This window comes from Castor canadensis, chromosome 17 (genome assembly GCF_047511655.1).
Source record: "Castor canadensis chromosome 17, mCasCan1.hap1v2, whole genome shotgun sequence".
Classification (NCBI taxonomy): domain Eukaryota; kingdom Metazoa; phylum Chordata; class Mammalia; order Rodentia; family Castoridae; genus Castor; species Castor canadensis.
Genome location: NC_133402.1, coordinates 68,461,062 through 68,592,603, shown reverse-complemented (window position 1 = coordinate 68,592,603; position 131,542 = coordinate 68,461,062). Strand labels below are relative to the sequence as shown.

The 131,542-nt window shown below is 51.0% G+C and overlaps 2 protein-coding genes and 1 long non-coding RNA gene across 4 annotated transcripts in view; 2 read left to right on the top strand and 1 right to left on the bottom strand.

The window, feature by feature from the left end:
- LOC141418467 (uncharacterized) overlaps nucleotides 1-6,947 on the top strand; it is an 18,529-nt gene extending 11,582 nt beyond the window's left edge. The window contains exon 3 of the long non-coding RNA XR_012443101.1: nucleotides 5,701-6,947. This is a non-coding gene — a long non-coding RNA (uncharacterized lncRNA). The remainder of the gene's footprint in view (nucleotides 1-5,700) is intronic.
- Nucleotides 6,948-10,438: 3,491 nt separating this feature from the next.
- Nucleotides 10,439-113,896, top strand: Wwtr1 (WW domain containing transcription regulator 1). 2 transcript variants are annotated; one of them, XM_020156329.2, is made up of 7 exons: nucleotides 10,439-10,712; nucleotides 10,904-11,378; nucleotides 75,694-75,833; nucleotides 94,711-94,913; nucleotides 106,200-106,330; nucleotides 108,953-109,065; nucleotides 110,615-113,896. In XM_020156329.2, the coding sequence occupies exons 1-7, from the start codon at nucleotides 10,454-10,456 to the stop codon at nucleotides 110,797-110,799; spliced, it is 1,506 nt and encodes a 501-aa protein (XP_020011918.2). In that variant the 5' UTR covers nucleotides 10,439-10,453; the 3' UTR covers nucleotides 110,800-113,896. The 2 variants fall into 2 exon arrangements, with proteins under 2 accessions (XP_020011918.2, XP_073915700.1); XM_074059599.1 differs by having other exon boundaries at nucleotides 108,953-109,080.
- Nucleotides 113,897-123,088: 9,192 nt separating this feature from the next.
- Nucleotides 123,089-131,542, bottom strand: part of Tm4sf4 (transmembrane 4 L six family member 4) — a 15,443-nt gene continuing 6,989 nt past the window's right edge. The window contains exons 4-5 of the mRNA XM_020152180.2: nucleotides 125,201-125,390; nucleotides 123,089-123,683 (exon numbers count right to left, since the gene is read on the bottom strand). Coding sequence (XP_020007769.1) covers nucleotides 123,666-123,683; nucleotides 125,201-125,390 — 208 coding nt within the window. The 3' untranslated portion in view covers nucleotides 123,089-123,665. The remainder of the gene's footprint in view (nucleotides 123,684-125,200; nucleotides 125,391-131,542) is intronic.

Below are 131,542 nucleotides of genomic sequence, written 5' to 3'. Positions count from 1 at the left end.
TTTCTGTTTTCTTCCCTTCCCCTCTCGTCGGAGGCTAGTAACGGGGAGTTGTTTCTCAATTTTAAAACAACAGAACTGGAAGTTTGAAAATGACATTTTCAGAAGAATGGTATTTCTGATTCGAGTGGGGCCCTGGAGTTCAGACGAGTCTATGGTCACAGAAAGACAGAGCGCTCTTGTTCCCGGCCTGGCGGCGGGTGAGGGGCTGAGCAGGGATTTTCTTGGTGGGATCTTGGGGAGGCCCCTTGCGGGAACACACTGCTTCCTGGGGTGCTTATTTCCTCTCCACGAGGCGGACACGAGAGCTTGGGCTCTGCTCATAGGCCTTGGCGATTTTGGGTAAGAAGGCCAGGTCTCTTGTGAGGTGACAGCTTGCTCTGGAGACTGTGCAGTGACTCGTTGGGGAGGATTCAGTGTGAGGGTGACAGCCACCGCACGGCAAAACGAACTGAGGCTTCTCGGTGGTCTCTCTGTGGGGCGTTCAAACACTAACAAAAAAGTTTTGAAACCCAGGGGACGGTTTTTGGTGAGTGTCAGAGCGAGATTTTGGGGAGGAACCGAGGTAGCTATTTTCCTAGGGACCTCAGAGAGTTGGTGACTACTTATTTTGTCTAAGAATGTGATCTGTCACTTCTAATTTAAGACCTTGGGTTGTGATGTTGAGCAGTGAGATGTCAGCTCTTGGCACTTCAGTGACCCAGGCGAGGGGTGATGGAAGAGAACAGCTCTCATCTGACGATGTATTTATTTTTTGAGGTGCTGGGCTGGCTTTGAACCACGATCCTCCTGATCTCTTCCTCCTGAGTAGCTAGGATTACAATCAGTGTATCACTCTGACGATGTATTTAAAACACCAGACAGTGAAATTTGTCCTTCCTTGTTGAAAGGTACAAATCATCATATTTAATTGGAAAAAAGGAAATCTGTGCGCTAGCAAGAGGAGTGGGTCATTAAAAATCTAGAGGCCTTGCCAGGTGTGGGAATCAAACCTATAATCCCAGCCACTCTGGAGGTGGAGATCAGAAATCTGGAGAATCACATTTCAAGGCCAGCCTGGGCAAAAAGTTCATGAGACCGCATCTCAACCAATAAAGCTGAGCTCAGTGGTGCTCACCGTCATCCTGGCTATGCCAGAAGCATAACTGGGAGGACTGCAATCCAGGACAGCCTGGGCTAAACATGAGGTTCTATTTCCAAAATTCCTAAAGCAAAAAGGGCTGAGGGCATGGCTCAAATGGTCGGCCACCTGCCTATGGCCTGAGGACTTAAGTTCAAACCCCTGTACCATCAAATAAATGAATACATTTTAAAAAGTCTTGCGAGCCATTAACCAGCCCTGTTTTTCAATGCCAAGTAGCCAGACTGAATCGTCAACATCTATAACATGAGCTCCTCCCTGTGCAGTCCGTACCAGGGAACCAGGGAAGGGTCTTTTTTTTGCAGTGTATTTGAACTCAGGGCCTCGTGTTTGCGAGGCGGGTGCTCTACCACTTGAGCCACTCCACCAGCCCTTTTTGTATTGGGTTTTTCAAGATAGGGTGTCGTGAACTTTTTGCCCTGGGCTGGCTTCAAACCATGATCTTCTGATCTTTGCCTCCTGAGTAGCTGGGATTACAGGTGTGAGCCACCGGTGCTCGGTCAGGGAAGATTCTTAATGGACATTTTTTTAGACAGTAGTTACAGAACTTTTTTAGCTGGCCATGGTGGCACATGCCTCCGGCTACTGAGGAGGCCGAGGCAGGAGGATTGCTGGACCCAGGAGGTGGAGGAAAGCCTAAGCAATAAAACAAGACTTCATCTCAAAAACAAAGCAGCAAAAACCCGCTGAAAGGTAAAACGAAAATACGACTTTTCAAGTAAGGCGATACTCCAGGATCTTCTCATTCGGTTTTTCTTTGCCATTTTATCAGGATGTCGTAATTCCGTTTTCAAGTCTCTTCAGAATCTGCTCCTTCCTGCAAAGCAGGAAGTGGCACAGGCACGAGGAGACACACAGAGTGACCTGTGAATTTCCTTGGCCTGGAGCCTTTTCAAAAAGCTGGGCGATGATGACTGGGTAGATCAAGTGCAATGTGGTCTTGTCATGCAGCCCCTCAGCCCTCTGGCTGTCGAGAGAATTCTGCACCACTTCCAAGTCTACCAGGACGGTGCAGAGAATTCTGCACCACTTCCAAGTCTACCAAGGACAGGCTGAAATTTAGGGGTTCTGAGGGATTTGGAGCTGGGTACCTCGTCATCACTGGAAATACATATTTTTTCTATAGCAAAACACACTCTGAGTTCCAAATGATCAACTCACCAAAGCCCTCAGGATCCAATGCTGAAACAACAGGGCCCTTCCACACTTGGTGATGACGAGAGTCACAGGGACCCTTCAGTCCACACAAGTTGCATTTCAAGTGAGAGGGAGGAGCTGTGTGTGGTCCGAGGAGGGAGCAGTGAAGGCCTGGTTCAGTTCAGAAGTTTTAGAGAAACAGATTTGAAAGTCTGAGAGGTGATGAGGGTTCGAGTCCCAGCTCTCATTACAAGTTGACGGCCTCTGGCAAAACACATAGTTTTCTTTCTTTCTCGGCACTGGGGTTTGAACTCGGGGCCTCACGAGCTAAGCAGGTGCTCTTTCCTCTTGAGGCGCTCCTTTAGCCCTAAGATACAAAGTTTTCTGGAGCTTGGTGTTCTCATCTGTGAAACAGCTGCGGGTAGTGGGCCGCCCTGCCCATTCCCACGGGCTCACTGTGGGATGCGCGAGTGACTCGGAAAAATCCAATATTCACAGTCACGACTGCTGGGAGAGCTGAGCCGCTAACAACTCGTGAGCACCGTGACTGGTAGGGACGCCGTCAGCCACAGCGTCAAATCAGGATTCTTTATGGGCTGACGTGGTGTGGGAACGAATCTACTTCTCATCTAAGATTACCGGGAAATACATATTTTTAAAGGAAAATGCCATTTTTAAGCATGTGTGACAGGTTGTGTCAGCTCTCTAGTGGAGATAAATGGAAGTCCTTCACCCTCCACCCCATTGGGCTTTGTAGGTCTTTTCATTGGCTTCAAACCACAAATTTATCTTCCCCCCACCTTGTTCTGCAGTGCTGAGGATCGAACTCAGGGCCTCATACTTGCTAGGCAGGTGCTGTTCCACTGAGCCATAACCCCAGTCCATTTCACTCCAGTTGTTTTGATTGAGGTCTGATGAACTGTTTGCCCAGGCTGGCCTTGAACCGTGATCCTCCTGATCCCAGCCTCCCAAGAAGCCAGGATTACAGGCGTGAGCTTCCAGCACCTGGCTCCCCAGTCACTCCACAGAGTGACCTTTCTTGACCAGGCCTGAGAAGAAGTCTAAATAGAGTTTGGACAATGCCGAGCAGAGAGGTAATAGTAGGCCTGGCTCTTGTCGACAGGAAAAATAAGACCAGGGAAGAGAGGTGGCCTGAATAGCTGGTGTAACCAGACCTGGGCTTGCTTGGGAGGAACCGAGTGGCATCATCAAACCATGAATGTCCTATTGGTTGGCAGACTCTTCTGGGCTCAGCGTGAAATGTGACATCTGGCCTTGCACACGGTTCACACCAAAAATATGGTATTTCCCAGCTACTCAGGAGGCTGAGGCAACCCGGTCAACACAGCAAGCCCAGTCTTCTAAAAACAATTGTTGAATGGCTGATAATATTGGGTACCTTTGATATTCTCCCAAATACTGCTAAGTAATTCTCTAATCACACTGAGAACGTCACTAATAGCGAGGTTGGAGGTTTTGAGAGTGATAATTCTGTTTATTATCAGACATATTTAGGCAGATCCAAGGATATAGACAGAAACATTTATGCTCTGTTCTTACAAAGATAGCTGATTTTGGTATTATTTTAGCATCTTACTTTTCACTCGTTTTCCAACATTTTTGGGCAAAATTCCAACTAGGGTGTTTACAGATGTTTGGTTCTTTTTTTTTTTTTTTTTTTGCAGTATGGGGTTTGAACTCAGGGCCTACACCTTGAGCCACTCCAACAGCCCTTTTTTGTGATGGGATTTTTTTCGAGCTAGGATCTCACAAACTATTTCCCTGGGCTGACCTTGAACGTTGATCCTCTTGATCTCTGCCTCCTGAGTAGCTAGGGTTACAGGTGTGAGCTGCCAGCAACCTGCAGTTCTGCTTTTTTTTTTTCATAAAATTATCTTTTTCACACTGGATGAGGAGGCATATGCCTGTAATCCCAGCACTCAAGAGGCTGAGATTGGAGGATTGCCAGTTCAAGGCCAACCTGGGCTACACAGGGAGACCCTGACTCAAAAAACAAAAATCTTTTTCAAGTTGTTATATTACCTTCATAAGCAGTTTCAAATAAAAATCTCATGGGATCTATTAGTTTGTTAGATACCCTTGGCCTTCTTTCTCCTGTCCTCTGCTCCCCCGAGAGGAAGAATAACGGAAGTAGCAAAGGGCAGAGAATTCGGTACCAAAGTCAGGCAGAGGAACAGCAGCCAGTCCTCTTCCTCTGGCCCCAGTACCTGCTGAAGCAGCATGGCACGAAGCCGAGGCACTCCTCAAATCTTCAACAGAGGCAAAATCACCTCCCTCATCGTCACACCCCTGAGGTGCTTATCACGATCCCCACCATGAGCCGATGGGGGTGCTCTCCTGTAATCCCAGCACTCAGGAGGCAGATCTTGTGGTCGAGGCCAGTCTGGACCACATAGCCAGTTTCAGGACAGCTAAAGGTACATAGTGAGACCCTGCCTTACAAAAAAGCAAAAACAAAATAGGGGGTTGGAGGCATGGCTCAAATGGCAGAGTGCCTGCCTAGCAAGTGTGAAGCCCTGAGTGCAGACCCCAGTACCACAAGAAACAAGAAGGAACACCAGTGGCTCACACCTGTAATCCTAGCTACTCAAGAGGCAGAGATCAGGAGGATCAAAGTTCGAAGCCGGAATGGGCAAACAGTTTGAAAGACCCTATCTTGAAAAAATCCATCACAAAAAAGGGTTGGAGTGGCTCAAGGTGAAAGTCCTGAGTTCAAACTCCAGTTCAGAAAAAAAAGAAAGAAAAAAACTAGATTCTCACATTTTAGCCTGGGGCTGGTCTTGAATCTCAATCCTCCTACCTACAGCCTCCCAGGTAGCAGAGACCACCGACATGCACCACCATGCTCAACTTTTATTTATTTATTTATTTTGCGGTACTGGGATTTGAACCCAGGGCCTACATCTTGAGCCACTCCACCAGACCATTTCTGTGGTGGGTTTTTTTTGAGATGGGGGGGTCTCATGAACTATTTGCCTGGGCTTGTTTCAAACCTCGATCCTCCTGATCTCTGCCTCCTGAGTAGCTGGGATTACAGGTATGAGACACTGGTGCCCAGACACACCATGCTCAACTTATTATGGGTGTCTTTCTAGCTTTTTATTCATGACTTTCCCGATCTCCACCTCCAGAGTAGCTGGGATTACAGGAGTAAACCAGTATGCCTGGGCAATCACTTTGTTTTGGTTAAAGTATTTGTGTACTTGTGACATACTGGACACTGTGCCAGATCGGTGCTGGGGATATGACAAACTACAGGCACACAAGTGCCATGTTTGATATTTCAAGAGTGGTCAACTCTTACTTGATGTCGAACTAAAAGTCCATCTTATTTGACTGTCTTCTTGACTGTTTATTATTCAAACCCTTATCTACTCAAAGTCCTTGTCTGTTTTGCTCTTTAGTTGTTAGGATGATGCAGCCCTGGCTTTAGGAATTCTCTCCATACTGGTTCAACAAGTCCAGGCAGGTTCTGTTGCAAAGGCTTCTGGGCCATCATCCTCCAACCACTTAGCCACCTCTTCATCAAGCTTCTAACCATTCACCGTGGCCGGAATCAGTCACTCAGATGAAGTCAGCAAAGCCAGGACTGAGGAAAGCAGCAGGAGGCCCTCCTGAGGTAAAAATGGCAGAGGATAGCCATTGGGCAAAGTGACCACAGACTCTGAACACTCCTGCCCGGGGAGCACCTGGGTAGGCATGAGAAAACAGAGGACAGTGAAGTCCTCTTGGACTTGTTCTTCAAGCCACTGCCATCCGGTACAGAGCTGAGTCGACGTGCAGTGACATCACTGGAGTGAACGAAGGGAGACGCAGGAGCAATCCATAAAGAAATGTAGGGTGCTTGTAGCTCTCTGTAGCACCTTACGTCCAGCTGGGGAGGTGACAGATGCTAAGGTTAACATTAAACACAATATAAAGCAGCGTGGCGTTTGATTCTATGTCAGGCAATGAAATAGACTGGAAAATCGCGTAGAGAGAAGGGCGAGTGACAAAGGCTTGGGGATGGAGCTTGGAAGGCAATTTTGAGGGTTCAAAGACAGGCGCAGTGATGCAGTAGTTCAAACACACTCGGGGCTGCGCAGGATGAAGGACACTTTGCTGGGGGGCCATGTAAGGAGAAGGTCAATTGGTCACGAAGGTGGTAATTTGTTGGAAGACCTGGAGCTGGGCCGATAGCTTTGACCTTTATTCCTTCCTTCAGGCAGTTGTCGTAAATCTTCTGAGCCAGAGCGTGACATCATGAAGACAGGAGAGCAGAGAGCAGGGACTGGAGGCAGAGAAACCAGTTAGGAGGCTCCAGGGAACATTCTGAGATAAGGGCCAGGTGTGGGAGAGAGGAAGGATGGATTTGGGAGAAACCAGAAGAGTCACAGCCTTCTCCAACCTGTGGTGTGGACAGACCAGGAGGGAGTGAGGGAGAAACAGCTTGCACAGGAAGTGTGGGTTTGCTGATAGACTTGGTGGAGAGCGCAATGATTTGCATATCGTGGGGAGTGGACTCTCGATGATGCTCTTACACAAACTGGAGTTCCTCCAGGAGATAGGCAGTCCATTTAAACACAGGAGGGCAGAAAAATTCCCAATTTTTTCCCCCATGTCTCCCTTGTATGCACTCCAACAAAATACTTTTACAATTCATCAAGCCAGTTTTCTTAGCTGTAAAATGAGATTATATATGATCTATTTTTGGGGACTCCATGAGACTTAAATAATATCCAATATTCAAGCTTTGTGTTAGAGGTCTAGCACCACTGAGTATGTACCGGGCCTGTGTTCAAGTCCCCAGCACCAAAACTAAATAAGTAAATAAACTTTACATTTTCTTATTTAATCCTTAGAAAGCATATTCTGTACAAAAATTCCTAAACCTTTGGGTGTAGAGCAATACCTGTTTCATCCACTCATGATCCTCCACTCCACCCTGGCTCACTGCGTCCCGCTGGGTTTCCTGACCAGGGACGGTCCCAGGTGTGGTTGCCGAGGGTTAGGGGCCTGGCTGGGGGCTGGGCTCAGTGAGGATGTGGTGGCTGGACCTCCCCTCCCTCTAATTAACCCAGGGCCTATTTCTCCACCTGGTTTCTTCCCTCCAGGCCCATGTCTTCCCAAAGGGCAAAAGTGGATGCCCTTGCTCAGGTGGGTGGATGGAGGGTGGGGGTGGGCTGGCCGTCAGGCCCCAGCACAGGCTCTCCTGGTGGAGTTAAGTCACCGGCCCAGTCCAGATCCAGTGGAAGGGTGTGGATAAAAGGAACCTTGTCACAACTGACATTATCTCTAATTTGTAAATGATAAGCAGCGACTTAAGGAGGCTAAGTTACCTGCCCGACGCAGAAGGTGCAGCCAGACTGTTCAAAGCTTGTGTTTGAAGTGCTGGGTCACCAGATAAAATTCGTAAAGTGCTTCAGTTTAGAATCTTGTGTTGGGCAGAATAAAGGAGAAGGATGGAGGGGGCGAATTCAACTCTGATATATTGTAAGGACTTTTGTAAATGTCACAATGTAGCGGTATAATAATAATAAAAAAACAATCTTGTGAGGTGAGTACGGCCATTGTCCCTAACTCACCATGGAGGCGTAGAGAGCTTTTGCTCCAGAAACGACACGTTTGTCCCCTGCTCCTTGCTGCTCCTGTGTGTTAACACCAGGAACTGTTACTGAACTGGAACCGGCTATCGTTGGAAGGGCTGGAGTGGCAGCACATCGTACACAATCATTCACTATCACTTTTTTGTTTGTTTGTTTTGTTGTAAAGATAGGCTCTCACTGTGTTGCACAGGCTGGCCTCAAACTGCTGGGCTCAAGCAATCCTCCTGCCTCAGCTTCCCCAGCAGCTGGGACTGCAGGGGTGAGACACTGTGCCTGGCTGACTATCACAGCTTGTCGGCTGTTTGGGAACTGAGAGGTTTTTGGGTTATCATGTATTCAGTGCCATTTCCATTTCTGACATCCACTCCTCCTCCCACCACTGACTTTTTCTTTTCTTTTCTTGTCTTTCTTTCTTTTTTAAAATTATTATTGGGTTGGAGTGCCTTCAGTGGTAATGCACCTGCCTGGGAAGCAGCAGGCCCTGAGTTCAACTCCAGTGCCACTCCCCCCAATTATTATATTATTATTATATGAGACAGGGTCTCCCTAGGTAGGCCAGGCTGGACTTGAACTCAGGATCCATTTGCTTTGACTTCCTGCCACACCTGGCTTCCACCACTACCACCGGCTTCCAAAATCTGTTTCTTGCAGCTGGGCAAGGGATGAAGACAAGGTCTTCCCTGATTTTCACCTCCCTTCTGAGGCTGAGGCAGCACACACCTGCAGCAGTCTACCCTTTTTTAATCATCAGATCAGCCCTGCGGCTTCCACAATCTGTGGCCATTTGGCCCAGGCACTTCCTCTAGCTGCACAGCCAGTTCCCCAGTGCTGGGCCTGTGGGGGCTTCCAGGACCATGACCTGCAGCTGCTTCCCGCCTTCTGCCAGGGCTATGGGTGGAGAAGTTGGGGAAGTAAAGCCCGGGTGCAGAGGTCTCCACGTGCGGGCCTTGCTGGGCAGCCGCGATCTCCCCTGGTCCTCAAGGAGCCTGGCTCAGAGGGAGACCAGGGAGCCATTCTGTGACCTCAAAACTCTCCTGCCTTTTCTAGGGCAAAATGATGGACTGGCCTCTTTTTTTCTTTAATGCAGCATTTTAATTTGACTTGATTCTTCGTTCATAAACCGCGGAGGCTCGAGGCCTGGACTCGGTGCAGCAATGTTTTAGTCAACGACAGTTCGAGGCCGGTGCGGAGCGGAGCGCTTTCCTAACAAGGGTGGCCGGGTTCGGTGATTTAGTGGACTTCTGTCGGAATCAGTGGGCAGGGCCCGGCCTCCCCGGGACGTGTCACCCTTCCCGGAGGGAGGCCGAGGGGAACAAGGACAGAGGCGGGGGCGGCTGCGGGGCAGGGCCGCCTCCCCCTCCGCTCGGGGTCTCGCCTCGGGCCCCGGCGCACCGTCCACCCCCGGCCACCTGCTCGGCTCCGTCCCGGAGCGCGGCGGGGACATTCCGGTCCTCCCACTCCCCTCGCGGTGTCCGGGCTCGCAGCGCCCGGCTCTGACCCGGTCTCTTCTCAAGCCCTTGGCGGCCCGGGCTCCCGCCGAGCGGGTTGATGACTGACTCGAGGGTTGTTTACTAAGAGCCCATCATGGCTGGCGAGGCCGCAGTCCCGGCCGCAGAGCCACTTTCCGGGCCCGGCTGCAGACGAGCGGCTCCCGGCAGCGATCGCCTCCTCGCCAGACCAAATATGGTCACAAGCGCGCCGGCCCCGCGTGGAAAGGCCGGGCCGTGGGTGCCTCCCGGGCCGGGCCGCCATCCGGGGAACGGCCCCCAGGGGACCCCGGGACCCGCCGCCGCGCCCCGGCCGCCCTCGGGCTTGGTTTCGGTCCACAAGCCCTGGAGGAAACAGCTCGGGCACTTTCCCTTTGATCCCGCCCCAAGTCCCTGGTCAACTCAAAGGAATGCGATCCGGGGCCCGCGGGAGCCCGAGGACGGGGGCGGGGGCCGGCCGCGCTCACCCCCAGAGCAGCCTGGGTCCCCGGGGTCGCCCGGAGCGAAGGGGGGGCACGGAGGGCAGGAGGAGGGAGAGGAGGGCGAAGATGAGGGGGAAGGAAAGGCGAGGTGGGGGGAGGGGGAAAAAAGGGAGGGGGAAAATGAAGGAGGAGGGGGGAGAGAGGGGAGGGGAGGAGGACGATGAAGATGGGGGAGGGGGAGGAGGAGGATGAAGAAGAGGGGAAGGGGAGAGGGAAGGAAAGGGGGGGAAGGGGTAAGAAGAGGAGGGGGAAGATGAAGATGGGGAGGGGGAAGAGAGGAAGGGGGAGGAGGATGAAGAACAGGGGAAGGGGAGGGGAGAAGGAAGGAGGAGGAGGATGAAGAGGGGAAGGGGAGAGGGAAGGAAAGGGGGGAAGGGGTAAGAAGAGGAGGGGGAAGATGAAGATGGGGAGGGGGAAAAGAGGGAGGGGGGAGGAGGAGGAGGATGAAGAATAGGGGGAGGGGAGGGAGGAGGGGCAGGGGCAGGGGCAAGAAGGGGAGAGGGAAGATGAAGATGGGCAGGGGAGGGAGGGGGAGGATGAAGACGGGGGAGGGGAGGAGGAAGGGGAGGGGCGCGTGGGCGGGGCCGCCCGGAGGCGCAGCTCATGCATAATTCATCGGCTCCACTTTCGGGCCCGCCCCTTTCCCGGGGCTGGGAGTTTGTTCCCAACTTTGTTTATGGGACAGTCCGGGAGCCGCGCCGTCTGCCTGTCGCGCGCTCCTCCCCGCGCAGCGCGAGCTCCCGAGGCCGCTCGGGGGATGTGAGCGCCGAGGCCCCTGCGCTGCGGGACACCGAGTCGGCGCGGGCTCCGCGCGCCCGGGACGCACCGGGATCCCGAGGCCCGACGGCGGCCGCGCGCCCAGGTACCCCGCGCCGCCCTCCCCGCGCCGCCGAGTCGGGGTCCCCAGGGCCCCGAGCGGCCTCGGCCTCGCGGCCCGCTCCGGGCGGCTCTTTCTTCGGGCAAGAAAGTTGCCCAACTCTGCAGGCCGCCAGGCCCGCTGCCCCGCCGGTGTCCCTGCCGACTCTCATTTTCTCTGTCCTCCCCCCTCTCCAGCCCCCGATTTGGAAGAAGCGGCCGACCCCATCGCCTGGCAGAAGATGAACCCGTCCTCCGCGCCCCCGCCGCTCCCGCCGCCCGGGCAGCAAGTGATCCACGTCACGCAGGACCTGGACACGGACCTCGAGGCCCTCTTCAACTCGGTCATGAACCCCAAGCCCAGCTCGTGGCGGAAGAAGATCCTGCCCGAGTCCTTCTTCAAGGAGCCGGACTCGGGCTCGCACTCGCGCCAGTCCAGCACCGACTCGTCGGGCGGCCACCCCGGGCCGCGGCTGCCCAGCGGTGCCCAGCACGTCCGCTCGCACTCGTCGCCCGCGTCCCTGCAGCTGGGCGCCGGCGCGGGCGCAGCGGGGAGCCCCGCGCAGCAGCACGCGCACCTCCGCCAGCAGTCCTACGACGTGACCGACGAGCTGCCGCTGCCCCCCGGCTGGGAGATGACCTTCACGGCCACCGGGCAGAGGTACTTCCTCAAGTAAGTCCGCGCTGAGCCCGGCCCGGGGGGACACAGGCGCGACGCCCGGGGCGCGCGCGTGAGTGTGCGTGAGAGAGAGGTGGTGCCTGACCCACCTAACGTGCTTCGTCCCCAAAGGTCTGAGAAGTGGACGGTGTGGAGTGAGGCTCTGGGAGTTGAACTTGAAAAGGATCAGGACCCCTCCCCCCTCCCCCCCCCCCCCCCCCGCCGCAAAAAAAAAAAAGTTCTTCCATGATTCTGGATGTTCCAAGAGCTTCCGGACATGGGTACGCCTACACTTAGGGGAGAAAAAAGGTTTTGTGAGATTCCCATAAAACACATGGGTGACTTTGCCCAGAACCTGGACCTTCCTAGATACCAGACTCCCTTACTGATCACTGAAAGGCAGCCAGCTGAGAGTCGGGTTCATTGGGAGGTGACCCCAAGATAAAAGACGGGGACATGGGGCAGAAGAGGGGCTCTTGGTGGAGTAGGTGGTCTGTGCTCTTTAGCGTCTTGGGAAAAGCGAGCTGGAAGAGTGGACAGTGCCCTGTCGGCCTTACGGCTCCCAGCTGGGTGACGTAATGACCACACAGCGGTGATGTAATTAACCACTACCCAGGCAAGGAGTTGTGGGCTGGACCTACCAACTGTGTGGAAATTGGGTCAGGAGTTTTGTTGTGTTGTTCGTGGTAACCTACAGAAGCATCAGATCAGGTGTCTGCTCTGTCACCTTCTCTCCTGCAGGTCATTCCAGCTTTTTGATGTAGTGAATTTTACATTAGATTTGAGTTTTCAGTTTAGAGCATACAGGACAATTCTCAACTATTAGAAAAGATTGTTTTAATCGTGGCACTCTAAGATCATTGCATTCCTCTAGAGAAGCCAGGCTGGAACTTGAAATGTAGCCACTGAGGTCACAGGGTTCAAGCTTTCAGAGGCTCAGCTGGAAGCCCCGGCCCCTGGACCACCTGGTTCAGGACCTGGGCTGGGCAGCACTACCTACCACTCAGGTGGGCCCGTAGAAACTTGCCTCGGAGCTCATTTTAAAGCCTGATTCCTTTGGCAGAGTAGACTTAGTTGGAAAGTTATGCTCAGAAAGTTCGGAACGGTAAGACAGAATGTGCTACTTTCCAAGTTGAGTGAAGCACTTCTGCTGCTCAGGTCTAACGCTTCATCACTAGGAGAGGATCCAAGGATTGAACTCACAGTGATGGATGAGGTTTACTGGAGCCAAACCTTTGACTCACGTTGGTGATGAGTTCTTACTCCTTCCCCATCTCCAAGCTGTTGACATCTTGCGTAAGGAGTTTTGTTTTGTTTTTTTTTTGCTTCTGGGGTGGGTGTAATACTGAAATCCTGCAACAGGCTGGACAGTCCTTTCTTCCACCGCTGGTGTTTGCTGCATGGTTGAGTAACACTGTGGGCACTTCCTTACAGCTTAGATTTCTAAATGGCAGCTGGAAGTCAGGCACATGAGTCAAGGTCATATAGTATGACCTTTTTCTAAAGGTGATGGCGTTAGGTGACATTAGTCCAAACTAGTCAGTATTGTGTGTTAAGTTCACTTATTTAGGTAAGTGCAGTTTTGCATAGACCATGGCTTTTGTGAAAATGGACTTAACAATAAGTATAAATAGAGACTGTCTAATTTTCAAAAAATTGAGATTCCTTTTTAGTCTCAGATGACTTTAAACTGTTTGTGAACACACATATGTACGGTATATGACCAAATATATGTAATTATTAAAATATGAGGCAGGAGCTGAGCTTGCCTAATATCTGTGGAAAACTAGACAAACAAGACCTCAAACAAAAACATACTCCCTTTATGCATGTGTTTCAAATGACTAGAGTGGCTCAGAACTGTTTGTGATTAGGGGAAAATGGCAGCCAGCCGTGGGTTTAGAGAAAGTCTCTGTGGTCCATCTCCGTCTGTCCCTTCCAGCCACAACCACACCCCAACCCAGAACAAGGCATGTTCATGTCACTTTGCAGACCCCATGGGGGCTGGCCCCCTGTGAGGTGATCTCTGGACATTTTTGGCCAAGGACTAAGAATTAAAGAAGTGAAGTCACTGTGACTTTTGTCTTTTAGAGTAAGCAGTCTACCAAGAGTTTGCCGAGTTTCTTTCAGAGCTTAAAGTTCAGTTAAGGTAATTGTTACACAGCTCCCAAATGCGGGTGCTTTGTGGTGGAAGGAGAAGCTTCCACCACAAATGGCGGCCCTTGGCCCTGACTTAATTTTCTTGTAGCCTCTGCAGTCATTGGGTCTGTCATCTGTGAGCTGGGGCTCAGAGAAGAACCCCATTCTTGACAATGTTGGGAGCTGAGAGTATAGAATTCAGAAGTCAAATGATTTTAGAATTGACAAGGATCAATTTTTTTTTTTTTTAAATTTTTTTCACCAGGAAAGAAAGAGGCCAGGGGAGGGTGAAGACTTGACCTTGGGAAGGAAAGCCATGTGGTTATTGAGCAGTGGACCCTGAACTGGACCTCTGTATTTTTCCAGAGTAGGTCCCCTCTCCCACTTCGCCTGTGTCACTTCCCACCTGAGCAGTGACCTTTAGGGGAAGTGGGCCTGGGCAGCTGAGAAGCTTTAAACAATCTTCTATGATTTCCCAGGTGGGCGGTTCCTGTATAGATGATGTCATCACTTCCTGGTGCCCCCTCACTGTGACCTTTCCTGCTCCTTCTCACCTTTTCTGTGGTGTTCATGCATTCAAACCCATCTCAGAAAGCCGGCATTATTCCTCTTGCCCCCAAAAGCTCCCGAGCCAGGTGGGGCTGAGTCCCTGGGCCTTGACTTGAATTTTTTAGTAAATAATTTTGGGGTTCTGCGTTTGGTGAAATTTGTGGGAAGAAATTCGTTTTTGGCAGGGCGATCTGCGCAGCACAGATAGACTTGTGAGGATCTGGGGAAGGACTTCCTTCCCCAGGGCTCACAGGGATCTTAACTGTTTCTGCATTTAATTCTCTCTCTCGTTACCTTCTTAACCCCCTCTTTAAGATTTACCACCTTAAAACTTCGGGTATGAAAGGGAGGTTGTCTTTCCTTAAGCTGGCTTTCTATTTCCTTTCCCAAGTTTGTTGTTGAAATTATTTTCAGTTGGTCTGTTAGGCTACCTTTGTGGCTTTTTTTTCTTGGTGGCACTGGGATGCGAAGTAGGATCTCAGCACTTGCTAGACAGGCACTCTGCTACTTGATCCTCTCCGCCAGCCCACAGTGTCTCTGTCTTAATTAGCGGACGTTCACTGTGGAAGTGGTCACCCTGTGGTGTCTCACACGTGCATAAATTCATTGATCAGATTAACCCTCTTCCCCCTCCATTTTTCAGCAGCTTTCAGTGGGTTGCCTTGTGCCACCTTCATTCATGGACACAGTGTCTTTTGCTATTATTTATTCTTTCCTTCGTCCCCACAGGCAGTCACTGGATCACAGTCACGCTTTTGTATGTGTGGATGCATGTATGTGTGTGTGTGTGTGTGTGCGCATGTACCTACACGTATGTATTTTTTAGGTCTAGAGTCTGCATATGAGAGAGACCTGTGACCTTTGTCCTTCTGAAACTGGCTTACTTCTTAACATGATGACCTCTAGCTCCAGTTCCTGATGGTGTTTCTTGACTGCCCGTTTGGTAGTGAGTTGACGTTTGATTGCTTCTACAGTTCAGTGTTGACGTTGACCTTGACATTGCCAAAACCCTGTGCTTTGTCCAAAGCTGACCTTCGTGTTCGTAAATGGCTCTCAGAGTTGAGAGTCCACAGCCAGCACTCGTGTGGTTACGACTCAGGGGATGATGGGTCCTCAGGACGGATGGTTCGTTTCTGTGTGGGTTAGTTAGGATTGGACTCGGAGGTTTGTACTTTGAGTCTGGTTTAGGACTCCTGGGCCAATCCAAAGAGGATGTTCGCCATGGGTTCTCCCTGCTCTTCATCAGTTGTTTAAATTTGTATCACCTTTCAGTTTCTTCATATTTAAAAAAATTTTTTCTTTGTATTTGGGCCATAATTTTCTTAAGTTATTATCATTCTTATTATTTGGTGGTTCTGGGGTTTGAACTCAGGGCCTCACACTTGCTAGGTAGATGTTGTACCACTTGAGCCACTCACCAGCCGGTTTCGTGTTCAGTCTCGTGAACTATCTGCCCAGGCTGGCTTCAGGCCTCGATCCTCCTGGTCTCCACCTCCTGAGTTGCCAGGATTACAGGCGTGAGCCATGGCGCCCAGCTGAATAATTTTTGCAGTATTCCCCGTTGCCTTTTAATGTATTTGTGTATCATTTGCCTTCTTCTAGAAGTGCTTTTTCATTTCCTTCTTTTTTTGGGTTTTGTCCTCATTTTGCTGTGGCGCCTGCTTGAGTAACTCCTTAAGAAATGGTTTGTGGGGATAAAATTTTAAACCCTTTTCTATCTCAATATGTTTAAAGTTGTTCTAAATTTGTTTTTTTAAAATTTGTTTTATTTTATTTTTGAGACAGGCTCTCACTATGTAGCCCAGGCTGACCTGGAACTTGTTATGTAGCCCAGGCTGGGATTACAGATGTGAGCTAGCCTGCCCAGCTTATGTGTTTTTGCTTTTTGTTTTTTTTTTTTTTTAATGAGGGACTGGGGTTTGAACTCAGGGCCTTCACCTTGAGCCACTCTGCCAGCCCTTTTTTCGTGATGAGTTTTTTCAAGACAGGGTCTTGTGAACCATTTGCCTGGGCTGGTCTTGACCCTTGATCCTCCTCCTGCCTCTTGAAAGCAGGAGCCACCAGTGCCCAGTGCATTTATTTTCTCCATTCTGTTTTTGGCAGTACTGGGGTTGAACTCACGCTTTCTGCTTGCCAAGCAGGCACTCCACCACTCGAGCCACTCCAGCAGTTCATATTTATTTTCTTTAAAAGAAGTTTCTAATTCTTTTTCTGTGCATTTTTGAATGGCAATATTAAGTACGTCTTTTTTTCTCGAAGGCCTCGTGAGTAGACTAAGGACAGTGGTTCCTGTCTGCTGGCGGTGTGGAGGGTTAGGTAACACATTTAGAGCAGCGGTACAAAGCAAACCTTCAACAAGTTCCTTCTTGCCTCCCCTTTCCTCTCTCCCAGCTCACACACTCCTCCCAGCCAGTCAGACACAGAGACCTTGGCAGTGGGAGAGGTGGTTTGTCTCCTGGCTCTGGCTCAGGAGACCCTGATCTGGGATTGAAAGTCGGTTTTGAAGTTAAACTTAGGACTCAGAGTCAGTCTCCTTGTTTAAGAAACCTAAGTGGGACTTAAGTTCACTGCAGCACCGTGGGCAGAACATCCCAAGCCCATGGGAGGCCTGCCTTTGCGGTGCGGTGATCCGGCTTGTAGCTGCCAGTCAGGCCATTTTTGTGTGAGGGCGAAGGAGAGGGAGGAGGTGGAGAAGGGGAGGTGGTGGACATTGGTTGGTGGCCTGCTCTGTGCCACAGCGTCAGTGCCGCTGAGAGACAGCACAGAGACACTCTTTCCACTTATTTCTTGGAACCTCACAGCGGCCCTGTGAGCGGCCACATACGATTATCTGGTTTTATTGTTGAGGAAACTGAGGCTCAAGCGGTCCAGGAAGTGTCTTGGGGGTCACATAACAGGTGAGCGGCAGAGATGGGGTTAGAGTTGCGTGGTCCGAGACCTGTGGACCCGCCCTTTGTTACACTACCCATAATTAGGCGTTGGAATGAGGTCTCCCTGGTGGCCAGACGACCAGGAGGTAGATGTTCCACTGACTTTGCTTCTGACCTGGATCTGGGTGATCCTGACTGAACTCTGATGGCTGCTGTGCTTGAGATGAGGAGAACAACTGCACACACCACGGACGGGTAGCATGGCGATGGTGCTTATTTGTATTTTGTATTTTTTTTCAGTACTGAGGTTTGAACTCAGGGCCTACACCTTGAGCCACTCCACCAGCCCTTTTCTGTGATTTTTTTTTTTTCGAGATAGGGTCTCTTGAACTATTTGCCTGGGGCTGTCTTCCAACCGTGATCCTCCTGATCTCTGCTTCCTGAGTAGTTAGGCTTACAGGCGTGAGCACCGCATCCGGCTATTTTATTCTCGTCAGCATTCCTACCACAGCCAGGTGCAGGGGTGACCCCTATAATCCCAGCGTTCAGGAGGGAAAGTAAGGCAGGAAGAGCACAAGTGCAAAACCAGTCTGGGAAAGTTATGAAGACCCTGTTTCAAAAGAAAAAAGAAAAAAAATTTAAAAGGGCTGGAACGCTGGTCAGTGGTAGAGCACTCGCCTAGCATGTGCAAGTCCTGGGTTCAATCCCGACCTCACACGCACACGAGTTCCACCATCAACCAGTGCACACCACATGGCAGCGAACTCAGATGTGACAGGAGTGTGCCCCGTCCAAGTCAGGGTTGGGCACTTTACCGAGAGCTGTTGCCAAGGTTAGCTCGGTCATTGCTAGCAAGGCAGTTTCAGGAAGAGGAAGAGCCTCTGCCCCCACCGTCTTCGTGATCGTGGAGATTAATGGAAAATAAATTGTGCCTGAGGTTTGAGGCAGCATCGAGTCTCAGTTTGTTGACAAATCAAGACAGATGGAAACCGCAGCCTCAGACCTCATCCTTCTCTTCCTCTTCCTTCCTCAATTAAATACCTGATTGTGGGGACCATTTTTCCTGAAGAGGGTGATTGGGAAGACTGGTGACCGAGATGAATTCTGAGGGGCTGGTCCTTCTGCTGGGCCTGGGGAACCGAACCCTAGTCCTTTCAGGATCTTTGTGAATGAAGTTCTGGATCCACAGATTGGGATAGGTTGCGTGCCTTATCCAGGTCTTAGAGCTCGACAGTCCACATTACAGATGACAGGGTCCCCCATTAGAAACACTTATTTTTGCTTGCGCCAGTATTTCACAAACTTATTTGGGCTTTGAAGATTTTTATTCTAATTATCATATCATATTAGCAGCCCCTTGGGGAAGCTCTGTGGGCCGCACTTTGGCGACATTACGTAGCCTTCACTACTGCCTTTTTTTGTTTCCACTTCTGTTTTTATTTATTTTTTAATGTCTTTTATTCATATGTGCATACAATGTTTGCGTCATTTCTCCCTCCCCGCCCCCCACCCCGTCTACTTGTTTTTAAAGTTGAGAATTTTGCCGGGCACCAATGGCTCCCACCTGTAATCCCAGTTACTCAGGAGGCAGAGGTTGGGAGGACTGAGGCTCAAAGCCAGCCCTGGCCAAATAGTCTTTGAGATCCTATCCTGAAAAAAACCCATCACAAAAAAAGGACTAGCAGAGTGGCTTAAGTGGTAGAACGTCTCTGCCTAGCAAGTGTGAGGCCCTGAGTTCAAACCCCTAGTGCTGCCAAAAAAACCAAAAATTTAAAAATAAGTAAAGTCAAATTTCATGTTAGAAGTATGTTAGTTTTTACTTTTAGAGTGCTTTGTGAACATGTTGTATTTTCATCTCTACCTATCTGTATCTGGCTATATTTCTGTATTTCCGTATGTATTACCATCCATCTATCTGTCTATCCATCTACCTCCCCATTCATCTATCCATCCATCCATCCACCCATTTGCAGTGCCAGGGATTGAACCCGGGGACCTTCACATGGCACCACTTGAGCCATTCCCCAGCCATTGGTGCTTTGTGACTGAACACTCAGTCCCAGTGCTGACTGTATTGCCACATACCAGGACTGCAGACATAAGAGTTGTTAGAGCTCGGTGTCATTCTCCTGAGTGTGTTTTAAAAACTGAGCGTGCGTGCATGTATGAGAGAGAAGATGACAGACCACATGTTTACAGCCGCCATTTTGGAGTTATGGGTGATTTTTATTATAGTTCCTGAATTTGTCATTAAGTTATACAACAAACACATATTTCTGATTAGATAGAGATGGGTTTATAAAAAAATGCAGGTGAGTCAGGCGCTGGTGGCTCACGCCTGTAATTCTAGTACCCAGGAGGCAGAGATTAGGAGGATTGTGGTTGGAGACCAGCCCAGGCAAAAAGCAAGATCCTATCTTGCAAAATAAGCGCATCACAAGAACGGGCTGGTGGAGTGGTTCACGTGGTAGCACACCTGCCTAGCAAGCGTGAGGCCCTGAGTTCAAAGCCCAGTGCCGTCAAGAAAAGAAAATCTTAAGCAAGAGTCTCCGGACACTAAGCAGGTGTCGTAGGTTGTAGGGATTTCCTTCAGCTGTCCTTCCTGGACTCACTCACAGAGCAGTAGGACAGGAAGCGAGGTGGAGGAATAGGTGCAAAGTCAAGCTCACCCCGTGTCACTCTCTGTTCAGATGGGGCTGCCGCCCCCCGCAGCCTTTGCTCCGCGCCATCTGAATGCCGGCTTACAGGGAAGCATCAGCGCCCCTCTGCGTGCTTGCTCCTGAGAGAGCGAGTGGCTGGCTTTCCAGCCTTAAGCTGCCGCAGGTCTCTGGGGACACAAGGGGACCAGTCCCAGCCTGGCTCGCTGCCGGCCGCTGCCACGAATACGGTGCTGGGCACTGTGGCGTGTGTCCGTGACCGTGACCGTGGTGTCTGGGTTACAGGTGTGGATCCGGCGGCTGAGCTCAGTGTCTGTTGGTTTCTTCCACTGGCTTCAGGAGTTTGGCACAGGCCTGGAACCTATTGCCCTCTTTGCTTGGCTGACTCCTGTGCTCCCTGTAGGAATCCGCTTTGATTCCCTCCTGCGGGGTTCCCCTGACTGTGACCCCCAGTCTAGATCAGATGCTCCCGTGGCCCGAGTCTCCTCAGCCACTCCCACTGTTGGCTGGTCTCTCCTTGTCACTGCGTTGTGCCTCACTGTGTGGCGTTGTGTGACCCGAGCACAGTGTCTGGACATGGGGGTGCTGGCTGAGGAAGCGATCCTGCAGTGTTTTCCTTCAGCCGTTCACACTGCAGGTCCTCACTGGAGGCTGCCTTGCTCGGGTCGGAATTCCGCGTGTCTGCACCTGGGGCCGAGGGCGTAGAAGCCCAGCTTCAGACTCAGAAGGCAGACAGGGAAAGATGCACAGAGGATGGGTTTCCAGAGAACTCTGTGCCACCCCGCATCAAGAGAGCCTTGAGACATGGAAAGGATGGGGGGGCAGACACGCCTTCCGGAAAGGGGACAGGAGGGAGGCCTGGAGGCAGAGATGCTGAGGGTGTGTTTGAGGCCAAGAAGAGCCCGTCGACTTGGTGAACCGTAAGTGTGGCTGGTAGATGACTGTGCAAAGTACACCAGTCTTGGCTTCATCTGACCGTTGCCCCCTAGGTTGAGCTCTTCCTTGTTGCTCAGAGCTTGAAAGGGTTTGGAAATGATAGAAACTTCTGTAGCAGCTCATCTGTCTGTCTGTCCATCTATAGACCTATCCACCAGTGTGTTCAACCTAGCAACTGTAGTTCCAAGATGGTGGCCCGTCACCACAGATGCTGCCACTTCTGCTTTAAATGAGTAGCTTTGGGGTCCGATTGTTCCCAGTGCCCTGTCATGCTTTGGAGTACTTTCTCAGCTCCCTTGAGGCTGACAAACGGGGCACAGACAGAGCTGTGATTTGGAATCATTGTCACTCACCAAGGCCTCCTAGGTAGGCTGGGTCTCCTGGGGACACCCAGCCCAGGCATCCAGGTCCTCTCTCCCCGGATGTGCTTCCTCAGCTCACGAGTCAGTGTCTCCAGATGACTTCCTTAAGTGAAAAAAAAAAAACCAAACAAACCAAAAAAAAGGTTTTGAATAGGTAAATACATATAATAGTACAAAGTTGTGCACCGTAAAAACGCTTAACCCTCCTCCTGTCTCAACCAGGTGAGTCCCAGCATCCGTGTGTATCTAATTACTATTAGCAGGAGCGGGGTTTGAACTCAGGGCCTCACGCTTGCTAGGCAGGCACGCTGCCACTTGAGCCACTCTGCCAGCCACATCTGTGGCTAATGAAATCCATATTCAGCTATGGCCAACTCATTTTCAGTCAGCACAAACCTGTCCTGTTCTCCCTTTTGACTCAGTGTAGCTCACACAATTTATTCCTCCTCTTTATGTAAAGAAGTTTCTTTGTTTCTTTAAGACCTTTGCTTGGACATATTGTAACTTTTCTGCTGATCCCCTATTGATGTTTAAGTTGTCCCCCGCTTATTAGTGAATTAAAATCCCAGGTGTTAAACACTACTAGGAGGAAAATGGGAATCAGTTCTTCTGATCTTATCTGGATTTCGTATTTAGAGAGTCACAGTGAGTACCTTATCCAGAAATCTCTGCCGCCCCTGGTCTCCTCTCTGGTTTATTACTTAACTAGCTTGCCTGTTATCTCATTTATCGATCATCTCTGTTGGTGCTGTCAGTCAGTCTACCTGTCCTTCGCGAGTGTGTTCCACAGTCTGGCAAGTGCCCCGGACAGCTAGAACGGCCCCAGCCAAATGCAGTGGAGGGCATCCCGGTGTGCGGTGACCAGTCCTACGGTGGGGGGCATCGGTGATGCCGGTGTGCAGATTCGTGTGACCCGCAAGGAGCTGCGATCAGAAACCCAGAGTGTTCACAGACCTTTAGTTTTGGAGAAGGGGGAAAATGAAGAAAACAGAAATCTCAGTCAGGCGTGGACGACAGGTCCCTTGCAATCCTGGTGTCACTCTGAGGAGCAGCCCGCGCCCCTGCTTTCTAGGTGCAGCGTTGTGGGGAAGGACCCCACCTCGCTGTGTGAACAATCTAGGAACGGGGTCTGAGGTCAGTGATGGATAACTGACCTGGATGAGCTGTAGGATTGGGTACACACATTACCCTAATTGCTGCCACAGTCAGGACTGGGAGGAAGAGGACAGTGTCCACCCGCTGTGGTGCCCGGGACTTCTGCTGGTGGGGTGCTTCACAGTAAATCACGGCCGTGAAAATCACAGACTGGGCTCCTTCCGAATGTCGTCACTAGATTCAGGCGCACGTTTGCCTAACCTGTCTTTGTTGTTTGGTTTGCTAGAACCGACTGGCACTTGGCAAAAAGACACCTTCAGATTCCGTTGGGTAAACTCTCCTGGCCGTATTGGGTCTGATGAACCTGCTTGAGGTTGGACCCAGTTCAGCTAAGGCTCGTGTTGGTGTTGAAGGGCCATCTTGTTTGTTGCATTTCGCTCAGTTAGGAGCACCTGGTGGCCTTGCTGCAGGTTGGGATTTGTAGAGACATGTGAGTTTAATAGACGAGATTAAGAATCATAAAAGAAGCCATAAACTTCAGAGCCGTTCCTAACCTCAGTGCTGCTTTCTTAAGACGTTCTGCAGTGCCGCCGTCCTGCTCCAGCGGGTCCTTGTTTCATGAATCAGCCTGTGTAAGGACCTTGAACACACACAGGTTCTGTAATTGCATCACCAATACAGAGTTAGCCACTTGTGCTGTTTAACATAAAATCCAACCATCAAGTAACAGTGCAGAAAAACCCGCAGGCAAGAAACTGAGAAAAGAGGCCAGGCGCTGGTGGCTCATGCCTATAATCCCAGCTACTCAGGAGGCAGCGGTCAGGAGGGTAGTGGTTCGAAGTCAGCCCTGGGCAGGTAGTTTGTGAGACCCTACCTGGAAAAAACCCTAAACAAAACAGGGCTGGTGGAGTGGGTCAAATGGTAGAGGGCCTCCCTAGCAAGTTGAGATCCTGCCAAGTTCAAAACCCAGTACTGCCAAAAAAAGAAACCACTGAGAAAAGACGAGCTCCTTAAAGGTTGAACTGTGAGCTTTTAAGTTGAATCTCATTTTTCTAGAAGCTTAGGCTCTTACATAGGGTTTTGTCATCCTACCTGTAGTCTAAGGGAAGCTCAGCTCCTAGTCTTCCATTTCTGCTCTGAGTACGAGATCTCGAGGGCCAGGCTTGGGCTCTGGACCTCCAGTTCTCACGGGAGGTTGGAGGGCCGAGAGCCACGTGGTGCACAGGTGAGCCATCGATCGTCCTTTCTGTCTGTCTGCCGCCTTAGTTTCGGTGACTGGCAGGGAGCCCGTGATTCTCGGCAGTATTTAACAGCAGGAGCAGGGCGGCGTGCAGGCGTCGAGGCAGTGACTTGAAAGCCTGGGTCGGAACCCTTGAGCTTTTGCTGAAACCTGGCAGGTGAGTCGGGCAGCACAGCCAGCAGCCTGCTTTGGCCGTTAGCCTCGGCGAGGTGGGTCCGGTTTTGCCACCATGCTGTTCACTGGCCGGGCCTCGTTAATTGGTTGAAAGCATTAAAGGTGCACCTGCACCACCGTGTCCTGGCCCCTCGCCTAGTGCTGGCCAGGTAGAGCCGTGTCCGTGAGTCGTCAAGCGAGGTGTTGGTAGCGGGTTAGGTTCTGAGAGCTTCTGGAAGGCCCTTTAGTGGCCTGGTGACTGACACTTGTCCTGTGGAGCCGTGTTGGAGAACTGCAAAAAGAGAGTTCCAAGTGAGCAGGGAGGTGGTAACCGGTGTCAAGGGACCCAGGTGAAGTGAGGGGTCCTTTACTGACACTTAGCACACGTGAGTTTTTAAAACAATGTCTGTTCTACGCAGAGAGAGGAACTTCTGCCAGGCATAATAATAATAATAAAAAGGCATTTTGTGGAACAACATGAGCGCACGCTGCATCGTAAATAATATCTCAGGCCATGGAAATAGGAGGTTTCATTCCCATACTGCAGTACGAGCTTTAACATGAATGATTTAAAAACCTGAGTTTTCTTTGGTTTGCCAGTGACTTGTTAGATGAAATGAACCTGGCTCTGACTATGTCCAGACTTAGCTGGGTGTGGTTGTTCACCCCTGTAGTCCCGGCATTTGGGAGGCTGGGGCAGCAGTATGTGAGTTCCAGGACAGCCCGGGCTACGTAGCGAGACCCTGCGTTTGTCTTGAGACAAGCGATAAGACACAGACGACGTTGGGTTTTACCGATGGCTTTTTATTGCAATAAACCCAAAGTGCTTCATCGGCTGTAAGTTTTCTGGCTGTCATTTTCTAAGACTGGAGTGACATGTCTGACCCAGTCTGTGCTGCTTCTGACATTTACCCATAGGCGGGAGCGTTTTGGTTTACACAGCTGCAGGAGCGACCACTGAGTCCTCTGAGACGTGGCCGTGCAGAGCTGGTGAGCAGGCCAGGTGCTTTGCTCTTTGTCGCAGTGGTCACGGAGACCACAGGCTGTGAGACCACTGTGACCCCAGCGACCACAGTTGCTCCCCGGGGCTGCTTGCAGGAGCCACTTTACCTGCAGAGCTGTTGTAAGGAGCGGGTGCAGCGCTGTGAGAAGCGGGCTTTGCGTGTGAGCCAGGGCCAGGCAGCCGTGGCAGTGCCCGTGAGTCGCCCGTCTTCCAAGGTGAACTTTTGGGATGTGGGAGGAGCGGGCAGGTCGAGGAGGCGTCCGTTAGAGTACCTGGGATAGTTGTAGGTGTCCTGGGCCGTGGAACTGAGTCAGGAGTGTCGCGGGGAGACAGAAGAGGGAAGTTCGGGGTAACCAGGAGAGGGTTTGTTCATTTAAAGAGCTGCCTGACTCGGAGCGAATGGAGCCGGGTGTCCGCGCAGTGCCACACTGTGTGCTGCTTCTCCACAGACCGTGCCTGCCTGCAGGCTTGCTGGGCCGGTGGCAGCGCCAAGATGGCTTCCTTCACCCACAGTAGTGGCCCAGAGCCTGATGACAGAGTGGCCGCTTTTGATTTGCTTCCTGCTTGTTTCCCCGTCAGCCAGCCGGGCCCCAGCCGCAGTTCCTGAGTCTCCGTTGCGGGGTCATTGCAGGACGAGCGCGTCCTTGTGAAGATGCTTCGTGCTCTGGGGTCTAGCGTGACTGGCCGGTATCAATTGTACGGGAACAATTAAATAAGAAGGAAATGTCGTGTGGGCCGAGCTTAAACGTACAGACTGGTGGCAGTGATGGAGAGAGAAAAATGAAAGCGAGAGGAGAGAGAGACCGAGCACGCAGGGATGAGACCCGGGGTCGTTCTCAGCGATTGCTTAAGCATCCAAGGTCAAGAGCTGGTACGAGGTGACTGCCCCTGCCCTTCTCCTGAACCCTTTGCAAATCCAGTGGCAGGGACTTGAGGCTGCGTGGGGCTTGGGGCTCTCCCACCTCAAGGCGTGTTGCACAAAATAGTGCTTTTTTTTTTTTTGGTGGGACTGGGGTTTGAACTCGAGGCTTCCCACTTGCAAAGCAGGCACTCTGCCGCTTGAGCCATGCCTCCAGTCCGTTTTGCTCTGGTTGGTTTGAAGAGGGGGTCTTGAGAACTTTTTGCTCAGGCTGGCCTCCAACTGAGATCCTCCTGATCTCAGCCTCCCAAGTAGCTAGAATTACAGGTGTGAGCCACCGGCACCCGGCTTAACAGTGGACTAGTTTTTCAATACATTCCTAGGCAGATCTGAAGGAGGCTCCATGAATGATTCCAGGGCTTCCTTCTCTGGTTCCCTCCATTTTCTGCACAAATGTCACTGCTTACTCCATATTGGGTTTCTGATTAAGAGGAACGAGTGTTTTTCTCTCACTTGCCTGGCCAGCCCTCCACCTCTGTGCTTGGTGTGGATTTTAGCCAACTCAGTCTCCTCTTCAACACTTTATTGGACTAACCAAGTAGGGGGGACCTCCTCCCACTCTAAGTCCTCACAGTAATTTAATCTGTAGGGATAATTTGGCATTTAGTGTGTTCTTTTGTCCCCTAAGTTGTTGTGTAAGGCTTCTTGTGAAAAGAATGGGTGTGTTTCACTTCCCAGGCTTGTTGGCTCTGAGAACAAGGTGGCATTGGACCTTCCTTCATGCTTGGCACACGCTGACACTCGGCAGTAGCTGTTGAGGTCAGACCTGAAATTGAACTGCCCTGAAATTGTCAAAATGCCACTGGGTGGTCAGAGGCAGCAATGGATACTTGTAATCATAAAGGTTTTGTGTGTGTGTGTGGGACTGGAGTTTGAACTTGCAAAGGAGGCGTGGAATGGATGCTTCTTCAACAGATGTGATAACACGAGTGTGATTTGAAACCGAGACCAGTAGTAAAAACCGCCCTCACTCGCTCTGAGAGTTACCGGTGCCTCGTTTGCATCCTTCCTACTGCAAACTCCCGTGGACTCGAACCAAATTTGATCTGCCTGCGCCTCTCTAGCACCTGGTGTCTGCAGGGGGGTTCGGTTCGGTCCTGAGAGAAATGTCCCCGGAGTTTAGACTATCTCTGGTGACCCTCTGCCGGGAGGTAGCCCTGCAGCTCTCACCGCCTGGTGCCAAGCCCCGTGGGAACACGTTCAGTGCATTCCACGCGGCAGCACAGCCTGCTCTTTGTGTGAAAGTCTTCCTCCAACTCTGAATTCTAAGAAGCCACTTCCGCCAGCAGAGCAAGGAGGATCGAGGGAGGGCAGCGCCTTATGTTCATCTGTTCTCGGATTATTCCACAGTCCACTGGTTGGAAATTTGCCTCCTCCACTCCCCTTTCCCTCCCGGGCCTTGCCAGGGGTCTCAAGACTGTCACACCCCAAGGACCGGGGAGGCAGAGCAGGCGGTTTAGTGTCAGAGGACTTCCCAGGATGGCCAAGTCAGTGGGGGATTTGAGACCACCACACCCTGTAGCAGAGCAGATTAGCTGTGACAGGAGTGTGGGAGGAGGTGGCTGAGGAACCGTGAGTCCCAAGTTCACAGTGGTCCTACCACCACCCAAAAACAAGCCTGAAAGGAAATTGAGCCAGATAAACCCAGGAGCCACAGCCACCACTTTCCTGAGCATCCTATATAAATCTTATATGCATTACTTTAAAATCTTGCTTTAAAATCTGGCTTGAGCTGGTATATTCCTTTTATGTCCTTGAAGGTCACACAGACCCAAGATTTAGTAAGATTTTTTTCCTTTTCAGATCCCAGAAGAGTGGGAAAATGAGCTCTATTCTGACTAGAATAAAGGGAAGAACATTTTAGAATTAAAGATAGTTTGGTTTTTTTGGGGGGTGGGGTTGGAGTTACTGGGGTTTGAACTCAGAGCCTCTCACTTGCTGGGTGGGTGCTCTACCATTTGAGCCACACTCCATACCTAAGATTTTAAAATTATGAAACAGGCGTACTTTACTCATAGCTGGTCACATATTTAGTAAAGCTTTTTGCTTTTTTTTTTTTTTTTTCCTAATTGTTTTTGCAAAGCTGCCACCGAGTTACATCCCTGGCCAGAGTGGACTGGGCATGTCCTTAAAAGAAGCATTATCTTTTGCTTATTAAAAAAATTGCCCAAGTCACACATGAGTCCATACTTGTTTTAAGAAATCCAGCCAAAGTGACAGCTCTTGACTCAGTCCCTCGTCCTGCTCGCTTCCCCGGAGGTGACCCTCTGCTCGCCATTATTTTAATAATCTGACTTAATAGAAATTGAATTTTCGCTTTCTGTGAGCTTTCGTCCTTTCTGAGGGAGATTGCTAGTAATTATCCAAGGGCAGGAGGTGGAACAAGTGCAGTTGCTAAAAATACGTTGTGTTTGTGCAACAGCTTAAATTTCTTTTACATATGGGTTCCTGGAGCACCATATCTTATTCCTGGCAGTCTTGTGAGCTAGGAGGACAGGTGGGGCTGGGGGGATTCATTGTCACAACCCAGGGAAGATGAGGTCATCCAGGGCCCTGTCCTGCAGATTCCTGACCACGAGGGGCTCTGTGGTCAAGACCACAGAGTCCTTCTTCCCACGCAGGAAAGCCAAGGGTTCTCCTTCCTCTCTGTCTTTGAGCCGTTTCTGAGGCTTCTGACCAGCACTGTCCACTCAAGAGTCTGTGACATCCATTGTGAGGGACAGGCTTGGTAAGCAGAGGCTGTGACCATGCCTGGAGGGCCGGTGAAGGAGACAAGGCAGGAATGAGGCTCTGTGGTTCTGGGGTGTCAGCTAATGCCTGGAGAAGGCAGCCATGGTGAAAGGGTGAACACCCCGGGCTGGCCGGGGACACTGCCACCTTCCAAACAGGACTTGGGCAGCCCATGTGCAGAACACCCGTCTGTCACGTCTGGGGTTTTTCCCTTGTTCTTGATCTCACTGCTGTGTCGCTCTAGCCTTTTATTGTGGGTTCCGGTCTGTTCCTCTCAGAAGGACACCCTCTGGGGCAGCAAGTATGCCCTGTCCTTCCCAGGACCTAGCGGGAGGTTGTCACAGAGCTCCTGCCACGCTGTCACACCCGTTTGCCTGAGCAAATGGGTACCTCGTGCCTCCTCTGTCTGTGCTGTGTCCAGCACTGGCCACATTTTGTTATCCCAATGACTGTGACACCTTTTTTTTTTTTTAAATCCCCACTTTATTCAGGAAACTGAGGCACAGAGTGTTTAGGAGATTTGGCAAAGGTACATGCTAGTCAAATGCCAGCAGCCTGGGTCTAGAGTCAGTGTCCTGGCTCTGCTTTCCTCTCCCCTGGCCTCCACGTGTTGGTTTTGTTTTTCCCACAGGGGCTCCACATCTCTTCCTTCCCTTCCGTTCCTGTCGCTTCCTCTCCTGTGTGTGTCTTGTTTGTTCCTTTGCAGACCACGGCACCCTGGCTCAGCCATTGGTCCCTTGCACCCGGAACCCAAGCTGGCATCCTCCCCTACTACATACAGAGTTCCTTTGGCGCCTGGTCCTGTCACGGCTGCTTTCCTGCCGGCTCTGGCCCCCACCCGTCCTGGCCTGGTCCCCTTCATCCAGTGCCCTAACCTCTTGTCCGCCCTCTGTCCTGCCTTCTAGGTCCATCTAGGTAGGCCTTACCTCCTGGCCAACTCCCTGGTTCTCAGGTCTTCCCTTCCCCTGATAGCAGCAGTGCAGGTTGTCAGATGTAACTGCACTGCCTCAGTCTGGGAAAGCCTGAGGTTCAGGTCCCTTGGAGAGTCTGCTGTTGTGGCTGGCCTGGCACTGACCTGGGTTCCCAGAGCCTTAAGTGGCCATGGGCTCAGCAGGCAACACAGTCGGACGCTGATCTAGACTGAGTATTAGGCTGGCTGCCTGCTTTCATTACCCTTAAGTGAGGAGATGGGAGGAGGTGACAGCCAAGTGTCCTTCATCTGTTTTATTTCATTATGTAGCCAGGCTGGCCTGGAACTCATGAACCTCCTGACTCTGCTGCTGCCTCCTGAGAGCTAGTTGGGATTACAGGCAGATGCCACCAGGCCTGACCTCAAGGTTCTTTTTTTTGTTTTGACTGCACTGGGGTTTGAGCTCAGGGTCTCAGGCTTGCTAGGCAGGCACTCAAGTTCCTTTTAACCTAACTGATGACACTTATTATTTTTTTTAAAAGAAAGCTTTATTGAGATATAATTTGTATGCCATGCAATCCAGCTCTTTAAAGTGTGTAGTTCAGGTATTTTTTTTTAGCATATTTACACATATGAGCAGCACCAATTTTGGAACATTTTCAACCACAAAGAAGCCCATGTGAGCTGGGTGGCTGTTAGCCACCACCTGCCCACACAGGTGTCCACCCCGTCTTAAGAGGCGCGAATGCACTGTGGTCTGTGCAGACACATGGAGGGAGGTTTGCTCTTTGGGACGTGTTGTACAAGTGCGATCACGTGGTGGGTGGCCCTTGGTGACTCTCCATGTGACATTAGTGCCAGCACATCGTCATATGGCCAAATATGTAGGGACACACCACATGTGTTTGTCCATTCTTCTACCTGTGGGCGCCTTTTTTGAGGGAGAATGGTCCTTCCCTTCAGTTTCGGCAACCAGTTTCCCTCCACTGCTTCAAAAGGAGGAAACTGGCCTAGTGGCTGTGTGTGTGCAGTGCAGATGGACGGGTCGGACACTTGCTCGTCGGTGGCAGGGAGCAGTCGTGGAGAAGAAGTTCTTGTCTGAAGTTCTGGTTTGCCTTACACAACTTCAGCAGGCTCTGGTTTCCGTGTTTGTAAGATGTTAACGACCAGGCTTGTTTCCTTAGAGTCAGGATCAAGCTAGACAGGGTGTGTGGCCAGGGACAACTCAACCAGAGCAGAGTGACTGTCCTGTGGCCATCAAAACTAGTATGAGTCTGGCTCCAGTGACTCACGCCTGTAATCCCAGCATCTCAGGAGGCAGAGACCAGGAGGATCACGGTTCAAAGCCAGCCTGGGCAAATAGTTCAAAAAACCCATCATGAAAAAAGAAGAAAGGGCCGGTGGAGTGGCTCAAGTGGTAGAGCGCCTGACTAGCCACCGTGAAGCCGTAAGTGCAAACCCCACTGCTGCCAAAAAGCAAAACAAGAAGAAAACTAAGTATGTGGGTAAATAAATAAAAGGTGTTTTTAAAAAGTCAGTGCTTAAAGTGGTCAGTTTTAGTGAAGTGTGTTCTCATCTCCCCCTCCACCCCCAGGCCTGTTGTGACCGCTATGGGGCAGGGGACTAGGTCCACTCGGTCTCGTGAGGACACTCGTGTGTCCTTTGCCTGTGTTAGTGGTCCTTCTTGATCTCCAGTCAAGATTCGTGCTGGTCACTACTTCACTTGAGAAGAATGACTCTAGGGATGAGGTACTTTTCCTTCCATGTCAAGGATCAGAGGCGACAGTCACGGCAGGCGGTTTGCTTCCTCCGTCGGCTTTGCTTGAAGGTTGTCGTCTCAGGGTGCAGGAATCACCCAGAGCTTGCTATGGTGATTTTTTTCTGGGCAGCGGCTCGACTACTTGAGCCAGTCTGCCAGCCCACTTGTGGCTTTCAACACCTGTTTGTTCTTCTATTGGAGTTTGTATGTGAAGGCTGAAATACCTGTCCCCTTTGACGACTGGGCAGTGAGAGATGAAAGTTAATTTGATCCCAACTTTGCTCGGAGGCTGGTGTTCACAACAGTGTCACTGATTTGGCTAAGATTTTTAAGAATCAAGGACTTCATAAGGAATCCTTGACCAGGTGACCAGGGGCCGGTGGCTCCACCTGTAATCCCAGCTACTCAGGAGGCAGCGATCAGGAGGATTGCGGTCTGAAGCCAGCCTGGACAAATAGTTCTCAAGACCCTATCTCAAAAAAAAAAAAAAAAAAAATTCATCACAAAAATAGCCAGTGGTGGAGTGGCTCAAGGTGTAGGCCCTGAGTTCAAATCCTAGTGCCACCAAAAAAATAAAAAAATAATCCTTACCATTATAATTTCAGATTTTAAGCAAGGCCAGCCTGCATACCCAGAATAGCAAAAAATATTTTTTGTTGTTTTGAAGTAGGGAGGTTTTAGAAGCACACAATGGCAGGTCTCCCGAGAGAATGCAAAGCAAGTCGGTTTTTCTCATCCCGACTTTGCCTCTGCTTCCGTGAACTTGGTGGGAGGTAGAGGAAATCAACGAGGGGGGGGTTGTGAACCTTTAGTCCACTTCTCTCCTGGCCCCAGGTGAGTGGGGACACAGGTCTTCCCGCCACTTGACCTGTGCCTAGTAGCAGCGAAAAGACTGACCCTCCCAGGTTGGTGTTATGACACATTTTGAGTGCGCGATGTCCACTGAGATCGTGGAGGGGGACTGATGGCGCCTTTGCCCATCGAGTCTGTCCTTCCCACCACTGGACTGTGACCTTCAGGAAGTAAGCAGAATTTAGGAACAAGGACAGACAGAAGTTCATCTCTACAGGCAACCTGCATAAACAAGTGGAGAATGGTCTTCCTTCCCCTGGCTTCAGGGCTCCACGGTCCCAGCCATGACCCTGGAAAAGGAAGCTTAGCTACCAGAGCTGTTAGAGCTCTGTCACCCGAGCCATCGTGACTCAGCTTCCTGGAGCTCTTGGGCCCAGGCTCCCTGGTTTCCGTGCAGACTCCTGTTTGCCAGCGCGACAGGGCAGGTGACTGGGGAATCACGTGCAGTTGGGCAGGGCTGGGTTTCTGGGAATCACAGTGAGCACAACAGGACCAAGCTGGTCTACAAAGGCAACAAGAAGAAATTCTGTACATCTGTCCCCAAAAGGAGGCCCGTTCTGTCAGGGAGGTGACCAGAAAGGAGAGGAGAAGCAGCGAGTGACGTCTGACAGTGGTAGACTTTTTTCCTTGAGCTGAGACATAAGTTGCTGGTTTTCTTGTGAAGAGGAATCTTTGCCCTGTGTCAGCTTGTTCTGCCCCAGCAGGAGCAAGAAGCAAAACTAGACTTGCATTTCATACAATATTACAGTTCATTTATATCTTAGAATTTTACTTATTGCAAAAATCACTTATGACAATGATTGGAATTCTTATTTTTAAGCGGTTTTGCAGGTGCTAAGGGTAAGCGAGTGCTTTTTTACCAAAGGGAAAGACCCTCTGAAAAATCTCACTTTAATGCCTTCAGGTGCTTTCTCGTACATTGGCATCTGTGCTTTTCATATATCACTAGGTACTTTTACAACCTGATCTTCTATAGTGGGTGGACTGGCTGCGTCCATGGGAATTTGTTTTGTTTTATTCCTCTTATGTGTGCTGTCACTGGCTTAAAACTACTACTGTTGCTTAGTCCTGGTCACGTCTAAGACACAAGACATTTATGAAAGATTGCCTCCAATCCTAGCTTCTCAGGAGGCAGAGATCAGGAGGATCCAGGTTCAAAGCCAGCCCGAGGCAAGTAGTTCACTAGGCCTTATCTTGAAAATACCCAACATACAAAAGGGCTGGCAGGGAGGCTCAAGTGGTAGAATGCCTGCCTAGCAAACGTGAGACCCTGAGTTCAAACCCCAGGACTGCCAATAAATGAATAAATAAATCCCCAAGCTAGTTCTTATGCCTCATTTTGTGTTTTTTTGTGGGTCTCTGGCTTACCCTAGGAGTTTTTTGCTCTGGAGAGGTGCTAGGGAGTGACCCAGTGGGCGGGGTGTTTTGCCAGTGTGAATCGAGAGGGCGGGAGGGACATAAATAGAATCTTGCGTGGTGGCCTGGGGACAGAGTGGGTGTTCAGCTACCTGTGGGCTCCAGGCCAGGAGTGGGCAGCACCTTGTTTGTGATGCTATTCTTGGTGGCCCTGGGTTCTTTGAGTGTCGTCACCTCTCTGCCCACACATTGAACACAGGCGTTTTTCCAGTTGATGCCCTCTCATGGTCCTCGTGGGGGAACGCCTCTGGCACCTTTCCTTGGAACTTGGAATAAAAGCCAGTAGAATCTCAACTCTAAGCAGCAGTGTGGAACCTGCTTTTGGGGGTCTTAGCGCTAAGTGCGTGGGTAAAGTTTTCCTTTGCTTGCTGCGTGTCCTGACTCTGAGCAGCGTTTGCTTTTCCTGTGCTACGGAGTTTGTCCCTGATTGCACAGAGATCTTGTGGCTCATACACGGTACGGTTGCAGCTTTGGTTTCAGCTGGACGGATTTTAGGGAAGGAAGGCGGCGTCTGTCCGTTGGTTCCCGCTCACGTTTATTAGTTAGTAGAATGAGTGCAGATTGACAGAGTGGAGCTAGTTTATCTACAGTTGTTTCCTGCTGAAGTCGTCACGTGGACAGTCTCCTCCTTTGAAGCCCTGCCCCTGGTACTTTGGGATGACTCAGAAGGCCGTGGGGTGTTTTGGTTTCCAGGGCCCTGCGGGAAGACTCCTGTGTCAGGTGTGACAATGACTTTGCGGTCATCGCTATGTGGTTTACGAGTGTCGTCTTGACCCATGAGCTCAACTGGGCGTCAGACGTCTAAGAGGGGCGGGACCTGGTGGACACTTATGTGGGAAGCCCGGGTGTGGAAGGAATTGAGGTGTCCTAGTGATTAAGGAGGTGACATTAGGTTTGAGTCAGGGCTTTTAGGCTGTGCTTAGCACAGCTCGTTTCCTTATGAGAAAATGCTTGTTTGTACGTGGCCTTAATTTCTGCTTCATTAAAACAGAAACAAAAACCAAGTCATAAAACTCTGTCGTAGAAGGCCGAGCTGGAGTTGTCTGTTTCATCTTCCACCACCTTCTCCTGATAAGACGCTTCCTATGAGATGGAGAGCGGGTGTGATTTGGTTTTGTCATTTTAGTAAGCAACAGAATGACCCAGCTTCTTCCCCTTCCACGAGTGCTAGGACTGGAGGAGGGTGGCACAAAAGGAATCATGCACGCTCCCAGGTGTGACTACTCCCACCAACCTAGACGGCTCGGTACCGACTCTGGGCCTTTGCCCCGGGATTTGCAGCACCGACCGTGGAGTTGTGCCTCTGACTTGTGTGATCCAGAGCGGGAGGTCAGGACCGTTTCAGCTGAAAGTGACAGTGTCCAACTCACTCTGCTTGGCCAGGTGCACCGAGTGAGGCCAGGGTGACTCCAGGTCCAGGCCTTCCCTGAGTCGGGACTACGGGACTCCCCGGCCTTTTCCTTGGCATCGCTGTCCCCGTCCTGGACCACATTACCTTCAATTGAGAGGGTGTAGCCTTGGACAGAGCCACCGCAGGAGGGCTGAGAAGGCCTCCCTCCAGCCCAGCCTCCGTGTCCGCCCTCATCTGCTCACGTGCCTCCCGCAGCTCCGCAGGGCCAGGTCGCCATGGGTCCCCACCCAGGAATGGTGCGGTTAGATGCAGGCAGAGCCTCTCAGCGGAGCGGTCGTGGTGCGTGGGTGGGATGGCGAGTTCTGTGTCCCAAAGAAGGGACAGGATGCTGGGTGTCTTCACCCAGAGTGCGGCAAGGCCTGTGGGAGACAGGCCCTGGTTCTAACCCTGCGGGCTGGCCGGGGTCCGCACGGGAGAGGGCACGGTGTGACAGGTGACGAGATGCCGAGTTAGGGGTGCTCACGTGGAATACTGTGCCCACTGGGGGGCACCGTGAGTGGTTAGCAGATCTACCATAAGCCACAGCCCTCAGTGGTCACCTGCTAGCCCAGTCCTGAAAGCAAGGACATGACTTCTGTGGGCACAGATCTACATTTGCCCATGGGAAGCGTTTCTTTCCCGTTCAAATAAACATGTCAGCACACAGGTTCACAGAGCAACGCTTTTGCTTACACACGTTGTGGGATGTTTTTCACAACTAATGCTTTTTTTTTTTTTTTTTTTTTGGTACTGGGGTTTGAACTCAGGTCTCACACCTTGAGCCACACCTCCAGCACACAACCAGTGACCTCTTACTTAACACAACTCGAAGTGACTGTCCAGCAGTCATGTAATGAACACTCTGTACTGATTTGCTCGCCAGCATCCAGCACCGCTAAGCATTTCGCTTGTTTCTCATTTTCACACGCCAGATAAACCGGAAGGTCCGTCCTCGTTAGAATTCGCTCTTAGAGCTACAGTCACTACGGTCATCCCGGGCTGCTACCCCCATGATCTGTAGTGGGATCCCGGGAAAAGAGGGATGACCTCAGCACCGTGTTAGTGAGTCAAGTTCAGTCTCGCTTCATTTTCCTTTACTGCATGGAGAGTAGAATTTGGTTCTAAGTACCCAGAGATTCTTAAAACAGTTGTTTATGTTACATTTGCTGTTATATTAATTGGCGTGACTTCATTAATTAATCTCCCGATTAATAGGCCCCGACAGTCACTCCTGTTTTCATGGCTTTTGAAAATAAGCCTCTTATTCAAATAGTAACTAGTTGGTAGAAAAGAGAACACCCGATACAGCGACAGTCACATCCCAAATTTGCTTTAATGAACCTGGCGTCATTGTCAGACAAACATCGCTCAAGGGACTAAAACGGCCCTTGTGACAGCCACAGCCGGCTAGCCCGAAGGTGAGGTTGTGGGCTGGATGTGCGGGCGCACGCCTGCAATACCAGCACCCAGGAGGCTGAGGCAGGAGGATGCCAAGTTTAGGGCTGCCAGCCTGGACTACATAAGGGAACCCTGTCTCAGAAAGAGGAACAAAAGGTGGGGTTATTTGCAGGGGGCTCCGGGAGCTAGGGTAAATATTCTTCTTGCAGAGGGAGGATATAGGGTGTGAGGTTACAGTACTTCCGCAGTCATTTTTTAGGTAAAAGTGAGTGGGTGAGACTTGATACTATTTTTTAAAAATGTTTTGGTGGCACTGGGATTTGAACTCAGGGCTTTGTGCTTGCTGGGCGGGCGCTCGACTGCCGAGCCACGCCCCCAGCCCCTGCAGGTGAGATGTGACACGTTAAAGTTAGGTGGGTGACACATTGTGACTTTGGGTCCCACAGCAAACAGACATCCCGACGGCGCCCGTGAGGTGCCATGTGCTGACTGACGTGGTGCCAACAGCGTGTCGAAGTGGTCCTGGAGACATCTGGCGTTTCCTGGTAGGTCGCTCGCCTGTCTTCCACGTGAAAGTGACCGAGGACACTTGCCACGCGTCACATCAGACTAATTCGGCACCACGGGGCCCGGGCCGTCTTGGCGTGCCTCTGCCTTCCTCGGAAGTGAGTGTGTGGCTTGGGTTTCCAATAGCATTTCTGGAGGTAAAAACGTCACAGGCGTCCAGTTCCACAAAGACCGCAGCAATGACGATCGCCGAAGTCGGGAACTTAAAAAGTAGACGTGGAGAAGCGGATGTGGGCAGCTCCAGGTTTCCAGCAAGTGCTGTCGTTGTGAGGGAGGCCCAGACGCCGTTGGCCTCGTGGTTTTGCCTCATTGAACGTTGCTGTGAGCAGGAGCCGAGGTAGAAAAGGATGGGGGCCTGGGGTCACTGGCTGGAGAGTGACAAGGACACAGCCTTGACCTGCACACCCGTGGCTCTCTCCGCAGATGTAACTCCAACCCAGGACTGCTCTTCTGAGGGACGTGGGCTCTTCCGTGGCGCCCCAGGTTCTGGTATTTCTGTGCACCCTTGGGAAGGCTGATTTGGGGTCATTTTCCTGACCCCAGCAGGCAGGCTTTGGTCCTGCACGTGGGTGACACCCTGGCCACTGTTTGCAGCGGAAATGCTGCTGACGGAGGTGAGCGGGATTGGGGCTGAACTTGAGTGTGAAGATAGGAACTGGGTGCAGACCATCTTGACACGCATTGCGGGTGCTGCTGAAGGTCCCGTCAGGTCGCGTAGAAAAGATGCATGTGTGGTGTCTGTGCTGTGTGCGTGTGTGCATGCGTGTGTGAGTGTATGTGTGGTGTGTGTGTGCACGCGTGTGTGTGTGATGTCTGTGCATGTGTGTGGGGTGTGTGTGCGCGCGTGTGTGTGGTGTGATGTCTGTGTGTGTGGTGTGTGCGCGCGTGTGTGTGTGATGTCTGTGCATGTGTGTGTGGGGTGTGTGTGCGCGCGTGTGTGTGGTGTGTGCGCGTGTGTGTGATGTCTGTGTGTGTGGTGTGTGTGCGTGTGATGTCTGTGTGTGTGGTGTGTGCGCGCGTGTGTGCGTGAGTGTGCGCGCACGTGTGATGTCTGTGTGTGTGTGTGTGCGTGTGCATGTGTGTGGTGGGTGTGTGTGCGTGTGTGGTGTGTGTGTGGTGTGTGCATGTGCGTGTGTGGTGTGTGTGTGATGTCTGTGCGTGTGTGCGCGCATGTGTGCATGTGCGCATGTGTGTGTGCGTGTGTGTGCACGTGTGCATGTGTGTGCGTGTGTGTGCGCACGTGTGCATGTGTGTGCATGTGTGTGGTGTGCGTGTGCGCGCGTGTGTGTGGTGTGTGTGTGCGTGTGTGTGGTGTGTGTGTGCGGGGGTGTGTGTGGTGTGTGTGTGCGCGTGTGATGTCTGTGCATGTGTGCGCGTGTGCGTGTGTGTGATGTCTGTGCGTGTGTGCATGTGTGTGTGCGGGTGTGTGTGGTGTGTGTGTGCGTGTGTGCGTGTGTGTGTGCGTGTGTGTGATGTCTGTGCATGTGTGCATGTGTGTGTGCGCGTGTGTGGTTGTGTGTGTGTGTGTGGTGCGTGTGTGTGGTGTGTGTGTGCGCGTGTGATGTCTGTGCATGTGTGCGCGTGTGCGCGTGTGTGATGTCTGTGCGTGTGTGCATGTGTGTGTGGTGTGTGTGTGCATGTGTGTGTGCGTGTGTGTGATGTCTGTGCGTGTGTGCATGTGTGTGTGCGTGTGTGTGTGGTTGTGTGTGTGTGTTGTGTGTGTGTGTGCGTGTGTGTGCGGGTGTGCATGTGTGGTGTGCGTGTGTGCATGTGTGTGTGCGGGTGTGCATGTGTGTGTGTGTGTGTGGTGCATGTGTGTTGCGGGAAGAGCACAGGGACTGTGATAAGGTGGCGTTGCACGAGACTGAACCCGAGGATCTTCTTTTAGTCCTTGGCACTGAATTTGAAGACTGCTGCCCCCTCCCCCTTCTCCCCTTCATCCAGACCCGTCCAGCGAGCTGAGGTCACCCTCAAATCCCCTTGGCCGGCGAATTCTGTGATGGCCTCCATGTAAAGGGTGCCAGATAGGCTCCAGGAAGGTCTGACCACACCCGAGGGTTGTCTGCCATGACCTCTGTTCACGGTCTACACGCAGGGGTCCCCTTCGTGGGTGCTAACCCAAGGTGTCCCAGCCCTCCAGGGAGGAGGGCTCTGTGACGGTTAAGAAGGTTCCTAGGCACATCGTCCAGGTTCTGACCTCCTCTCTGTGTCAGCTTCCTTGTGGCAGCACAGAGATGACTGGAAAACACGTTGGGGACAGGCCGTTCCTGGGGCTAGGAGTAGTCCATGTGAAGTGGTTAGCAACACGCCCTGGTGCCAAAGATGGAGCCCAGGATGGAAAAGAATACGTCAGCGTGTAGACTGAACGGAGCCCTGTCCCGTCGGGGAGTAGGAACGTAAGCGAAGACTCCTGGGCTCCCGCAGGATCACCTATTCGGAAAGAAAATTTAACAATCGTCCGCCAACGTCCTGGAAGGTCCACGGGCAAAACGCCACCCCAGGATCAGTCTGTGGGAGGACAAACCCCCACCCGAGCAGGCCCCGTGGCCGCCCACACGCTGTGGGCGGGACAGGTGAACCGAGGCCTCCCTGAGCCAGCGCTCCCACCAGATGGAAAGGCTTGGCCAAACGTGCCTGGGTTCTACTCCAGTGGAGTGTGGTTGTTGAGTGACTGTGCCGCAGTGTCCTCTGCCTGGCTTCTCCCCAACAAACATGGCGTCAGGCACTGTGACCAGGGACAGGAGGAGCGCTGCTGGTTTTCATCCTCTGAGCGTTGCCTGCGACACTGTTTGCTCAGGACAGTCCCTGCTCCAGCTCCTCCTGTGCCTCCTGGTCCCCGTGGTCCAGCCTCAGAGAGGGGCGCCTGACGGTGGCCCTCATCTCAGGCTGTCCCTCCTGCCATTGTGTCTGTCTGTCTCCCGCAGCGTGAGGTCATGAGGCTGGCAGGTTTATCTTGGACCCGTCTGGCCTGCAGCCTGAATGTCTGGTATGTCACAGACACCAGCGTGCTGCAGGAGGTGCGTATTGCTCCGGCATTGATTTTTTTTTTAATTTTTTTCAGGAGCCCAGGTGGTACTTGGGGAGGAAGGAGGAGGAAGTCAGGTTTGCCCCTGTGAAGTCACTGTCGTCTGTTGGCACTCCCCTGCCTTTCTAGGTACTTTGGAGCAGCAGCACAGTGCAAAGAACAAAGCCTTTACGTTGAGACACAACCATGCTCTAATCTTGGCTTTGTCCTTTGTAAGGTCTCGTTCAGGTACATGCCCAAAGCCCTGCGACCTCACCGTTGCCAGTGGTCCTCCCATCTTGCAAGTTTTGGATACGTGGGGACCATGCCTCTCTTACAGGTATCATATTGGTGAAGAGTTCTCTCCAGAGCTGGCCTTACCTGGTTTCAAACCTGGGCTCTGCCATTTCCTGGCTCTGCTTTCTTGGGTGGGTTATCCACCCTCTTGTCACCTGCTTTGGGTACATTGTGAGGCACACACTGAGCATCTGGCACCAAGACTGGGACAGACTCTCAGAGAGGCTGGCCCCCGCCTCCAGCTTAGTACCAGCGCCTCAGTGTCTGCTGACCCCACGAGCACGCCCGGACTTATCTGTTGGCCACAGGAGATTGTAGCCCCGGGCTGGTGGCCAGCTTGGGCAGGCAGCTCCTGGCTCTAGGCGTGCGTCTGCCGTTCTTCAGTGTCTCAGAGCGCACACTGGAAGGCCTGGGCTTGGCCCTGGGTTTCTCTTGTTTCATCCGTTCCTAAGAATTTGACATTGGCTTTTGGAAAGTAATTCTTAAAGTCACTTCAACAGAAATCATGGTTTTTGTTAAAGAGGAGGAAAACTTCCCATAATAATTTGTGCACACACCGTCCACATTGGGATGTGCCCTCCAGGTTTCCTCCGTGTGCTACGATAATAGTTTGTCTTTTGGGTAATGGCGGTATGTTCTACACTTTCTTTTCATGTCTGTGGGAGGGGTGTTTAGAGTTCATAAATAATACCGGTGTCATTTCTGGAATCTTAAAAGGCTTCAAATCCCTTCTTAGAATGAGACCACGTAGAAGTAATGAAACACTGCTAGTTTGTGGAAACCCGCAGCTCTCCGGTGGCCGCGAACTTGAACACAGCAAGGTCACTTGTGTATCACTGGGCCCATGTGTGGCCCCTGAGCTTAGAGAGGGGACAAAGAGAAAGAGAAGATGGATGCGTGATGCTCCAGTATGCCTGCCTTATGGTGGTTCTATGATTTCTTGGCTCGTTTCTTTGAGACAGAGTGTCATAATCCCGCAGTTTAGCCTCCCCGGAGCAAGGGTGAAAGGCTACTCAGGTCTGTTTTTCCTTCTGCTCCTCTTGGTTCTCAGGAGACCCATAGTGGGGCCCCCCCCTCCAAGTGGGAGCAAGCTGTCTCTTTATTTTAGCAGCTGTGACAAAGCCAGAGGACACTGGGGATGCTGACTCTCCTACCAGATAGAAGGTCTGAATGTGGCCCAGCTTAACGTGCAGGGAGAGCCATTCGAGAGCCATGTTCCTACATCAGTTTTGCTTGTATGTGGTGACTTAAAAAATAACTTCTGGCCCACCGGTGGCTCACGCCTGCTCTCCTAGCTACTCAGGAGGCAGAGATCAGGAGGGACATGGTTTGAAGTCAGCCCTGGACAAACAGCTTGTGAGACCCTATCTCGAAAAATCCCAACACTAAAAAAGGGCTGGCAGAGTGGCTCGAGGTAGAGGACGTACGCCTGCCTAGCAAGCGTGAGGTCCTGAGTTCAAACCCCTGTACTTCCAAAAAGAAAAGAGAAGAAAAACTTACTAGGCTGGGGCTGAAGCTGTAGTTCAGTGGTGCAGAGCTTGCCTAGCGTACGCAAGGCCCTTAGCGATGAAAAGCAAATCGAGGTTCCCTCCCTCCCTCCTTCCTTTTCCTTCCAAATTGATCTTCACTCTTCTAGATGTGTGGGATATGACAGTAAAATTAATACATGTCCTAAATAACCAACATTCAGCTTAAGAAAGAAATCCGAAGACAGTGTCTTAAAATGCATGGCGTAATGAGAGCAATTCGTTAACCTTGGGAAGTGCAGAGGAAGAAGCCAGTCCCAGGCAGGGGACGGATTAGTGCAGACTGCAGAGGAGGTCATCCTCTGAGCTGGACTTTGAGGCTGGGGCAGAATTTTGAGAGGCAGAGAAGAAGGGTCAAGGGGAAAAGCAGAGATGGCACGGGTGCCTGTAGGCTGGGTGTGTGAGGGAGTGTTGGAGACAGAGCCTGAGATGAGACAGGAAAGGCTGACGCAGGCCACCAGCGCACTGGCCACCCCGAGCAGAGGAGCCTCCTGAGCTGTGTGGATGTTTGTGCGGTTCCAACCCTGCTGGAATATTCCGGGCTTGTTATGAAGGGATATTGACTCAGGGACGTTCCCTGTGTAGTCAGGATGGCCTCCCTCAAACCAATATTGTTCTTGGGCCTTTTTTTGGTTTTTGTTTTGTTATCTTGCATAAACAGAGAGAGGCTGATTCATTTTTCTAGCAAAACAGGATGCACTAAAATACTGCAAGTGACAATGAAGCAGGCGCACTCACATACCTGATGTTTATAACGGGGCCGAGCAGTCTGTGTGGCTGCACCTCCATGGTGCAGCCCTCTCCCGCCACCATCCTGCTTGCCTTGCGTTCTTGCTCCTTTTTTGCTCATTTCTTTGGGTCTCTGTTTCCTCCAGGAGCAAATCAGGATCAGTGCTGCCTGGTGCTGGGCTGTGAGGGCTCCATGATCCTGGAGTCCTGGGCCCATAGGAGGCAGCTGCACCTTTATGCTGGGTGTGGAAGATTTATTTATAATTAGAGCAGGAAATTCACGGTGATTTTGCAAATGCTCAAATACACAGTAAAAGTGGAAAGAACAGGAGATGAATATCCTCATGCCCACTGTCATCCACTTCCACAGCTACCAGCATCACGCCACTCTTGTTCTGTCATCCCTTCCTCTTCCTTGTTGGTTTCTTGGAGATGGGATCTTTCCCGGGCTGGCCTCAAAACTGTGATCCTCCTACCTCAGTCTCCCTTTCTCATTTAGAAATGCTTTAACATCTGTAATGACGTCTGTAAAATCAGCTAAATTGTTTTAAAGCAAATTCCAGATAGCAAATAATTAGTGGACCAAAGAAGAAACCTTTTTACAATGGTAGAAATCAGGTGGGTTTTTTGTTTTTTTTTTTTTAATTGTTGCTGTCATCTTTGAGCTAGGTTTCTCTGTAGCCCAGCCTCTGCTTCCTGAGTGCCAGGGTTACAGGCACAATCCACCATGCCCAGCTAGAGAACAGCATCTTGAATTCGGTTCTCACAGCTGAGATTTAGGTATTTCAGCAAGTCTTATTTAAGAGTGGCACTTTGACAGTACAGGACATGGTTTGTTTCATTTACAGTCTGTGCTTAGGTGCGTACTTCAAACCATACCCAAATGCTAGTAGAGTGGTAGTCTAATGCATCCTGTCTCACCGTCTAAGTTTTGCCATGGTTTCTTATGAAAGACGCTGTGTTTTGCAAAAGACTTCCTGGATCTTCTCCTAGGAGAAGGTACAGCATCAGGCATTTATATTACCCTAGATGGAAAGAAATCCTTAATCATCAGTGGTGTGCCACGAGACCCAACAGTGGTGACATTACCTTGGGAGACCCAATCTTTTTTCTGACGTTTTAAAGCAGGTCAAGAGTGATCCCTGAAAAGACACACAGTGAGAGGAGTCTGCAAGGCAATACCGAAATGTTAGCCCAGGGTTCTCCAGGTGGGAAATTAGGGCTTTTCTCCTCTTCCGTCTGTCTCTTATTTGTGCTTATCTGTGTTTTCTACTCTTTCACCACGAACTTATTTGATTGCTAAAAAAGCAGTAGTAAGATGCAAGCTGAGAAATCAAAGCAGGTTTATTGGGAGGAGTAGGATAAGGGAGCAGGTGCTTCCTACCACCTTGCTGCTGAACGTCAGCCATGGACTTGGTCCCCGGCTCTCATCTTGGGAGGGCTGGTCACTCCGTGCATCTCTGTTAGACCAGCGGGAGTCGTGACTACACAGCTCCTGTCTCATACGTGGTTCCGTTCTGCCCTCTGTCCTCCCATCTCCTTATCTGCCACCAACACAGCCTGGGCTTTAAAGGTGAGCACAAGGAAACCTTGGAGAAGTGGATGCCGGGTGACAGGACACCAGCAGAGAGAGTGAGACCTTGGAGCAGGGGTGCAGTCTCCCCTCTTCCCACACCGAGAGCATAAGGTGTCCCCATTTAGGAAGAAAGATGTTACATATATCAAAATGGCTTTCAGACCTCCACTGGAGCTGAGTTTGTTCTGATCTTAACTGTGAGGGAAGGAATTCAGTCAGCTGGAACTGCAGACAGGCGTGTGCAGAGCAAGAAGGTCAAGGAGCCAAACTGTGAAGCTTGGGTTCTGAGGGGTTGTGGGGACATGGGGGGGACATGGGAGGAGTGAGAGAGGACGAGGTCCATGGGTGAAGAAGCCATTTGTACAAGCCTGTGAGTGTGGGAACGCCAGCTCAGGGTGACAGAGGGAGAAGAAATTCCAAGGTTCCTGACAGTCTTTCCTGGTCACACTGAATATCCTGCTTGTGCAGAAATTCAGTGTCACCACCTTGCGTCCCCATATGGAGGAAAGACCAGTGACCCACGATCTAGAAGCTCCTTACAGCCCTCCCTGAACAGAAGCTGTCACTTAGTCGACAGACACGGAATTTCTCAGGGACTTGTTCAAACACCATTTATTATGGGCTCCTAAGTACAGAGGGAGGAAATTAACGACAGGTGACACCTTTCTCTTAACAAGCCTGATGTCCAATGCTGGGCTGCAGGACACTGGTAGGTGGAGGTTTCTGCTCTTTGGGTGTTTCTCCCTCTCTTCTGTAAAGCCTGGAAATTTAACATTGCTCGTGATAATAAATGGCGTGAGCGGGCCAGATCTGGGTGTGCTGCAGAAATGCGCTGTGTAGCCCAGGCTGGCCTCAAACTTGTGACCCTCCTGCCTCAGCCTCCCTGGTGCTGGGATTGCAGGTGTGCATCACCACACTCTGCTCAACTCTTGGTCTTTAACCTACAGTTTGAGGAGACAAGCTTTCACTAGTGGAGATATCAGGCCACGACTCAGGTTTGGCAAAGATGTTTCAAAAATGCATTCCTGATTGATTACTTGATGTTTATCAGAATTTCTAATCTAGAATGCAGTCTACTTGCTATCTGCAGTCTAGAATGGACCCCTTCAGTATTTATGTCTTCCTCAGGTAAGTTGTGAGGTAGAGTGGAGCATCTCGGCCCCTGAGTCTCCATGGGACGTGGGATAAGTCACTGAGTTTTCCTCGTTTGCCGGGTGGCAGTAATGTCTACCAGGATTAAGATTAAATGCAAACCTAGGCAATGAGGTAAAGAAAAGTGCTGTTTTTGTTTTTGGCAGTACTGGGGTTTGAACTCAGGGCTTTGTGTTTGTGAGGCAGGTGCTCAATATTGCTTGAGCCACGCCACCAAGGAAAGTGCCTTTGAAATTCAGCGACATGCAAGTTTGTGGCCTAACCTAAGCGTAGTGATCAGTCTGTGAATAGACTTATTTTGAGCTCCCATAATGCACCCAGGGTTTTGATAAGTCTCAGTGGGGTTTTCCATGGTGTCCGGGACGTAGCAAAAGCTGGAGTTGCTTCGTTGACGTTTGGACTGTGGATCTAGGCGAGCGCTCTCTTTCCCTTGTCCTGAGTCCTGCTCGCCTGGGCCTCATGGTGCGGGCTTTTCCTATCTGGACCATTCTGCCTTTCCAAACGCTGGAGTGAAGACTCAGATTAAATGCTAGCTCTTCCCATAGTTTCCACCCCCCACAACCCCAATGGATCCCTCCCTCTCTCTGTCTCTCTCTCTCTCTCTCTCTGGCACATGTCCGGGGTGGCAGACCTTGGGAAAGGTCATCTGGGAACTACTTCTGGCTTCTCAGTCTCGCAGGCTCTGTTCCGTCCGCGCACCTCTGTTTCAGTATTGATACGCAGCTCATAGGGAGCGTGGTCATATTCCAGTAAGACAGTAAGACTTCATTTCCAAAACGAGTTGCCAGCCGGATCTGGATCTGGCTTGCAGGCCCAGTAGCTGAGTGTGTGGGGTGCGGTACACACCTTACCTTCACCTGTGCGTTAGTAGGGTCTGAGGGCAGAGGCCAGGCCATTTCCTCTTGGAATTAGTTCCCCAGGTGTCGCACAGACAGGAGGGTGCTCAGTAATGTGACCTTGGGGCCCCTCTGGGTGTGGAGCTCCAGCCTGCTGAGTTGGAAGGGGACGGGGACGCCTTCCTGCCCCCTCCTCCCCGGTCACCCTTCTATTGCATGAGCAGTGCTATTTACAACTCAAAGAATTCCTTATTTGTACTGTGATGGGGGCTGTTTACCCTGTTGAGCTCACATTAGGCTTCTGAAATGAGCTATGAAAGTGAAGAGTGGCCCTTTTTAACTGTAGGGGCGTCACAGCTGCTCCAGGTGTGAGTGAACAGAGACCCCCTTGAAGTTACTTCCCCAGGCCCCAGGGATGGGATTTTCCTAGTTTGTGCATTACAAAGCAGTACCTTGTACATCGGAAGAGAGAAAGAATACAGAACAAATTTGAACAAAAATCTTCATTTTATTCCCGAATCATTTGGAGCAGGTCTGAATTTGGAACTTCCGTGTTCAGTTGGGAAAGTTGAAAACTTAAGAAATTTTGATGTCCAGTTTTTAGATGAGAAAGTCACTCTGCATACTGTGATATTAGAAAGAATAGCATCTCAAAGACTGGGTGGGGTGGCTCACACCTGTAATCCCAGCTACTTGAGAGGCAGAGATGGAGAAGATCATGGTTCAAGGCCAGCCTGGGGCAAAAAGTTAGCAAGCCCTCCCCCCCCAATCATTAAGTTGGGCCTGGTGGCTCATACCTGTCACCCCACCTCTGTGGGGGGCATCAGTAGTAAGATCATGGTCCAGGTTGGCCTGGGCAAAAAAGTACCTGAAAAACGACCCGCGCAAACGGGTGTGGCTCAAGTGATAGAGCACCTTCTGAGCAAGCAGCAGGCCCCGAGCGTTAACCCCAAAGCCATCTTCACCCCGAAAGAACACCTTCTCCAAGACGAGAAAATGCTTGCAATTCTGGAGGCTAAGCATTTTTTCCTTAGGGTAAAAGGCTGACCCACTACCTGTCCTTCCTGGCGGAGGGAGCCCTTGGCGTCCTCTGAACTCATTTGGGAAAACAAAGACCTGGGAACAAGCACTGCTTGTAATGTCCTGGAAGTGAGGCTGGTGGGGGAGGAAGGCCGTCACTTCCTCTGTGGAAACTTTTATCTTTGTTTTCTGGGTGACTGGTAAAAACAATAGTTGACCGTGGAGTTTGAATAATCAAAGCAGAGGAAGTAGCCAGTGAGTGACTGCAGCTGGGGAGGGGGGCACGGCAAGGCGGCTCTCGGGAAGACGAAAGCCACCCAGTCTGATTAACTGTCTCCTAGGATCAGACAGCAGAGGCTTTCCGTGAAGAGCCGGACGTCAGTACTTCAGCCTCTGCAGGCCGTGCACGCTGGCACCGCTGTGTGGCTCAGTGCGCTGGCTTGGAAGGTGACTATAGCTGTGCTCCAGCCAAGACGACTTTATCTGTGGACAACAAAAATGTATATTTTAGGGGGCCAGGTGTAGGGTACTCCTGTAATCCCAGCTACTCGGGAGGCCGTAGGTAGAAGGATCTCAGTTCCAGGTGTGGCTCTGGCAAGAGCGCAGGCCCTGTGTGAAATAACCAAAGCGAGAAGGGCTAGGGGTGAGGCTGTAGTGGTTGAGCGCTTGCTTAGCAGCTGTGAGGCACCGAGTTCAAATCCCAGCACCACCAAGGAAAAATGTGGACTTTCACACGTCACAAAGTAGTATTCTTTCTATGTTTCGCTTACTAGAAAAGCAAAGGCCATTTTGGATCGCCTGCTGTAGAAAACTGTGGCGGGTAGGAGTTTGGCTGCAGGCCTCTCTGCCCACTTCCCTCCGGCAGCCTGGCGGCGTGGTTTCTTGGTGGGGATGGGGACACACAGCGCCGTCTGTGGGTTTTAGTGTGTAGTCAGAGGGCGGAGAGTTGACACAGGTTTTCGAGGAAGTCCCTGGTGGTGGGTCCTCCCTACAGACGCAGTGCCCTGCCTTTGCCTCCTAACTGGATGCTGAGTGGCACTTCCCACCTGGGATTTGAACTCAGCGCCTCACACTTACTAGGCAGGTGCTCTACCACTTGAAAGACTTCTGCCAGCTCTTTTTTGTGGTGTTCTTTTCTCGAGGTAGGGTCTCGTGACGTATTTGCCGGGGCTGGCTTCAAACCTCGGTCCTCCTGATCTCTGCCTCCTGAGCAGGTAGGGTCACAAGCGTGAGCCGTCAGCGGCCGGCTCTTATGTTTTCTTTTTGAGCCGGGGCTCGCCCTGTTGCCGAGGCTGGCCTTGAACTCATGATCTCCTGACCCAGTCCCCTCCCCTCACTGGGGTCGCAAGCTTGTCCCACCACATCCCGCGGGCAGCCTGGCTCAGAGGGCTTCACGCACGGTTCAGCACTGAAGCCATTTCTTGCTCGCACTTCAGTTCTTTTCTGGATGACAATTCTTACAAAATTCTTCCCGAGTCTGTTGAGAGTCTAATCTGTGCTGGCCGTAGGGTTTGGGAGTGGGAGGGGGTGATCCGAAAACAAATGATAAATTCTGTAACTCAAGGTTTTCTCCTACATCCTTTAAACCTTACTGTTTAAAAACCCTACTTAATAGATAATTATCTCTTTTAAATATATTTATTAAATACACAATTACGGGAATCATTCAGGATTCATCAAACAATATCAGAAAACAATTTTTCCACTTACTTTACATTTTAGTTTATTTACTTGTGCAACAACTCTCTCCCTCTCTAGCTCTCATTTCATTTTACCTAGGCTGCCCTCGAACTCCTGCCTCAGCCTCCTAAGAGCTGGAATTACAGGAGTGTGTCACCACACTCAGCTAACAGATATTCTGTGAGCACCTAGTATGTGCCAGGCAGTGGTCTATGCCTTGAGGACTCAGCTTTTGTCCTCATGAATCATATTTTCTACTAGAAATTCTTATTTTTAATTTGTGGGTGTGTGCTACTGGGGGTCAAACTCGGGGCCTTGTGTTGCTAAGCAGGCTTGCCCCTAGCTCGTTTTGTGTCAGTTAAGATGGGGTTTTGCCGTATGTCCAGGCTGGCCTGGACTGTGGGCGTCCTATCTCTGCTTCCCTAAGTAACTGGGTGACAGGTGCACTCCTGGTGCAAGGACCCTCCTGTTGAAGATGATGACAGTTCCTTTCCTCCGTCCCTCCCTCCCTCCCTCTCCCTCTTCCTTCCTTTGTTCTTCCCTTCCTTCCTCTCTCTGTTTCTGCCCCTTCCTCCTCCCTCTGTTCTTTCTCATTTTTGCTTCACTTCTCTCCCGTCAAATCTCGACGTAATATTCGAGAGGAAACTTAGACCACACAGCTCCTTGTTGACCTTCCCAGTTTCCTGAAGCTGTAGTCGTTGACAGTCCGCTGAGTTGTCACTAGCTTGGGTCACATTAGCTAATTTGGAAAGTGCTCCCATTATCTTAAAACTTTACAGAAGGCCAATCAAGTAAGTCTAGAAAATTACTGTGCCAGCTGGGTGTGGTAGCATATGCCTGTAATCACGGCTCTCAGGAGGCCAAGGGAGGAGGATGGAGAGTTCTAGGAGGACCCTGTTTGAAAAACAAAACAAAAATAAAACCAACATGGAAATGACTGCTGCAGTTTCTCACAGGGCACTTTCAGCTTTCTGCGCCATAATAGTGGGTTTAAGTTTGAGTACACGTTGCTCATTACTGAAAGAGAAAGGTTTCCCTTGCATGTATCTAGTGCACACTAAAAAATAATGGGCAAAATAAAAATAACTGAGGATGTTTAGTAATAGTTGCTAAAGCTGTCTCACATCTGGCATGGTAGCACACGCCTGTAATCTTAGCACTGGGGATGTGGAGAAGGCAGCCTGGATGATATAGCGAGACCCTGTGTCAGAAAAGAAAAAAACCAGAAAAGGTCCCTCAGGGAAGCTTCCCTGTCCCTCTTGGGGAGGACTCAGAGCTCCTCTGCTGGCTTCATGCCCTGTTCAGAACGACTGTAATTCAGTATTTATGTCCTGTGGGACGGTGAGTGGGGGGAAGGTGGGGTCTGTGTGAATGAGCCTGTGTGTCCTCATTTCTCCCCTCTCCTTACCAAGGAAGCCGCTCATCCAAGACGACTTTCCTACACATGATGGGATGCGATGTGGGACCCCAGAATTCGCCTGTCACCTGGGCTCTCCAGCTAGAGAGTTTCCAATGTCCGCTGCTGTTCAAGTGACTTAGTGACACACGCTGACATTTCCTCTAGTTGTCCGAGTTTTCTAACACGAGCTTCACTGACGAGGTTTGGAGACGTCGGGATTCCTTAGGATTTTTAACAACACAGGGGTGTGTGGGATCAGACTTTTTCTAACCTGCACTGCCCGGGACAAACCAGGGCAGGTGCTCGACACACTTGTCCTTTAAGAGTTTAAATTTGAGCTGGACACTGATGGCTCACGCCTGTAATCCCAGCTACTCAGGAAGCAGAGATCAGGAGGATCGCGGTTCGAAGCCAGCCGGGGCAAATAGTTCACGAGACCCTATCTCGAAAAACCCGTCACAAAAAAAGGGCTGGTGGAGTGGCTCAAGGTGTACGCTGCGAACTCAAACCCCAGTTCCACGTTAGAAAAAAAAAAAAGTGCTTAAATTTGGGTGACAGGAAAATACGGATGTGTGACGTGGTATGGGTTTTGGTTTGTCCGACTGCTCTAGCGAGCTCGGCGAGCTGGTGGCTTGAGTACTGTGCGCTTATTTCCCGATGTTCTGAAGGCTGGCAAGTCCAAGGTCAAGGTGCTGACAGGTTCCATGGCCTCGCGGGTGACGCCTGCTCGCTGAGTCTGTGAAAGGGACAGGCCGGTCCTCTCGGCCTCCTTCGTCAGCATCCGAGTCCCACTGCTCCTCAGACCCCTCAGACCTAGTCACTTCCCGAGGCCCCTCCTGGGATTTCTGTTTCAACGTCTGCAGTTAGGAGGGTCCCAGCCACCCCGCTAGCACCCCTGGCACAGTCTGTCTGGAAGAGCAGCCTTCCCTTGTGTTCCCAGGCTCTCTGCCACATTGCCCGGGCTCCTGGGCATCCACAGGCGGCTGGTGGTGACAAGCGGCTTCCCGCTGCGGCTGGGCCTCGGGGTCACAACTCGCCACTGAGCTTCAGTGACTGGAGGAAGATCTCACCCGCAGGAGGAAAGCCCCTGGCCTACAGCTGCAGCTCAGGCCTCTCTTTTGGGGTGCCAGCTCCTTTCTCTGGCCGCTACACGTCCCCGCGTGTGTACCGCAGTCACCTCACAGGCAGCGCGTCCCCAGCAAGTGCACGACCTGGCTCTTGAACTTGCGGCTTCTCCGTGGCGCTGGAGCCCGGCAGATGTTGTTCAAGCTGGAGCCTCGCCCATGGCCCCTTCCTCGCCGACCTCGTCCAGTGCTCTGCGTCCTCTCACCGAGTCTCCTCCTCCAGGTCCCTTCTCTCCTCTCCTAGGCCAGGGCTCTGCCATCTCTGCTCCAGCTCCTGTGGTCTCCCTGCTGGGGTCACTCCTGGGACCTCACTCCCTGCCCTGTGGTGGCGGGAACGATTTCCCAGAAACACGGTGTCTTTATGTCCTGCCGTCCTTCCAAGCTGCTCCTGTGTCTTCACGCCCCAGCCTTGTGGACGGCCTCACTGTCCCTCCAGCCTGCTGAGCTGTCCCCAGCCCCTTGTGTCTGCATTACTTGTCGCCTCAGCTAGGGAGCCTTCCGTCCCCCCAGGTGCACAGGCTCCAGGGCCTGTCCACAACCCTCCTGCCCGAAGTGCAGGGTTTAGGGCCGTCATGGCCTGGTCTTTGCTGTGTGGTGAGAACACGGAGCCGAGGGGCCTCGTTTCCTGTGTGGGCCTTTTGCTCCTCTGGTTTCTCCTGACACCTGTCCTCACACCTGCCTTGTGGCCCGCGGGGCATCTGATCTGAGGAGGCTGGGGGAGGGCGTGGGGTGGCTCGGCACCACTTCGACAGGAAGGGTCTGACATCTGCCCCCACACTCGCGGGCCTGGAGGAGTGGGGCTGCACCAGGGGTTGGGATTAAGGCAGCCCTTGTCACAGCATCTGTGACACAGGCAGCACCTGGACCCCTGGCAGTCCAGAGGCTCTGGCTTTGACCTTTTCCCCTTGCTTCCTGCATTCTCTGAATTGCAGCTTGAGTGAGAACCTTAAGAGAAAACCAGGCCCCATGAGCCCCGATGTCCTGACATTTGCTTCTGGTTTAGGTGAGGGGGTCCTCTGAGTGACCGGTAGGGATCGAAGCCAGTTTAGGGTCCCTCGCAGAATCCTGTGCAAAGCCCTGGCGGGGTGTAGGTGCAGCAGGGTTTATTTACGCACAGCGGGCTGTGATGGGGCCAGCCAGGGGCTGGGCCTCACGGGATTTTCGGCAAATTATTAAACTCCCACCCTTTTTTCTTCATGATACTCCTCTTACAAGGTTAGAGCAGGAAAAAAATAAATACACATTAGAAGAACCCAAAGTAGAAGTGTGCCAGGGTGTGACTCTTGCCTGTGATCTCAGCACTGGGGAGGCCCAGGCAGGAGGGTCATGAGTTCAAGGCCAGCCCGAGCTACATAGCAATATCTTTCCTCTGAAAACAAAAAGAAAAAGGAAAAAGGTTGGCATATTATGATTTGTAAAAATATTCTTGGTGACACTCTGACTGCTGTTTGCCGAGTGTACAACAGTCCTGTCCTTTGAAACATTTTGAGAACTCAGTCTTTGTGATTATCTGAACACATCACGAATGCAACGTAAAACCCAGGGCAGTGGCGATGTCCTATCACTGACCTTGGATGTGACCGTGCGTCCCCGTCAGAGCGGTCCCCTGCCCATGGGGCTGCAGCACGTGACATTTATGTAACAGCGTGACAGCCTTTTCTGGTTGACATTATCTCACAATGCAGTCGTTATTAGAGGAAGCGGCAGTGGGTTCCTGCAGTGCTGAGAAAGCCGGGTACACAGCCCTTCTGTGTGGGAGAGAATGTGTCGTCGTGATTCCATCAGCGGGGCAGCCCGCGGGGAGGCGCGCTGAGCCCCCCAGAGCCTCCCGAAGAGAAGGGCGGGGGACGGGGTGCAATTAGAAGGGAGACGATTGAATTATTAGCGTTATTCGGAAGGAGCAAGAGATCAGTGTGCAGGCTCGATGGCATTGTCCCCGTGTCTGAGCCCACGCCACAGCTCCCCCATAGATCTTCATTAGGATGTCACAGTCCCCAAGGCCGTCCTCATTTGCATTCCCTTAGAGCTGGTAACAAAGGGTCTTTATGTCTGCGCCTGCCCGGTTCCCTCTGGTATTTCTTGGACTCCACCTCGCCTGAGCTTGGAAAATCCTCTCTCCAGGCCCGGGTGGAAGCCAGGGTGTCCTTGTGAGGACAGTCATTTTGTGAGCCCAGGACGCAGGCCACTGCGACCCCCCCAGAGAGAGACCCGAGCTTGCCCTCCAAGTGTCCTGTGAGAGTTAAAATTCTTGCCCGCAGTTGGTTTTTTGCAGTGTGTCACTGGGGTCCGCAGTGGGGCTGAGAGTGGGGAGTTAAGTGCACTTAACTTTTCCGTTGTTTGTGCCTTTTTCTCGCAGCACGCGCGTCACCCCGGGTCGCTCCAACGCTGAGGAGCACCCCGGCCATTTCAGGGCTTCGTGTCCTGGGAACGGCGGCTCCCGGGCCTCAGTTCCTGTGGCCTCCCGATTTCTGCCTTTTGCGGTGTAGGACTGAGGGCAGAAGTCCTCGAACACTTAGGGCCCTGCGTGGCTGCGGGATTTCAGGACCGCTTGGGGTTCAGAGTGAAGCTGCAGCTGTGGTCGACATGCCAGGACCGCCTCGGTCCCCCCGGGCTGACACCCTGATCCCAGCTCTCGCCTCACTCCAAAGCACTTGTCACAGACACGCGTGAAGGCTCGTGGGCGGTGTGGCAGGGTTTTTAAAACACCCTGTTATCCGGGGCCTCGGTGGATGGAGGACCCCAAGGGGAGTTTGCTTCTGGTAGCGTTTGCCGTGGGCCCGGCGAGGGCCGGTTTCGGTGAGTGTGACGTTAGGCGCGGTCAGCCTCGGGAGGACGAAAGTCCGAGAGGAGGAAGACCTACTGCAGCCCCATGTGTGCCCTACCTTGGCTTCCCTCGCCCCGTTTTATTACTCTGTGTGACACACACCCTGCTGCTATTTAAAGATGGTCCCCTGCATTTTGTTTCAGTTTCTGTGGACACTGCACTAGCTGTCATCTTGGCCTGTTTTGCTTTTGGGTTTTGATGTTGAGCCGTTCATCCGGGATGGTCCCACACAGAGTCTGCAGAGCTGTCTTATTTCCACATGCTGCTGTTGAAGGTGTTTTGAGATGGGCTGCAATGGGCACTGCTCAGCCCTGTCCCCTCTTCTCAGCTGAGGTCAGTTGGCAGCCAGTACACACTGTGTCTTTATTTTTGCCCCAGCAGAAACTCACCCTTCTCACCAAACCCTGCCTCCTGTCTGTTTTTGATGGCACCAGACCGTATTTCCTGGCCCTTTGCAGACAGTGCCTGTCTGGCGGGGTTTCCTGGATACAGGGCCCTTCACTGCCATCACTGGCCACCACTGAACTTCAGCGATTAACCTGGTTATTTGTTTTGTTTTCAGCCATGAGAGCAAATGCACTTCGCCTTTGAGACCAGCCCAGGGTCCAGGAATAATCTCTGTGTTAATTAGACCCAGTGTGATGCCCAGCCTGTTAACTCGGAATAATCAAATCTTCCTCCCACTGTCCGAGTCAAATAACCTACAATCAGTTCTCTGGAAGGATGCTGATTTCGGAATCAGGTGCTGTTGGTGCCATGACCTTGGTCACTGCCGTTCAGGAATCCTTTCCTTATAGCTAGCTAAGCCAAACATGGCGGGGACAGAGCACGATTGAAACTTGGTTGGTCAGTGAAGGATGTTGATTTTTTTAGCGCAGATATTAAAATTACTCTTAGACACATCATAATTTTAAGAGTTTTATACAGTGGTTTCTTCTTTGTAATATGGCTACAGTTTTTTCACTCTATCACAATAAGCAATGCCAGGGTGGGGGTGTAGCTCTGGTATAGAGCAGTAGCCCTGGATTGGGGCCCACGCTAGGAGGGAGGGAGGGAAGGGGTAAGAGAGAGAGAGAGCGAGAGAGAGAGAAGGGGACACACAGAGAGCATGCAAAAGATAAAACACTTGTGCTCTTTGATCCAGTAGCACTGACTCTGGGACTCTTGCCTAAAGGAATAACCAGAACATCGAAAAAAGCTCACTTCCCAGGATGGTTTTCAGGCATTATTGGTGATGAAAATGTCAGCGTCCAGTAGTAAGGAGCTGTTTAAGTAAATTATCAGGCGCAGAAGAGTTTTTAATGGCACAGAAATATTGTTATAATCTGAGAGAAGGAAAAAAGTGGAACTATTTTGCACAATATGGTCATATCCACGAAGAACATATGCACTAGAAGACATGACAGGAACCCAGAAAGCAGTGTTACACATCTTTTGAAAAACGATTGGCCTCTCGGTTCACAGTGACCACGGGCTGCGTTACCCTCCACCAAGGGTAACTGGCGTCACTCGTCACAGGAAGCCTCTGGATGCAGTAGCTACTCGGTGTAAAGACCCCGGACTTGTCTCAGGTTCAGGGAGGGTCTGAGATTTTCGCAAGTAAGTGAATCCCATAATAAAAGTTCTGATTAAATGAAGGCTGAGGGCTGGGATGGTGACCCATATCCAAGGCCCTGACCATTTCCTCTGCCATGGTCAAGGACTCCAGCTGGTGTATGTGACTCCTGCCACTGTTGTACCTCAAAAGGGGAACAGGCCCACTAGTGATGGAAGACTGGGGAGGCCGCTGGACCGCATCAGAACAACTGGTGCTCACGACTTTATGTTCTCTTGCCTTGCAGGTTGGGTTGTGGTGGTCTGCAAGACATATGTGACCCTAACGCTTCTTGATGTCTCTTAGGAAGGTGGCTCAGTAAAGCAAGGGATTTAGATTCATCTCTAAGGTGCTCCCATTTCTTCACCTCCTAGACCTGTATGGAAGGACACGGGCATGTTTGTCTCCTGGGTACAAGCTTGGTGATCGTAGTGCAGGTGGAAGAGCAGGTGCGTTGATTAGAAAAGGTGCACTTGAGCCGGGTGCGGGTGGCTCATGCCTGTAATCCTAGCTACCTGGGAGGCCGACATTGGGAGGCTCCCTGTTCGAGGCCAGACTGTGTCTAAGACAGGTTGGAGAAACCCAGCTTCACGTGTGGTAATGGTTGTCAGACTGCTTCCCTTCTGCCCTTGTAGCTCAGTGGATCTCTGTTGCCAATCCAGGTATCGAGCTGCCCTGGGCCAGAGTCCTTGTCTGCCATGGTGAATGTGCAGCCAGGGAGGGGCCAGGCAGGAGGTGACGTGCACAGTCAGCAGAGGACATTGGCCGAGGTGTGGTGTAGGGTGGCAGACCCAATGACAACACTGTTTGGTGGTTCCCAGTGATTTCTTCCTGTGTACAGAGCCACAGAGGGATCCTTAACTCAAGGAGCCTACTTCAAAATACCTGTTTTTCTTTCATTCAGACCCAGATGTTCAAGAATCTGAGTTTCTAATTTTTCCTTCCATGGAGTACTAAAAAGTAGCTTAAGGACAATTTCCAAGTGTGTGGCTTTGGTGCTGGGCAGATCTGGCTCCAAATTCCTGCTCTTGTGTCATGGGAGCTTCAGGCAAGTGCTTCAGCTTCCCAGCCTCAGTCTCCTCTTTCCTAAAATGGGAATGGTCTTGGTCTTTTTTCTGTTGCTGTGACTGACTGCCCCTGACTGGGTAATTTATAAAGAATGGAAGCTTGTTCAGCTCAGGGGCCAGGAGGCTCGGAAGTGCAAGAGCTCAGCCCCAATGTCTGCTCAGCTTTTGGCAAGGGTCTTGGCTGTATGGTAACATAGTGGGAGGTATGGGGGTGGGCATCAAGGCTGCGAGAGAGAGCTCCCTCTTAACTGTGCTGTCCCGTGGTGACCCACCCTTCTGTTAGTTCATAAGTGGACTTGTCCCTTGATGAGGGCCAGAGCCGAGCACCTGCCCAAGGTGCCACCTCCAAATACCGTGAGCAGACGATGCTGGGCGTTGTGTCTCCAACCCCGGAGTTCGGGGGGGACTCCCCACAACCGTAGCAGGGCCACAGTTCTTCCCTTTCAGGACTGTTGTGAGCAATACATGAGGTGACCATCCAGGTAAAACCCACAACAGCCTCGGAAGACCCACAGCTGGCCGGCAGCCGGTCTGACAGCCTCCAGAAGCTGCTTTGTTCTTGACTTTGGCTTTCAGCCGTGACTCGTGCACTGCTGAGAACAGGTAATAAATAGCATCTTTTGAGAGAATTTGCTTTTAGGGCTTTTCTGGTGCGTTTCAGGCACATGTGCTAGGCACTGTTCAGGGGCTGTCCCTGTCACCTGAGGTGGACCAGCAACATCTGAAGGCTTGCACTAACAGAGCTGCTTATTTTGAGTTAAGTAGACTTGGAAAAAAAAAAAGAAAACCCTGTATCTGCAATCACATTTTAAAGGGGCTGGGTGGGTGGGGTTTGTTTGTTTGTTTCTTTAGGAAAAATAATGATTTTCACAAACATTTGCAACAAAGTGACTTTTTTAAAGGGGGGGAGGTCCATGCATTTAAAATGTGATTAAAACAAACCCAGCAAGCCAGGAAACAAAAGGAAGTCAGCTCCATGTGCGGCGTGCCGCGTCCAAGGTGGACGCCTCGCTCTCGTCTGGGTCTTGCCATTCCCAGAGCTGAGGTTTGTGCGTTGCACTCAGCTTCAGAGCACTGTGCTGTTACCGTGTTACTGGGGACACCTTCAAATGCTGTACCTTTTCCTCTCCTTTACCTGGGACCCTGGAGGCACGGAGAGTCCCACCATGCTGAGAGTTTCGTGCGCCTCAGCTGCTTTATTTTATATCATTTATTTACTTATTTTTGGAGGTACTGGGGTTTGAACTCAAGGCCTATGGCTGTTAGCTAGACAGAGGCGCTCTACCACTTGAGCCACTTCTCCAGCCCTTTCTGCATTGGTTGTTTTTAAGATTAGGTTTCTATTTTTGCCCTGGTAAACCTAGACCTCAGTTCTTCTGTTTGGGTTTCCCTGTGTAGCTCGGGATGACAGGCTGTGCCATGGCACCCAGCCATCGGTTGAGGTGGGGGTCTCGTGAACTTTTTGCCAGGGCTGGCCTGGACCCTCTATCCTCCCAATCTCTGCCTCCCAAGTAGCTGGGATTTAAGGTGTGAAGCCACCACTCCCAGCCCTATGCCATAGTAACTCTAATTTCAAGGTAAGCTTATTCAGTGGGTAATTTTGTCCTGAAAGTAATGGCAGGTGGTATTTACTGGTGCTTTTCTACCTGTCGGACTTTGCTTTGAGGTCTTTGTGCACCCTGGGTGCTGGTGAGAAACTGTGGCACTGAGGCCAGATTAGGTCACGTGCCTAAGCGTATGTACGTAGCAGAGTTAGGGTTGGGGTTAGGGGTAGGGTTAGAGCTAGAACTGGGGACAGACTGGCTCCAGACCCTTACCCACTATACAGGAGCTTGGATTTATAGGTCAAGAAACCAAAATAGAGGCTAGAAACTTGTCCAAGGCCACACAGCTAGGAAATGACAGAACGAGCGTGTCAGATGAGATCTTTCTTCTCTATCACATCCTTACCTGCTAGGCAACATGGCTTTCGTCTGAGAGACAGTGGCATTGGGTATTCTGAAGGCCCTGTGCCCTTCCTCAGATGCACATTAGGTGCACGTCCCTCTCAGGTCCATGCCCTGCAGCTGCCTCTGTGTCACACCCTGGGTCCTTGGGCTGGTGGTGTGCCCAGTGGGAGAAGTGATGCTTAGCGGGCACAGGGTCCTGGACCCAGTCTCCACAGCCCCACCGACCACTGTGTCAACTTCCTGAGGTTAGGCGGTCACATAGCAGTGTGCTGTCCTGCCAGACTTAATGAGCACCACAAGTACCAGGGCCACCTCCCCAGTGGACATGGCCTCTAGGGCAGGTGACGACAGTCTGAAACTGTCGTGTTCTTAGCTGTAGCTCTGAGAGCAAGCCTGTTGGGGGTCAGGACAGAGTCCAGCTCTCCTCCCAGGCCACCACCATGCCTGTCGCTTGTTTCTGTTAGAACTGGGGACAGCAGTGTCAGGACATTGGTCTTGAAAACTTGACACCAAAAAGACTTGGGAAGGATTTTGTTATTAAAAAGGGAAGAAATAGCATAAAAACATGCAGTTTTATAACAAAATGTCAGCAAGGAGAGCGGTCGGTGCCCTCACCTGGGCAAAGAATTGTCAACACTCAGTGTTGAGTCTTTTGAGAAAGAGTCATGTCTGTCTCACTCTTGAAGTGTTTACTTATCTCGAGCAAATAAGAGACATGTTATCCTACCCCAAAATACTGCAGTAGGGGCCTCTGGAAAATAACGACCTCTTCCTGCACAACGGAATCACGGTTTTCACATCTAACAAGATTACCAATAATTTCCTTTGTTTTTTTTATGACCGTTTATTTATTTATTATGAACCTGAAGAACCGTTGGAGAAGAGTGGGCCGTGCAGGCTCACCAGTTGTCAGCATTCCTCCCTGAGTGCAATGGGGTGGATGAGACCCAGGAACGACTGGCGAGCTTCCCACCTCAGCCTCCCAAGGGCTGAGATTACAGGCGCACGTCACCAAGTGCAGAGTAGCACACTGGGGTTTGAGCCACAGGTCTCTCGCTTGCTAGGCAGGGGCTCTGCCACTTGAGCCACTCCACCAACCCCGTGTGTGTGTGTGTGTGTGTGTGTGTGTGTGTTGGGGTTTTTCAAGGTAGGGTCTCGCCAGCTATTTGCCTGAGCTGGCTTCCAACTGCGATCCTCCTGATCTCTGCCTCCTGAGTAGCTAGGATTACAGGCGTGAGCCTCCAGCACCCGGCTCCCTTTGTTTCTTTTTCCTTTTCCTTTTTTTTATTGTTGTGCTGGGTGGGGTACATGGTGGCATTTACAAAGGTTCTTACAATGTATCAAATATCTCATACTTGAAATCCCGCTCCACTGGTCTCCCTCACGCTCCCCTCCCTGTTCCTGGAACAGTTTGATCAGGTCTCAGTTTTTCCGTTCACACACGCATGCACGCAGCACTTGCACTGTATTTGCCTCCCCACTTTGTTTTTTTTACATATAACGGACATGATTTTTATAGCCCAGCAAATACCTCAGTTCAAGAATATAACCTAACAGCTGCTGGAGCGGCTCAAATGTGCCTGCTTAGCAAGCATGAGGCCCCGAGTTCAAACCCCAGGACTGCCAGAAAAATAAAAAGCAAAGAATATAACCTAATAGTGCAACTGTTATGTAAATCTGCCTCCCGGGTTCCAAAACATCTTTTGTAGGCACGAGTGTGCGTGTGCTTGTACGTGTGTGCACGTGTGTGTGTTCGTGTTCCCCAGGGCACAGTAAATCAGGGCTCACAGGTTGCGTTTAGTGATCGTGTCCTGCTTCCTGCCTGATTCAAAAACAGCACTGAGGCCGGGCACCGATGACTCACACCTGTAATCCCAGCTACTCAGGAGGCAGAGATCAGGAGGGTTGTGGTTTGAAGACAGTCTGAGCAAATAGTTTGTGAGACCCTAACTGGAAAAAAAAAAAAAAACACAAAAAAAGGGCTGGTAGAGTGGCTCAAAGTGAAGGCTCTGAGTTCAAACCCCAGGACCACCAAAATACCCCCAAAAAACAAAAAACAAAAACAGCAGTGAAAGTTAGACAGGGCTTCTACCACTGAGCCTCCACTCCAGCCTTAACTTGGAAAAGACTTTAGGGTTGGGGGTGTAGCTCAGTGGTTTAGTGTTTGCCTAGCATGGATGAAGTCCTGGGTTCAAACCTTGGTACTGCAAAAAAAGAAAGGAAAAAAAAAAAGACTTTATATCAATATCTCTCATGGGTTCCTTGTGATCCTTATGGTTATATTAGGTTAAAATTTGTGACAAAAAAATAAATGATTTTTTGCTTTGATCTTTTGAGAGAGGGTCTCACTTTGTCCTCAAGCTGGCTTCAAACTCCTGACCCTCTTACTTCAGCTCCTGAGTGCTGGGGTTGCAGGCATGCACCATGATGCCCTGTGGATTTTGTGAATTTCCTATTGATTGCATGACATCAAGATAGAAGTAATGTGTTCACATCACTTAACATCTAGTGTGCACTCACACATTCCCAGTCGTCTCAGTTGTGAGGTTTTTTACACTGCTTTGCTCAAAAAAGCAAAAAAAAAAAAAAAAAAACCCAAAAGCTATAGTCCTAATTCTATTCCCTGTGAGCTCCATGGGTTCATCCTTATACCTGTCCACATGCTGGATGGGACCTACATTCCTTTTTCTTTCTTTTTTTTTTTTAAATTTTTTTAGGTGGACCGGGTTTGAACTCAGGGCCTTGAGCTTGCTAGGCAGGTGCTCTACCACCTGAATAGTGCCCCTAGTCTGTTTGCTGTTTTAAATTTAGTTTTGAGATAGGGTCTCTTGCTTTTACGCACTCTAGCCTTGGACCCTGGTCCACCCCTGGGATTACAGGCATGCACCACCATACCTGGCCGCCTTTTTCTTTTATACAAATAACTTTGGGGGAAAAAAAAAAAGAAGCAATTTCTCTTAATTACTTCGAAAAATGAAGCAGAATTTTTGTAGAAGTATATACAAATCATAAACATACTGCTTGGTGACTTTTCACAAGTTGAGCACACCCACTCAAGCAGCTCTCACACTAAGAGCATTCCAGCTCCAAGAAGTGCCAAGACCCTGGAGCCCAGGGTGACCCTGGTGTCCATTCTCTGGGCATCTCTGCCTGTTGAAAATGACTTCAGTTTCCCCGAGAGGGGAAGCACGGAGTAAAAGTCCTAAAACGTTCTGTAAGTTTAGCTATGGGTTCTGAAAGCCCTCCTTCCTTCAAAGACTGTGGAAGTGATACACCGTTTCCATTTGCACAACAGTGTTACTTGTCCTAGTTCCCACCCCATGTTTTACAGGAGGCTTTCACTCCAGGGCTCTCCCTAATTCCTGAGAATTAGGACTTCATCCAGAAAAACGCTAAAGGTTAAGTTGTCAGTAGAACTCAGGACATTCTGGGTACATGGTCTCGTGTGTCTTAGGTTCCCACAGTGTTCTCTATGGGGCAGTCAATTACCTGGAGTTTCTCAGGGCATTTGGAGTGCTGTCCCGGTGGTGAGCGAGGTCCAGCAAATCCAGGAAGAGAGCTGCTCTTTCCACGGAAGGAAATGGCTTTAATTAGTAACTCGCAAAGGGTAATAAACAGACCAATAAATCCGAAATCTGGCTCTGGGGCAGTGACTATGCAGCTGAAACATGGAATGTCACCTGGGGTGTGGGTGTGCACAGTCAGTTAAATTCTGGAGAGTGTGTGATGAGGGCTTCAGTGACATGGTGACTGACTCTGCAAGCGCAGTCCATTGGGGAGGATGGACATGCCCTGCCATCTCACGTTGGTCTCCTCGACTTCTAGACTTAGGCTGGGCCGTGTCTCTGCTCGCAGGTGGGTTTCCACTGGACTGGACTGGGGCAGAGATGGTGGAGGCTGGTCACTGGTGACCGGCAAGGTCTTCTTAGGTCACCGATGCCCCACATATGTCAGGGCGCGTGATGGGCAGCTGGTGGTGCTGTGGGTGGAACAGACTGTGACTTCATGCATCTGAGGTTTTTAGGGGGTCCTCCCTGTGGCATGCCTAGGGACAGGAGTGGCAAAGGGACTTGCTAAAGTTAGAAAGATTGAACAGCTGAGTTGGTGGCCCACTGCTCGTTCCCACCACTTGTTTCAAAGGATGGAGAGGAGTCACCCAGAGTGCCTTGCAGCAGCTGTGACCTCCAACCAAGAGAGCCTTCATTTGGAAGCACTAAAAATAGATAGGTGCTTTCTCCCAGTTTTTCACAAGGAGGAAGGGCAGAGTTTTCTGGAGCCGGTGCAGTGGTTCACACCTGTAATCCTAGCTACTTAGGAGACTGAGATCAAGAGGATCACAGTTCAAGGCCAGCCTGGGCAAATAGTTCATGAGACCCTATCTCCAAAAGATAACCAGAGCAAGATGAACTGGAGGTGTGGTTCAAGCGGTAGAGCACCTGCTTTGCCTGAGTGAAGCCCTGAGTTCAAACCCCAGTTGCACAAAAAACCCTTTCTGGGTACAAGCAGTTCAAGTCACTTTTAAAGACACAATTGTAGCTTTAACGAAATGGGTGTATTTTACACTTGTGTGTGTGTCTGCTTCTATACTTACATGTGCACACGTAGCACGGAGGCCCATGTACCTGCAGCGCGCACCAGCCTCACTTCCCGCACCTCGCTCTCTCTGCCTCCGTTCTAATCTCTGCAGTTCTGCTTCAGATGAACTTTAAGCACTGAGCTTTCTGGGGACTCTGGAGAGACACTGCTGTCGTTTTAGTCATCCTGGCCGCTTGGATTTGAAAGCACCATCTGTGCTCGGATTGTCACCTCGCCCCTAAGAGTGCATTTTATAGGACGTTAACAATGAAGTATAAGAAAAGCATACACCTAGAACAGATTAGAGAAGTGCTGGGTTAAACGAGTTTAAACCCAAAGGCTTTGATGTGTGTAGTGCTGTGTAGATGTCGGGGGAGTACAGCATTCAGCGACTTCCAGACTTCCTTGGTCACTGAGCGCCTCGGGCACAGGCTGTGGACTTGTCCTCCAGGACTGGGTCCTGTGGAGCACGCTTAGAGTTGACACCCCTCCCCCACACCCAGTGATGGTGACAGCAGCTCCCTCCTGTCACTCAAGACCTGGCTGGGAGGCCGACAGCCTCCCCCGCCCCTGCCCCCCAGGCCCATGGCAGAGGACATCCAGGGTCTTTCTCTCTAGTGACCTGACCTCTTCGTGGGCCCCCAGAGGGGTATAATTTTTCCTTTTCATCTTTTTGTCAACATAGTTATCACTTTTATGGGGATTTTCCAAGTTGGCACTCAGTGTCCTGTTTTATCTTAGCCGCCTTTGAAAATTTGATGTTCGAGTGGCATTTTGGAGCAAATTGAGTCCACACAGGTCAGTAGTCCGTATAGACAGGTCCGGGAGGGTCCAGCGTTTTCTTTGTGACGTCACCTCAGCGCAGTGAGCCTTGGGCAACCTTGGGCATAACTTCCCAGAGTGTCATAGTGGCATTATGACCTTTTCAAACAGTGATGTAGAAAGAGTGAAATCCCCCAAAACGCGATGCTGCCCCAATGGAGCTGCTTTCTACTGTGGCGTCACCGAGCCGGGCCTTGTGTCATTCACAGGGTGACACGCCGTGGAGGGTCGCCAGGGGAGCAGCCAGAGCGGCTGGAAGTTCCCCCGTCCCTTGCTTTATGTGGGAAGCCCTAGTGCGTGCTGAGTTTCAGTTGCGTCCTTGCAGTCCTGCTCGATCGTGAGGCCGAAAACCTAGCGTGTTCCAGGAGGAGCATGAGCTCTATGCAAATATTGCTCTGAGAAATTAAAAATATTAACATGAATAAAACTAAAGTCAGCTCGTTCTCAGGCTGCTCTTGTTGGAGAATGGTTTCTGAAGGAACAGACTTCAGGCCGGGCAGAGTGGAGCACACCTGTAATCCAGAACTCAGCATGAGTTCAAGGCCAGCCTGGCTAAGTAGTGTGTGAGCGAACACACACCCCACACCACACATAAGCACACACCACACATACACAAGCCTCGTGCAAAGGAAAGACCGAAGCGTGTCTGTAGCAAAACGACATTTCCGCCGACAGGCCGTGGTCTGTCCCTCGGGGATGTTTGTCAAGTCGGTGGGAGCCGCGCACGGGGGCGGGGGGTGGTGGATGAGGAGCCCCTGGCTGGTCCCCGTAAGTCTGAACCTTACTTGTATGAACAGATCACGAGCACCGAGCTAAAACAAAAATACAGCTGCACGGGATCTTCCGTTAGTTAACAAAAGAAGAAAGCCGGCCGGCGGGGCAGCACTAAGCAGATTCCCGGCACGAGGACGTCGAAGCCCCCTGTCCCAGTGTCGCCAGCTGCAGTGACAGCAGTTCCTCTGGATTAGGCAGATGCCAGCGAGCCTGGCTCTGCAGCTGGGGCGCCCAGGTGGACAGGTGCAGGACACAGACACCCCACACTGTCCTGTGAAGTGCACAGGGGGCGCAAACGCCACTTCCAACGCCCCTCTCGCTGCCCAGCTGCTGGAGGCACCCAAGACCACGGCCCCATCACAGCAGCAGCTCGATCCTCTGCGTCCCTGCCCTCTGCCATGTCCCGCCTCGAGGGCACCTCCAGCGGAGCTCTCCTGGGAGTGCTGCGGTGAGGGGACCCCGGCCTGAGCCCTGCCAGGCTGTAATTAGAGGCACAGGCTCCCGGGTGGAACGTGGCTTTTTTTTTAAGGCAGGAAGTGGGATCAGTGGAGGGGAGGAAAGCTCTCCTGTTCTTTCCCTCTGCTTGGAAAATAATGCTTATCCTCCCCAGTGAAGGAGGCTGGCGTCCTCCTCATTCCCGGGAGCTCAGGAGCCCAGATGGGGTGGCGTCTCCCAGCTGGGTGCAGTGGATGTCTTCCGCGGTGACGAGCGTACATCAGTGTCGCTTATAGGGTCCCTTCAGTCTTCCGTTGTCTCGTTTGTTGTGAGGGACGCAGTGAACAGCAAATGCAAGACTTGCCAAGCGTGTGGCCTCTCCCGCGGGTGCCCTGGGACAGCCGTCAGAGGGGCTGGCAGGCTCCCATCCTCCCACCACAGTGGCTCGCAGAAGCCAGCCTTACTCAGCCCCTCCCGGGAACCTCCGAGCCGAGCCATCAGAGCACGGGTGCTCCTGGCACCCAGGGAGCTCTGTGTCAGTAGCCAGGGTCAGGGACCAACTTCAACGAAGAGTCCCACCTCCCTCTGCAAGGTTACCGAGACCTCAGGGTCCCCAACCGAGGGACATGGCCGTAGCACACGGACAGAACACGGCTGTCCCTGAGGGATCATCCAAGAGCGGTGACTTCAGCTGGAGTATTAGAGCGATCACTCCTGGGCTACTTTTCAGTCAAAAATATGAGTGTTACAATTCAATGACAGTTGGTGAAGCAGTGCATGAGGGTATCTGTGTGTCCTGTCAGTTCCCAACGTAGGAGTAAAAGTTAGGCAAGTAACAGAGACGTTATTTTATGGGAAAATTTCCGTCTGCCTGTTAGCGGGGAGCAGTGGGGTTTGGACCCGGGATCTGTTATGACTGAAACGGATACACGTTGCTGTTTTTTGTTAAGTGAAAGAGCTGAAGTAAGCTGGGCCTGGTGGCACACACCTGTAATCCCAGCCCTTGGGAGGCTGAGGTAGGAGGATTGTGAAGTTGAGGCCAGCCTGGGCTACAGAGCGAGATCTTGTCTCAAAAATAAAGAAAGCGAAGACAGAGGTTGGAGCAGCGGTACCACGTCTCCTCACAGCCTCTGCGGTGGCCCCGCGCTGGGTGACCCTGGGCTGGGTGGCGTCCACGTAGACTCGCTTTGCGTTCTCAGTGCTTTTCGGGTTAATTTGTCTCATTGGCTGCAGCTGGAAGCTTTGGGAGCTGCTGCGGCTCTGTCTCTGGACTGTCCCCCACGTGGCACAACTGTCACCTCCTTGCAAATGCTTAAAGAATAACATTAGACTGAAACTTCCTGAGCACGTCTCCGTTAGGAAACGGAAAGTTGCTCGGGTTTCTTCACGCTGAGATCCCCCTCCTTCCCTCCACACCATGGGGCACCGAAAGGCTTGTGCTCACCCGAGGCGCTCAGTCCCCCCAGCGCTCCACGAGGCTCTAAACGAAGGGCGGTCTCTTCCCACCCCGGACCTGAGACCTGCTCTCAAGCAAGGGGCCTGTGGGGACCACCCCTGTAATCCCTGCAGGGTTGAGGTCCACGGTGAGCTGGAGCAAAAAGTTAACCAGACCCCATCTCTACACGCAAGCCAGGCATGGTGGTGCCACTGTGATCCCAGGAAGGCAGGAGGTTGAAAGCAGGAGAAGGGCATTCCTGCCAGCCTGGACAAAAACCTCCCAAACCCACCAGATCCTACCTGAAAAATAACTTAAGCAAAAAGGGCTTGGGGAAGCAAAAAGGGCTTGGGGATAGCGGTGGCTTAAGCAGTGGAGCACCTGCCCAGCAAGCGCAAGGTCCTGAGTTCAAATCCTAGTACTGCCAACACCAACAAGAAGGAGCAAACAACAGAACACAGAAGAGGAGATTGGGGGAACTGGCCAAGACTGGTGGTGAGCCAGCTCTTCTGTGTTTTGGGAATATTACAACCTCAAGATCAATGATCACTAGCCAGTGACTGTATGAAACAAATGGATCTTAGTTTTTGCAGAAAATTGATGTCCACCATTATTTCCCTGGGCCGTTGTATCTGAGGGTGTTTGCAGATTCTTTCCTCTGTGTTGGAATTTTACACAGGTTGGCTGGGGGTTCCCACAGGACAGGAGAGGGGTCATTTCTAATGTTGATGGGCTCAACGGTTACTTGATGACATACCTAAGACACCCTCACATGGTGACGATCTTGTGCTGTTTTGGTGGACACCGAGGCTCAGAGACGTTCAGGGAAGTTGCAGAGCCCAAGATCAAGTCCAGTCCGTGCAATGTCAGGGAAGGAGTGTCAGGATGGCACCAACAATGCTGAGAAATCCATGCAAAGAAGCGTGCACGAGGCCCTGGGTTCAACCCCAGCGCTGCCAAAGACCCCGGATGAAAGCAAAGCAGTGCTGCCCGGTGACTTTTGTCCAGGTCCCCAGGGACACTGCACCTGCCTGGGAGGTCGAGCACGGTCTCTTCCGATGCCTCAGTTTCTGTCTTCTGCCCTCCTGATGGTTTCTTACAAAAGGGCCCTGAAGGAGGCCCCTCACACCTGTCTTCTGACCTGCCAGCCTTGTCATGTTGTGCCAAAGCTCACAGCTCTTCCTCTTCCTAGATTAAAAAAGAGCGGGAGCGGGAGGGAGGGAGGCCACGGGAGGGGCATGACTAGAGGAGAAGCTAGACTAACCCAAGAACTTTGGTTTTGAAGTGGCTTTGCCCTCTGTTTCAGTCAAGTGACATTTAGTTCTCTTGGCCCCATTGGAAAGCAGGGAAGGGAGGACAGCTGCACTGTTTGCCTGGGACACCATAGCTCGCAGGGTCAGCGTCCTGCTGCAGAACAGCGGGAAAGATGCCGTGGGAGCCCGCGAGTCAGCGCAGTGAGCTGGGTGCCCTGTCCCCGGCACGGCGCCTTCGCCGTCAGAGGGACTTCTCTCCAGAACTTGCTGCTCCCCTGGTGTCCACTGTGGCCCCAAGACAGAATATTAGGCCCTCGGCCTCCATTCATCCCTTCACTGCCACCACCTGTCCTGCTTTGGTGGCCAGCCAGGAGGGCCTGGCGTCCTGGGCCCCACACCATGTGTTATTTAAGAAGATGAAAGATGGAACCCCACTGCCAATCTGGGCCTCCCCTCGTTCTCATTTCGTGTTTTTGTGGGTGAAGACACACACACGTCTCTACCCAGGACACCCTCGGCTCTTGTCACCTGAAAATGAGGAGGCAGAGTGAAATAGTCTCTTCTGTCACTGCTCAGTCCCCACACAGCACTCTTCAGGGACTCCTGTCTTAGCAGCATTTCCAGTCCTAACCCAGGAAGAGGCCACCGATGGCTGTGTGACAGTGGATGTCTTTGAGACAGCCGAAGTTGGAGTGCTGGGCTCCTGGCCTGAGTCAGACAAGGAGACAAGCTCCTGGTCCTTTGGGGATTAGGAAAAAGGTCAAGCAGGCGTTTGGCCCAGTTTTCAGAGGCAAAGTCAGCTTTTCCAGTGTCGGGTGACACTGGATGATGGGGGTGACTACACAATGGCTGAACCCCTCACCCCTGAAGAGAGGCCGTGAGTCACACCGTGGGACCCTGTGGATGAGTCACTGTTTCCACAGGGGTTTTCTCCGAGAAGGGGACAGTCATAGTGTCCTCTGCCCCCCCACCCCCAGGGAACAAGATGCTGGTAAATCTGCCCCTGCAGGAGCCACAGTCATTAAGCCGTTCCAGTCCCCTCGTTGGCTCCTGGGCTGGCAGTGCCGAGTGGCTTGACAGGGACGAGGTGCAGAGCAGCCAGTGCCGGCAGAAGGGTCGGAGGTAGACAGATGCCCACAGCTGGCCTCAGCGGAAGTCCTGGTCACATTGCTGTGCTGACTGCGCTAAGCTGCTTGACAAGACGGGTGGAAGTTACGGATTAGAGCCCAGGAGTTAAAAATACAATCCAGCCATGTATTGAAATTCCAGAGAACCCTGAGATTTTTTGAATTGGCAGAGGCTGGAGGTGTGTCCCAAAATAACGCTGTGGTCTTGTGTCACCTTCTGTTAGAAGAGCCTCAGGACCCGGACTTGTATGAGTTACCATTCCAGCAGCTGGGTTTGAAGAGCTGCCTGAGTGAATTCGATCGGAACCTGGAACCATCGGTTCTTTGTGGTCTGAAGAACTGTGGTGACCATGGTTCTATCACGTGAAAAGCCATCTTTGCCATGTGGCACGTGTCAGTTTTCAAGGCTTTGGGATTTAAGTTCTGAATGGCTTGCTAGCACGTGTGCTGGCTGTGGCCACTGAAGCCCGCCCGTACCTCTCTCTTCTGTTCTAACGCATCCAGCTCGCAGGTGGGCACCATGGAAGAAAAGCTGTAATGTCGTCAGAGCTGCCTTGGCTCAAAGGTCATCTGAGGCTCTGTAGCTTCCGAAGCGATGGTTTGAAAACGTAAGCTATGCCTCTCTTCAGCCTTGTAAAGAGTGCTTCATTTCTGTTCGAAGTTCAGATGTCAACGTATTAAAGTCCCAAAGTGAAACCTCATCACCCAGACGGACTGACAGCGTTCAGCAGAGGGAGGAGGGGATGGTGGATGACTGCTAGTGTTCATTATGACCGACAGGACAGGTCAGGCTGCCAGTGTAGCCCTGGGCTATGAGCCCTGCATGCCCGGCGCAGGTGGCTTTCACTGCTATGTGACTGGCTCCCTGTGCTGGTCTTTGGTTTTGGGGGACAGCAGAGGAGCAATCTGGAGAAAGAAAGAGTGCACCTGGCCCAGGAGAACTCTCTAGTGCCCACGCTGCCTGCCTTTCTCCTTGTGGTGAAGACCACCTCTGCTGGGAGTCACAACTCGGAGCCATGGGCAACAAACAACAAAAGTCAGCACTCCAGGAAAGAGATACGAGTGAGATTCCACCTGCTGTTTCCAGAGTCCTGAAATGTAAATAGGAACCCGCTGCTAGAATACTGAATTAAATCAAAATCCAGTCTTTATCTCTGAAATGCAACAGAGTGGCAAACTAGCTTTTTTGTATTCATATCGTAATTGGGAGCAATTTGAAAGCTTTAACCTCAGTCCTGGGCAAGTCTTCTTGCCATGTGGTATGGGATTAAAACTTGGCACAGCGTTTGTTGGCAGTGATGATGGGTCAGGTTCATTTGGCAAGCTCGGTCTGAAGATTTATCAGCCTCTTCCAAGTCTGTCTCCATTTCCATTTGGAACACTAGTGGGTCTAATTGGACCAGTTCACAAGAGCAAGTTGCAAAGCTATTTCAATTGCCGTTTTTAAGCGAATTGTCTTCTGCACATATACTTATTAAAACCCTAAGACGGTATTGAAGTAACCTAGTAAATCAAAGACGTCTTTAACACCCATTTTCTAAAATGTGGCCAGTTACTTATGTCCTAAATTAGCCTTTTAAGGATCACGGGGGCCACAGAAGTATTACTTTTCATATGCCTGCTGTGTGCGGTACTCTTAGCTATACCCCAGGGACATCAGAAGGATTTATATTCTACCTGGGCATGGTGGCACAGACCCGTGGTTCCAGCTATTCAGGAGGTGGAGGTAGGAGGATTGTGGTTCCAGGTCAGCTAGGGCAAAGTTAGCCCCTGAAGACCCTATCTGAAAAACAAAGTAAAAAGCAAAAAGACTGGGCGGGGGGTGTGGCTCAAGTATTAGAGCAAGAAAGGCCCTGGGTGCTCTTCCGGTATCCAAAACAAAGCAAAACAAAGCGGAAACAAAAGGGCTTATATTTCATTGGAGGAGAAATATGAGGACCCCCCCCACCCCCACAGAACAGGACATCATCAAAGGGATGGAGACTGGCAGCACTGAGTGTGGCTGAGGTTTTGTCACCCAGCTGCCTCAGTTCCTTTCATGGTTGGCTTTCATGGCCTGGCCAGGTTGGGGATCAGGGGAGTGGGGAGAGGCAGGCATTCTAGGAGCCCTGATTTCTAACACTAATGTGAAACCCTAATATATGAAAGAACGGGATGGGGGGGCAGAAGTGACAGCAGTAAAAAGACAAACTACTCGGAGATGAAGTCTTTGCAAAGAACAGCACGGTGCTAGGAAATTCTTCCAAACTCTTAGAATGAAGCCATCACTCTGTACGCTTCCAGCAATACAAAAAGTGTGGCGCAGGCTTTCCCTGTTTCAGAAAGCCTTTGTTGTGTGGCTTCCGTCCGTAAAGTTAGTGTAACAGGTCAAGAACTGGAGAGTCAGTTTATCCGAAAACATTAGGCCTTTTCCTGGGCGCTCAGAAGCCAGTAGAGTCTATTTTTACAGATGGGATTTTATCTTTGCCTTTAATGGTTCTGTCGCTAGTCAGGGGTTTGTACTTAGAAGATGCTTCTCATTTTTCTACCTGCCCAGGGCCTCATGCATCATAGATGCACGATCTATGGTTGTTGAATGAAACAAATGGTGCCAGCCTTGGACTTGAGGTGGTAGCTGCTGAGGCGGTGAACGTGGGAAACTTGGTGAACTGGTCAGGAGACCTGCAGGTGACTTTGATTGCCGTGAGAATCCCAAAACGAAGCAGACCTGCTTTCCCTTGCAATTGAAGAGCCTGTGTATTTGCTAAGGCTTTTTTTTTTTTTTTCCGCCTCTGTCTCACGGATCTGGGTACTGAGTCTAGGATGGGTAAAATGACTGTCCACTTTAAGTCACAGAGGGTCAGAGTAAGTGTTAAAATCAAGGTTCCCGGGTGTGTGTGACTTCCCAGATAGCGGTCTTTGTACTGCCTCAGGGTCTGGCAGTAGCCGCTCTGGAGGAAGTGGCTCAGTCTGGTAGAAGGACTCTGATACCAGGGGCAGAGGGGACCAAGGCCCCAAGGTGACTTGGATGCCAAGTATCCTTGACATATGTCTGGAGGGGATAGAGACGGTGGGAAAAGGGAAGGAGAGGGAAGGACTGGAGGAGGGGAAGCCCACAGGCCATTGCCTCTTCCAGAGGAAAGGTCACCAAGGAGGTGGCAGTGGATGGGAGGAGGCCAGGGAAGCTACCCGACCTAGACAGAGGGGAGGGGCTGGTCTCAGAAGGGAGGCAGGTGCAGGAGTGGGCAAGCACTGCCCTCCCCATTTTAGTGACAATGTAACCCCAAACAAACACAGAACTTAGCTCTCACCTCTCAAGTAAGGTGGCTTTTTTTTTTTTTTTTTTTTTTTTGGCTGTCCTGGGGCTTGAACTCAGGGCCTCATGCTTGCTAGGCAAGTGCTCTACCACTTGAGCCACTCCACCGACCCTAGTAGAGGGGCTTTGTAAGTTTGTGTCTTTATTGAAGAAAATATTCACCTGCAAGGAAATGCAAAATGATTTCACACCATGGTTTCCTGTACACTACTGTTTGCACCCAAGAATCTTCTCTAGGAAACATGGCCATTCTTGCCCCTGGGGTCAGAGGTCAGATGCTGCTCTGGACAGATGGCCACTGTGAAAGGCCAAGGTCAAAGTGGCCCTCAAGGGAAGGGGAAAGACCACTCCCCATTATAACCCCTCCTGCCACTTCTCCCACTTGCTGCCCGAGGTCTTCCTGGTTTTTGTTTTTCTTTTTTTAAGTCTAAGAAAAGTTTTCCTGCCTCTTAGGAACAGGCATTCTTTTCCTTTTTAGATAACGGGCCAAGTAACTAACACCACGTGCCTTCTGACTCGGCTACACAGAGATGCTTGGTGCAGCCTGCAGTTCACCTTTGGTGGCGGTAGTACCGTGACCTGCAAACAGAGCATCCATTTCCCGTGTCCCTGCTGTACCTTCCTGGGAATTTTAGCTTTAACTGCTGTGAAAACAATGCAGAGCCCATCACCAGAAACCTGGAAAGTGCAAAGGTGCTTAGATAAGGGAAAAAAGAAAGGAAGGAAGGAAATCACCGAGCCTGTAACGCCCCCCTCCACGTACACATGGTTTGGTGTTCTTCTCTTTGCTCCATTTCCCATAGGAAAGCTGCTCACGACATGTGTTTTTGGAATCCAGGTAACAGGTGGATTGAATCAGCACATATGTGTGTGTGTACGTTTCAATTTCCCAGAGAGACCACACTTTTAAAGCAGTAGAGAGGCTTCTCCTGAAAGCACAGCCAGCCGGGCCATGGGCCTGGAAGGAGGTGGAGGCAGCAGGGGAGTGGTGTCATCTGACCGCAGGGTGGGCCCTGGCACCGGGAAGCAGGAGACAGGAGGTGACTCAGCGCGCAGGCCCAGATGACACAGCAGGATGAGAACAAGTGAGAGGGGTGGGGGAGCAGAAGCCTGGGGCTGTATGGTGTGATCGGGAGAATTCAGGTCTCCAGTCCAATCCTAGGCTCTGCCTGAAGCCCCTCTGTGAGCTCCCACTCTCCCTGGGCTTTTGCATTCAGCCCCGGAGCTGCTCTTGACCTTCACAGCCAGGTGTTGTGTTCACTGACTGCTCTGCAGAGGCTGGAGGTGGAGGGTTTTGGGGGTAGTGCCTCTCCTGTTTTTTGGGGAAAACAGTGAGTGACAATTAGCACCCCCCCACCTCCAGACAGGACTACAGGACTCCTTTATGGTCGTAGAGTTGGAAGGATGGGCTGCGGAGGCTGCCATGGCACTAGGGGACTTTCTGGACTTCAGGGCACTGTCTGTTCTGCATCTTTGGGGTCAGACCTAGCAAGATGGAGGCTGGACTCTGTCCCAGAGTATGGAGGCTGGCATATGGGGTGGCACTCCTCAGGCAAGCTGGGCTCACCCACTGCCACGGATGCCAGGCTTTCTTCATGGGACTCTGCAGTATTTATGGAGTGCAGTGCGCCATGGGAGGCGCGTGGCCGGCTCCATTCCAGGCCCTGGTTATTCCTCCCGCTGGTTGCTGAGTTTCTGGTGACAACAATGTCTCTCTTCCAATAGAAGTGCCCATGCCGTATGTCACTGCCTGGCATATCTTGGCGCTGATGTTGGGTTTCACACCACATTGGTGTGCGCATTGCCAGCCTCTCAGAAAGGCTCGTGCCCAGAAGTGGGCAGTGTCTTCTCGCCCCAGAGTGGGCAGTGTCTGTCTGTGACACGCCTGCCTTGGAAGGCTTTTTGTAATGGATGGGTCCTGTGGGGGCAGTCGCAGTCTGTCAGCTTTAGTTACTTGGCTAAATGGAGTTCACATAACCCACACCTCATCACCTGTTCTCTACTCAAAAAGTAGAGGTCTGGCCAAGGCAGCCTGAAGCTGACGGAAATTGTGAGACTTGAAACAGGGCTGCCTTGGTCAAACCCCAGGCTCCACCATGCTGAGGGCCCAACCCAGGCCTCCGCCATACTGAAAGGTCCAACCCAGGCCTTGTCATGTTAAAGACATATCTCAGGCCACCGGGTCGTTGTCTTTCTGTCTGTCTTTTATGCTTGGGGAATGGTTCTTTTCTTTGATTCAGTCTTTCCCCTCTATTTTTATGTTTCTTTCCGTTTTTTAAATTTTCATCCCGGCTTATTGTTGACTTTATTTTGGAAATGGTGGCTAAAAATATTTAAACTTAACTCTGCCTTTTCCTCCTCTTCCTCCTTAATAAAGCTGATTTTTTTTTTTTTGGTGCTGAGCATTAAACCCAGTGCCTCATGCATGCTAAGCAAGTGTGCCACCACTGAGCCACACTCTAGCTCTTATTTATCATTTGTTAATTAATAAATTTATTTATGAATCGTCCTCACTTAAAGAACATCTGTGTTTTCACTCAAAGCAATGGAAGATTTCCCTGTCTGAATACCTAAAGCCTTGGATGAAGTGCAATGGCAGCATTTAAATATGAGGGGGGTGGGGGAAAAGAGAGACAGAGAGAGAGAAAGAGAGAGCACAAGATAAATACAATAGATCTAGGATTGAACCAGCTGACAGTGATAAAGATAAGGAAGCCATTGTTATTCTGAAGGAAGGTGAGCTTAACTGAAAGAGCAGTCCCTTCCTTAGGTGTCTAAGAAAGTGACAGTATAGGAGGTTTGACTAGGAAGAGGCAAACTTAGTTGTAAGGCCAGCAATTATAAAGCTAGCAGTTGATCTTTCTTCTATAAGTTTCTTGTTTTGGGTGGATATAGGAATATCTCTGACACTATTTGTAACTCTTGAATCTGCTCTTATGTTATGCATGGATCCATGGATAGATGGATGCATGCATGGATGGATGCATGGATGGATGGATGTGTGGATGCATGCATGGATGGATCTATGGCTAGAGGATATAGTTAAGGGGTTACAGCATTTATCTAGCACGCATGAGACCCTGGGTGCCATCCCAACACCACTCACCCACTCACACTATAAAGTTTATTATGTATGTGTGTGTACACACACACACACACACACACACACACACACACACACTGATCTTTCACTAAGGGTGGAGCTGATGGATGGGCAGGGTCTATGAGGCAGAAGAACGATTTATGATGACATGATTTGGGAGACCTCATCCTGTCTAAAGATTATGAGAAACCTTGGGTCAAAGGTCATGTTCCTCTGAGATGAAGTCATAATACCAAACATTGGGGGTGACACCAGCCCCTGGGAACCTTCCTGCCTCAGTGTCGGTGGTCCCCCCAGTCCCCATCTGTGCCTGCTGCCCACACGTCTTTCCTGCTCTGACTCCAGCTGCACACCTTCACCTTGCTGCTCAAGGCTTTTGCCTTACGTCAGGGAGAGCTCAGTAGTGTGCTGGGGGCTGGGGCCGGTGTGGGGAGGGTCCTCATTATATCCAGTACATGAGCTGGGAGAGCATAGGGGCAACGAAGAGGGGACCTGGGTCCTGTTTCAGGAGAGGAGGTCCCCATGGCATCAATGAATCACTGGTGACACAGGTACCATGGCTGAGCCGCAGACTTGTGTTCACAGTCCTGCAAAATGCCCAGTGTGGCTTTGCCATGTGGAGGCCAAATGGGCCTCCTGTTGTCCCTGGATAAAACCAAACACGGTTGTCAGCTACTTGCCAGGCGATCCTGAGGCGGGAGCCGGTGTCCTTGAGCGTGTGCTGTTGTTGGTGACGTTGATGAGGATGCTGACAACTTAAAAAGTAACTCATTGTTTTCCTTCCTCCAGCCACATAGAAAAGATCACCACGTGGCAAGACCCTAGGAAGACGATGAACCAGCAGCCCCTGAGTCACATCAACCTTCACCCTGCTGTCACGTCCACTCCGGTGCCTCAGAGGTCACTTGCTGCGTCCCAGCCGAACCTGGGTAAGCCCAAGCTGCACTCCGGCCGAAGGAGTGGTGGCCCTTCATGCAGGCTCCCACTGCCACCCTCGCCTCCTCCTCTCAGCCTGTGGGCCACACAGGTCCTGATGCCACCTTAGGGCTGCACTGCAGTTCTGGTGACCTCCCCAGTTGCCTGAATTGAGTGCCTTGGACAGTCAGCTCACCCTCATCCAGAGCAAGGCAAGGAGAGCGTGTTCCTCCTGGGGTGGATTTGAGTCCTGCAGACTGCACGCGTGTCTGCCGCAGGGCGTGTGTACGGGGCTTACCGCACTAAACCCTCACAGCCATGCAAGAAATAACAGGATCCCCGCTGCATAGACGAGGACCCTTCCCAGGTCACAACTGTGGCCAGCAGAGCTGGAGTTAGCTCCGACTGGTTGCTCTGACTGTAGAGGCAGGTGACCTCTCCTGATGCCGCCCTGGATGCTGGGGCTCACGGTGTCCCTCATGACGGTGTCTAGGCTTGGAGAATGTTTTCGGTCCCTACCTTGACTTCAGAAGCCCTCACCTCATGCCCACTGGGAACTGGTGAGCCCAGTAAAGATTCCACAGGGGCAGGAGCAGCCAGGCTTTTCGATGCTCTTTGCCTCCTTTCCCCCAGGGGCTAAAACCAAAAGAGGGCCAATTCAAGATTTAATAAAATTTGCTACTGTTTTCAGAGGCTATTTCCATTTCAGACTAGATATCCAGACAGTGCGTTATCCACGGGACAGTTAATTTTAGGGGTGAAAAGAATTGCCCGCTGGGAATGAGCAGGACACAAAGGGAAGTGTTACTTAGTCCTGGCACCCCAGCCTCTCACGGCTTAGCCACAGCAAGCGTGAACTCACGTGGACCCGGTTCTTCCAGGAAGGCTGCAGCTCCTGTCCGCCAGCTTGCAGGCGTGCACTGTAGCCAACAGCAGAGGCCTTGCCCAACCTCTGCTGTGTCCTCATGGAGAGGGCAGGTCAAGAAAATGGCCCCAGGCCTGCTGCCAGCAGAGGGGAACGGAGGCTTCTCCCTGTGGGTCCTCTGGCCTGAGTGTGTAAATGTGCAGGAAGCAGGGGCCAGGTGAGGAGGAACCCCCAAGAATAAGTGAGCTGTTAAGCTTTTTTTGAAGATTGCCTTCTAGTCCCAGCGTGTTACTGTGCTGCAGTTCGTTTGCCAAGCTCTGAGCTGGTGGATGTGTAAGCAGTGTGTTCAGCATACTCAGCCTAATCGGCGTGCTCGTTCATGACTTTATGCTCGCTCTTTATTTTTTAAAAGTTGCCCAAGTGAGAAGTGGACTGACCAAGATCAAAGGAACTCAAATGCTTAAAACTTGACATTGAGGTCACGTGGGAGGCGGAGGCACACACCACACTCACCCAGGACTCAACGGCCCTAGGAAAGTTTATCAAAAAAAGTTGTGACCTGAACATTCTGAATCATCTTTACCTGTGTCTGAGTAAAATACCCTGCTTTCCAGTTCTCTAATAAATTCAGGCAGCGAGTTTCTTAAGGCGCACGTTGGTGTTTTCCAGCAATATTTGAATGTTTTCCCATTATAAAGAGTGTTGCTAGCCTGCAGAGAATCACGGATGTGACCCGAGGAGGGTCAAGTGAGCTCCAGAGACCTGTGGAGACTCTAGGGGCACAAAGCAGTCCCAACCTGCATGATTCGCGCAGAGCGTTTCAAGTCGAAGATCTGCCTCCTGCCTGTGGTTCACAGGCTTTATTAGGTTTATTTTAAAGATAAAAAGTGCCCCACACCCTTTTCCTCCCCCTTATTCTTAAGTTTAGGACTCTGACACTTTTTAATGGAAGGTAGCTGGCAAGTAAGTGAACTTACAGGAGGTGTTGCCTCCAAAAGCAAGTGTTCAGTACTTGTGAAAATGAGGTGAACCTACAGGAATGTGCTTACTCTCAGACGATAGAATCAGTGCCTTTTATAGCTAGCTCTGCATCTTTCTAGAGCTGTGTACAGTCAGTAACATAGCTAAATAAATCCTTTTTCCGAGGCCCTTTATTTTTCTGTAGGTTAGGTACATAGACTTGGCTGATGCTCAGGTCTTGGCTCTGCCAGTTACTGGCCTGGTGACCCTGTGAAGTTTCATAGTTGTGTCTCCCCATGCAGTGCAGAGGTTGTGAGTAGCACGAGTGTATGCTGGTGAAATGCTTAGAGATGCACCTGGACATAATAAACTGGAATAAATGTTTATTCTTATTATCGTCACTCCCGACTTACTTCACGATACCATGTTCTCAGACGATTTCATTGTTCAAGAAAGCAAGAGGGTTCATTTAGGACTGGTTACACTGAGCACTATTCCTGCTTTCAGTAAGGGTGGTGTCCCCTAGGGGTAGTGTGTCAGTCCCCTCCAAGACACCGTTGATCAGAAGACCCCTGTCCTGTCCAAGGCTTTTGGTGCAGTCATAAAATGTCCTTGTAAATCTAATGGTGTTTTAAGTGTTTTTAGCCCTTCAAGTCGTGCTGGAGGCCTTGACTTTGTAGGAACTAAGGATTCTTCGTAAAGATGGTGGATTTGTTGTGTGTTTAGACTTGCTGAGTTTTCAAACATCTGGGTGAAATCAGACGAGCTTGTGGGGTAAATTCCAAAAAAGAAAACAAAACACTTTTATTTTTTTCCGGTTTAATTCAAATAATCACCTCCAGATTGGTGTTGTTTTCAAGCTGAAATTTTAGTGTTCATATGTGCCAAATTGGGATTGACCAGGGTTTTACTCAACTTTATTTTTCATTTATTTTTTATAGTACTTGGCATTTAACCTTGGGGCTCTTGTTCGGCAGGTGCTCTACCACTTGAGCCATGCTCCCAGTTCCCCCATTTGATTTTGTGTGAGTACACTGGTGACCTTGAAGTCTGAATCCCCAGACACCAGGAAGGAGAGACACCAGAGGACTTTGAATAATGAAGAACAGAGGTGGCGGCCATGGCACTGTTGTCAGCTGGGGACTGACGGTCTGCTTAGAACCCTCATTTTCAGTGGTGCAGTGAGGAAGGGAGATGCCCTGCATGTGTGAGCTGACTTCCTTCACGACGTAACCCACGTAGAGATTCGTGTGCTTTGCAGCAGGCTGTTGACTTCACTGTTAACTACTGAATTGTTTTAAAGGAATTGAAAAATGAGACAGAACAGAAGAAGAGACTGTGTACGTGGGCCCGCTGTAGCGTATAGGACCATGGGCTCGGGGAAGTGGACCTGCCCCTGACCCGGTTCTTTGGTAGGGAGTGGGGATGGTGCAGGGTCTGCAGTGGTGGAGAGCAGGGACTGCTTCCTATAGCGCTTCATGGAGTCAGACGTGAGTTTCTCCTGGGTGACATTTGCGGGCTGAGCTGTCCTGTAACTGGCTTAGCTGTGATGTGGTGACCACCTCAGCAGGTTGGTCTGAGTGTAGGTAGTCTGTGCCCAGATGCCTGCTGTGTAGGAAGTGAGTGTTGTTACTTCCTGTGAGCTGGTGGCCTAGGGTTCCCTCGCTCTCTGGCCCTGTTTTCAGGAGAGCAGCCTCTGCCGAGTGGTCAGAGAACGGCCTTGACCCCTCCCTCAGGAGGCCCAACTGTGGTGATGGCGTGTTTGTCATCTGAGTACTTTTGCTTAGGAATAGGGACACCAGCTGCTGTGGTACCAAGAGACGACCTTTGGCCTCAGATAGCAACTGTGGGAAGATGCAGAGCCAGCTGGTGGTCAAGCCCCGGCCATCCCTGGGAGACCAGGACAGGAGACTTTGAGGAGTGCGGTGCTGCAATCTGAGGTCACACAAAATTATCTCCAAGCTTAGTGTCTTTACCAAGAGAAAGTGACGCACAGTTTTGCCGTTTTCGTGATAATCCCAGCAGTCACAAGTCATAAGGTAATGTGTGCTGGGCCCCAGTTACACATTAGCAGAACCCTGGGTTGGAAGGAGGCCCTGGCTGGTGTGCCAGTGTCCTTCCAGACAGTACAGGAAAAATTAAAGACTGGCTAAGACCTTCACCAGACTGCAGCCCAGCCAGTTCAGAAACCTTTTGTCAAGGGCAGCCGGTATTTTTAACACTACAGGAATTGAAAAAAATTGTGTGTGGATGCACACGCACACACACCCCACACACACAGAGGCACACCTACACACACACACACACACACACCACACACACACCACACACACCACACACACACCACACACACACCACACACACACCACACACACCACACACACACCACACACACACCACACACACATCACACACCACACACACATCACACACACACCACACACACACCACACACACACCACACACACCACACACACACCACACACACACACCACACACCACACACACACACCACACACTCACACCACACACCACACACACACACCACACACACATCACACACCACACACACATCACACACACACCACACACCACACACACACCACACACACCACACACACACCACACACACACCACACACCACACACACACACCACACACACATCACACACCACACACACATCACACACACACCACACACCACACACACACCACACACACCACACACACCACACACACACCACACACACATCACACACCACACACACATCACACACACACCACACACACATCACACACCACACACACATCACACACCACACACACATCACACACCACACACCACACACACACACACAGATCACACACACACACCACACACACACACACACACCACACACACACACACACACAGATCACACACACCACATACACACCACACACACACACACCACACACCACACACACAGATCACACACACCACACACACACCACACACCACACACCACACACACACACACAGATCACACACACACACCACACACACACACACACACACACACACACCACACACACACACACACACACACAGATCACACACACCACACACACCACATACACACCACACACACACACACCACACACCACACACACAGATCACACACACCACACACACCACATACACACAGCCCGAGTGTCAGTCCTGTTCTCAAGTCATAACCACGTGTGTGGGATTGGCAGGTCTGGCTTTTCCCGACAAGATGGCCAATCTTGTCTGCTCACTTTGCTGCGTGCTGGTTCCCCCTCCGGGAAGTGTGCAGAGGAACTTGAAAACACTTCACCAAAAGCAAGTGAATAGCTGAGGGACACCGTGGTCCCGAGTTCCTTCAAGCATGGAGAAAGGTCTCCCGAAAGTTCCCTGGAAGTCAGTTGTAGACTGCACGATCTGCTGTTTTCTTTTCACTGGTTTTCCCCCTTTCTTCTCCGTTGCTGAGGTGGGGTCGTGGTAGGGGATTCTGGCTCTGGGAAGTTTCCTGCCCTCCCGTTCACACTGCTTTTTGAAATAACTGTTTTGGTTTTTTTTTTGGCAGAACTGGGGTTTGAACTCAGGGGTTTGAGCCTGAAAGCAGGTGCTCTGCCATTGAGCCACACCTCTACTGCATTTTGAACCACCAGCACCCCACTCAAGTGGTTGTGCTTCTTTTATCTTAACCGAGAGGAAGAGACAAACAAAGGAGCCCCTTTTGGTGCACTGAGCTTTTCCTGGTGGGAAAGGAGGATGGGGGTGGGGAGAAGCTCCAGGCCTGGAGGGTCGTGCACTTAAAACTAAGGACCTTCAGGCCCCTGCCACTGACTGAGGGCCTGGGCCACACCAGTGAGGCATGAGGTATGGGTCCACAGTGCTCCCCGGGTGGCCCAGGCTCCCGCTGGTCCACTGGTCAGGTCCCCATAAGTGGTAAGATGTGTTTCCAGACACATCTGTTGCTCCCCAGAGGACAAAATCAGGGTCTGCCCTGGAGATCTAGCTGGGGCCTGCAAAGGCCTGGGTAGAGCGGAGTCATCTCAGTGTAGGTTAACATGACTCCACCTCCATTCCCTGAAGACTGTCATCACCCAGGTGTGGGGCCCTCCGCAGAGCTGTGCATGTTGCACCATGACTGAAAATGGTGCGACCGCCGAGGCTTCCTCAAACCCTGGTTTCTAACTCACCTGAAAAGGTCCTGAGAGCACTCGGCCATGTTTTGACTGGCCCTTTGTCAGAAGTACAGTTTTTGTGTCCCTGGTTTTTGTCACTTGGCACTTGGCGCCAGTGCACACACGAGCACTGGTGAATGAATGCTGAAGCCACTTTGCACAGAGCTCTGCCCCAGTCTTGCCTGACCACGCAGGACCCCGGTCATAGGGTCTGTGGATATTCCCTGAGTGGGTGCCAGGCTGACCCCTCAGAAACTCCGAGGACCCAGCACTGCCCTGGACAGGAGGGACCTCTCAGGAGGGAGAGAATGGTGGGCACGCTCTGCTTTTGTCCCTTCCCGTGGTGCCACCTTAATCACTGATTGACCTTTGATGGAGGCACACTGGGGCCGCTGCTGGAGTTGTGGGAGTGATTTTGTGCTTGGAGACCCTCTGAGGGCGAGCCCTCTCCAGCTTCCAGTTAAAGTTGGAGGCCCCTGCAGGCTGTGGTTTCGGGATGACTTGTGTCTCACCTTTGATCTCCACTTCCGGCCTGGTGATGCTGCTCGGATCCCCACCCAGTACCAACTGACGGATTTCTTCTTCCTTTCTGGAGTCTAAATTTGTTCCCTGGGTGTTTTGCAGTTGCTGGTGGTCAGAACAGCTGCTCTGTGCTTGACGCTGACTTATTTTCCACGAGCAAGCCAGCAACATAATACTATCAGAAGCTGGGAAAACAAAATCCTCCACAGCCTCATCTACTTATGTGCTAAAAAAAGACCACTCCCTCTCCCTGACTTAAAAATAAGACCCAGAACATCAGAACTTCAGGGGGCAAGATGCAAGAAGGTGATGTCCCCATCTTATGTAACTGGTGTTGGGGTGTGTGCCTGTAATTAGGTGCTCATTCCTATAATCCCAGCTACTGGGGAGGCAGAGACTGAGAGGATCATAGTTAGAGGCCAAGCCGGGCAAAAAGTTCACAAGCCCCTAGCTGACCGATAAAAGCTGGGCGTGGTGGCTTGCATCTGTAATCCCAGCTACCCAAGAAGCTTAAATAGGAGGATTGCTGTCCAGGCCAGCCCAGGCATAATTGTGAGACCCTGTCCAAGAAACAGCTAAAGCAAAAAGGCTGGAGGGGTGGTTCAAGTGGTAGACCACCCGACTAGGAAGTCTGAGATCTGAGTTCAACCTCAGTACCACAAAAAAGAAGGAAAAAAAAAAAACCCCAAACAAAACATTATATAGTTGCTGTTTTGCTATTTGGCCACTATTGCCTGCTAGACAGACCCTCTACCACTTGAGCCACTCCACCAGCTCTTTCTGTAATGGGTTTTTTCAAGATAGGGTCTCAGGAACTATTTGCCCACGCTGGCTTTGAACCACGATCCTCCTGATCTCTGCCTCCTGAGTACCTAAGATTTACAGGAGTGAGCCTCCGGTGCCCGGCTCGGGGTTTTACTTTTTAATCATTATAAATGATGTAGCAATACCTGTTCTTACTCATTCTGTGCCCGGCTTTCAGGCCTCCATTTTTGCAGTTTTGTTGGGATGTAATTTATGCGTAAACTCTTAACGAGATCAGAGTTCAGGAGGACTGGGGGTGTGTGTGTGTGTTGGGGGGCTGTGTTTTTAACCTGCGTCCAGCTCCCCTGCAGCTCTGACGTTGGCTTTGTGTCCCTCCAAGTGCTTTGGAGGTCCCCGGGAAGTTATTTTCCTTCCCAAGATCTGTCATGCATTTCGTTCCAGACTATTTTCCTCCTTTTCCTTTTCGGTATTATATTTCTCAGACACCAGTGAAGAGTGAGTTGTAAGTTTTGAATTCTGCCAACACTTAAATATTTGCAGAGCTGGAAAGAAAGCTGGAAAAAAAAAAAGAAGAGCGAATGTGGCTGTTTGAATCCTGGCCTGCAAGACTTTCACAAACCATCCAGAAACATACTCTTCCAGCTCTGGGTGACCCCAGCTCCTCCGCAGACGGAATCCCGCCTTTCTGTCCTACCAACAGCGCCAGGGCTCTCCATCCCGACCTCTGGCCATGTTGTTTTTCTGTTGCTACTCCCTGGCCACCGAAGGGAGGGCCACTTTCAGAGGCCTCTGCTCCTCTTTGTGGGCAGTCGTCTTTCAAGTGCATGTACATATAAGTACTCTTGCTTATTATGGAAGTCCTTTTGCTTCTGCCCAGACCACTTTTGGACCAAGATCTTCTACCTGCTACCTCCTGAGTAGCTAGGATTACAGGCGTGTACCACCACTCTCAACTTCACAATGTATTTTTTTCCAGCAATCCAAGGGAATCTGAGGGCCCAAAGTATATTAAAATGGGAAGACTTTGGGCTGAGAGATTCCTTAATTTATTCGTTCACATTTGCTGGGTCCTGTCCTCACTCCGCTCTGCCCTGGGCTTAATTATCTCTTAGTAAGAAGGCCAAAGCACGGTGCCGTCTGCAGCTCTGACCACAGCTCTGACCCTAGGAGGTGAGGGCCTTCCACAGACAGGCCCTGCTTCCTCCCACGAAAAGCTGCAACTTCCTGTCCCAGGTGTCTTGTCCTGGGGGCAGCTGTCCAGCGCTGCTTCCTCTGAAAGACCGTCCCCACCAGTCCTGAAGGGATAGGCTTGATCCTGCCTCACTAATCTGTGTGTTAGAAATGGGGATGATTTTGGTAACTGTGGGGTTGGAGCTGGAGGTAGAGACATGGTGTGTGTGCAGCACTTTTCATACCGGGGAGTCTGTCCCTTGAAACCCACACTGCTCAGAACAAAGGCCAAACCCCTGCTGGACCTCATGGACTGAGGTTTTGTTCTTGCAAACGCTACCTTGTATCTTTGAAATTATCTGAAACAGGGGCTTCAGTGTAGGACAAGGAGCTCTTTTGTTAACTGTTTATGATCTGCTTAGAAACAAAGCCACAGCTGCGCTTACCTGTGTGTATGTGGATACTTTATTTTTTTGAGATGAGGTCTTGCTGTGTTGCCCAGGATGGCTTTGAACTCTATCTTCCTGGTTCAGATTTCGGAATGGCTGGGGTTATAGGTATGCATGACCATGCTCAGCAAGACAGTGCAGGTATCAGAGCCAAGAAATTTAACATCGGGCCAACTCTGTTATCTAATAAAGGGCCCATATTCGAGGTGTCTTTAGTTGTCACAAATAGAGCCATTTTTATGGCTATTTTTGTTTCTGGTCCAGGATCTAACTGAAGATCACACATTGCTTAGTCCCCTCCCCTCCCCTCCTCTCTTCTTCCTTTCCTCCTTCCCACCTCCCTTCCCCCTTATTCCCCCCCTCCTTCTCTTCCTCTCTTCTTCCTTCCCTCCTTCCTTCTTTCCCAGGGTTGGAAGCCAGGGATTTACAAGTGCAGGGCCTGGGGTCTGGGCTCCATTATGTCCTGTGACAGGTGTCAGTCGTTTTGGACGGAAAGGCCTTGTAGTGTTTCCAGGGATGGAGACCTAGGCTGTAACTCTTTACAAGTCACTTGGGACACTGTCATCTATCAGCAGAGGGACACAAGGAGTTTCTAGGGAGGCCCCCTGTTCCCTTCCTGATCTCAGACCCCAGTTGGGGACCAACCCAGCAAGCGGACGCCACACACCTGGTTCATCTCAGGAGGCGGTTTGGAGAGCAAGGGCTTTTGTTGTTAAGAACAGAATCCCTTTGACACAGCCTCCCAAATAGAGGTTAGCACCACAGGCTTGTGCAGGCTCTGCTGGGAACCAGGACCTCCTGGAGCACGTGTTGAAAAGCAGAGCTCATTTGGGTTTTGACTTCCCACACCCTGGCCCAAGCCTTACTCCTTTCATCTCCAAGGATGGATGACCCGGGACCCCCACAGGGTGAGAGGCGGCAGTGGGGAGACACGGAACCACCGTCTCCCTCAGACTGTACACCTCTCGGTGCCCCCACGACTTCTCTGCATTGTCTGAGAAGTCTGTATTTGACCATGGCGGATGAAATGACCTGGCAGTTTCCTGTGCAGTCCAAGCAGTGAGCTGGGGGAGGTTGCTGTCCTTCTGGACTTGGGGGCAGTCATGGCGTTCACTACAGCCACAGGGCCCCACCAGGCCTGCTCTGGCCCCTCGCCCTCTGCTCCTGCCGGGTGGGCTGTGCTAGTCTCTGCGGAAGTACCTGAAGCTCACGGGTCAGGTGCGTGCCCAGCCCAGGCCCTCCACACTGGACCTGGAATCCCCCCACCCTGGCTCCTTTCTGTAGATCACTCAGTGCCTCCTCAGACGGTTCTTCCTGACTTACTTCCCGGCCTGACACAGCTCAGTTTGCGCAAAGTGCTTCCCCGGCAAATCGTGCCCTTTGTTTGCCCTTGGGTGTCTTCGCATAGACTGTCATCTTGAGCATGGGGCCCTTGCTGTTCTTGTCCCTCACCTCACTGTGTCCCTAGCACACGGTACCAGTGAGAAAGAAGAGTTGAGTGAATCGTAGAGTGCTGGAAAGAAAATGTCAGTATAGCAGCACCAGTATTAATGCTCTAGTGCTGTTTTCTTTCAAAGGCAACTAATGTTTGAGGGACTTCCTAGAAATCCCATAAGATCTAGGGGACCCTGGAGATGTGGCTGAGGTGACAGCCTGCCTAGCAAGCTCCAGGCCCTGAGTTCAAACCCCAGTGCTGTCAAATAAAATAACCCGGGGTACAGTCCTCAAGGCAGTGTGCGTGTCTAAATTCCTGAGTGGTTCTGATCCAGTGCTGAACACCATGTCTTTTTTAATTTGCTGGAAAGTGGCTTTTTTCCCTCATTTGTATGTTTGTGACTGCGTGAAGCTGATTTCCTTCCACGTGTGGTGGTTAGTTGCAAGCTCCCTCTCGTAAATTGTGCAAGTCCATCACTTTGGAGTCTCAGTGTCTGTTGTCTGTCCTCTTTAACTAATGAGGATGTTTACTAAAATGGCATTTTATAAAGAGAAAACAGATTAAGAACTAGTGGTGCGCTGCCCCCTCCCCTGTCCTGCCCTGTCCTCGTGGGGCGCAGCTGGGGCTCCGTCCTCTGGCCTTGGCTTGGGCGGCTGCTTTGCACCTGGAGTTGCAACACGGTGAGCAGAGCCGACCAATAAAGGCTGCCATAAACTCTCTCCCAACGAGTGAAAGTAAATGCGTGAATCAGAGTTTCCACTTCCTGCCGGGGCTGAAGTGGACCTGTGGTCTGCAGATTAACAGTTGGCATTCTGCTCTGCCAGTGTGGCTTTAAACCCAAGTCACAAGGACAGCCAGTCTGCCCTGCTCCATGGGTCCCGAAACCCAGCTGCCTGCAGCTGTGCTCCTGTCACAGGCCACTTCTGCTAGCCCTCCAGAGACCCCAGCAGTCAGAGGGAGTCAGGGTAGCACATTCTGGTGCCATTTCAGGTGGAAGAAAGAGGATTTCTTTACAGAGAAGGTTCCAGAAGAAATCAAATGCCAGAAGGATTTAAATGAGGGTTCTGTTTCTTCCCTAGATTTTTCTGGGCATCACGATGAGTACTAGTGTCTAAATCAATAAACCACACGTCTGGTAATGCACTTGCTAGGGAGGTGTACAGACTCTTGTCCCAGGCATCCCAGTCTTGGCGCCTAGCACAGCAGAGTTGCCTATTGTTTGCCCACTGATTTGGGGACAGATTTCGGCTCAGATGGGCAGACAGGAGAGCAGATGGGAAAACCATGGTTTCATGAGCCAGGGTCTCCAGGAAGTAAGAGCAGGCTGGGCTCGGAGCACCTGGGGAGCCATGGGCCCAGCTTCCACCTTTGAGCACCTGCAAGTGGTTTTAAGGTGAGACAGACCTGCTGGGAACATGTGGCCAGATGTAGCTCACCCCAGAGCTCTGGGCCTTATCGGCTGGCTGGCTGAGAAATTTCCGTGCCGTTCTTCTCACCCACAAGTGGAATAAAGGCTGCAGTGTGAAGCCGGGACAGTGTGGCCTCCCGGTTTAATGCTTTACAGATTTTTGGAACCGAACGCACCCTGAAGTGAAAAGCTGCTTTTTTTTTTTTTTTTTTTTTTTTTGCTGACCTTGTTGGATGGCTAACGCTGTTTCTGGGAAAAAGGCAAAACAAGCAGGTCTTTGTTGGCAGGAGGTGAGACACAAGGAAGGAAGGCAAGAGGCGCGTCTGCAGCCCTGTCCCCCCCACCCCCCGCCCTGTCGTGACTGAGTCGAGGCTGGACCGCGGCTGGGTTTTCCTCTGTAGACATGTGTTTTCCATCAGACAGGCCTGCGTGACACCTGAGGTTGGCCAGTTCACAGACTTAAGCCGTGGACGGCCCATAAACAGGGAGGGAGAGGCCCACAGCTGCCGAAAGGCTCTTGTCCCTGGAATATTAGAAAAGCTTGGTGCCCAGGTCCACACGTAAGCCAGAGACGATTGCCACCTGGGTGTTTGGCTCCTTCCAGCGGCCACCCCGACTATGGCCACAGGTCGCAATCATGGCCCCTAGCAGCAGTATGTCCTGTGTGAACTTCCTCAGTTACACTTTGTATTTTTTTTGTATTTTTTTTTGGAGGATTGACAAACAGAGTGTTACACCATTTTCTGTGGAATTAGATTCCACAGGAAAAGCTGTGATTCAAGTCGACTTCATCGTTTGAAGGAGATAATGAAATTACTTTGCCTTAGACTCTTCTCCGGGGGACAGAAAAAAGAAACAGTAGTCCTTGTCACCATGCTTAGCTTATCAGTTCCTTTTCACTCCTAAGCAAGGGCGAGTGGTCCAGTTGAGAGCTGTTCAGTGATCCAGGACCTTCTCTGGGCTTCTTTCTCCTAAGCCTGTGCCTTCTGCGTGCGTGATTTGTGCTGTCATTCACCCTTCTAAGTGTCTTCATCTCTAAAACGAGGCGGTTAGCTGAAATCATTGGTTTTCAGTGTCCCAAGGCCCTGTGCCAGGATCTCTGGTGGGGAAGGACACGGAGCAGCAAGGCCTAATTCACGTCTAGACTTCTACACCCATCCCTGCTCAACAGACTTGACAAATTTGTTTAAGATTTCCTCGAGACAGTCAAGGGGCAGACGGTCACCCCATCACCTCCCCCGGGCAGCCAGCCAGGGCGTGGCTGGCTGTTGGTGAAACGTGGACGAGAGGGCGGCCTTGCCAGGCCAGACGCTGGCTCTGGGGGAGGCAGTGCTAGGAGAGGAAGCTGAGAAGCAGGTCTCAGGGGACTGCACCCCGTCCAGCTTGGCCCTCCGTGGTGGCCACATACAAGGTTCACGAAACACATGGCCCCAGCTGTGCTCAGTGCTGTGGGGAGCCAGGTGACCTTCACACTGTACTTCCAACAGTGTGTCCCACTGACGCCTCACTGTCTTTTAGAGACACGCGTTAGGTGCAAGTAGGAAACTTGGTAAGTTAGCCCTGGAGCCACGGGAGTCCTGGCCTAGGGTGTCTTGCTCCCGGGGAGCACTGACCAGGCAAACCAGGTCAATGGGTCACCCTGCCTGGCCAGCTGGGGTTTCAGCATTTGGAGAGAACAATCTGGGGGTTCCTGGGGGTTCCCCTCATGGGGTGGTTAGGTTCCTCAAGGGTGTTTTGGGTTTGTTTTGTTGTTTTGCTGTGCTGGAGACGGAACCCAGTTCCTCTGCACACTAGGAAAGCACTGTACCACTGAGCTGTACCCCAGCTCCTGAAAGGGTTCCTGATGCAGTTCTAGAAGCTTCTGAGCCAAGGAGACATCAAACCCGATGATGGGACACAGTCCCTAGGAGACAGATTCTCGTCACGCCCCAGGCCACAGCCCTGTGTGCACTCAAATGTCCTGTGTTCACCCATTTTGAGGAGACTCCCTTCGGTGATGGCGGTCTCCCCCATCCCACGCACAGGGGCTGACGTGGAAGGGTGACTCGGGATAGTTCGTGTTGTTTTATTGTAGGAGCGAGGTTTTTTCTTTTTTTAAAACATGATTTTGAGTATAAAGGCTATAAAGGCTCTGCTCACCACCTGCGCAAACCGGCACAGATGCGACCGCCTGGGACGCGCTCCCGTTCGTTCGCCGTTTGCGTGGAGAAAGCCAGCAGAGCCCCGCAGCCTTTTATAATCCTTGCTTTCCTTTTTGTCGTTATGGCTGCTGATCTTCAGAGACGGGCTCTCGCTGCATTGCCCGGGCTGGCCTCAAACTCCTGGGCTCACAGCGTCCTCCTGCCTCAGCCTCTCTGTGACGGGATATAGGCAGGCGCACCCAGGCTGGCTTCTTGTTCTCTTTGCTGTGTTCTGTCACGTTGTATCCTGCAGATTATTTGTTCACCGTCTACTGACGGCTGTTTTCCCTCCTCCTGATGTGAATTCTAAGCAGCCACCAAGTTATTTCTTTTCCTCTGAAACAGCTTTTCTTTAACCAGCAAAGCAGAATTACAGTACCTTTGTGAATATTCGTGAATTAGGTCACGAGAGGGTTGGAAAATGTTTGCAGTATTACGCCGCTGAAGTCATTCATCAAACCTTGCACTAAAACATAAGCTTATTCCGGGATTAAGAGCAGTAAGCTTTCCTCGGGCGTCGATTTTCCTATTGTTTTAGTATTACTTCCGATACTCGTTCCCTCACAAATGGAAGCTACAAACCGAAACTTGAAAAATTGTTAAAGACTCGCGAAAACTACGAATAAAACAGTTGGGTTTGCATAAAATTCGGGAGAACAGGTGAGATAAAGTGTGGCCCACCTGTATTGGAATTTGGTGCGTTTTCTCCTGACTACGCTGGGTTGTGGGGTTTGGGAGAAAGCTTACAGAAGTTAAAAAATCAGGCATTCTCATCCCAACTTTTGTGTCACCCATCACCCCAGAGATGCACCCTGTCCCCCCAGCTTGCCCAGGATGCACACTGTCACCACATCCTGTCTCTTGGTGTTGACCTTGGTCATCTCCGAGGTGGTGTCACCCATCACCCCAGAGGTGCACCCTGTCCCCCCAGCTTGCCCAGGATGCACACTGTCACCACATCCTGTCTCTTGGTGTTGACCTTGGTCACCTCCGAGGTGGTGTCCTTCAGACTTCACAGTGAAGTTACGTTCCTGCCTATTCCATGTTCTTCGGAGTGAGGTCACCGCTCAGTTGCTCTCCACGTGAATTGCCGGGAATTCGCCCCTTTTCCTCCCACTTACTCACTTGTTTTGATCAGCGTGGACGTTGTTTTTACATGTGGAAGTTTGCCTTTCTGATAGAGCAGAAGCTCAGAAGGGAGGGGTTCAGGGCTGAGTGTCAGAGGCTTGGGGCGGCCTCGTGTCTCGGACAGGCGACCCGAGCCCACGTCTGAAAGGCGGTCCTCACAGGGCCAGCAGTGGAGTTTGCTCCGCTGAGAAGTTTGTCATCGAGGAGCGAAGCTGACCGTGTGAGGAGGCCCAGCAGCTGCCTCTGTCCTCCCTTCTCTGTCCTCCCAGACTCACGTGGCGTTGAGTGATGGCCAGGTCATCTCTGCGTCTCCCAGTGCGGAGCTATGACTTTCGGCCAGCTCCTTCCCACAGTCCTCCAAGAGCCAGCCCCAGGCGGCCGTGCGGGCTTTGTAGTTAAGCCTGACGTTATGGTTGTGTTTCCTCCAGGTGACATGTGTGTGTGTGCGCGCGTGCGTGTGTAGCCCAAACCTATTTTAAAACGAGGGAAGCAAGCCACCGAAGCTCTCTGAGGACAAAGACATTTGTCAGACATTCCTGGAGGCGAGGCAGGCCTGACTCACCGGCCACCCTGCGTGTCTGCAGTGCCTGGCGGAGGAAGCTGCCATGGTCCTTCCTGTGAGCTGTCACTCTGTCCTGTGTGCAGGGGCCAGAGGTCAGGGAAAGCCCTTTACCTTTCCTCGCTTGCTTCTTATGTACCAGACAATGTGCTGGCCTGGGACTGGGGCCTGGGGCCTGCTGGCCTGCAGCTCCTGTGACCTCTGAGGCGTTGTAGAAGTGACCAGCTGTGTTTACCAGAATGGGACAGAGGCCACAGTGGCCTGGGACCTGCCGAGGGTGTTACATTTTTATTAAACTAAGGAACCACAGTGAGCCACACGGGAAACTCCGTTACCCATGCAGCAAGGAACAAAGGGAAGCGATGTCAGAGCTGAAAGTCACTCTAGGCTGCCTGTGTCCTGGACAACCCAGCCCCAGCTGGTTCTTACGTCAGAGGCACAGTGTTGAAGTAGAGGGTCTCTGCATGTCACATGTCATCATGGAACTTGTTTTTACTCGGTGTTTTCTTCAAGAGCATTGTTTTACTAATTTCTAAACACAGACAAGAAAGCCAGCCTCCAAAAGAAAAAAAGAGGGAGGGAGGGAGAAAAGGAGGGAGAGAGGAAAAGGAAGGAAGGAAGGAGGGGAAGAGGGAGGTACGGAGGAAGTAAGGGAGGGAGAAAGGAGGGAGGGAAAGAAGGGCGGGAAAGGGAAAAAGCAGGGAAGGAGAAGGAGAAGAAAAGGACAGGTAGCTGAGATCTAAGTTTGAATTCCGATGTTCTTGGAAGGGGGTGAGCAGGGACACTTTTGGTTTGATGCGTTCCTGTATCCGTGGAGGTCTTGCCTGGGTTGTTCCTTCCCATGAGGACAGCAAGGCCTAGAACTGACCAGGTTTAGCCTTTCTGGGGCGGTTCATGGCAGTCTGCCCTGAATCCGACTGGCCTCGGATACTGTATTTGGGTTCTTTTTCTCCTCCCCCCACCCCCCTTCTTCTTTTAATGGCACTGTTGATTTCTCCCTGAAATGTTCTGGAATATTATCCAAGAAGTGTTTACACGTCTGGCCTCCCCTGTTTTCTTGGCCTCTTGTGCCACCTGTGCAGACCGCGCGCTCCAGGCCCAGGCTCAGCGAGGCGTCGGCTGCACGGGCACCTGGCTGCTAGGGCACTCTCGGGTTCCCCCAGCAAGTTCCTCTTGCTCTGGGTTTGTCCTCGTCTGTCGCAGGGTTTGCTCAGAGCGGGTCTGGTGATCACCTCACCCTGTTCTCAGGGTGTTCTTTGATAAGCTGAGGGCACCGTGTCCCAGGACACCAAGAAAGACCGGCACTTGATGTCTCCAGCATGGATGTTTGGCCTGTTGTGTGGTTGGCTTTGTAGTGTTTTTCACTTCCTTTTATTTTCACCTTTGTCTTGCAAAAGTACAAAGCACATGTACTTCAAACAGTGCAGACAGGACACAGGAACTTCTGTCATCCCTGATGTCAGGTTCCTCTGCAGAGATGCCACCGTTATGTGTCAGGTGGGTCCTTTAGAGAGAGTTGGTGTGGGTCTGTACCGCGCCTCTGCTTTTCCTCCCTCAGACGGGGCACCGCTTCTGTCCCATGGGGTTTGACCCTTTGATCAGTGTTTCTTAGGAATCATCATAGAAGTACCGAAGAATTCTCTCAGTCTTTAGAGTTACATAGAGGGTCCCTGAGTGGACAGACCATGCTCTCTCCCGGATGGTCACCGAGACCACCTGTTGCCCTTTTCTGTTACAGGCGATGTGAATATTCTCACCTCCTGTGGTGAGTACACTCTGGGGTGTGAGCTTGAATTTGAAAATACGGCCATTGTGTAAGTTCCAGTCTTTTTCCAGACTCTGCTTAGCTTGACCGGTCAAGGCTGAACGAGGTGGGAGAAGCACCTGCTATGCCCATGAATGGCTCCATAAGGCCTGGTGTTTTCAAGACTGGCCAGGGTGTGGCTTGGGAAGAGCTCTGCCTTAAACTCCCCCAGATAAGAAATCAGACAGCAATAAAACCTACAGAGAACTTCTGGCTGCTGTGCCGAGCTGAGTAACGTAGCACATGGCTTGTTAGTAAACCCAGCCTGGCACTTTGCATGGACACTCTGCAAAGTCAACCAGAGAGACAGCCCTGCTCAAAATTTGTCATGTTAGTAACTTACCAGACCCAAGTCAGTTCTTAAAATTTTTCAGAGCTTCTGATTTATTTAAAAAAAAAATTGACACAAAATTAACAGCCAGTGCTTCTCAAATCTCTGTTTTGTAACCCAGAGATTTCTGATGTTGAAAATATTCAGCATGGCCAAGTATGGTCGCTCAAACCTATAGACCCAGCTACTTGGGAGGCAGAGATTAGGAGGATCGTGTTTTGAGGCCAGCCTGGGCAATACAGAGACCCCATTTTGTATGCCTGTAATCCCAGCTACACAGAAGGTGTAAGTAAAAGAATCTTCATCTAGACCAGCCCAGCAAAAAAGATGAGACCCCACCTGGGAAATTCCTAATGCAAAAAGGGCTGGGGGGTGGCTCAAGTGGCAGAGTGCCTGCCTAGCAAGCACCAGGCCCTGAGTTCAAACCAACTCAGGCATTTGTTCCTGAGTCTAGCTCAGGCCCCTTTGGGAGTGCCCCTTTTAAACAAAGTATTAAAGGGCTTCTGTTTATTTGTAATTTTTTCCTGAAGTTAGTTATTTGTGTTACTGGGGATGGAACCCAGGGCATGGCAAGTGCTCTGTCATGGAGCCACACCCCCAACCTGGGTGGGCACGAGCTCCTGCTTACGTGTGAGTTTCTGGGTTTCTGCTCAAGGTCTGCATTTTACGTGTTTCTGCTCCTCCCTCTTGATATGCTTGTGCTTCACGGTGTCCTGACGGCCCCATGCCCTCCTCAGCTCCATGGACTGTCTGAGAGAGGGCAGAACCCCCAAGTGTCCTGGGGACAAACCTTGCACACCTGCAACAACTTTGTGAGATTGACTTTTGCCACTCTGTGTTGTACAGAAGGCTTAAAGTGGGCTCTCCACTCGGGGAAGGTGTGAAGTGAGGTTTTGAATGGTGTTCAAGTCTAGATGAGTCAGCAGTGGGACTGGTATGTGTGCCTCCTTGGCTTGAATTAAGGTAATAATTACTTACACAGCGATGATAACTGGAAGTACTGGGAAGGAATGACAGGAATCCATACTGCAGAGCACACGGCATTCTGATGGGTTCTTGTTGATAAGGTCTTGGAGGTCACAGTCATGGCCATTAATCTCCCGTGTTCTTCCTTCTTGTAGTGATGACTCACCAGCCCCAGCAGCAGATGGTACCCAGTACCCTGAGCCAGCAGAGCCACCCCGCCCAGAACGCCCCAGCGGGCCTCCTGACTCTGCCCATGGCGCTGACCACTCAGCAGCAGCAGCAGCAGAAGCTGCGGCTTCAGAGGATCCAGATGGAGAGGGAGAGGATCCGGATACGCCAGGAGGAGCTCATGAGGCAGGTACGGCCATCCACGGCTCCTGCAGAGCCCCAGTGGCCCTCGGTGCCAAGACTGAGGTGCACAGGTAGCCGCTTGCCTCGGGGTCAGGCCTGGGCCTCGTGATCAGTCTCCCCTTTGTTGTCTTCAGGGCCTCGCTTGGAGCACGAGGGCTGCTGTGTTAGTTAGCATGGTGGCCTGTGGCCTGCACTGCTGGTGTTTGCAAGAGAGGAAGGAGAAAGTAGAGCGAAGGCACAAGTTCTTTCTCTAACATTGTTACGCAAATAACAAATTATCCAGCCCCCTGCCAAAGTAGCTTGAAACAGCCATTTCAGTACCTCACACGGTTTCGTGGTCAGGAATTTGGAAAGGGCCCAGCTGGGTGACTCTTCTGCGCTGCCTCGCCCTGACTGAGGTCCCTTTGTGGTCATCAGCTGGTGGGTGAGCTGGGCTGGAGGCTTCACGATGGCTTTAGTTGGGTGTGTGACACCACAGTGAGGACTGCTGGAGACTCAGCCTAGCTGGGGCTAGGCCTGGATAATGCACAAAGGCCTCCATAACCAGGACGGAGGGGGACTTAGTATGTAGCAGTATGGGTCTCCCAGGGAGGACATGGAAAGAGGCAGGAAGTGGAGGCTGCCAGTCTTTTAGGGCCTGGTTCTGGACACTGTCATGGAGTCACATATTTTCTTGGTTGAAGTATCATAGACTGCTCCCCTTCCAGAGTGAAGCAGACAGTAGAAGGAGGGGACTTTGTATGGAAAGAGTGATAGACCCTATCTGGTCAGCCCCAGAGTGTGGAAAAGGGAGAATGAGAAAAGAAAATGATTGGATAAGGACTCTGTTATGCAAAACTGTATGGGTGCCCATTAGGCAATTTTTGCTCGTTTCTCTGTTTGTTTGAGAAGGGTCTTGCTCCATTGCTCAGGCTGGCCTTGAACTTGTGAGCCTTCTGCCTCAGCCTCCAGTGGTTGGATTGCAGGGTGCACTGCCATGCCTGGCTCAGTCAGGTGCTTCTGTGCCATATTCCCTGTGTGCATTTGTTCCCTTGGCCAGCACAATGCTGCCGCATGTCCCCTTGGGTCAGGCTCAGCGCTGGCTTCAAGAATGAATGAATTTCGAAGCTGGGGGTTGGGTGGACGTCTGTCATCCCAGCACTCGGGAGGCTGAGGCAGAAGGATTGAGAATTCAAGGCCAGCCTGAGCCACGTGGTAAAAACAGGGGAGGAGGGAGAAGAGGGAAGGAGGGAGGGAGAGAGAGAGGGAGGGAGGGAGGGAGGAAGGGAAGAGGGAGGGAGAGAGGAGAGGCACAATCTTCTCACTTCAGTGGCTCACTCCATGGAAGATCTGAATCTTTTTTCTGTGTTGCTAAAATAGCGTAACCCACATTTGCAGATCTCACACATTTTCTAGCTGCATTTTGGGGAGAAGAGCTTCAGTTTATTGTTTTAATTCTTTAGACTTGGCTATGACTCCTTTAAAACAAGCTGTGTGGGTAGCTTCTTTTGCTACTTTAAGGAAATAAACAGTTGTACCTAATCCAGAAAGTGGAGGCTCTGGTGGTATTAGGATAAACCTGTTTTTTTCAGTTTCATCACATACTTTCAAATATATACATTGACTTACATAAATGAATAATGTATTTCTCATCAAATAAATTCTAGGCTATGAAGTTTCTACACTTGGTGAAGTTAGAAGTACATAGTGAGCTGGGGGTGTGTAGCTCAGTGGTAGAGAGCTTACCCAGCACGCACACAGGCTTAGGTTCCATCTCCTGCCTCGCCAAAAAAAGAAACAAAAAGTACGTGGTGAAAAAAACCGTTTCTTAGACAGGGCCTTTGAAAATGAGAGAGAAGACTGCAGGTCATTCCTTGTTGCACCACTGAACGTCCCTCCTGAGGAAAACAGTCTTGAAGGCAGCCACACTTGCGCATCTGCCTGAGGATCTGTGTCTGGGCTTACTCTCCTGGTTATTCCAGGCTAACAGTTGTTTATACTGATTTTAGATGCACGGTGTCTTGTTTCTTGGCAGGAAATGGTTGCGTTATTGTTTTCTGTTTGGGATAATTTTTCTATTTTGTGGCATTTACCAGTTCTCAGTTTTCTAGGTCAGCAACCTTGACTGAGTTTTCTGTGACCCTTCTGTAAGGAATGACTTGGTTGTCTGTCCTGGCTCCTTGTACGTTTTTCTTCCTCGTCCCACACCTCCTCCTTTCCCACGGAAAGTATTTCTGAAAAGGGCCGGGCAGTACCCCTCCTTTACTCCAGCTGTGACGGTTCATGTTACAGAAATGCCAGCGAGCTCCTCAAAGGCTCATTCCCGGGGGCATTTCTCTGTGTCACGGTGAGGGGGAGCTGGCCGGTTCCCCCCATGCTCACTGTGTGTGTGTATAAGTGAGTGTGTGCATGCATGCGTGCACGTGTGTGTGTGCGTGCATGTGTGCGTGTGTGTGTGTAGTTAAGTGGAGATGAAGTGAATGGTTCTGATGTCTTTCTGTTTATTGGAGTACAGGAAAAAGGGTTTAAACAGGCTTTTTAATCCTGGAAGGGTTTTTCTCCATGCAGAAGCAGCTCCCCAGAACGAAGAGGTCAAAGACCACGTGACTGAGTGTGGGACGGTCTGGGCAGTGGCCTGGGGCATTTGCCAGGTGTAATCACACCTGCTGTCACACAGGTGATAGCATGGGTGTGATCATAGATATTGCGTGGTGGGCTTTGACTGCTTTCTTGCCACGATTTCCTGTTTCACTGATGGTACCTGGGCCAGGGCAGGAGGTGGACTGCAGGTAACAGCTGCCCTTGGTTCTCCTCTTTAGCTGCCCTCTGGCCTCAGGTGGGAATTTGTAGGATGGAGGAGGTGGTGGCCCTGGAGAGCTCAGTCCACAGCTACCTGAGGACCCTTTGCTGAGCGGGCAGTGTGTAACTAGCCTAGCTCTCCCCTCGCCTGCAGGAGACCCCACTGTGTCTCCTGTCTTCTCGGGGCCCCTGTCCTGCACCCGCCTACTTGCAGTTCTGCCCAAGGAGGGTCTCCAGGACAGATGCCCCGTGCCTGCTCCATATCTGTAATTCTTGGAAAACCATTACTACTTTGTTATGTCTGTCATTCATCAACGGTCTGATGAATTTGAAATGTCCTATAGTGAAGTGCTACACTGGTAGTCAGTTTCATCTCTCTTGCTCTTCCTTCTGCTGTGCTGTTTTTCCTGTACACATACCGCTGACGTGTCACACCACGGAGAAAACAAGTCCATAGCCCATGTTGCCAAACTGACATGAACTGCCTGCTGCCAGGGGGTCTCATGTTAGGCCCTTGGTGCTACGTCCTGCCCGGATACGAGCAAAATGGATGGAGGAAAGTTTGGCAACAAATCCAGAGTGAGCCTTCATTGCTTCACGGTCGGAGCTCTTATTTTTTCCTTCCTTCCTTCCTTCATCTCCTCACCCACTCACTGGTCAACCTTCATGCAATAGAAGTGACACAAGAATGGGACGTGGTCAGAGGGTACATTAGGGACCATTCCCTTGTTCCTGGGGTCTTAGTGACAACCATCTTTGACTTTCACAACACAGACACACCAAGGCTCTGAAAGGTGACCTGGGTGCGCCTCTGTACCCAGGCCATTAAACAACTACAGAATTCCCACCGGAGCCAGGAGCATTTCCTTAAATGTGGTCCCTACAAGTAGCACTGGCTGCTGTAGCGACAGGGTTGGGCTACTCATGTATAGTGACTGACTTTGGGGACAGGGATGTGAGGGGGGGACCATGGAGGTGACGGGTTCCACCAGGCCTTCACCTCCCGGCCTGATTAGGAAAGTGAGTCTCCCCCTACTTTATTACACCTGTGTATTTTTGATTAGTTTTTTGGGGGCACTGTAATTTGAACTCAGCACCTATACCATGAGCCACTCCACCAGCCCTTTTTTTTGTGTTGGGTTTTTTCAAGATAGGTTTTTTGCCTGGGCTGGCTTTGAACTGCTATCCTTTTGATCTCTGCCTCCTGAGAAACTAGGATTACAAGCGGGAGCCACCGGCACCTGACTCCCCTGCTTTCTTACCCTTGTATCTTTTAACTTGTTTTTTGTGGGAGCAAGGGTGGTCCTGGGGTTTGAACTCAGGGCCTCAGTCTTGCTGAGTAGGCACTCCATCACTTAAGACATGCCCCAGCCCTCTCCCCCTTTCAACAAGAATCTGTCCCAGACAATGGAGAGTGAATTTTCGAGAAGGCCATTCTGTGCGGTTGGGGATAGGGGTTTATTCTTCCTAGAGTTCCCAAAAGCTTCTGGTTCATCAACCCTAGAAGAGAAAGACGTTCTTGGTTGGAGGCTTACTTTCTGTTACCTTCATATTTTAAAGAAAGAAATTGGAGTTTGGTTTAATTGAGGTTTCTTAAAGTGGAATTTCTCTTAATTTTTTTTTAAAAACATAACTTTCTGACTTATTTTTATGATTAACAGAAAAGAAAGTGGTTTTGCTAAGTGAAAGAAGAAAGAAGCCAGGTCCCCAAAAGCTACACACTGTGTGTCTCCATTTATGTGACTCTGGGAGAGGCAGAGCAGTGGGGACAGAGGACAATGAGTGGCTGGTTGTCGGTGTTGAGCACAGAGGACCGGTTGGCTCTGGGGACTTGGGAGGGGACAGTGCAGTTGTGCATTCGTCACAGCTCAGAACTGCACAGCACAAAGAGTTAGCTTTACTGTAAGTAAATGAAAATAATAATAAAACTCCATTATTTATCACAAAAAAGGACCAAACACACATTCAGTGTACAGACTGGGTAAAATCCTCCACAGCAGAAGAGAAGTTCGGCCCCCGCCTCTGGGGAGAGTTGCTCTAACTGGAGACGCTGGCTGTTTCCCGCCGGCCTTTTCCCGTGCCCTTTGCGTGCGCTTTCAAGAACACTTAATTTATACTGTTCAGTTAGCTCTGCCATCTCAGTCCATGGGGGAAATCATTTATTCTGCGTCAGCCATGCAGGTGTGCCCTGACTTTGTCCCTCCCCACCCTGAGTGTCTGGAATCCTTTCTGCGACAGTCTTGGACACCATAAATGTAGAATACTTTACTGTGACAACTTAAAATTCCACGCAGTATTTGCTGAGGGCCTTAAAAAGCGCGGTCACAGCAGATGAGATGGAAAACTCTAGTGCCTGGTCAGAAGTTGAGAAAGACTTCCCAGTTTCGGTTTGCTCACGAAGGAGAGCAGCTGCTTGACATGGCAACACGGGCTTTATCTGAAGGGCGCATTCTTCTTGTGGGTATTATTCACTTACATAGAAAGCTGGGGTGGGCGTTGGGGGCATCGGGCCAGGAAGGTTCCAGCCTTGAGGACTTCCTGTTGGCGCCCAGTGGTGCCTTGGCCCCCCTGGCCTTCACGCAGGGGACCACATTGTTTTACCCCATCCTGTCCTTAATTGGGGCTCGGGGGCAGCAGAAGGCAGCTTGTCCAAGAAGCATGCCGCCTAAGCCCGGCCTGTTGCCAGGCAACGGGGACAGGAAGGCGGGCTGGAATTCCTCTGCAGCTCCCAGATTTCTGGGGCAGGACAGCCACCTCCCCGGCCAGCTGGCCGCCTCCCCATGCTGGGCCCAGGGCCCCGATGGACACACCCGGCCGTGGGCTGTGAGCAGCCTGGGCCGAAGCTCAGCGGGCTGCTTTCTGTCTGGAGAAGGGCTGTTTAGAGAGGTTGAAGTGTCGCGTCCCAGCCATCGTGCATCCTAAAGGGTGGCTATTTCAGGCTTCAGAAAAGGGCTGTCACTTTCAGAAGAGCATTGCCTAAGAATCAGGCCTCCATGTTGACGGGGACACCACAGGCCCGGGCACGTTTGCTGGTGTGGCCGTTTAAATCCACGCGCTCACAGCCCGTGTCCTGGCACTGTGGTTTGGTGATGAGGTGCTTCCATGTCTCCCACGGTCAAGGGTGATACCTGCCTATAAGGATCCATCTTCCAAAGTCTCTTGGGGGTCCCTGGTGCGGGAGTAGTGCCAGGTCACGTCTTTTTAAGAGGACTTCTTTGCTTTTTTTCAAACAAACATTTCATACGTGGTAAATGCCATTTTTGTTTGTCAATTAAGATAGCTCAGTAAAAGAAAAACATTGGCAAATGTCATGACTTGAACACTTTTTAAAGATGGAGCTCATTCTGCACGAAGGAAAAGCAGCTTCCGATCTCTGGTCTTCGGAAGATCACAGCAATCCAAGGAAATACTCCATTTCAGAGCCCACACGGCTTTTTCTCTCCTACGTGGAGAGAGAAGAATTTAAATTACAATGTTTTCCTCCGTTTGATTCTGGGGGCCACACAAACAGACGGCGGAGTGACACACAATTATTGAGTACATCCTGAATTCAAACAGCAGCAACAGGCCGGGATGGTAATTAGGAGCTCAGCAAACGTCCCCCGGAGCCAGGGTCCCGGCTGCATTCTCTGTGACCGGTGTGAGCTCCAGAAGGGAGGCTCCCGGAAATGTCACCGAGGGTTTCTCCAGTGTCTTGGCACAGAGTTAAAAAGATGTCCCTCGGGAGTTTTCTTTTCTCCAAGGAAGGTAAATAATTCAGCCTTCTGCTTCTAAACCCCCTTAGGGTTGGCAGAAAAACCATGGCTCCGTACTAGGATAACTATTTTAATGTTGGGATTTCAAAATATTCTGCTTTTTCTTTTCATTTGTTTCCACCCACCCCACCCTCGCTCGTCAAGACATCCCAGACTTCTGTTTTTATGGGATCCCTGGGCACGCACACGCATACTCAAATCAATTCGTTCCCCTTTGCGGGGAGAGTCGGCCGGCTGGTGAGCGGGGTGTCCCCAGGCTCAGGAGGGACTCAGCTGCTGGTTTCTGTCACCTCTCTGAGGATGCAGTCCCCAGGCCGGCTGCAGGCCAGCGGGACCCTGGAAGGAGGGGTTCTTGGTAGGCCTCTGGGAGCCTCTTTCACGCACCCCCCGCGCTGCTCCACACCCCGCACAGGCCACAGCCACTGGGGGACGGTGTTTTCTTAACAGAATGTCTTGTTTCAGGGAACTAAACAGATGGCCACAAACCCGTCAAGTGATCCTCAAGTCATTTTGCAACAGTCTGTCCAGCCAATGAAAAATACAGTGGGTCTGTCAGGAGAGGGCTGGGGCTGGACAGCCTGGGCAGCTTTCCAGAACTTTCTGAAACTGGCCTCTGAAGCCCGAACTTACAGCTTTGCTGGCTGTGTCCCGAGTTCCCAGGACACCGGCTCCACCCATACACATTGAAAAACATCGTAGGACACGTCCAGTTCCACGTGTCCCGGGCTGGGCCATGGCCGATGGTTAAGTTTTCCTCTGCGTGACTGAGGGACACAGGTCGGCACCTCCGCTTCAGAGCTGGGAAAGCAGGCTGAGAGCATTGAGGTCGCTTGCCCAGCCTCACAGCAGGAAGTGGGTGAAAGCCCCGAATTTGAGGTCTGAGCCCCTGGCCCTCACTTTTCTTCTCTGCCCCACTGTCTGTGGTTACAAGAGACTCAGAGGCTTCTTGGCCTTCGTCTAGGGCCTGGCTCCCCCAGTCATTAGCCACGGGAGTGTGGGAAAGTCACTCAAGTCCCCGTGCCTCAGTCTCCCCATCTGTCACGTGGAGCCAGTTGAGTTGTGCAGAGGCTTCTGGGAAATAGTGTACTGGAATGTGTGAACTCTCAGCACGCATGGGAGCCTGACCCACTTCACACCGTCAGGGCCTCGCTCTGAGCATCAGGTCAGCTCTCTCCCTCTTCACAGCAGCCCAGCCACAGGTCTTCCATGGCGTCCTTTCTCCAACGGACAGGCCGTCAGGAAGAGTTAAGAGGTGTGTCCAACGCGTCACAGCCATGTTGTAACTGAACTGGGATTTGAACTTCAGTCTTTCCGATTCCAAAGACAGTTTCTCCCTTGTGCCGTGAGCTTTTCTGGGCTGAGCCCAGAACATGTGCCATGGCACCGAGCCCTTCTCTAGTGGCCCCTTCCTAGCCCAAGTCAGGACAGGGGAGGGCGCAGTGGGACCGTCACCTGAGGATGACCAAGTCACACCTGGCTAGTTGGGATGCATACCGTAGGCCACTGTTGCTCTCACATTTGTGGTTCAAGATGTGATGGACTGTTTGCAGCTTATTCGTTATTGATCACGATTTAAAACATTGCCATTTGAGTCCCGTAATGTTTTTCGTTTGTTCCCTCGGCAACAAGGGGGTGCAGGTGGCCGGGGTGCAGGAATGAGTGTGGCAGACAGGGCCCTCCCCACGGCCCTCACTCAAATAAACACCTCACTTGCTGTGAAGAAAATTGATGCAGTTGAAGGGACAGAAATGACAGAGTGGTACTCTTGTAGACAGGGAGGAGTGAGCTTTGGGAAGAGCTGAGGAGTGGGTCCCAAGCAGGGGGAGGACCTCAAAGAGAAGGTGACAGGGGGATGGGGCCAGGTGAGCCAGAGATGGAGGAAGAGAGGGCAGAGCTTGGGCCACTGTGTGGACCTCCCCCGAGTCACCACCCAGGTGTGGCCAGAAGCAGGGACACAGAGTTGGCTCCACTTTGGCTTCTGTGTGGAATGCTTGTGATCTAAGAATGATCTTGGGGAAAGCATTGCATTGCGAATAAAACATAGACCAGGCTTATTTAGCATTGTTAACACCCTTTGTCCCCGCTCCCCATGTGTCATCTGTGTGTCTGTCTGTCTATCCGTCCATCCATCTTTTCACATTCCAGTGTGGGTGCTGGGACTGTGAGCACCCTACAGACAGAAGGTAGCATTTCCTCTTATGACAGCTTGGGAGCTAAGTTGCTAAAGTCCCTAGGAACATTGACACCAAAAAATGGAACTTTGGTTCTCTTAAATTTAAAATAAATGTGAGCTGGGTGCTGTGGCTCACGCCTGTAATCCTAGCTAATTGGGAAGCTGAGATCGAGAGGATCGTGGTTCTGCCTAGGCAGAAAAGTTTGTGAGACCCCCCCATCTCCAAAACAAGCAGAGCAAAATGGACTGGAGGAGTGGCTCAAGTGGTAGAGTGCCCTGAGTTCAAATCCTAGTCCCCCCAAAAAGAATAAAAGATAGATGTGAAGCGGTCCAATGAAGCCTTTCCTCCTCCATCCTACAGGGACTTTGAGCTTTCTTGTTGTGTAGTTCTGTCCTATTTACGTAGTTAGCCACACAGCATTACTTTATGTTGTATCTACTGGAAATACACTAGGAGTAATTTAAATAAGAAAAACATCTAGAACTGTATATTTCATAATGGTTTTGGTACTTGGCCATATCATTTAAATTTTGTTTCCAAAAATAATATTTATTATTTACCATGAAATAATCCATACATTACTTTTGAATTTCCAGGAATGATTCTTACTATATGTAAACTCTGACCTTGTGGAAGTTACAACCTGTACTCTTGAGACACAGGGGGTTAAAATTTTGTGAACTGTAAAGGAGTTCAGCCATCCATCAACTTCTGTGCTAAAAGGATACTCGTTTAGAGGTGAACCCCACGTTTGCTCAGAATGAAGAATGGGAAGTGGTAGGTAGAGTTTTCGAGTAATGAAGCTTATTAGCCAAAGGATTCTTGCATTTACGACTTTTAAAAAAAAACCTAAAAATTAGGGCCAGGTGTGACATCACACGCCTGTAACCCCAGCTACACAGGAGAACTGAAGTGCAGTGGCAGCCCAGGAAAGACATTAGCCAGACCCCATCTCAGTAATTAAGCCGAATAGGGCTGGTGGAGAGGCTCAGGGGGTAGAGCGCCTGCCTAGCAAGTGTGAGGTCCTGCGTTCAAGCCCCAGACATGCAAAAGCAAAAAGACCCTAGAAATTCTCCCACGGACCAGGCGTTCCACCCTGAGGCTTGGGTGTGCGAGTTCACGGGACAGATCCAGGGTCCAGGCCCTTCACACTGGGTTAAACCCCATTGTCCTTCTCAGGAGACTTTCAGGAAAGGTTTGTTGGATAGAGACATTTGTAGGCGCACCGGCCCGCCAGGGAAAAGAACTGCCAGCAAACGGTTTGGTTTTTCTAGATTTATTCAGAAGCACTTGCAGGGTGGTGGTAATGGGCTAGAATTACCTTTGTGAAAAAAAAGTCGCCTTTTAAGTTAGGACGCTGAACACACGGCTGAGTGGGCATGCTGGTTGTTTGTGGTCTGGATGCACCTTAGCCAGGACACTTACCTCCGCGTGAGCTAACGTCAGGATGCAGGCCCCTCTCGTGACTCCCAGTGACAGCCGATGACTTCACTGGGACTCGTCTAGACAGCGCTGTTCTCCAGAGTCATAGCAAGGTACGGCTAGAGGGACTCCTGTCACTTAGGTGGTCCCGGTCCTCTGTTGGCCACGAGCTGTGTTGGGTTTGCAGGATGGTGGGGACAATGACCTCAGCACAGGCAGGGGAAACCTGCCAGGTAAACACAGGCAGGCCTAACCTCTAGGAAAGGAACCCAGTGCCTGATGTGTTTGACCAAAGACAAGAGGCCCCCAAGGTGGCACCTGAGGAAGACGTGGCAGTAAGTTCACAGCTGCTTGGGTTGACTCTCTGGCAGAGTAAGGCCAGCTTAAAAAAAATGGCACGTGCACTGTGTTTTTGGCTAATAAATTCCATTTGCTATCACACATGCAATTGTGGGTTTTGCTTGGAGTCCCATGGGTCCCCAGTCTTCAGTCATTTTAGTTAACAATGCAGTCAAGTAGAAAAATACATTGATTTTTTTTTTTTTTTTAGTACTGGGGCTTGAACTCAGAGCCTATACCTTGAGTCACTACGCCAGCCCTTTTTTGTGATGGTTCTTTTCAAGACAGGGTCTTTCGAGCTATTTGCTCAGGCTGGCTTTGAACTGCGATCTTCCCGAGTAGCTAGGATTACAGGCGTGAGCCACGGACTCAGATTGACTTTTTAAAAATTGATCTTATGGTCTGTTTCCTGGCTGTGGACATAAACCGTCAGATGTAATATCACGTGGAGCTGAACTCTGTGTTCCCAGGGCTGCTGCGGCCTGTACATGGTCATGACCAGTCTGGTCCAGGGGGGTCTGGCCACCTGCGTGGCTGTAGTTTGTCTGAAAACCGGGATACAAACAGCTTGGTCTCTGAGGAGTCACTTAGAGACCTGTGCAGGTTCCGTGTGAACAACTGGACAGCATGTGAGGCGGTTTGGGTCAGCCTTGAGATGCAGGGAAGTGATGTCTGTCTGGACCACTTCCTTCAGAGAGACCAAGAACGGTTTCCTGCAGATAAACACAGTGTTGTTGAGCAATTTCGTGTCGAGAATTCTCTGCTCGAATCCTGGCGAGAACGGGCGAGTGACGCTTGGGTCTTCCTCTGCCTCTGCCTCTGCAGGAAGCAGCCCTCTGCAGACAGCTCCCCATGGAAGCCGAGACCATGGCAGCCGTTCAGGCTGCTGTCAACCCGCCGGCCATGACCCCAGACGTGAGGCCCATCAGCAACAGCTCGGATCCCTTCCTCAACGGGTAAGTCACACTGGAGCCGTAGGGGGTCTGACTGTAGTGGGGTCTTTGTTCATACTGGGAAAAGGTGAGGAGCTTGAGGTTTCAGGGTGAGGGTAGAGGGGAAAGGAGGGGGGCTGTCAGAAAAAAAAGAAAAGCAGAGGAAGTCATTTGCCTTTGTAAAAATTTAAAAAAATTAGCAGGCCGGGTGTGATGGTTCATGCTGTAATACCAGCTACTTGGGAGGCAGCAATCAGGAGAACTGTGGTTTAGAGACCAAAAAAAAAATGAGAGACTGTCTGAAAACTAAAGCAAGTACAAGGCCCTGAGTTCAAACCCCAGTACTACCACCACCACCAACAAAAAGCCATCTGGTATGGAAGAAAGCCCACTCAGTGATTTGAATTTGAGGAAGTGTAATTTAAACTCGTGAGCTGGCTGCTAATTACACTTGGAAGAATCTCGTAGCTTGTCATAGCTAACGGGATGGAGCAGACAACAGCCCAGCGGGGGATGATGCTGACTGTGAGCCGTGGACAGGTGCAGCTAACCGTGGGCCAGGGTGTCGTTTCCTGTGGGAGACTGGAAGCCAGGAAAGGGTGTCCAGGAACTCTCACTCTTTCTGCCTCTTCCGTGTGAATTTAAAAATCACTTCACAATTAATTAAAACAAAGCGATGAAACCTTTTCAAACTCAAAACCTAAGCAAAGAAGGAGAAAATAATTTAACTAGAAATATCTGAATTGGGAGAAGCAGTGCACCCTAATTATAGCCTTGTAAACTCACTTCGGGGCCATGCTCCATTTCCGATGTCTTTCTACCCCTGCAGAAGCTTTTGGCCACAAACGTTTAAACGTGATTAAATATGGAGCAAAATTAAACAGCAGCTGAAATAATGAGGGGGGGTGCTTTTAACTTGCTGATTTTAAAGAGCAGAAAAGTAATGACTTCCTCATGTGCCCACCATCCAGATTGGTAAATCCAAGCTTAAAATACTGCAAATAATACTCGAATTCATCCCCACAACCCGAGACCTCGTTTCTTTCCCTTCTGTCCCCACAGTAGCCGCTATTCAGAGACGGGTGCGCCCATCACACATAGAGTTTGGGTTTGCTTTTTGCCTTTTGTCTGTTCATTTTTTAAGACAGGGTCTCACTATGTAACCCAGGCTGGCCTTGAACTCATGACCCTCCTGCCTCCACCTCCGGAGTGCTGGGAAGTATTCGCCATTTTCTGTTCCTTTAAATTTCACATTCACGGTGTATCTATGTGCAGGCCAGTGTGCAGTGGTTATTTTGAGATGCCTGTTTCTGTGAACAGCCACCTTCATTTGCCTATGATTCGTACATTTTCTTCAGTTGAGGCCTGTGGATTTATTTTCATTTTTATTAGCATATACTCATTGTATGTGGGGGATTAATTGTGACAATTCCAAATAGCCTTACATTGTACGCTGGTTAGATCACCACCCCCTCACCCCATCCCCTCCCCACCCCACTCAAAGCAATTGCAAGAGGTTTCCTTGTTCTGTTTCATATAATATATGAAGTCCATCCACCATGTTCCCTCACCTTCATCTCCTCCATTCGCCTCCCCCTCCCACAAGTACCCCACACACTGCCTATTTTACAGTCCTGGTTTTCATTATTAATATCTAAGTTGATGGTCCCAGGGGTTTTTCACTCTATCCCACTGTGAATATACTTTACTTTGGCCCCTCAACCCCTCCCTTACCCTCCCTCACCCCTTACCTCCCACCCCCATTATTCAGCAGCTTTCAGCACACATCCTCATGTCCTCTACCTGCACATCTTGTGGTATACGGGGTTACTGATGCTCTGTCGTTCTCGTTCCTTTCCCTCTTCCCCCGAGGTCCACAGACAAGTTCACTGTTACAGATACGGTCTGCATCTGAGTTTGTATATGGCCACGCTTGCTTTTGTGTATATGTTTATCTTTGGATCTGTCTTCCACGTATGAGAGAAAACATGCATCTTTTGTGTTTCTGAGCCTGGCTGACTTCACTTAACCTGATGTCCTCCAGTTGCATCCATTTACCTTCAAACCCCATGTCATCACTCCCTGTGGCTGAGTAATTCTCCCTTGTGTGTATACCACACTTTACTGATCCATCCATCAGTTGTGTGACTTGTTTTTTTATGGATGGCATCTCTGTTGACTGTTGGCTCAGAGAGGAAACGCATTGATGGAACAGAAAAGTGAGAAACAAACAAAACAATAAAGACATAATCAGTAAATTCTCCTGGGAAGTTACTCACTGCCAATACACGTGATGTGTGTTTATATCCTCTACGGCTGCTCAATTATAATTAAAATAAATGCTGTTCACAGTGACCTGTTAACTGGCACACTATTTTTGAAGGTAGTGAAAGCCAACAATAAACTACTAACAAAAAAAATGAAGCCTCATAAAAGAGAATTAGAAAACACCAAGATATTCACCGTCTATTCGTAGTGGATCCTTTTCCATAGCCGGTTGAAAATCAGTGCAAATAACATTTCCTAAAACATGTGCTCCAGAGCTGGAGACATGGCTCAGGTGGCAGAGCGCTTACCTAGCATGTGTGAGGCCCTGAGTTCGATGACTTTGACTGTGAACTTGACTGTGCACCCTCTTCTCTGCAGGGGACCCTATCACTCCAGGGAACAGAGCACAGACAGTGGCCTGGGGCTGGGCTGCTACAGTGTCCCCACAACTCCCGAGGATTTTCTCAGCAATGTGGATGAGATGGACACAGGTGGGAGCATGACCGGTGAGCACTCAGAGTATTGTCCTTTTTAAGTGTTCTCTGTTCATCTTTTGTCTGACCTCCCAGCTACATCAGTGACAGTAAATGACAGTCACAGGCCCACAGGCACTGTTGAAGACTCCAGCACCTCTCCCACCCACAACTATGGTTTTTATGGGGGCATGGGATTTTAAGCTCTCCTTTTCCTTAAGTTGTCCTTGCTTGGTGTCACCCCTTCCTCATGGTCATGCTATAAGTCCCCATCTGCTTTGCCAGGTGTGGGCTGTGCACACTGCTTTAGTTCTTGGAGAACATGGGCTCTTTGCCCCCGGGAGACCGTGCTGTCTTCAGCCGACCATGCACACATGGCTTCAGCCCAGGCGTGCGTTCGGAAAGCAGTTGGTGACGGTCCGTTAGAAAGAGAAGCAACTGAGAGGATCCCATATGCCTAGGCCCTTCTCTCGCCTCTCCGGCCTGTGCGTCCTCCTGGCCGGGCCTCAGCGGCTGTCCTTGGAAAACGCGTGTGACCAAAACAGACTCTCTGCACTTTTGCTAAGAGTAGCGAGATTTCCATACATGCGTTTCAGCAAGGCCACTGCACCGGGCAGACACAAAACCAATGCAAAACGTTTCTTTAATTGCTATGGCCGAGGCTGACCTATCACGGAGGCTGGCCTATGGTGCTGTGGTGGAGGCTGCCCTATGGTGGAGGCTGGCCTCAGCAGTCCTCTCGGCCTTTGAGGTAATTAATCTCTTCAGAAAACTGCTTCTTTGGGGTTGTTTGAATTAACTACTGTTCTGAGATTGTGTAACTGATAGTGTTTGAGTTCTTAGGTTTTTCTTTGTCAACCAATGACATTTATTATACTTTTGTATATACAACTTTTATGGTTAGGTGACACTTGGAGCTTTGGATGTGTGGCAGACCCTATAGGCGTTTTATTCCCAATTATAAAGAAGGTCCTATAACCCAATTTCCAGATGGGTAAACTAAGTCAGACAAATTCAGCGTGCTTAAGGCCAAGGGCTTAGAGGACAAGTGTAGCTGCACAGGTCCCATGCGTTCCCCCAGACTGCTGCCTGTGAAGGGGATGGATCTCCTCGTCAGAGTCCAGACGTCTTCCCAGCGTCTTCAACCCTGGAAAACGGTGCCCGAAACCTTCAATGACGATAGCTTTTTTTTTTCTGGCCTTTGCGTGGGCGAGGCAAGCCTCCACACGGCGCTGAGACAGCTTTTTAAACTCGGCTGAAGGAGACTTGGCTCTGCTTTCCTTGGTGTAGAGAACAGGCGTGGTGAAAGGCTCTGTAACGAGGTGAGGTGTGGACTCCAGGTGGCCTTGCTGCTCCTTCTCAGGCCGCTGTGGCGGGAAGGTGCCGATCTGGGGTCACACCCGACATCCTTTCTCATTTCTCTCTAGTGTCCGTTGTAGGCCATGTTCCCTGTGGAACGATCAGTGTCCCTGTTATGGGAGCTGAAGGTGTGAAGTTGAGACTTGGGTTGACACTTGAGCTTCCGAGGAGGGGGAGGAATTGAGATGCCCCTTTGGTTCTGTTACAGGAGAAAGTGCCGGTCAGACGCCCATGACTGTCAACCCCCAGCAGACCCGCTTTCCTGACTTCCTTGACTGTCTTCCGGGGACCAACGTCGACCTGGGGACTTTGGAGTCTGAGGATCTCATCCCGCTCTTCAACGATGTGGAGTCTGCTCTGAACAAAAGCGAGCCCTTCCTGACCTGGCTGTAATCACCAAGTCCAAGTCCACGTCCACGTTGGAGGCAGCCGCCACCGACTTTCCTGGGCCTCTGGGGAAGAGGGAGGAGCAGAGCAGAGCAGGCCTGTGGTGCCCACTCCTTTCCATGTGGCCTGCTCACCCATTGCCTCCACCTTGCCTGTCAGTCACTGAGTCCAATCTAAATCAATGCTCGGTTCCCATTTTCCGCAGGCCTGCTCTCCTGTGCCAGGTGATGCAGAGTCCTTTACGCAGAGTAACTTCTCCCCTCTGCTGCCCCATGGCTATTGGATGTCAGCTGAAATTTATACATCAATTGATTCAAAAACCTTAAAAGTGACCACAGGCAGGGAATTCGGCTGGGCAGCTCGCTCCAAAAAGATGTGCACAAAATTCAACTTGATACACAGTTTCAGAAACTGTGCTGGTGACAGTACTTCCAGATGCTTTAAAAACCCATTTCACTTGAGCTTTAAAAAGTCTCACCTGGATGGTAAAACCTGCTGCGTGGAACCCTGAAACCACGCGGGCTCTGACCCGCTTCTTACTCTGTACTTCCACAGCGCGCTGGTAGGGTCGCTCCTTCATCGTTTCCCAGTGTGACATCTCACCCTGGAGAGCTTGTCACAGCGACAGGTTTGGTACTCCAGCAGAAGTTCTTAAACCAAACTTTTTTTTTTTCTTTTAAATTGCAGCTTGGATCTTTTTTTTTAATGCAGCTTAAGAGTTTAATGTTCATTTTCTAAGACACTGTAATTTTGTAGCTAATGACAGGCCAGATGTTTTTGATAAGGTGGTGGCAACTGTAGTTTATCTTTTGAAACATCAGAGCTATGTAGATTTCATTCTGGGCTGCAGGAGAAACTGTCACTTTTCAATTCCAAGCCCAGTCCGTTTTGCCTTCAAGGTTTCCGGCGTTGAAGACACTTCTGTCCGGGAAACCGTGTGAAGGCCAAGGGCGGATGGTGGAGACTTAGCTTCTGAATTCAGTACAAGCGACTCCTAAGTGCGTTATCCTAACCCTGTTGCCGCAGTTGGTATAAAGGCATGAGCTATGTATCCAGTACCTCTCGTGTAACCAGGAACTCTTCCAGGATGATCTGAGGACTGAGAGCACCGCGCTTCCCGGCGTGCAGTCTGCTGCGTTGCCAGTGAAGTCCTCAGCTGGTTAATGTTTTCAGCTGACGTTATTTATAATCTGTCAATTTCACCTGTTTTTTTTTGGAAAGACACTAACAGTTCGGGTCTCTGAGAGGAACCTGGCAGTTCCCAGGGGGGTAATTCTCCTTCCGATCTTCAGGATGGAGAGGGAGAGGCAGGTGCAAAGGTCAGAGGTGAAGTGAGGCTGTGGAAAGAGCAGGAAGGACGCTGGCTGTGAGGCACAGACAGACACCCCAACAGCAAGACAGCAGGAGGAGCGAGAGTACCCCAAAGAACGAAGTAGCAATTTTTCTATCGCAACCTTTCTTTTTTTTAACCAAAAGACTGTTGTAGAAGACACGGCTTTGGTGCACTTTATGTGAGGCGGGCAGGGCTGGGCACCCTTTCCGCGGGATGTCAGCCCACGAGAGCCTGGGCCTGCTATCGCTTTGGATACCCAAGTGACTTCTTTTTCCTGGAGGACCCAAGGTTTTTGACCCACTAATTCCTTCTCTCTCTCTCTCTCTCTCTCTCTCTCTCTCTCCTCTCTCTCTCTCAAGCACTCTGATGGGAGGGGTAGATGTTTGTGTCACTACTAAATTGAAGGGGAGCACTCTTTCTTTTATCTCTTTTGTTAGCAAAAATTGCAAAAAGAGTTGTACATTCTTTCTAAGGAAAAAAAAAAAAAAGAAAAACAAGGGACCTAACAAAACTCAGCAGTGTTACTGTATTTTTAAAATATTTTTATAGACTCATTTTCAGGTTATTACATGTAAAAGAACCAGTACCCTTCTTTTTTTTTTTTTTTCAGTAGTTACATCATGGATGATTTACAAGTTTTTGAAGTAATTTTCTAGTAAGCTTGTGGCATTATAAAGTGCTAGAATAATTTTTTTAGTGAAATTAGTTGCAACATTTATTAATGAATATAATAAATATTTTTGCAGAATAAAATGTGGACCCTGATAAAGGAAGAGAGAATTTTTGTTTTTTAAGGCCATAAATATGGCCTTAGTTAATGAACATGAAAGCTACAAATCTTCAGGAAGGGCAACTTATTCTTTTCTTTTCTTTTCTTTCTTTTTATTTTTGTCAGGGTGGGGTTTGAACCCAGGACTTTGTGCATGCTAGGCAAGTGCAGTACACTGAGCTACACCCTCAGCCCTCGAGCAACTTTTTAATGGCTGTTTTGTATTGTAAGTGTTAACACCCCTCAAAAATCATGATAAGGTGCTATTTATACTATATTTCTTATTATAAGACAACTGCCAGGATTGTTAGTCTTTTTAGTCCTAAATCAATCCATAAATTTCACCATCTCACCCACAAATTTTGCCATAGAAAAGGCAAAATAATGAGGTGAGGTTGAAAACAAAGTAATTTCAGAGATATATTAAAGGCTTTTTTTTTTTCCCTGATAAAATACATTTTCTTGAAGCAACTGCATTGTTGAAAGCTACGTGGAATTCTGTCAGGTGTAAGCAGCCGTCACAGGCTGTCACTCCAGGCATTTCTTTCGCTGGCTACACTGGGGGGGAGCGTGGAACCGGCCAGACTGTGGGCGTGCAGGGCGGCTTGGCCCCGGGACGGGAAAGCTCTCTGGGAAGTCGGTGAGGACTGAAGAAAGTGTTTTCCTGATATCATTAAGAAGGTGACTTCCGAAAGTGCAACTTTTCTGGGAAAAATAAGCTGTTATTAAAAAAAAAAAAAAGACATTGTAGATTACTTCAGTTAGGAAAATAGGTGATTGGCAGACCATTTCCCTAACACTACAGCATTTATGTCACAGTTCTTTAACTTCAAAAAATTGCATTTTGTAATATGGCGAATGTGTTTATTTTAAATTTAGAATGTGATGCGTACAGAGAGTATGCAGCTGAACCAATCAGATGAAACCATTTTACCTGGAGTTTGGTACAGGTTTTTACTTCTCTGATTCTGTATAAGAAAGAATAAATACAATTGACTTTCCACTTGTCTTTTCGTGGTTCGTGTACTTGCTTTTTATGAGGGCTTTGGGTGGGAGAAGAGAAGGGCAAGGGAGGTCTGCGGGCAGACGTGTCTGGCTCACGTACCGCTCTTCAGCACTGATGGCCGCTCTGATTGCAGAAGCCCACTGAGATTTTTATAAAGTGTAAAATTTAAAACTACAGCACACTGCCAAAACCCCCACGGATCTGCTGAGGTGCAGGAGCTGAAGGGTTCTCCTCCTGCCTCTGGTATGAGTGACACTGTTGTCATCACTGAAGTCAAAGTAGCAGCCTGTCACGTGGACTTGGGACACGATATTTCCTCTGCCTCTTGAGTCCCTTGCTTCTCCTTGTCCCACTGCCTTTGCCGCTGGGTGGAAACCTTGGGTGAGAGGGAGAGCTGTCTGTCGCAGAAGAGTCGGCTCAACCACAGAAAGACACTGGCAGAGCCACCTGCCGACACCCGGACACAGGCTCTCTTGGATCTCTAAACACCGTGGGGCTGGGGGAGTGTCTGCTTAGCAAGCAAGCAAGCAAGGGGCCCTGAGTGCAAACCAGCATCACCAAAAAATAAAAGAGTAAAATCAAATAAAATTAAAATAAAGCCGTTTTCTCCCCACTTTTAACGTAATAAATGCTCCTGGTTGGAAGTGTTGAACGCCCAGGTGTATGAGTAAAAAAGTGAAAGTTCTCTGTCTCCCAGTTCTCAGGCCCGTATTGCCCTAGTGTAAGTTGGATTTCTTGTGACAAGAAGTCAGTGACACGAGCTGTTGACACTCATTTTTTCCCTTGACAGTGGCAGTGGCAGTACTGATGCTTGGTGGGCTTTTGCTGGCACTCACGCAGGATACCTCGATACTAGCCACCTTAGTCTCTCCAGCAGCGACATGGTTCTCATAACCTTACTGTCCTCACGTTGCAGACGAGGACATGGGGGCCATGAGGGCACAGAGTCACAGGGTCGCGGGTATTCAACAGATATATGCAGTGTGTCTTCATTGCAAAAGGAGTTTCCTTGTGATATTTCCACACTTGAATATACTGCACTTTGATCACATTTACAACCCCTCACATTGCTCTTTCTTATCCCCCTCTTTTAAAAAGTTTTAATGGGTTTTGTGATGTTATTTCCGTACACACATATTATGTTCTTTGATTTTTTTAAGCTGCAAATAACACTCTTGCGTAAACTCCTAAATTTGCTGTTTTCTGTTTTTGCCTCTGTTAATGGTGCTGCAGGGAAGTGAGCAGTCTGCTTTTTTTTTTTTTTTTTTTAATTTAGAGCAGTCTGCTTTTGTGTGGCTGTGGCTAGAAGGTAAATGCCTAGGGAGGAGCCACTGCAGCAGGACACGTGTGACTCTAACTTCTGACAGACCCCCACATGTTTTCCCCAAAAGGATGTGCTGATTTGAACTCCCAACCACGCGTGCAAAAGCCTGTGTGCCACAGGGCTCTCCAAACAAGGCTGACGGGTGGAAAGTGCCACTCCTGTGGGTGCAGCTCTTCCTTGTGAGTGTGCTGTCAGGAAAGACAGCATCAGTTCCACACCCAGTGAGTGGGAGACATCTGGCTGGCTGGTATTAGTGACCCCAGAATGTTGGGAGATGCCCAGGGAGGTCCTCACAGCCCCATATTCTGTGGTATCCTTGGGAGAAACCAGCTCTGGCTTAGGACCAGGGCCTTTGGCCCCACCTGACTCAACACACGCTCATTGACAGGAGTGTCGTGTAACTTGTGGAACCCAATGCAAAATGACAGTAGGGGCCCCCTTGCAGCAGAGCATTGAACCAAGTGTGGGGCTCTCCTGAGGAGCCCGGGTAGCTCTCCAAAATCATATCACATCGTCATCCCTGCCTGCTGGTTCCTACAAGTGAAGGGATTAAGTGCTAGAGTACTGCTCTGTCAGAGGAAGAAGGAAGAGGCTGACAAAGGGATTCACAAAAAAATAAGAAGAAGCAGTGATTGCATTAGGTTGGGGAGTTTTAACATGTCCTCCAAAAATAACGTCTCCCAAACGTTCCCTGACAGGCAGTGGCTGTGCGTCCAGTACTTGAGAGAATTGGGGGGGTCTGAGGATGCTGGTCTGAAGCCACATTTGTCTTCTCCTAAGGACACTGAAGAATAGCCTCTTAGGACTGTTCTTGACACTGCCCAGCACTCTCGGGGCTCTAAGATCAGCCACCCACTCCACGCATATCGAACCCAGCCATTTCCTCAGGGGTAAGGCGTGACTGAGGCTCTGTTGTGACAAAGGGAAATGCAAGGAGGAAGACCAACTCCTCTAGAAACCTTATCATTCAGCCGGGGCCTCTAGGGGCCCAGAGCTATGGGAACTCAGCACAGGGAATGGGAGGAGTGACCACTTTGGGGTGGGCCATGTGTCCTGAACCCTACTCTAGGATTTTCTCAGGCACCTTGGGTGAAAACACAGAATTTACAAAAGAGGAGGGGACAGGAAGGCCATGGCCCTGGGAGTGGCGAGGTGGGAGGTGGAACCACCCAAACTAGATGGAGAACGACTCTGGAAGGAGCCGTATCCCAAGTGCCAGACTGGGCGCTCGCTCTGGACAGTAGAAGCTGAAGGGGGGTTTCGAATAGTAGAACGACTTGAGGAAACCAGCAAAGTGGCGATGAGTCGTGGGGAGACATTGGCGCCCTCTTCGTGCACAAGAAGAAATTGACATGGTGACCTCTGCCTCTGTGAACATTAAACCGCGTCTCTCAGTATCCACGGGGGTGGGTCCAGGGCCTCTCTGTGGGTACCGACACCTGCAGATGCTCAAGTCCCTGCAGTGGCCGGGTGTTTGCTGATGGCCTCCACACAGCCTCCCACACGCTCTACATCACACCCAAGTTGCTTATCGTACTGTCTGGGGCGTCACGAGAACAATGTGCACAATTTTTGCACATTTTCGATTCGTAGTTGGACGTGGCTCTGGCGGGCTGATGTGCCTAGCGTCAAACGAATGTCAATCCCGTTCAGGACAGGTCACGCGTGGTCAGGTAAGATGAGGGAGCAGGCAGAATTCTGGAAATGAAGAGCCAGCAAACAAAGGCCTGGCTCAAGTGGTAGAGCGCCTGTCTGGCAAGGGCGAGGCTCTGAGTTCAAATCCCAGTACTGCCAGAAAAAAACCGCAAAAAACAAAAGCAAAAGCACAGAGGCAGGAGTGGAAGGAAGCTGAATGTTGTCACACACTGTGTTCTGGCAACGGTGTCCTGAGCTGGGCGCACGTGTGTGCGTGTCAGTGTGCGATCGAGTAGCACTACCTCAGTCAGCACAGGAGAAATCTTGTAACACTGACCGTTCTGCTTAACTCATCTGTGCTCTCGGCATTGTGAAAGAATGACACTTGAAGCTGAAGAGATGAGAAAACAAAAGTCCCTAAAACCTGTGTGCCGGTCAGGACCCAATGGCGGCTCCGTCAGAAGGGACAGATACACCAGCCACTTCTCACAACCTCTTAGCCTTTCTGGTCTCGCTCCTTGTTCTCCTCAACAAGGTCACACTTGCTTTCCTGTGGCCCTGTCCTGCCTGTTCTGTTGTCCTCCCTGGTGCGTGAACAGATTTTCTGCCATTAGGAGGGAGTGTGTGTCCTGCGTTGTGCTTGTGTTCCTGTTCACATGGCGAGGCCGTGAGGCTGAGACTCATCCCAAAAATGACATCGCCAGCTCCTCACCCAACCAGGAGCCAGGCGTCTCCACCGTTAGGATCGGAAACGGCTCCGAGGGTCATGCTGATGGGACGGACGGGGCTACGGATGGAGAAAATTAATTTGTGGGGTTAGCAAATGTCGACAGTCATGAACCCCCCACACTCTAGAAAGAGAGTCCGTCTATGACCGTGGCTCAAGGTAGGATGAAAGTTCCAGAACAGGGTGCAACGCAAATGGAAAAGGGGCCCATTGCGTCCACAGCACATGGTGCCCTGCAGAGCCCCGCAGAGCCTGGCTACCGAGGGCCTGTGTGACGTCCCCCTGACACGTCTGCTCTGGCTCATCCCTACCCCCGTTAGGAAGTCCAGTGCCACCAGCACCATGTTCTCAGCCACTCAAGGACTCAGCCTCCTCTGGGGATAAGAGGTCATGCGGTCCCCAGCTGTCCTCCCCAAGCCTGTGGCTGTCCTGAGAGCAGGGGGTCTGGGTAGCACCTTGATCAACTCCACGCAAGGAAACCCTTCCGCCTCACTCCCATGCCTCGTGTGGGTGGAATGGCTCTTCCCCTGAATGTGCTGGCGAAAGATGGAATTCTTCAGACAGGCAGCCAAGCCTGTCCTCCGAGAAATGATCTGCCGGGATCTGCCACCTGTGATGGCTCAGCAGAGCGGCCATCAAGGCCACCACCTCATCACAGTGTGGCTACCTGCTCCAGTTCGGAGAGCAACTGACCAGGGCTGGAGGGACGGGGCACCATGGAGGGGGAAAGAGAAAGACATCCGGGAAAACATGGCTTTGTTCCCTCCTCGCCAGTCACCTGTGTGTCCTTAAGTGCCTTTTGAGTGGGTATCAAGTTATAAGAATAGGGAGAAAAAGAAAGGCGTTCTCCGAGCAGGCGCGTGGCAGCCACCGCTCACCTGCCTCGGTGCTGGGCATCCTGAGTCACGGGTGTAAAATGTGAATTTCTCAGGCTTCCTGAACCTGAACGAGGCTGGGGGCTGCGCCTCTGCGTCCGTCCATGCAGTGAGCTCCAGGGGTTCTGAGACCCCTCAAATGTACGGACCTCCTCCCCAGTGAGCACTCGCTCTACTTTGTTAGGAGCCCTGATGTGTGTATTTTTGCTTGGTTATTTTTTTAATTCGTAAATTATATACATGCACACTGTTCTAACTTACTGCGTTCACTATAAAGCATTCACAGAAGCAGAAATGAAAAAGCATTAAAAGCACTCAGTTCCGGTGTGAACGTCCCACGCTGCGTTTTGGGTAAGAGGGTGAGAATGGTCCCTGTGGACTCAGTGTGATTCAACAGGTCTTCGGGGCACAGTATTTATTTTCCAAATTTGGGGCCCCAGTCCCTCCCTGTTTTTCCTGCCACTTCACAACACTTGCATTTGATGCTCTGAAATGCTGTCCTATTTACTGCTGTGGCTTGGATCTTTTGTGTCCCCAAAGGCCTCCATGTGGCGCTGGTGGAGGTGGTGGGACCTTTAAGAGGTGGAGCCCAGGGGGAGGTCTTCAGGCTGTTGGGGATGTGTCCTTGAAGGACATCTGGGATTCCAGTCCTTCTCTTCCTCTCCTTCCTTCCCAGCCAGGCAGTGAGCAGTTTTACTCCACCGTGAGCCCAAAGCACCCTCTTCTTTGATCTGGGCACAGGAAGCTGACCTTTCCCTCTTCACCAATCCCATGATGACCTGCAGCTTCTGGGAGGGCAGCCAAGGGTGGAGTGGTAAAGTATGTCAGCCTCTCAGAGGCCAGGAAGGCCTAGTGCTTAAGCAGTCACACACGCGCTTGCACACACAGGCACGTGCACACACAGGTACGTGCACACACAGGCACTGCACACACAGGTATATGTACACACAGGCACGTGCACACACAGGTATATGTACACACAGGCACTGCACACACAGGTATATGTACACACAGGCACTGCACACACAGGTACGTGCACACACAGGCACGTGCACACACAGGTATATGTACACACAGATACGGGCACACACAGGTACCTGAACACACAGGTATATGTACACACAGATACGGGCACACACAGGTACCTGAACACACAGGTATATGTACACACAGATACGGGCACACACAGGCACTGCACACACAGGCACGTGCACACACAGGTATATGTACACACAGGCACGTGCACACACAGGTATATGTACACACAGATACGGGCACACACAGGTACCCGAACACACAGGTATATGTACACACAGATACGGGCACACACAGGCACGTGCACACACAGGTACATGCACACACAGGTACATGCACACACAGGCATGTGCACACACAGGTACGTGCACACACAGGTACATGCACACACAGGCATGTGCACACACAGGCACTGCACACACAGGCACATGCACACACAGGTACCTGAACACACAGGTATATGTACACACAGATACGGGCACACACAGGTACCTGAACACACAGATACAGGCACACACAGGTACATGCACACACAGATACTTGCACACACAGGCACGTGCACACACAGGTATATGTACACACAGATACAGGCACACACAGGTACGGGCACACACAGGTACCTGAACACACAGATACGGGCACACACAGGCACTGCACACACAGGTACGTGCACACACAGGTACCTGAACACACAGGCACGTGCACACACAGATACAGGCACACACAGGTACATGCACACACAGGTACATGCACACACAGGTATATGTACACACAGGCATGTGCACACACAGGCACTTGCACACACAGGTACATGCACACACAGATACTTGCACACACAGGTATATGCACACACAGGTACATGCACACACAGGCATGTGCACACACAGGTACGTGTACACACAGGTACATGCACACACAGGTATATGTACACACAGGCATGTGCACACACAGGTACATGCACACACAGGGACGTGCACACACTTGCACACACGCTGTTGGGACCACTCCAAGAGTGACGGGTCAGTTACTAAACCTCGTTTAGCACAAACATTACATGTAAAATTCGATTCTCACTGGCTCTGTTTTCCTGGGGTCGTGGATCTCCACAATGGAATGAAGGCTGTGAGCTGTCTGGACAGGAGGCTCATCCTTGACTCCACTGATCCTGAGCCCGGCAGGGCAGAGCATAGTGACAGTGGGAGCAGGTGGCAGAGGCTGCTTGCCTCATGGGGGACAGAAAGCCGAGGGAGCAGGTACAACCTTCGAGGCACCCCCAGCCCCTGTCACCCACCTGCTCCAGCTAGGCCCTGCCTTTCAAAATTGCAAGGTAGGGATCAAGCCTTCAGTGCGTGAGCTTGGGGTGGGTAGGGGGCACTTCAGTGCTCACGTGTGCGACTTACCAAGGTTTGGGCTATTTTTTATTACAAGTACTTGATTCTAAGATGCGTGTTCATAGCCTGTCACCATTTGCTAAGTCGTGGTGCTCCTTGTGTGCTCCTTTTCAGCCATCGACCCCGAGTCTTCAGTCATACCTTTGCCACCTGGGTCTTTGTAGGTTGGGGCACTATGGCCTCTTTCTCGAGACATTCCAATTGGCCATTTGTCTCTTGCCCACCCGGGGATCCTCGGCCCTGTCTTCCCCTGGCTGCTCAGAGCCTAGCTCCTTCTGCTCCTGGACAGACTCCACCCGGGCTTGACGGGAGGGGAGCTGGTGTCACTTGCCTGTACTTTGTGGAGCACTTCCAATGACGTCTTGCTTATGACTGTGTGTGCTGGCGCCTGGGTAAAAATCCACAAACTTCTCTCCTCCTGCTCCTGCTGTTACCACTAACAGCCAGGCTCAGCAGCAACCTATATGCGGGCAGCTGGGTAATATTTTGACATAATTTAGTTTTATGTTTTCTTCCTACTCTTTCCCCATTTCCTTTCAAGTGGCCTTTGGCTCTGTGCTCATGGGCCCGTTGAGAACTGAGATGGAGTAGAAACCCTAAGAATGACTCAGGTCCAAAGCAGGGTGCACTCACAGTAGACACCACACAGCTGTAGAAAACACAGTTTTAATGTGTGCACCCAAGGCTCTGGGTCCTGAGAGCACGGGTTCAGGACACACCTACTTCCTACCCGCCTTCTCTACTCGTCCATCCGTCTGTCTCAGGGCCCAGGCAGCGTGGAGAATGAAAACAGGGCTTTGGGATCCTGGACTCAAACTCACTTATCAGTCACCTGTTGTCAGCTAGGCCCCGTGTGGGGCACTCTGGGTAGACTCGAGTCAGATGCTGTCCTCACCTCACATAGATGTGTGGTCCAGAGGGTACCGAAATTACCACGCACTCAGGCAGGCTACTTCTAGAAAAGAAGTTTCTGGAAAGTCTGAACACCAACCTTGGTGTGTGTGCGCACAGGGACTGTTCCCGAGAGAGGTTCTCTCGTCTTCACCCTTCTTTTTCTGCCTCTTCTTTCTAAGTCGTCTGATGCGTGGGCACCTATTTCCCTTAGTTTTGTGAACCTAGATTTGAAGCATGTTCTTTCATTTATAAAATAATGAGACCAGATTTGATGATGGCTGAAAATCTTTTGTATTTTCTAAAATTCTGAGCCAATGAAAACCCTGGCATGAGGAATTGAAGGCTCCTTTCCACATCCCTGTCTCTTCACCAGCGCACCTGGGTGGGTGAGCCAGGCCTGACTGGACACATCACCTGGCCACCTTGAGGACTCGGGATGCTCTGTGTGAACGCTGATCAGAAGACAGAGCTCCTGATGGCTGCTACAGGCCTGGCAGGCTGCCATTGAAGTCAAAGGTGGCCCAGAGTGGCTGCTTCCCAGTGTCACCTGGTGCTGACAAGTGCTGGACATCATGCCTGGTGCCTGGATGTCCACGTGCAGTGGGTCTGTGCTGGGAATCTGTAATTGGTGGTTTTGGAAATCAGCTACATTTGAGAATTAGTGGTCTAAAGTGAATTGAAGCGTGTGTGTGTGTGTGTGTGTGTGTCTATAGTTGCCCCAAAAGGTCCTAAGGGCTGTCTGCCTGTCTGTCATCCTTCTGCCGCCAGCTGACTTCAGGTGCCAGGTGTAATGACATGTCATGGAGTTCTTCTTACAGAACCATAGCCAGGCAAGGCCCCTCCATGGCCAGCACACAGTAGGTGACTGTTAATTGCTTTGCTGGCGACTTAGGAACACAGTCTTCAGCGTGTCCAACCTACACCGTTCCATCTGTCAGCTGGGCAGGTGTAGGAGGAAGACTGTGACTCTCAAGTCCCTGTGACATCCTTCATGTTGTTCATAAATCAGGGGGACAGTGACACAGGTCTTCATTTCTCCCTCCGCTGACTTCAAGAGTTCCTGGGTGATTGTCTTTCAACAGTCCTCTTACACATGGGGAAACTGAGGCAGAACCTCACTTTCCCAGGATGCCTAGGCTGGTGTGTTGTGGAGTTGAGGTTTCGTTTTATCGCCTGACTCTTAATAAATAACGTGTAGAATTAATTCTACCTTTTATCTTAATCCTGGGAAATAGGCCGCAAAATTACTCTCCAAATCAATTCTGTTAAACACGTGTTTTGTTGATAAAGAAAAGTCTTTTGCCTCTCCCGAGAACACACACGATCTTTATTATACCACCTCTGAATTCAGACTTTAATTTAATATACACAAAGGAGCACAAGAAACTCAGCGAAGATCACACAAAAAGCATCACCCAGAAGTCACTTGTGACACGTCAATCATTCTCTGTCCGTATAAATCTTTTAAAAAGTTTCTCGTTTTTTTGAATTATGTAAAGCTTCCAAAGATAGAAATGTCTCTATATACAAACAAGCAGCATGGCAGTGAGCTTATGCACTTTACTCTTTTAGGGTAAAAAAAATCATGAAAAAATTTGCTTGGACCCTGTCCTTAAATTCTGAGAAGCAGCTAATTTGAAAGACTTATAAATCAAAGTTGTTAGGTTGTGGCCAGACTAATTTTTATTTGAAAATAACAAAATTCTACCTTGAGCAAGGACATGGGGGTGGGGGCTGCCCCAGTTTTGCCAGGGAGGCAGCAGGTTGGAATTATCAACCCAGCGGGGTGGGCAAGCCTAGGGCACCCTTCCTGAGCCGCCCACGTCCAGGTCCACGTCCAGGTCCACGTCCACTGCTGGAGAGAAACGCGCTGTCACAGCCGGTTACACTGGTCCATCACCCTGCGGGGTAGAAAAGTGAATTAATTCTGAGGTCACTTCTTTGGTCCTGCTTTGTCCTCCTCTCTCTTGCCCTCCCTGCTGCGCAGTTTCTACACGTCTCGGCCTTTGACTCAGAGCTATCTGTGTTTAGGTTACAGGAATGGGGCATCTTTTGATTTTTATTATCTGACACGATCTTGGCTCGAGGCACAGAGAGAAGGAGCTATGTTGAAAGCCACAATGAATACATAGAGAGCTGGGATTCGAACCCAGAACCCTTTCCTTGATGCTAGGCTGCCTTCCAGACCCCATACTGTTAGAAAATAACCGTCAGCATCTGTTCGCTGGGCCGTCTAAGTGTTGAAGTGGACATGTGGCTAGCACCCTGGGGGAGGCACCCGGACGGCCACCTTAGAGCCCCTGACAGGCATTTGCCTGGCCCCCAAGGCTCGAGTTGAATTTCGCTTTGTCACCACCGCATTCAAGGGCCGTGACCTTCTCTTTAAATCAGGCGAGAGGCGTTTGGGGTGGAGGCTGGGGAGAGGCCGGCTGCCTGTGGGAAAAGAGGCCGCATTGCTACTTTCCAAGGGCTCAGGAAGGGACAGGGTCAAGTGCTGGCATCCCAGGGGCACAGGGGACCTGTCCTGGGTCACTGCAGGAAGATGTGATGTTTCCAAAGTAAAAAGTCATGGGGGTGCGGGGAGGGCTGGGGGTGAGGGACAAGTGGTAGAGTGTGGCCCTGAGCTCAAACCCCATAGTGCCAAGAAAAGGACAATGAAGACCTGTGGGGTGCAGAAGATAAAGTGGCCTTAGGGGAGGCTGCAGGGAAGGCAAAAGGAGGGAGACTCGGTGAAAATTTTATGTTTCTGTACACGTCTGGTGTTTGAGCTATCTGCATTCGATGCTTACTAAGAAGTAAATAAAATCATTTGACTCGTGTAACGTATCAGCTTATTAAGTAGTAAGTGGATCGGATAATTTATTCCCGTAACTCTCCAATGAGGACACTTGAGAGTCCTTTTATGATAAAGTGTGTACGCTCCCTGTGACCTGGTCTGACTTGGTCACCGTCTTTCTGCCTACCTGCGTGTTTCTGGCTTTACGGTTGTAGCTGACATTTTGTGACAGGCCTGACAGGTCAGGCCTCCGTGGCTTCCTTTCCTTCTCCCATCAGTTCTCTTTTCTGGATGGGGCATCACCTCGAGTGTGGCCTGTGTGCTCCATCTTCTCACCCGAGGCAGAGGGCGCCTCCCCGGCCACACGTGACATGTCACTGCTGACATTGCCCGTGTGACATGCGCTCATTCCTGAGATTGTCACAGAAACGTCCCCGGGAAGTGCCAGGTGAGGAGTGGGGTCCAGCCTCCAGGACCAGGGCCACCTGGATGTGAGCCGAGCAGCACGGCAGCTCCGGCCTGGGCAGGGCAGTGCAATGTCCCTGTTCCCAGAGCCCACAGGTGCCACCCGGCTTTGCGCCCCCCGTGGTGGCCTGACTTGGCGTCCCTCCACCCTCCACCCGGCTTTGCCCCCTCACTCACCCCGCAGCAGCCGCAGCACTGGCAGTCCCCGCACAGGGTGCCCAGGAGGCCGTTGATCACCTGGATGGCACAGAGGACCATCTGCACTCCGCCGATGATCAGCAGGATGGAGAAGAGGGTCAGGTTCCAGGGGACCACGTCGGGGGGCTCTAGGCACTGGCTCCAGAGGTCCTGGTTGTTGAGGTAGTCCCTGCAGGTGATGGGGGCGAAAGGAGTAAAACTCGTGCAATTCCCCGGTGACAAAGTTTTTCTCGTGCAAGACTTTCCACCGAACACAAGCTCTGAAAAAACACCCAAGAGTAACTGCAGGAAAAGCAAAGCTGGCATTGTTTGTTGAGTACTTCCTGCGTGCCAGACCTCGTTCTGACCACGTCACACATCTTCTCTCACCTACTGTCACACGAACCCATGCTTCCCTTCTTCCTTTCCACGGACGAGGACACGGGGCACACAGAGGGTATGTGACTTGCCCAGGTCACAGAGCGCTAAGCGACAGAGCAATTGTGAGCGGACTGAGAGAATACGGGTAAATCCACCATCTGTGACGGGACAGAAAAACGAGGACCACCACATGTTCACAGCAGTTTCTCTTAACTGTCAGCATTAGACACCATTTCAACTTTGGACAAATGATTGGTTCAGTGACTATCTGAAGCCACATCAAATACAACTGTGTCATCTGACTAAAAGGAAAACGCTGCTGGGCGCCAGTGGCTCATGCCTGTAATCCCACTAACGTGGCTGAGATCGGGAGGGTTGTGGATGGATGGAGGCCAGCCAGGGCAAAAAGTTAGAGACCCCATCTCAAACAATCGGTGGGTTTAGTGGTACATCTGTCATCCCAGCTAGTGTGGGAAGTGTACTATATACATAGGATTGCAGTCCAGGCCTGCCTTCCCCCAAAACAAGACCCCCATCTCCAAAATAACCAGAGCGAAAGGATCAGAGGCCTCTCGGGTGCTGGATCGAGCTCCTGCCTAGCAAGCACGAAGCCCTTACTCCTCCTAGTGGTGAGGGTGCAAAAGAGCTCCTGGCTGGGAACTTGAAGCTGGGTCGAATTTGCGGCCCCAGCAGCCCTGTCAATCCCACCCCTGCCGGTCACTGTCACAAACTGCCAGGGGGTCCCCAGCCTTTTGCCCTGTCCCCCACACTCCCAGCTCCAAGTCACAGCCATCCCGTGTGCCCTGCTGCTCTCCAGCCCCACTTGCGGGCGCATTTGCACCTCTGCAAAAAAGAAGAAGCAGTTTGGTCACTTCCCTGGCGTTCAAGGTTACATCACCACAGGGGTATGGCGTCCAGCCACCCTGTCAACGAGCACAGCAAAGGCAGCCAAGGCAGGCATAGGGTCCCAGGCCTGTCCATGCAGGGACACTGCCCAGGAGTGCTGGCCGCTCCTACTGCCCTCCGCCCCGGGGATCCTGTCCCTGAGCTCCCTGGTTCTGGACTTGACTCTCAGAGTCTCAGTGCCCCTGCTCTGTCACCATCTGTCCATATGTTTGTCTTCTCCTTGGGACTGTAAACCCACAAGACAGAGGCCATGTCCCCATTGCCATCCCTGGGTCCTGCACAGGGGGTACTCAATAAACACAGCAGCTGTCATTTCCCGGGGGCAGGCCTGACCTCGGGCTGGGCCCTAGGCAGGTGGATTTGCCTTGCCCTTCCTAACCCTACAAAGATTGAGGCTGACTTTGAACAGCGCCTGGCCTGCAGTGGCATTTGTAACTGCTCACTCAGAATGACACACGCCTGTAGCAAGTCCGACTCCAAAGCCCCTGCTCTACCCTCCCCCAACTCCACTTGAACGGTCACCCCGGGGTGCATTTGAAATGCGATTCGCTGTGACGCTTGCACCATTCACCCACGATGGCCTGTCCATGCAGGTTGATCTGTCGATGGTAAAGACATTGTTCCCTTTGAGCCTTCTTGTGTGGGGTTCAAAGGACTGAAATGAAGTCACGAAACTGTTTTAAACAATGCACAGTAATGACCTCCACGCCAAAGAGTCAACCGTCAGGAATAAGACTGAATGTGTCTCGTGTGTGGCAGGAAACTGTCCTATGGGCACGGGATGCTTTTATTCTCACCTTAGCTCGTGACAGACCCATTGTCACTTCTGTGTCACAGATGAAGGCATCCCCCAAAGCCAACCATGGCTGTGTAGCAGAGGGGTGACTGGCTCCTCTGCGGTCAAAGGCAAAGCCATCGTCTAACCCTGTCACTAGGGAGTATGTTCCTTGCTAACGAGTGACTTGAAGTGCCAGTGCATATGCGTATGTCAGGGGGTGCAGGCAGACTCTGCGAGTGTGGGGTGGTGGGTCTTGGTGTCCCCACTCAGCCCCTGCTTAGGACACGGGAGCCTCCTCTCCTGGCTGCTTCCCTCCCACACTGTGCTGCTGGCCCTGGCTCTTCCTGCTGCCTGCCCACGCCTGTCCCCCACGTCCCGTGCAAGCCGCTTCCCTTTCGGCAGCTCAGGGTCAGGGCCAGTGACCCGTTTTCCAAGAGAGGGGGAAGGCTGTGGGTGGAAGAGGCTGTATCTCAAAGGAATCCAAGAGGGGCATCTCGAATGCTCCACGTGTCTGCTCCCTTCTGAATGTGTCTTTGATGAGGTTCTTACGACAGAAGAGTTAACTGTCCTCACTCCTTGAATCTTGTCCCCAGCAAACACTTTTGAGTAAAACAGTGCTAAATTCTACACATCTAAGAGCCTGGACTTGGCGCCCCAAGCTGGAGGTCAGCATCCACCATGATGACCTGTCCCCTTTCTCCTCACCTCACTCCTAACTCTGGACAATGACTTCTGAATGACTCTGAAGCTCTTTCCTTGGAGCCTCAATTCCATTGCCTTGGAGATGCTTCTCTCTCTCTCTCTCTCTCTCTCTCTCTCTCTCTCTTTCTGTCTCTCTATGGTCCCACTCTGTTTCTTTCTCTCTGCCTCTCTGTCTCTGTCTTTCTCTCTCTGTGTCTCTGTCTCGCAGTCTCTCCCTCCATCCTTCTTTCTCCTTCCTTCTCCCCCTCCCTCTCTCTTCTCTCCTCTCTCTCTCTCTCTCTATCTCTCTCTCTCTGTTATGAGCCCTTGTGTTCATCCTCCAATCACTAATGTCATCGTTATTCCAAAACCCCAAGTGGCCAATTCGCATCCTGCTTGAGATCCTCTGCTGATCCCCTGGGTCCTGAGGTCCCAGCCTGCCTCTCGGTGACCTTGGCCATGTCTGTCATGTAGCAGCCCCTCTGCTCCTCTGCTCACATCCACCCTGAGCCCCAGGCCGCACGGTGCCCTGACACCCCGGGCGAGGCCCGTTCTCCTCCCTCTCCGAAGGCAGACTTCTGCTCATCCTCCCAGGCCACGCCACCACCTGAGAGGTCTTCCTCGCCCCCACCTCCAGGGTGCCTCTCTCTGCATTGCAGGGCTCTCTCCAGGGTCACCACACACTAACTCTGTGCTCACTGGGCGCTGCCAGTCTGTGCTTTGTCCCTACTTGAGAGAGGTCAGCACAAAGTGAGGTGTTGAAGAAATGCATTTCAAAAGGAGGGGCGCCCTGGGCAAATTAAACTTTCCTCCCTTTGATTTTTGGAAACAGGATCTTGAACTTGAGGTTATTCTGCCTCAGCACTCCCTAATGGCTGGGATTATAGGTGTGAACCACCACACCCAGCCACTTAAACTTTTTGATCTTCCTTTCTTGTCTAGGGATAAAAATTCTTCTCAGATTTATTAGGAAGGCATGAAATCACTTAGCACTTTGTCATTGAGAAGAAAAAGGAGAACAGGAGGGGGAGGAAGAACAAGAAGGAGACACAACAACTACCGCTGTGGCTATCAGGTGACAGGAGGGAGAAACACCTGTCCTTTCTCCTCACTAAGCAGATTGCGCCCTGTCAGGCAGGCAGCTAAAACAGCTGCTGTGGTGCTCAGCTCTGGGTAAGAAGAATCAACAGTGTAGGAAAAGCCAGTGGAGACAGAGGCAGGAGTGATGTCATGGTGGTCACTGAGACTTGGAGTCAGAAACTCATCATTAAAACCGTGTTCGTCCAAGCCGGTCACTTGTCGCCCTGGGCCTCCGCTCCCTGGCCTCTGATAGACAGCTAAAACTCGACCAGCTCTTTATGAGGGTCAAATGAAACGGTGTGGATGCAACAGAAGGTTCAATCATTGTTATAAGAAACCCCAGATGAGCCTCTGTGGTCAGAAGGAAGGCTCAGCGCTAGCAATGGGAGATAAGATAAAAAAGAAATGTAAACTTGGATTTCCTAAGATAGGAGATGGGAGCCAGACGTGGTGGTTCCTGCCTGTAATCCCAGCTACTCAGGAGGTATAGGTAGGAGGATTGCAATCCGACACAGCCCAGTAGAAGCTCGAGGCCCTATCTGAAAATCAGGGTAAAGCAAAAAACAGCCAGAGGTGTGGCTCAAGCCGCAGAGCACCTGCTCAGCTAGCATGAGGCCCTGGGTTCAAATCCCAGTGATGCCTATATGTATATGCTGGGTAAGGAGACAGTGGAAGGCTGCTGACCCCGGGCCGGGGGCGAAGGGGACTTAGTGAGAGGTCCCCCGTCTGAATCCGTACCCTGAGGGGAGCTAAGATAACATTGTCCTGGGTGATGCACAGGCCGGGCCGTGGGAGGAATGTACACTCCCTCAGCCGAGGGCAGAGAACTTGGCAAAGTGCGCTCCTGGCTTTTTCCTAAGTCAGCTTTTCGAGTGGTACCTTGGACCCGGGTCCCATCCCGTCCCAAGCAGGAGTGAGCGGGCCAGGGAGCCGCATCCTCCAGTCGGAGCCGTGGGGACACATGGCGCGGTCGTGTTTGCTTCCTCCGTCTTTGTCTTGGACACCGCTTTGTCCAACTGACCATAGGCTCTTCAAGGGTGGTATTGTCCCCGTAACAGAAAAACATGGAAACGCGTGCTCGAGGGAAGTGACAGAAGTGACAGAGGGTTCCTCGAGGGGGACACACTGCAGCCTCAGGCGCCCTGGGGTGGGGGAGAGGAGCTACGGGAAGAACCTCTGAGAAGGTCGGCCAACCTGCTGGGGTCTGAGCTCCATGGTCCTCTGCTGTCCACAGTGAACCCCACACATCTGGAGTCCCTGAATGAGGACGGTGGGGGGGCCCTTGTCCTGCCTCGCTGTGGAACCCAGGGGACGCCTGTGAACGCACTGAGACTGTCACTCAGAATGCCTGCCTCCCCCTCCCCCGCCCCAGGCCTGCTCTTGGGGTCCATTAGGACCTCGCCGTGAGTTAATACACAAGGTTCAAGGTGATGCAGTCGGTTCGAATGCTCGATCCGACCAACCTTGGATAAAAATCGTTGCAAAGATCTTCTCCATATGGCACCTGGGCAGAGGCTTTTTGCCCTTGTCATTGTTCCCCAAACGCCACCATGTCAGCTGTTTACAGAGCACTTACGATGCGTGAGGTATCATGAGCTCTTTAAAGCATACAGAGGACGTGTGTCACTGTACACAAGGAACTTGAGTTTCCGCAGGCTTTGGTGTCCACAGAGGTCCTGGGGTGACCCCCATGGACGCCAAGGACAGCTGAATATTGGTACCCTATGGTACCTGTCCTCGATGCGCAGGAAAACCCAACACCCACATTTCCTGAACCCCCCACCCCCAAAGCATGTGCCTCTCATTGTGTGAGGCCGAGAAGTGGTCCATGCCCTTGGGGCAGAGGGTCCAGTCAGCACCGTGTAGCGACGGTCTACAGCGATGCCATGAGGGGAACCTTTCACCTCCACCATCGGTGCACCTGCTACGAGCCACTGTGGTGAGAGCGCACCTGAGAACAGCACCTGACCGAGGAAAGCAGTTTGTCACTGTCTTCCACTTCGGTTAGGCCACTGGGGCCACTGCACCGAGCAGGGCAGTCTTAGGGCAGACACCAGGACCCTGCGTCAGAAGCCTGTCTGACCGTGTGACTTTGTGACAGTTAGATTTCCTGAGAGTTACTAGTCTTCGCGGTTGCTACAGACATACAAATTTGTGAAGAAAAAGCAGCCCAAAACCTACAAAGTGCCATGAAAATATGAAATACTATTCTGATGAATTCTGTTACCTCTCATGAAGAAGAATCGACCCTATTTCCAGTGTCACTTCAGTGAATTTGCACCTTAAAAAAAATCGCTTAATTATAGGGAAATTCAGGTATTGGTGATAGCCCTCGAGCATGGCAAGTGAGAATCATTCTCATCTTCTAGTATGAGATTTGTAAGCTGAGTGCACTCTATAATCCCAGCGCTCAGAAGTCTGAGGCAAGAGGATCAGGAGTTCAAGACCAGCCTGGCTATATAGTGAGTTTGAAGCCAGCTTGGGCTACGCGGTGAGGCCCTGACTCAAAACACGAA

What these genes read in the sequence shown, in the direction of transcription:
- Wwtr1 (XM_074059599.1), top strand. Translation starts at nt 10,454, where the DNA reads ATGCATAATTCATCGGCTCCACTTTCGGGCCCGCCCCTTTCCCGGGGC. An exon ending in GGGCAGAGGTACTTCCTCAA is followed by an intron (nt 11,379 to 75,693) that starts GTAAGTCCGCGC and finishes TCCTTCCTCCAG; the next exon opens with CCACATAGAAAAGATCACCA. An exon ending in TGCGTCCCAGCCGAACCTGG is followed by an intron (nt 75,834 to 94,710) that starts GTAAGCCCAAGC and finishes TCCTTCTTGTAG; the next exon opens with TGATGACTCACCAGCCCCAG.